The 144,179-nt window shown below is 45.3% G+C and overlaps 2 protein-coding genes across 2 annotated transcripts in view; one reads left to right on the forward strand and one right to left on the reverse strand.

Moving 5' to 3' along the window:
* LOC141153188 (cis-aconitate decarboxylase-like) overlaps nt 1–3,765 on the forward strand; it is a 6,203-nt gene extending 2,438 nt beyond the window's left edge. Inside the window, exons 2-6 of the mRNA XM_073637889.1 lie at nt 481–535; nt 745–932; nt 1,310–1,414; nt 1,916–2,121; nt 2,218–3,765. Of these exons, the coding sequence (XP_073493990.1) occupies nt 481–535; nt 745–932; nt 1,310–1,414; nt 1,916–2,121; nt 2,218–3,139 (1,476 nt within the window). The 3' untranslated portion in view covers nt 3,140–3,765. The remainder of the gene's footprint in view (nt 1–480; nt 536–744; nt 933–1,309; nt 1,415–1,915; nt 2,122–2,217) is intronic.
* A 20,180-nt stretch (nt 3,766–23,945) lies between these two features.
* Nucleotides 23,946–100,916, reverse strand: ATP7A (ATPase copper transporting alpha). The gene is made up of 23 exons (XM_073641012.1): nt 100,740–100,916; nt 72,371–72,497; nt 65,417–65,888; nt 63,311–64,042; nt 58,827–59,027; nt 55,464–55,627; nt 53,097–53,258; nt 52,889–52,965; nt 51,233–51,455; nt 50,559–50,792; nt 43,950–44,041; nt 43,466–43,593; nt 41,860–42,014; nt 39,958–40,092; nt 38,132–38,326; nt 37,285–37,467; nt 34,470–34,680; nt 30,646–30,786; nt 30,402–30,544; nt 29,380–29,583; nt 28,914–29,031; nt 27,959–28,061; nt 23,946–27,264 (listed from the first exon to the last, which is right to left on the reverse strand). The coding sequence occupies exons 2-23, from the start codon at nt 72,488–72,490 to the stop codon at nt 26,988–26,990; spliced, it is 4,470 nt and encodes a 1,489-aa protein (XP_073497113.1). The 5' UTR covers nt 72,491–72,497; nt 100,740–100,916; the 3' UTR covers nt 23,946–26,987.
* Between the last annotated feature and the right edge of the window lie 43,263 nt (nt 100,917–144,179).

Consider the following 144,179-nt stretch of genomic DNA (forward strand, 5'->3'; position numbering starts at 1 on the left):
AATGTCTATTGATTCATACATTTACAAAAAGAATAATGGAGGAATAATGGAGGAATAATGGAGGAATGGAACAACACTACATTGAATGTTAACTGTGCATATATGTACTAAATTAGAGAATCATAGTTGTCACTTTCTCATACTAGAACAGTTGCTCTGCATGTGCTATAGTAATGTGACATAAATATGTGAATGGCAAAACCAAAAAACTAAGCTGAACTATAAGCTGGTATATATATTCACACTGTGGCCATTTCATAGACAAAACCCAAGAAAACAAAAGAGCATATATCTGACAGCAAGTAAATGGTAATAGTACATGTAAATACCATAGGGTACTTAGTTAATGCTATTTTAATAAAAAAAAAATAATAAAAGCCATCCCACCACGACAAGGTGTACCCAGTAGGTACAGTAAATACATGAATGTAGGGTGCTCTCCAGCAAATATTCTAGTTACAATGTTTCTTTTTCTTCTAGAACACTGAGAAACTTCATAAACTATCAAGACATATTCACAAGTCTGCTGTGAAAGGTAAATAGTTATCATGTTACCCCCAAAGTTCTATCTTTGCCCTAATGTGACCTTGTATCATAAGGCCAGAATGATAGTAATGCAGCGACTGACTTTCTAAAAGTTGTATCAAACACAGATTAGACAAGGAAATGTAAGAAGAATGTGAGAATATCACTGAACAATAGAGGATCAGCAGACTTTTAATGATGGGATACGTTTACTTTCAGTGATTATTGGAAACCAGTTGGAAGACACAGTAACCAACAGTTTTGCATCATTTATCAATGGGATCCGCCCTGAGCATCTGTCTGATGTCGTCCGTCACAGAAGTAAACGCATGATACTGGACAACATTGGTGTGGGACTGGTTGGCAGCACAACACACGTCTTTAAGATTGTGGTGAAATACTGCCAGGTAAAGTAACAACAATGTCCTATGGGATTTTAGAGGTACATTTAGAAGGAGCACATACTAAACAAAAATACAGTAGATTGTGATTCTGACCGCAGTACAGCTAGACCTTTTTCCTTCGCTTACATGGATAGTTCTTGTAATATTTTTTTTGTGACTCCAAATTATACAGAAATAGATGCACCCCCAGATATAGGTGTAAGGTAGAGTTATACTGTAAATGTTTGTATTGAAGAACATGGAAGTATTAGGTATGTCAGTGCCACGTTCTTAGTTACACAAGTGATCTGGCACTCATTTTTTTGTGTATCTATAATTGTATATTTATCATAGAAAAATTGTAATGGTTAAATTATTCTGTATATTATTCATTATTTTAGGATCTGCACTTCTCATCCTTTGGAAATTCTTCCTTTTGTTCAGTCTACGGCCAAAAAGGTTTAAAGCTTTCACCAACCCTGGCCGCCTATGCCAATGGCGTTGCTGTAAGTATATATTAAAAAAAGGTTTAGTAATAATAAATATAAGATAATAATCCGTATTACCTAGTAAACATTTATTAAAGGGGTTGTCCCATCTTGTAATAAAAGCATGCAGTTACTCTACATGACTGCAGACTTCTGAATCCTAACAGCATACACACTTCACACTATCAGGATTCCCCAATGTTGCCTGTAAAAGCAAGCAGTGATTTGCATAATGCAGTCACATGCTGACTAGACATACTTGGCCTTGCTCAGTTCAATTGCATTGAGTGAAGTCAAGCACGTCTAGTTGGAATGTGGCCGGAAGTATGAAAACTGCATACTTGCGGTCACTTGACTGCCCGCTTTTACCGGCAACTCCGGACAATCCTGACAACAGGCAGTGTGAATGCTGTAATGATTCAGAAGTGAGTGACTGCAGACTTTTATCACATGACCGGACAACCCTTTTAACCATAGCACAAAATAAAGCTTATATAGCTAATCTGCCCATTCACACAGGTACACTCTATGGACTTTGATGACACATGGCACCCTGCCACCCACCCATCAGGCGCTGTGCTTCCTGCCATCCTGGCACTGTCTCAGATGCTTTCAAATGACAGAAGAGTTAGTGGTGAAGATCTCCTGACAGCTTTCAATGTGGGGATTGAAATTCAGGGAAGACTGATGAGTTTCTCTAGTGAAGCAAAGAATATTCCTAAAAAGTGAGTAGTTAGCCCTATTTATTCATCATTGCTTAAGAAAACTGTTACGTTGTTTAATTTATTGGAACTAATTCATGAAATGTATCCTTAATACAGGTTTCATCCACCTTCTGTCGTTGGCACCATGGGAAGTGCAGCAGCTTCAGCCAAACTTCTTGCACTAGATAAAGATCAATGTACCCATGCCCTGGCGATCGCAGCCTCTCTTGCTGGTGCTCCAATGGCAAATGCTGCCACTCTAGCTAAGCCATTACACATTGGCAACGCTACTAGATTAGGCCTTGAAGCCGCCATTCTGGCTGCTAATGGTATGGAGGCCAACTCTCTCATACTTGATGATGTGCCTGGATGCTCTGGTTTTAGTGCTTTTTATGGTGATTACCAGCCGAAGGCTCTTGCTTCACCTGGAAAGCAGTATGAGTTTCTTCTTGAGAAGCAAGACATTGCTTTCAAGTCTTTTCCAGCCCATCTAGGAATGCACTGGATAGCTGATGCTGCTGTCTCGGTGAGAAGCAGGTTTGAAGAGCAGTATGGATCATTTGACCCATCTGCCATTCAGACTATTGTTCTTAAAATTCCAGTCTCCAAATATATCAATAGACCCTACCCTGACTCTGAACATCAGGCTCGTCACTCCTTCCAGTTCAATGCCTGTACTGCACTACTGGATGGTGAAGTCAACATTAAGTCTTTCCATGACGACAAAATGTTTCGTAAGGAAATCCATAATCTCCTGAGCAAAGTGGTAGTGGAGCACCCACAGGACAATGAAGCCAACTTTGATAAGATGTATGGAGAAGTGGCCCTGCTGCTGAAAAATGGAGATGTGGTCAGTGGAAAATGTGACACTTTTTATGGGCACTGGAGGAAACCTTTGAGCCGAGAATCTCTGCTGAAGAAATTCTTGTCCAATGCTGGAGACATCCTACAGAAAGACCAAATTCAGGGTGTAATACAGATGGTAGAAAATCTAGAAAGTATCCCAGATAGCTCACAGCTATCACTTCTGCTCCAGTAAAAGCAAAATATCTCTAGTATTTGCAATAATTTGTAGCTGAAAAGAGAAAAGAAAAAACTGTGAATTCAGATGTTTACGAAGAGTCCTCTAACCTGCCCAATGCAAAACGGTTGTTTAAAGCCTCAACAAACGATAGTGTATATATAGTGTATGTTCAATAAGTCTTAGTTTGGGTGTGAATATTTATGTATATTTATCTTCTGTGATTGTATTCATCGTTGAGAGGATAGTTGTCAGACTAGGATTACAAGGCAACATCTGTCAAAGAAAGATATGCGAGTGATTCATGTGTGCGCTGGGTGCACATACAATAAGTCTAAGGAGACTGCTGAACACCACTTGGATCTTTCACATGTTGGATCAAGCACAGTGTTGTGGTTTCTCTATTAAAAAAGTCCCATTTGGGCCTTATTTGTACAGTTACTAATCATGTATGTACTTTCTGGTTAACGGAATTAGATAAATGATTCATCAATTTATGTTCAGCCTGGAAAAGTTGGTAAACTCTGCTGATTTATGTGGCCCAATCACAAGGTTCTCCTTTAGCATAATTAAAACAATTATTTTTTTTATCATGTATATTATTTATAAGGTATTAAATAAAGTTTTTTTCACAAAGTATTAAATATACGGCTTGCCTTCTTTATGTCAGTACTTTAGAAAAGTTATTTGTATTATCATAAAAGTTTAATTAAAGAGCTGTTGCAGTGCACCTCTAGAAAAGAAGAAAGCATTAAATTCCCACGCAGGGGGCCAATTTAACAATGTAACAGGTAATAAAATAATGGGGGGAAGAGGAAAGGGAGAGTGTTGAGGTCTGTCAGGATAGCTTTAAAATATATAGACATGTCAATGGTGCAAATTGATGAGAAATATACCATAAAGGATGATGCGGAATGTCACAGTGATTAGACTAGACCACGGCACGATTGCCAGATTACTGATGAGCGCATCAATGACCTGACCCATTTTAGTCTGCAGGCATTGCCTCTATTTCATTCAGCGGTCACATGACCACAGTAGCACAATGATCATATGAGCAGGGCCGTATTTGGAGTTTCTGCTGCCCTAGGCACTGTCAGTGGTCGCCCCCCCCCCGGTCACGCCCGCCCTCAGCCCCGTCACGTCCCCCCCACGTCACGTCCCCCCCACGTCGTGCCCCCCTCGCATCCAATATCTTCCCCCCCGTCGCAGCCGTTTCCCCAAGTTTCATGTAGCTCCCCCCCCCATTCCATGTAGCACATATAAAAGGTTGGGGTGGGGGGGGGGATGGGAGTGGCCCACACAGACCACAGGGCTGCAGCATTGTATATGGGGGTGGGGGAGTGGGTGCGGCCCACACAGACCACAGGGCTGCAGCATTGTATATGGGGGTGGGGGAGTGGGTGCGGCCCACACAGACCACAGGGCTGCAGCATTGTATATGGGGGTGGGGGAGTGGGTGCGGCCCACACAGACCACAGGGCTGCAGCATTGTATATGGGGGTGGGGGAGTGGGTGCGGCCCACACAGACCACAGGGCTGCAGCATTGTATATGGGGGTGGGGGAGTGGGTGCGGCCCACACAGACCACAGGGCTGCAGCATTGTATATGGGGCTGGGGGGGGATGGGAGCGGCCCACACAGAACTGGGCTGCAGCAGGCACTGCAGCATTGCATATGGCCCATATACAATGCTGCAGTGCCTGATGCAGCCCATGTCTGGGATTCAGACCCCACTGTGTCCCTCCCTGCTGCTGCCTGCCATCATGTCTGACCAGTGACAACAGTCACAGACTAGTCAGACTCCTCAGAGTCTGAGACTAGTCAGAGACTCAGGCAGTCTGGGCTCTGTCAGGCTGGCACTGCTGCCCGCTGGCTGTACTGTCTGTGCACAGCACAGAACACAGTACCGGCGGCAGCTGCTGACTGCGCGTCTGCGCCTAAACTATGATCCCGCCGCCTGCCTTGCCGCCGGCCATCATCAATTATGCTGCAGAGCAGACTGCAGAAGCGGCAGCTCCTCAGCCAGCATCATGCACCGGCACCACGGCTCGGGTGGCAGTGTCGGCGCAATGGCACATCACAACAGGACACAATTACCGGCGCTGCCTGCTGAGATGAGCCGCCGCCAGCGATATGCTGCCCGGGCCTCCGCGGGACTTCAAGTGCCCGGGCTCCTCCTCTTCTTTCCAGATCGCAGCAGCAGAGCAGACTAGAGAGGTGAGGTGGGTGGGCGTAACCGGAGGGCGAGAGGGCGCGATCAGGGGTGGATTAAGAGTAGCAAGGACCCCGGGCAGTTTAGAAGGCGCGAGCCCCCCCACACACACACACACACACACACACACACACACACACACACACACACACACACACACACACCTGATGTATCACGTGACATGTCACATGATCCCCTGTGATAGATCATGTGATAGTTCACGTGAAATTAATTTGGCACAATATTAATTAAAATAATTTTTTTTAGGCTGTGTACCAACTATGCGTTTTTTAAGCAATTCCGCTGCAGAAACGCTTAAAAAACACTTGGTAGAAGGTCTGCCACGTTCCCCAATGATAATCCGCATGTGCTGTGCACATGCTGCAGAAATTTCCGCTGCGGATTATCATTTTGGAAAAATTCACAGCACTACCAATTATTTTGCGGAAGCGCGGCGTTTTCGCCGCCATTGACTTGCATTGGAACGCATGGATTCCGCTTCACTAGATAAGCACATGCGGAATACATGCGTTCAATGTGCGGATGGTACCCAGGTCTAGAGGAGAGGAGACTCTCCTCCGGACCCCGGTACCATAGTACCTGTAAAAAAAAAGAATAAAATAAAAAATAAATATCATACTTACCTTCTGATGGCCCCCGGTGTCTTTATCCGATGCGTCCTGGCTTGCCGGCAGCTCATGATGGTCTGAAAAGGATCTGCCGTGACGTAATTTAGTCAAGTGACGGGTCACGCGACCGCTGACGTTGGCAGGCCATCAGAAGGTAATTATATTTTTATTTTTTACCATTCTTTTACGGTAACACTATATAAATCCATGCCGGTTGCATGGATTTATATAGCGTGACCAAGTTGTCAAGCACTTTCCAAGTGATGCTAAAATTGCTTGTCAACCCACATGCGGAATTGCAAGTGAAGAATGCTTCATATCCGCATGTCCTGGGCAGGAAAAACGCATGTAAAATCCGCATGCGTTTTTTCTGCCAGGGAGATGCAGAAACGCTCAAAAAAAATCCAAAGCATTTCTGCATCGTGGGCACATAGCCTTACATTAATTGTATGACTCAATATTGAGCACACGTAGCCATCTATACACGGCGGGAGGCCGCACGGCGCCATCTATACACGGCGGGAGGCCGCACGGCGCCATCTATACACAGCGGGAGGCCGCACGGCGCCATCTATACACAGCAGGAGGCCGCACGGCGCCATCTACACACAGCAGGAGGCCACATGTAGCCATCTATACACAGTGGGAGGCCGCACGTAGCCATCTATACACAGCAGGAGGCCGCACGGAGCCATCTATACACAGCGGGAGGCCGCACATAGCCATATATATACAGCGGGAGGCCGCACGTAGCCATCTATACACAGCGGGAGGCCGCACGTAGCCATCTATAAACAGCGGGAGGCCGCACGTAGCCATCTATACACAGCAGGAGGCCACACGTAGCCATCTATACACAGCGGGAGGCCACACGTAGCCATCTATACACAGCAGGAGGCCGCACGTAGCCATCTATACACAGCAGGAGGCGACACATAGCCATCTATACACAGCGGGAAGCCGCACCTAGCCATCTATACACAGCAGGAGGCGACACGTAGCCATCTATGCACAGCGGGAGGCCGCACGTAGCCATCTATACACAGCGGGAGGCCGCACGTAGCCATCTATACACAGCGGGAGGCCGCACAGCGCCATCTATACACAGCGGGAGGCCGCACAGCACCATCTATACACAGCGGGAGGCCACACAGCGCCATCTATACACAGCGGGAGGCCGCACAGCGCCATCTATACACAGCAGGAGGCCGCACAGCGCCATCTATACACAGCAGGAGGCCGCACAGCGCCATCTATACACAGCAGGAGGTTGCACAGCGCCATCTATACACAGCAGGAGGTTGCACTGTGCCATCTATGCACAGCAGGAGGCCGCACAGCGCCATCTATGCACAGCAGGAGGCCGAACAGCGGCATCTATACACAGCGGGAGGCCGCACAGCGCCATCTATACACAGCGGGAGGCCACACGGTGCCCCCCCAGAGACACACAAACATATACAGACATATACATACACGCATAAACACATTTGAAACACAAAAATACATATAAACAGACATCACACAATGATATCTGCCTGCACACACACACTCACACACACTCACCATCCCCCAGCTCGGCTCCAGTCCTCCTGCTCTTTTCCGGTGTAGCACTGCAGGCCGGGCGTGCACTGCGTGACGTCACAGCTAGGAGACACGGCCGCGCACAGGGCCGTGTCTCCTAGTAGTGACGCGGCCGGGCCAGCCCACAGGGAAGTTAACTGCTGCATTGCTGGCCCGGCCGGAGAAGAAGCAGCGGCCGTGCGCCGCTGCTGGGGGAGCGGTCCGGGGCCCCCCCGCCACTGTCTGCCAGTATGTGCCGCAGCGCTGCACATATATTGAGGGCAATCCGGCCATAGACACCCCGGATTGCCCTCATTATAATCCGCCTATGGGCGCGATGACCGGGGGGGCGGAGCCATCCGGCCGGCTCGGGGCACGAACCAAAAAAAAAAAAAAACACACACAAAAAAAAAACACGCTCAGGCGCCGCCCTCCTCGAATTCCGGTGCCCTAGGCACGTGCCTACAAGTGCCTAAGGGCAAATACGGCCCTGCATATGAGGCGAACTCATCAGCTCCTGCTATCAGTTGACTTGATAGGTAAACGCTTATAGATGTTTGTGTAACTGGGTGCGTGGTGGAACCACTGTGCTGTGATCCAAGGAGAGCCCAGAGGGGCATGACTAGGGACCTCACCAAGTCCGACCTCAGATGTACGGCAGCTTGACAATACCATGATCCGAGAAGAGACAAGGACGGAGGACCAGGTGCTACTCCGGGACTGACTTTGGGTGGATGGCAGCTGACTCCCAGGGGACGGGAGGCAGGCACGGCCAGGGATGGTAGAGTTGGCAAGCACAGATAGGCACGGCTGATGTACCGGCAGGCTGGCACGGCTGAGAGACAGGCAGGCTGGCACGGCTGAGAGACAGGCAGATGGGCACGTCTGATAAACAGGTAGGTGGGCACAGCTGATAGGCAGGCGGGCATGGCTGATAGACAGGCAGTATATGGAATACACGCACTGGGACCTGAGAACTAATAAGAGTGTTATGAACAATGTTACAACGTTGGTCAGGCACCTCCATGTTGGAGGAGGTGCCTTAAATAGTAAGAGGCGGAGAACGTGCATGCCCTAAGCACAGTGCCCGGTGATCTGCGTGCCGTGCATGTACCCTGGGCAGCATCAGTGCAGGAAGAGGAAGGAAGAACGGCACATTCTGGCCAAGGGTCGCGGAGGTGAGAGAGTCGGCGTCTCTGCCGGGGGAGAGAGTCAGAAGGCAGAGGCACCGGCGTTACAGTACCCCCACTTTACACCCCCCTCTTTTCAAGCCCGCAAGAAATCTCTCCAGGAGGAGAGGGGCATGGATGTTTTCAATGGGCTCCCAGGACCTCTCCTTAGGACCAAACCACTTCAAATCTACGAGAAAAAAAGTTTATCCTCTTACCCTCTTGGTGTCCAGAATGTTCTCTACCTCGAAGACATCTTCAGGGCTGATTGGAGCAGGAGTGGTACCAGGGTCTTTGAACAAAGAACTCAGGACAACAGGTTTGAGAAGAGATACATGAATGGAATTGGGGATTCTTAAGGAGGCCAGGAGTTTGAGCTTGTAGGTTACTGGATTAATTTGTTTCAACACCTCGAAGGGACCGATGAAGCAAGGACCCAGTTTACATGACGGTACCTTGAGACGGACATACCATACTTGGATGACAGCCAGACCTTATCCCAAGGATGAAACAGAGTCGAATCCAGATGTCTCTTGTCTGCGTGTCTTTTCATCCGCTCGGAGAATTTTAATAAGGAAGACTTGGTGCCCCTCCAGATTTCAGAAAAGCTCTTGATGAGGATATCAGCAACAGGAATATCTGAGATGGTCGACACAGGGAACGGGATATGGGGATGTTGACCGTAGACCACAAAGCACTGAGATTTGGCCGAAGATTCGCTCACATGGCTATTATATGAGAATTCGGCCCAAGGCAGTAGACCGGCCCAGTCACTGTGATGGGCATTGACGAAGTGCTAAAGGAAATTAATCAGGATCTGATTGACCCGCTCCACTTGACCATTGAACTGAGGATGGTAAGCCGATGAGAAATCCAAGGAAACATTCAGTAGCTTACAGGTGGCCCTCCAGAACCAAGAAGTAAACTGGACACAACAATCAGAGACAAAGTGGAGCGGTAGCCTATGCAGGTGGAAAATATGTAGGATAAACTTCTCTGCAAACACAGGCGCAGATGGAAAACCGGGGAGCCATCTAGAAGAAACGATCCACAACCACCCAGATGACGGTACACCCGACTGACACTGGCAGATCTGTGATAAAATCCATAGCAATATGTTGCCAGGGGGCTGCTAGCATGGGCAAGGGGCATAACCAACCAGCTGGAAGCTGTTTGGGATTCTTGTTTTGTGCACTCAAAGGGCAGGCAGAGACGAAATCCATGACATGTTTGTGCAGGGTCGGCCACCAATAGTATTGAGAAATGAGGAGAAGCGTCTTCTTCTGTCCAGCATGACCTGCCAGTTTAGATCAGTGACCCCAGAGAAGTGCCTGTTTTCTATCCAACTCTGCAACGTATGTCTTTCTGGAGGGAACATGAGACAAATCCAACGGGGCAACCATAATTATTTTGAAGGGCTCAATAATATGTTGAGGCTCCTCCTCCTGATCGGAAGACAAAGACAGGAACGATCTGGAGACTGCATCTGCCTTGATGTTCTTCTAAGCCGGCCGGAAATGGAGAGCAAAGTTGAAGCGTGCGAAGAACAATGATCACCTACAGTGAGTACGGAAAGTATTCAAACCCCTTTAAATTGTTAACTCTTTGTTTCATTACAGCCATTTGGTGAATTCTAAAAAGTTAATTTTTTTTCTCATTAAAGTACACTCTGCACCCCATTTTGACTGAAAAAAAACAGAAATGTAGAAATTTTTGCTAATTTATTAAAAAAGAAAAACTGAAATCACATGGTCATAAGTATTCAGACCCTTTGCTCAGTATTGAGTAGAAGCACCCTTTGAGCTAGTACAGCCATAAGTCTTCTTGGGAATGATGCAACAAGTTTTTCACACCTGGATTTGGGGATCCTCTGCCATTCTTCCTTGCAGGTCCTCTCCAGTTCCGTCAGGTTGGATGGTGAACGTTGGTGGACAGCCATTTTCAGGTCTCTCCAGAGATGCTCAGTTGGGTTTAGGTCAGGGCTCTGGCTGGGCCAGTCAACAATGGTCACAGAGTTGTTCTGAAGCCACTCCTTTGTTATTTTAGCTGTGTGCTTAGGGTCATTGTCTTGTTGGAAGGTGAACCTTCAGCCAAGTCTGAGGTCTAGAGCACTCTGGAAGAGGTTTTCATCCAGGATATCTCTGTACTTGGCCGCATTCATTTTTTCTTCAATTGCAACTAGTCGTCTTGTCCCTGCAGCTCAAAAACACCTCCATAGCATGATGCTGCCACCACCATGTTTCACTGTTGAGATTGTGACACACCCAGGGGAATGGGGACGACTCGGTACCCGGGCCTTTGCCTGGCCTTTGGGGATGTCGCGGTGGTCGGTTCCCGGGCCCGTACCCTGGGGTCAGCTTTTAAAAGGGGATTGTTTGTTAATTTTATGAAAGTTCGTGACGCCACCTGTGGTTTCTGGTGAGAATCACCAGCGCTGCGGCAGTCCACTGAGGCCAGTGATAAGGCAGCTCGATGGTATAGCTCCCCACAGGTGGAGCTAGGCGTCAGGGCAGCGTACGGAGAGGGGGATGCAGGAAAGGCGAGACCCAGCCGGGTCAGAGCAAGAACAGGGACAGACACGATAGTCACTTCAGTACCTTTTACTGATTGTAGTTCAGGCACATCCCGGAGCACTGTAGGGTGAAGGGTGCATATCAGGATCCTCCCCAATGAGCGGGTGTAGGACCTCCTCTTTCTTGCCTCTGCGTAGTAAGTTTCTGACCTGCCTGGAGCAAGGCCTAACTTTATCTCTGCCCTGCACCGGCTGATGTTGTGGTAGGGCCTTCTCTTGGAGTGCACGCTCCCAGCTTACGGGGCCTATGTGTCTCCTGGCTCTGTTACGTATCAGCTCTCTGGTGAACCTGGGACCTGTAGTTCTCCAGGGATTCCGGTTATGCCTTACTGGGTCGTAGAGATCCCGGTAAGCTCAGACCCGGTGTCCGGTATATGTTTCGGGGTGAGCTGGGTAAGCTCCTCTGCCCCCACTGCTGCTGACTTTCCACTCGCCTTCGGCCACGCTCGGGCCCTCACTAGGCTACTCACACTAACGGCAGCTTGCCGCGCTTCACCGATCTTATGGCACGGCACACCCTAAGCTCACTTACTTGAGCTGCTTGGGTCTAGCTTGGCCTACCTCTGCAGACAGACTTCTGCAGGAACCGAACTGAGAACTCTGTCCCTCTCTGGCTGTGAGCAGGAACTCTGTTCTGGCTAGACTGCACTGCCTAGCTCCACCTTCCCTATTTATATCCCTAACGGGCTCCTTCTGCTGGTCTGAGGTGGAAGGTGGAGATGTGTGAATGTTGTGGGGGCCTCTTGTTGAGAAATCCGGTAATGCACCCCTCTAGGATCTGTGGTACCAAGCGCAGCTGGGCGCCACAATTGTATTGGGCAGGTGATGAGCAGTGCCTGGTTTTCTCCACACATGCTGCTTAGAATTATCACCAAAAAGTTCTATCTTCGTCTCATCAGACCAGAGAATCTTATTTCTCAAAGTCTGGGAGTCCTTCATGTGTTTTTGAGCAAACTCTATGCAGGCTTTCATATGTCTTGCACTGAGGAAAAGCTTCCGTCGGGCCACTCTGCAATAAAGGCCCGACTTGTGGAGGGCTGCAGTGATAGTTGACTTTGTGGAACTTTCTCCCATCTCCCTACTGCATCTCTGGAGCTCAGACACAGTGATCTTGGGGTTCTTCTTTACCTCTCTCACCAAGGCTCTTCTCCCACGATTGCTCAGTTTGACTGGACGGCCAGGTCTAGGAAGAAAGCTGGTGGTCCCAAACTTTTTCCATTTAAGGATTATGGAGGCCACTGTGCTCTTAGGACCCTTGAGTAATGCAGACATTCTTTTCTAACCTTGGCCAGATCTGTGCCTTGCCACAATTCTGTCTCCGAGCTCCTTGGGCAGTTCCTTTGAGCTCATGATTCTCATTTGGTCTGACATGCACTGTGAGCTGTGAGGTCTTATATAGACAGGTGTGTGCCTTTCCAAATCAAGTCCTATCAGTATAATTAAACACAGCTGGACTCCAATGAAGGAATAGAACCATCTCAAGGAGGATCACAAGGAAATGGACAGCATGTGACTTAAATATGAGTGTCTGAGCAAAGGGTCTGAATACATATGACCATGTGACGCCCAGCTGCGCTTGGTATCATAGATCCTAGAAGGGTGTATTGAAGGATTCCTCCACAAGAGGCCCCCATAACCATTCACACATCTCCACCTTCCACCTCAGACCACCAGAGGGAGCCCGTTAGGGATATATATATAGGGAAGGTGGAGCCAGGCAGTTCAGTCTGTTGAGAGAGTTCCTGCAGTAGAGAAGCCTGAAAGAGGTCAGTCTGCAGTGGAGCACAGTCCAGACTCAGTTGTAGCTCAGTGGAGTGAGCTTTGGGTGTGCCGGCGCCATAAGATCGGTGAAGCGCGGCAAGCTGCCGTCAGTGTGAGTAGCCTAGTGAAGGCCCGAGTAGGCCGAAGGCGAGTGGAGAGTTAGTACATAGGGGCAGAGGAGCTTAACTTGCTCACCCCGAAGCATTTACCGGACACCGGGTCCAAAGTTTACCAGGATCTCTATGACCCAGTAAGGTACAACCGGAATCCCTGGAGAACTATAAGTCCCAGGATCGCTAAAGTGCTGATACGTAACAGAGCCAGGAGACACATAGGCCCCGCAAGCTGAGGAGCGTGTACTCCAAGGAAAGGCCCTACCACAAGGTCAGCCAGCGCAGGACAGAGACTAAGTTAGGCCTAGCTCTAGGCAGGTCAGAGACTTACTACGCAGAGGCAATAAACAGGAGGCCCAAAACCCGCTCATTGGGGAGGATCCTGACATGCACCCTTCACCCTACAGTGCTCGGGGACGTGCCTGAATTTCCATCAGTAAAAGGTACTGAAGTGACTATCGTGTCTGTCCCTGTTCTTGCTCTGACCCGACTGGGTCGCGCCTGTCCTGCATTCCCCTTCACACACTGCCCTGAGGCCTAGCTCCACCTGTGGGGAGCTATACCATCGAGCTTGCCTTATCATCGGCCTCAGTGGACTCCGCAGCGCTGGTGATCCTCACCAGAAGCCACAGGTGGCGTCACGAACTCTTTAATAAAATAAACAGCCATAAACGCTTTTAAGAAGCAACCCCCAGGGTACGGGCCCGGGAGCCGACCACCGCGACATCCCTAAAAGGCCAGGCTAAAGGCCCGGGTACCGAGTCATCCCCATTCCCCTGGGCGAGTCAACCATGTGATATTTCAGTTTTTTTTTAATAAATTTGCAAAAATTTCTACATTTTTGTTTTTTTCAGTCAAGATGGGGTGCAGAGTGTACTTTAATGAGAAAAAAAAAAATTACTTTTTAAAATTTACCAAATGGCTGCAATGAAACAAAGAGTGAAAAATGTAAAGTGGTCTGAATACTTTCCGTACCCACTGTAGTCTGTCGTGGGTTAAGTCGTTGTGCTGACAGTAAATAGGCTAGATTCTTGTGGTCCATGTAGATAACCATCAGATGTATTGCCACCTCCAGCAAGACCAGTCACTCCTCCAGCGCCATTTTTATTGCAAGAAGTTCCCGGTCGCCAATAGAATAATTACATTCTGGAGCAGAAAAGATCTTAGAAAAGAAACTGCAAGTCGCCATGAGACCAGATGAGGACTTATGGGTAAGAATGGCTCCGGCCCCTCAGGAAGAAGCATCCACCTCCAGAAAGAACTGCTTATTATTGTCCAGGCGTTGCAGCACAGGAGCAGAGGAGAAGGCTTCCTTTAAATATACAAAAGCGCTTTCAGCTTCAGGCATTCATATCTTAGGATTGGCACCTTTGTGGGTCAGGGCAGAGATAGGAGCAGTCCGAGAAGAGAAGTGAGGGATGAACTTGCGGTAATAATATGTGAATCAGAGAAACCGCTGGATGGCTTAAAGACCGTCTGGATGAGGTCACTTCAGGACGGTGGACACTTTTTCAGGATCCATTACCAGACCGGTCTCGGACATTATGTATCCTAGAAATGGGAGTTAAGTCTGCTCAAAAACGCACTTCTCAAATTTGGCATACAGACGATTGTTCCTAAGCCTCTTCAGAACCTGGCGAACATCTCTATGGTGTGAAGGCAGATCGGGGCCTTTGGCAGATACGGCTTTTGAAATGGTAGGGTCTCAGCCTCCTTCTTGTCAAAGATGTCGGCGTACAACCAATAAGGTGCAGGCAAGCCAGGGAGGTTAGCTGGAGAGGCCGGAGGATGAGCTGGATGAATAGGGACCAAACAGGTTTCATGGCATTCCTGTCCCCAACCGAGTACCTCTCCAGATCTCCAGTCCAAGATAGGCTCGTGTCTCCGCAGCCATGGCAAATCCAATAGCGAAGGGTGAGACAGACCAAACAGCACCTAGAGGGGTATGACCACAGAGTGTGCCATCCCTACCCAAAGTTCCACAGGCTTGGTAATGAACTGAATGGTCTCAGAAAGAGGCTTTCCATCCACCAATGAAACCACAAATGGATCCTGCAGATGTTGGATCGGGATTTCATACCGCTTGACAATAGCCTGTTGGATAAGATTGCCTGCGGAGCCGGAGTCAAGGTAAGCTGACTCGACAAAACGAATGTTGCCACAGGAGACAGATACTGTCAGAGTCAGCGATGGAGAGGAGTGATTCTTGCCGGAGTAGCCAGCGTGTCCAAGTGGGTGTTTACTGTGCGCAGTTAGGACAGGATCTTGTCCTGTTGGTCCCTCTGATGAGAGACCTCGTGGTACAAGTCAGAGATGGGTGGATTCCATGGCCTGAGCAAACTGTAACGGGGTGAGTGGTGGATCCATTGTGCTGTGGTCCAAGGAGATCCAGGAGGGGCGTGACTAGGGACCTCACCAAGTCCGACCTCGGATGTACGGCGGCTTGACGATACCGTGATCTGAGGAAAAACACGGGAGGCGGACCAGGTGCTACTCTGGATCTGACCTTGGCTGGATGGCCGCTGACCCCCAAAGGACAGGAGACAGGCACGGCCAGGGATGGTAGCATTGGCAAGTAGAGGCAGACACGGCTGATGGATGGGCAGGCTGGCACGGCTGAGAGACAGGTAGGCGGGCATGGCTGATAGTCAGGCGGGCACGGCTGATAGACAAGCAGGAGGGCATCGTTGATAGACAGGCAGTAAATGGAATACACACACTGGGAACTTGGAACTAACAAGAGTGTCATGAACAAACTTACGCTGCTTAGGCACTTTCATGTTGGAGGAGGTGCCTTAAATAGCAAGTGTCCTCCAGCAATTGACTGGGGACACTATAGGACAGCATGCTTGACCCCTTTAAGAGGCAGGGAGCGTGCGTACCCTAAGTACAGTGCCTGGGGATCTGCGAGCTGTGCGCGTACCCCGGGCAGCATCAGCGCAGGAAGAGGAAGGAGGAGCAGGACAGACTGGCCAGGGGCAGCGGCGGTGAGAGAGTCGACGTCTCAGTCTGGGGAGGGAGGCAGAAGACAGAAGTGCCAGTGTTACAGTTTGCCATTGACATGACGCGTTGGGTATAATTTTTGGGCAATCAGTTTACAGCTTTTGCTTTTTTTTCCCCTTATTTTTAATTTCTTTACATTTTAATTACTTCATATGTGAGACTCCTGTTTCCTTTCAATTAGACAAATCAGTTACTTTTTTTTTCTCATTTATCTGAGTTTTGTATTTTGTGCACCCAGTAACTTATTTATTCCATCACTTTTATATGGACATTTTTAAATTGTTTGTGACTCCATCAGTGATGTTACTGGAGACAGACATTTGTGATTAGTTGCACTTGTAACTTCGCTTACACTTATGTATTATGAATAGATGTGTTCCGCTTAAAAACAAACAACACAGAAAAAAATGTTTGTATCACATATACTTTTTAATGTCTATTTACAAAGGATATACACTGCTCAAAAAATAAAGGGAACACTTAAACAACAGAATATAACTCCAAGGAGATCAAACTTCTGTGAAATCAAATTGTCCACTTAGGAAGCAACACTGATTGACAATCAATTTCACATGCTGTTGTGCAAATAGAATAGACAATAGATGGAAATTATTGGCAATTATCAAGACACCCTCAATAAAGGAGTGGTTCTGCAGGTGAGGACCACAGACCACATCTCAGTACCAATGCTTTTTGGCTGATGGTTTGGTCACTTTTGAATGTTGGTTGTGCTTTCACACTCGTGGTAGCATGAGACGGACTCTACAACCCACAGAAGTTGCTCAGGTAGTGCAGCTCATCCAGGATGGCACATCAATGCGAGCTGTAGCAAGAAGGTTTGCTGTATCTGTCAGCGTAGTGTCCGGAGGCTGGAGGTGCTACCAGGAGACAGGCCAGTACACCAGGAGACGTGGAGGGGGTCGTAGAGGGCAACAACCCAGCAGCAGGACCGCAACCTCCGCCTTTGTGCAAGGAGGAACAGGAGGAGCACTGCCAGAGCCCTGCAAAATGACCTCCAGCAGGCCACAAATGTGCATGTGTCTGCACAAACGGTTAGAAACCAACTCCATGAGGGTGGTATGAGGGCCCGACATACATAGATGGGGGTTGTGCTCACAGCCCAACACCATGCAGGACGCTTGGCATTTGCCACAGAACACCAGGATTAACAAAGTCACCACTGGCGCCCTGTGCTCTTCACAGATGAAAGCAGGTTCACACTGAGCACATGTGACAGACGTGACAGAGTCTGGAGACGCCGTGGAGAGCAATCTGCTGCCTGCAACATCCTTCAGCATGACCGGTTTGGCAGTGGGTCAGTAATGGTGTGGGGTGGCATTTCTTTGGAGGGCCGCACAGCCCTCCATGTGCTCGCCAGAGGTAGCCTGACTGCCATTAGGTCCCGAGATGAGATCCTCACACCCCTTGTGAGACCATATGCTGGTGCGGTTCCTCCTAATGCAGGACAATGCCAGACCTCATGTGGCTGGAGTGTGTCAGCAGTTCCTGCAAGATGAAGGCATTGAAGCTATGGACTCGCCCGCCCGTTCCCCAGACCTGAATCCGTTTGAGCACATCTGGGACATCATGTCTCGCTCCATCCACCAACATCATGTCTCGTTGCACCACAGACTGTCCAGGGGTTGGCGGATGCTTTAGTCCAGGTCTGGGAGGAGATCCCACAGGAGACAATCCGCAGCCTAATCAGGAGCATGCCCAGGCGTTGTAGGGAGGTCATACAGGCACGTGGAGGCCACACACAATACTGAGACTCATTTTGACTTGTTTTAAGGACATTACATCACAGTTGGATCAGCCTGTAGTGTGTTTTTCCACTTTAATTTTGGGGGTGACTCCATATCCAGGCCTCCATTGGTTAATAAATTTGATTTCCATTGATGATTTTTGTGTGATTTGTTGTCAGCACATTCAACTTTGTACAGAACAAAGTATTCAATGAGAATATTTCATTCATTCAGATCTAGGATGTGTTATTTGAGTGTTCCCTTTATTTTTTTGAGCAGTGTATATTTAGATCATCTTATATTAGATTTGCATGCTGTATTGTTATAGGTGTAAACCGAATAATTTTTTTAAATGTCTGGATTTTTTCATGTTATTTTGTATTTTATTTTAAGTGTGCCACTGTATGCATGTCACAAATTACTGTTTTTTACAGACACGTTTTCTTAGTCAAATATGACGTCAATTGTTTTTAGGACCTGTACCAAACATTTCTTGCTCAGTTGTTTTGGGAAGGGGTGAATTGTGGTTCAAAAACAGTGACAACAGTGAATTCTAGTAAAGGAATAAAATGTATGGTAAAAGAAAAATAGTCAATGGCAATGGATGGGGTAGAGGGAGGTGGGTAGTGTAAAAGAGGAAAAAAAACATACCATGCCATTTGGCAATATCACTGTGGGTGCCAAAAGCAGCAGCATCACTACCATGGACGCCAGCTGTCTGGACAGTAAAGCTACCAAATACAGATTACAATTGTCCTCCTTTTCCTCTAGCAAACAAGCAAATATATTAGTTGGAAGTGGAGGATGTTATGGAATATAGGACATCTGTTGGCTCAGTCAAAGCAAGATGAGGTTACCTCTGAGACTACAACCTGCACACTGTATGCCCTAATATGAACTACAATATAGCCTCCACACCATTCACATTTACGAATTATTGCCTCCACAAAGACACCCCCTTTGAACTACAGCCTCCACACTGTCCGCCCAAATAACCCATAACACACCACCGCCCTTTATAATCTATAACCTCCATACTGTCCGCCCTTATAAATGATAACACGTTATCACCCCTTATGACCTTTAACCACCAATCTCCGCTCAACGGTTGACCCCACGCAGCCCTCACGTTGACCTCTCCAGACAGTGTCACCCTCACACTGCACCTGTCAGTACTGCCCCATCTATACTATTCACCCTCCCTATACTACCTTCTCTCAATCATGTGCTCCCTCTCTATACTGCTCAATCTATACTGTCCCCCCAGTGTCCCACTCTATACTATGACCTCTCTATATTCTAAAATCACTATGCCCTCCATTCTAGTTACCTTTACTGCCATCTTTGCCTCCTCTGCAGCGGCGTTAGACGTGTGATGAAATGACCTCATCATGCCACTGCAGATCAGGTTGGGTAGATACTTAGCTCCTCTGCCCCTGTAGTGCCAGTGTGCCTCTCGGATCTTCAAATATATTTGCATCTAAAAGACGCAAAAGCAATTAAGTGCAAAATGCAGGGAAATGGCTGACTCTCACTCCCATCCTCTAAGAATCACCTCAGATCGTTGCCTGAGGCAAGGCAAGGTCTGGCTATACTGTACTGCTGCTGGGAACACTGACCTGCAAAGGAAAAGTAAACGTGAACTGCCTCCCCAAAAAGAGATAATTGTTGGAGAGTTTGTTAAAAAGCTATTGCTTCTTTATTTTCCAAACGGCAAACCTGCTGCTGATCCCCAAAAGGGATAATTTTTGGACAACTTGTTAAAAAAGCTATTATTTCTTCATTTTCCAAACAACAAATCTGTTGCTGTTTGCAGTGTGTTATTAAATGGGCCGTTTAATACCACCAGTACTATCTGTTTACCTCTAGCCATATATGTTATGGTCACTAACTTTACTAAAGCTGTTTTTCCATCAAAAAGCTTGAAAGGGGTTGGATACAGTCCTAGGAAACCTGAGAGTGTAATACTGTATTTTCAGGTAAATTGGAGGCTTAACAACACTTGCAATTTGCGATGATTAGATTTGCAGCAAATTAATTTTTTTTTTTTAGAAATTTGGCAAAAGGTTGTGAATTAATTTTTTTTACTTATCTATTTACTTATCTCTGGTCTTTTTAGAACCTTGTTACAAGGTATCACATGCAAAGTCTAAAATGTGGTTATCAGGTTTAGTTTTAATCTGGTGTGTTTTTTTCTCATTTCAAGGGAATATGTCACCAGGTCAATCTGTGGGCAGCATAAAATGGAGATGGACACCCTGACTGCAGCAATGTGTCAATTAATGGCTTTCCTACTGTGGTTTTGATAAAACACGGTTTTATTTGGTTCAGTTCTGCTAGTCCTCACCTTCATCAGACATAGTTGATTGTCAGCTTTCTGCCTACACTGTGCATACGCAGAAACCTGCAAATCAATGGTGGTAGATGTAAATATCTGGTGTTCATGAAAATCAAGTACTAAATAGCAGGAGCTCATTGAGAGAAGTTTAGTAAGTGACATATCACTGGAATCAGGGTCTCTGCCCCCACTTAATGCTACCCTCAGACGGGACAGCAAAAACCTGGTGATAGGCTCTCTTTAAAAGAAGTCCGTCACCCCCCAAAATGTATTTTAAATAGGCTATACAGTATTGTATCACCCAGCCATACCAGCAATGTACCTGGTATTACTGGTAAAGTGCCTAAAAAAATAACTTAGTTTATATGCAAATGAAGAGGCTACAGTGCACCCTTAGCATGGTAATGCCAAGGATGCACAGATATAACTCCTCATTTGCATATTGGGGCCCTTCTTCCACTTTTGATTGACTGTGCTCACATTACAGAGCGAGCACCATCTGAAAGCTGGCGGCATGTGTGGTCACTCACGCATGCAGCGGCCAGGCACGTTTTCCTCTCAGTCTCCTTTCTTCGGAGGCTGCTCGCTACATTAATACACCCAGAAGTGCAGCGAGTGGCGTCAGAAGAAAGGAGACAAGACGGAGAACGTGCCCGGCCACTTTGTACATATGCGGCCACACACACACCGGCGGCATTCAGACAGAGCTCGCACTGTCAATCGGAAAAAGAGTAATGGCCGCTATATACAAATAAGGAGGCGTAAAGGGGCACCAAACTCTTGGCCACACCAAGGGTGCACCGGAGCCTCCTCATTTGTATATGAATAGACCAATATTTTCTCAGACACCGTACCTATAATGGGTACAGCGTTAGTATGCTTGCTATACAGGCCATGTCAGCTTCAATACTGTATAACCCAATTCAAATGTATTTGGGGTGAGGGACTCCCTATAAGCTATTGGTTAAAGAACTATACAAAATCAGAAATATGGAATTCTATGCACTGAAAAATAAAAATACAGTTTTTTTATGATTTAACTAAATTTCATTTCTGTAATTAAATTATACAGGTGGATTTTTATAAATTATTTTAGATAGTTTGCCATGTGTAAGTGGCACAATTGCTTAAGGGATCCTGTCACCAGGTTTTCCCAACATAAACTATATACAGTAGCGTTCAAAATAATAGCAGTCCAATATGACTGACCAGATTAATCACTGTTTTTGGTATAAATTATATTACCACATGTCAAACACTTTACCAGTTGGTGCAGTAGATTCTAAGAAAACCACCAGACTCCACATTCATGATCTGCAGGTTTTTGAGTCTGTGTATTTGAATAATTAAATTTAAAGGGGATGTGTTCAAAATAATAGCAGTGTGGAGTTCAGTTAGTGAGGTCAATCATTCTGTGAAGAAACAGGTGTGAATCAGGTGGCCCTTATTTAAGGGTGAAGCCAGCACATGTTGTACATGCATTTCTCCTTGAAAGGCTGAGAAATATGGGTCGTTTTAAACGTTCAGAAGAACAGCTTACTTTGATTAAAAAGTTGATTGGAGAGTATAAAATTTATAAAGCAGTGCAGACAATGATAGGCTGTTCAGCTAAAATGATCTCCAATGCTTTAAAATGGAAAGCAAAACCTGAGAGACGTGGAAGAAAAAGGAAGACTACCATTTGAATGGATCGAAGAATAGCCAGAATGGCAAAGGCTCAGACAATGATCAGATCCAGGTAATCAAAGACCGTCTCAAGTTACCTGTGAGTACTGTGACAGTTAGAAGACGCCTGTGTGAAGCTAATCTCTTAGCAAGAAGTCCCCGCAAAGTCTCACTGTTAAAAAAAAGACATGTACTGAAGCGGATCCAATTTGCCAAAGAACATAGCAACTGGCATTTTGTGGACTGATTAAAGTAAAATTGTTCTTTTTGGGTCCAAGGGCCGCAGACAGTTCATCAGACAAACCTCAAACTTTGCACTCAAGGCACAGTACACTCTGAAGACAGTAAAGCATGGTGGTGCAAGCATCATGATATGGGCATGTTTCTCTTACTTTGGTGCCGGACCTATTTACCGCATACCAGGGATCATAGACCAGTTTGCATATATTAAAATACTTGAAGAAGTCATGTTGCCTTACTCTGAAGAGGATATGCCAAGACAAGACAATGACCCTAAACAAAAATGAAACAAGCAAAATCTTGGTTCCAGTCCAACAAAATTAAGGATATGGAGTGGCCAACCAAATCCCTGGACCTTAATCTGATAGAACACTTGTATGGTGACATCAAAAATGTAGTTTCTGAGGCAAAGCCAACAAACGCCAAAAACATTGTGGGATGTAGTCAAAGCATCCTGAGCTGAAATCACAGTTGACAGGTGGCAGAAGCTGGTTGACTCTATGGAACATAGATGTGAAGCAGTTCTAAAAAACTTTGGGTATACAACTAAATATTAACAAATGCAGACACTGCTATTTTTTAGAACAGCCCAATGTTCATTTTTTGTTATTTTCTGTAAAGTAGTTAAACATTATATACATTTCTCTTCATGTTTTGAATTAGAAAACAGTGTGCAATGTTCCCAATGCATGGAAATAAAAACTAATATAAAGATTTTGTGCTTAACTCATGTTTTTGAACACACTGCTATTATTTTGAACACTTCTGTAGTTACATAATAACGCGCAGTCCGATCCGATGGGCATCACTGGTCTTGCTTGAAGTCTCCTCTATCCTCGCAATCGCCATTCTGCCTTCATTGATGTGGAAGATGCGTCTTCAATCATCCACACAGCACCGCCAATCTCAATATTAGTCCTGCGCAGCTGACGCACAGACCTGCGCAGGCGTGCTGCGCTCTGCCCTGCTGAGTGCAGAGCAAAGACGTATAATGCGCATTCGCCAGGAAAGGACAGAGAGTGAGTATCAATGACCTGGACGTAAATCCGTCACATGTGCGTTACAGTACTGTACTCCGTAAGACTTTTCCTTATGGTGAAGCTATAAAAAGGAATTTTTTGGGTGCGCAGAGGGAGTTGGGGGCTTATATACAGGCTGCTGGACTGCAGCAAAAGAGGAGTTAAAGGTGGTGGCTTTATTTTATAATGGGAAAACCAGGTGACAGGTTCCCTTTAATGTATGCACATAAGAAATCATCCAACTATGGCTTAGTTTACACCTTGTTTGGAAAATGTCAAGGCCTATGTACTCAGCGCAAAGCCTGGATACATGACATTTATGCCATATGGAGTACACCCGCCTGTCAGATGTGGATTCGAGCATATTCACAGAGAGCTTCTCCCATTGCTTTACGGCACTACAAAACAGTGTGTGAACAGTCACTTATACTGATTAGTTTAGCTGCAGGGAGTCAACCTATGTTATAGAATTTTTTACTATTGGAAGTCATGGTGCAAGGCTCATTAAAGGGTCGACATTGACTTTCAGGACTGCTACTTCCGATAGGTGGCGCTAGGGTTCTAATCCTCTTCCTCTCTGAAGAGACAATTTGCATATTTAATTTTTCAGAGAAGCATTGCGGCTTAAAAGTCTCCTCACCTCGGCATGCCAGGCTTGACATGTCACTCTCCGCAAGGAGAAACGTTACCTCTTGGATTACTATTGGAAACAAAGCTTTAGCTACAGAGAACCAAATAAATGAATACACTTGTGTCACTAAATAAATAGAGGCAAGAACAAAGCACAGGAAATTAAATTGTAATATGAGTTTATAGTTTTGCGGAGTAAAACAAGTGGAAATATTTTGGTTTTCTTATATCAGACATGTAAAGCAGAGTAACTTATATAATGTATAAGAAATAAATATATTTGTCTCAGAAAAAAAAAAAAAAAATCATTAAATATATGTTACATACAGGCAGATATTACTGCTAGAATTCCATATAATTGCAAAATACAGAAGTGGGAGAATGTAGTTGCGGATAATTTAGTGAAGAATATAGGAAACATAATACAATACACGGGAATCTCTAAGTTCTGTATAAAATTCCCTCACTGGGTCTTAGAAATGCGAGACTTTAAACATTCATATAAATATTAGATCTAAGTTGTCCAAACCCACAAATCATATACACATTGAATAAAAGTCATCCAAACTGGTGATTTCACCTGGACCGCTTGAATACCTGATGTGTATGGGGGTCTCCTGACCCATCCCTGACAGATGATGTCAATAATAATGGAAATTCAACTGAAATCTTTCTTTACAGGGGAAATAAGCCGATGACGGACGTTTCTATTAGCACTAACCACCATCAAAAACACATAAATGTTTGGCCGAGCCGAGTATTCACGAGTATGGGGGAGTAAGGAGAGATAGCTGTAGGCCGAACAAGAGTTGAGTTGATGGCTATCGCATGTATGTGACCAACTTACTAGGGTATGCCATAAATGTCTGACAAATAAAGGTACCACCTCTGATTCCACACCTAGCTCCAGAATGGGGGTCCCATCTTTCCATTCACTTGTATGGAAGTTCTAAGCCATTTTTGTAACTACCAATGAATGGAGACAGCCATACATATCTGGCCACATCTCTATTCACGGCAGTCGTGTCAACAGAAGGGATGAAGAATAGACTACCCCCATTATGGAGACAGATGGGGGTCCCTGGGACCTACCAGGTATATTGCATCACATATCCTATTTATGACACACTAGCTACCTTCTCATGGAAGCTGAGGCTAATCTTCCCTGATACTCTGGACACTTATTTGATGAGTGAACCCGAACTGTAAAGTTTCGAGTTTCTATCGATACCTAGTGTCCGGTGAACTTCGAACACAGACTTCTCCTGGAAATCCATTTTACAGTTCGGGGAGGAGAGAGAGAGAGCGAAAGAGCAAGCGAGCGGGCGAAAGAGCAAGCAAAAGAGAGGGCGAGAGAGCGAGAGAGAGAGAGCGAAAAAAAAGAGGAGTTCTGGTACCCGAACCGAACTTTGGGCTATAGTTTGGTCGAACCCGACCATCCATGGGTCCACTCATCCCTACTGTCTGAAACTAGGACGAGCGGTGAATATACTGTTAAAGTATTGAATGCACTTTACGGTTTGCATCTGATGAAGTGCTGCAATATGTCTGAATTGCAAAGATCTTATCTGTTTTTATACTTCTATGCTGATCTGCACAAGGAATTAGTCTCATTTGCACAAATATAGGGATGAGTCTTGTAGAAATATATTTAACCCACTTTTACTGTATCTATCCTGTGGATGTACCATACAGGTTTGGATTATACTTTCAAGTATAGTCCAAGGTATAAAACAGAAATTTCAGCTTTGAGAGGATTTCGGTTGAAACCTCCCTTATGTCCCAGACATCGGCGTGGAGTCAGCTCTTATACACACAAGATCGTCAGGCGATCCAACGGTGTCAGGGAGCTAGATGACTTTTCTGATATGTACGGTTGGCTCAACTCTGGTAAAAAGCCTAAAGAGAAATAGTCATTAGATTTATGGTTCCCAAACCCCAGGCAGCATAAATCAGTCAGGTATATCTTTATCAGTAATGCTGCAACATTTCATAGAACTATGGCCGGGAACTATAGGCATAGACCTGAATAGTCCGATGATGTCCACAGACAGCGTCTCTTCACCCTGCTCCAATTAATTGACAAATCTCTCCCTATATACACATCCATGGTTCAGGCAGCATGAATCTAATGACTGGTTCCCTTTAAAAAAAAAAAATTTTGATAACTTGACACAAGAAAACGATATTTAAAGTTGAAATCGAAGGTGGAAAAGTTCTGTTGTCTGTCTGCCCCACTCCACTGGAGGAGGGGAGGTTGTCACAAAGACACTAGGTCTTATACCATCCATTCACATTTCCTATTGTAGTTTTTTCTGGTGAAAGACTAAAATAAAAGCAGCTATGATAACTTTGGGCCTTTGGAGCACAGCAGGAAATGGCATATACCGACAGTCTTTCAGAACGAGACACAGAAATAGGAAATTTAGGAAATAAAATTTCACCTTTTTAAAAACACAGTAGGGAATTTTATATAGAACTTTCAGAATTTTTCCTTTAAATGAGGCATATATAGCAGTGGGCTGCAGGAATAGTGCAAAAAAAAAATATATAAATGAAGCATATATCGGAGCACACAACATATTAGATGAGGGCCTCTTCATAAACACAGGTAATAAATTAAGCCAAAATAATTTTCCGTGATATGAACATTTTATCTGACCCTAGCTTTTTTAGATCTTTGCAGCTTTTCAGATAGGATTAGAGCCTCGGCGAAAAAACATTTTTAGTGAATCTTCCACTGAGAGTAAAATAATATCCAAATATATTGCATATGTGAAAAGCAATAATTAGTTATAAAAAAAAACAAAACAAAACAGGACATACAATTTCCGCATTCAATATGGGAACGTAAAAAGTAAGCAGATTGATCACCTCCAGAAAAAAAAAAAAAAGAGGGCATTAATGTCCAGACATCATTCCAAAATGTCCTGATTAATCTGTGACAATAGTTTCAAAGGCAAAAATAAGGCACATATGTTTGCAAGTCAATGGCGCTCCGAACCTTGCTACCACAAGGTGACGCTGCATTGTATTGATATGATGCTACAAAAGGCTCATTGGTACGTCACTTTTGTGACAAGTGTCCCTTGTCCGCTAAGTCGGTCCACACTGGCTCTTAGGTATCTTCTTCCATTCATCTGCGTTCAGCAGACACAATGAACAGTCAGTACACGTGTCTCTAGAATATTTTGGTGCTTCTGATCACAGGAAGGTGTCTTCCTCACCTCTTGGGTCTTCTAGAAGTAGTGTATGTTTGTCGGGGTCGTGCAGTGGGACGCTGTGCTGAGAATGTTTATCAGAGAGGAAGGAATTGAGGGAAGCACGGCTGTAGGTAATGAAGCGGTCCAACATGCTGAGCTTCGGGGAACTTCTCCGGTTTTCAGAGATACCGATATGAACGCTAATTTCTGATGGGGTCTTTTGTTTTAGCTGACCTTGAGACTTCAGTTCCAGTTTCTCCTGACTTGGCTTGCGGTAACTGCAGAGATAAGAATTTAATTGGTATTGTCAGCGGCACACAGAATGTCCCGTGTATACAGTCAGTGGCTACCTAAAGGGGGCACTAGACAAGGTTTCGTTTAAACTGAATGATAGCAATATTCTGCAATTTTTTTCCCAGGAAGAATTGATCATAAGTCTCCCTACATGGCTAGATCTCTACAAAGAGAATGTACCATTCCAGGCCTGCTATAAAGATATCTCATCTATACAGTAAAACACTATTCTGTGCTTATGAGGAGCAAAAAGTCAGAAACAGTGCTGTCTGTAAATGTGGTCACATGATCTGGTTCACCGGTCATCTCATTAATCTCTAGTCACTGAATGGGAGCCCTGTGAACTGCCTCTTACATGATGGCATCCACGGCTCCTCATTTGATTAGCCGGCCAGTCACGACGTTGAATGTACATTACTCAACAACGATGACGTTGCGGCAGGCAGGCTAATCAAAAAGAGAACCGCAGATACAACCAGGTAAGAGGAGGTTCACAAGGCTCCTGTCCAGTGATCACAAATTACCGCCTAGGATGGACTGGGATCTGTGAGTTGACTTGCACTCGCTCTAATAATCAGTAGTACATTGGCCTACACAGTAGCTAAAGTAACTTATGGTGGTAAAACTAGGCATCATCAAAAATCACAGGTCGCAATACAGAAATAAAGCACGACTTACAGTTTAAGCAGCAGAGAGGAGAAAACAACAGAGACTGAGGAGGCAGCCATAGCAGCAGATCCCATCCAGGGCTGCAAAATCAAACCAACCGGCATGAACACACCTGAAACAACAGTGCACAGGTTTAGGTAGGTAACCAATAAATCAATAAATGACTGTTCGTTAATATGTCACCCCTACAATTACTCCTAACCCCAATTGTGTAAAAGTATAGCCTTCATCTTATAGTACCTAAGTAGTGTTAAGATCAGCCACCAATATTTTGATTTCTGGGTCCATCGAGCGTCTACTCCTAGTACACTAGCTCGTCCCAGTTACATTAGGGATACGTTTCACTACTAATGTCAGAATTCCTGTTGTCCTTCTACAGTTTGACCACTAGTGGCTGCTATTGTTCGCCTTAATGATTGTGCTGCAATCCCACTCCTTACCACAGGATGCCGCTGTTGTGTTATCAATTGCCTTTTACTAAGATAGCGATTCTGAAGCTGTGGGATCCATCTTGTTTCCTGTTTGGACCTATTTAAAGCCACATGGATCTCTCACTCATAGCTTGAGTATTGTGTCTAGCTGTTAGCCTAGTTCCAGTCTCCAGCTCCTGAACATTCTTACCCAGACTGTTCTCGCCTATCTACAGATTATTTCCTACAAATATTTTGCTAACTCCAAGAACTTCTACTACCGCTTGCTGTTCCTGCTCCTGCTCTTTCGGCCACTGGTTTCAAGCAGTACTACGCCAGCATTGTAACAACCAAGCACAATCGTTACATGGCAGTGCCACTGTGTATGTAAACCGATAAATGGAATTCATGTGCAGATTGGTGAGGGTGCAAACATTAAAGTGCTAAAGACCCCTTTAATATCTATGTGAAATTTTGAGATATAGTGGTATTTCTTGTACACCCATTTCTAAATGATAGAACTTCCGGAGTATCTCTGGGTCGACGTTACATACCTGCAGCTATAGGAATGCCAATCAGATTGTAAATTAAGGCAAAGACAAAATTTATTCTTATTCTTTTCACAGTCTTGCGTGATAAGTCAATGCTGGCGACTACATCAAGGAGATTATTCTGTATGAGGAAGGAAAAAAATGATTTAAATCACCTGTCAATGTCATGTATGTGTCTGTTAGCCGGCAATGCTCTCATGTTCATGGGACTTACAATATATGGTGTATCCACCAAGGGTAACCAGGATGAGAACAAGCTCTCTTGTATGGCTACCAGCTCACTTGTATAGCTATACAACTTCAAGATGTGTATGTACATGCATTTATATAGGCTGAAATAAATTCACTCAAGGAAAGAAATGGAAACCGCCAACAAGTAGGTCATATTGGCTACTGTATTGTGAGAACATTGCCTAGGAAAGTAGTAGTAGTTACTTGTAGAGTGATCATGGAAGGTTTTAAGACTTACCCGTATCAGCACCACATCAGCAGCTTCAATGGCAACATCTGTGCCAGTCCCGATGGCAATTCCCACACTGGCCATTGCCAGAGCAGGAGAGTCATTTATTCCATCTCCCACCATTGCCACTCGCGTGCCTTGGTCCTGCAGCTGCTTCACCTTGGCTACTTTATGAGATGGGAGAACCTCAGCGAACACGGTTGTTATACCAACCTTGGGGAAAAAAATAGGTTATAGTGCATATATTATATGGATTTTAATAAAATCACAAAACACATAAATGGCACACTACAAATAGCAAATTGTTACTTTTCAAGGATAAGTGAAAACATTAAAAACATGATAAAACCCCTTTATAGTGAATCTGTCAGTAGGATCAACCCTCCTAAGCAATTTATATGACCATGTAGGTCATAGGAAGCTGAATAAATGGATACCTTGATATCTGATATCCGATGTCTTATTCCAAAGGAACCCATGTTTTTCTTAAAATGTAAAATAAGCTATTACCAGTGTAAGATATGTAGATGAGGGTAGCAGACTGTCAGTCATTACATGTCTCACACCGGTAATATCTCCTTTAATTTTGGAATAATCTCTGGAGGCAGATTCTTGGGGAGATCTATGTCACACCCATAGATCTTAACAGCTCATTTTCATTTTAAGAAAATCGTGGATTTCTCTGGAATAACACATAAGACCGCAGATATCAAGTTATCATTTTATTCAACTTTCTATAACCTACATGTCCAAATAGACGGCTTAGGAGGGTTGACCTTACTACCAGATTCCCTTTAATTCATCCCCTATCGATAGGATAAGGCACAACCTAATAATCGCTGGGACCCCCAGTGATCCAGAGAATGGGCTCTGAAGTTGCTGTATTATTCCCAATTATAAAGGTACAGACCCGAACCCATCAGCAGTACCAGATGTTATACTCTAGATTTCATATTTACAATGATGTTTTCCAATAATATTAATATGGTGACTGGACGGACTGCGCCTTTTCCCATAATTACTTAAGTTACCTGAGAGGCAATGGTCCTTGCAGTTTTGCTGTTGTCTCCAGTCATTAGTACCACATCTAGCCCCATTGAGCGCAATGTATTAACTGCTAATGCGGCTTCCGGCTTCACGGTGTCGGCTATAGCTATTAATCCACAGAGTACACCTGAAAGAAAGAGCACAGTGCATGAATGTCTGATGTCACTCCATACACGTGTTTACTTGTCAGTGTGAACACGCTCAATCACTTCAGCTCATATTGCTCACCATCCACTGCAACCAGGACCGCAGTATGCCCTTTATTCTCATGCTCAGTCATTAGATCATCCGTATCGCTCTGCATACTAAGGAAATTGCGATTCATCCACTCCCGGTTCCCAATAAGCACAGAATATGTCTGATGTGAAGCTGTAAGATGTAGAGCACAGAAAAAGTCTTTCTTCATTATTTGTTCAAAGACAAACGAATCTGCCAGTACTGGGACTCTCAGGGGTTTCATACCGAGCCCTTGGTATTGTGGGCACACTGGGGTATACTGGTCTGTAAGTCTATCATAATGTTAGTGCCAAGTGATATATGTGCCATTGATATCAGAAAACCCCTTAAATAAATACAGAGGAGCTATACCTAGAGCAGCCTGGAGGAAAATGTGTGTGTGTATATATATATGTACATCTAGTATATACACACATACAGTACAGACCAAATGTTTGGACACACCTTCTCATTTAAAGATTTTTCTGTTTTTTTCATGACTATGAAAATTGTACATTCACACTGAAGGCATCAAAACTATGAATTAACACATGTGGAATTATATACTTAATAAAAAAGTGTGAAACAACTGAAAATATGTCTTATATTCTAGGTTCTTCAAAGTAGCCACCTTTTGCTTTGAGGACTGCTTTGCACACTCTTGGCATTCTCTTGATGAGCTTCAAGAGGTAGTCACCGGAAATGGTTTTCACTTCACAGGTGTGCCCTGTCAGGTTTAATAAGTGGGATTTCTTGCCTTATAAATGGGGTTGGGACCATCAGTTGTGTTGTGCAGAAGTCAGGTGGATACACAGCTGATAGTCCTACTGAATAGACTGTTAGAATTTGTATTCTGGCAAGAAAAAAGCAGCTAAGTAAAGAAAAACGAGTGGCCATCATTACTTTAAGAAATGAAGGTCAGTCAGTGCGAAAAATTGGGAAAACGTTGAAAGTGTCCCCAAGTGCAGTTGCAAAAACCATCAAGCGCTACAAAGAAACTGGCTCACATGAGGACCGCCCCAGGAAAGGAAGACCAAGAGTCACCTCTGCTTCTGAGGATAAGTTTCTCCGAGTCACCAGCCTCAGAAATCGCAGGTTAACAGCAGCTCAGATTAGAGACCAGGTCAATGCCACACAGAGTTCTCTTCAACAACTGTTAAGAGGAGACTTTGTGCAGCAGGCCTTCATGGTAAAATAGCTGCTAGGAAACCACTGCTAAGGACAGGCAACAAGCAGAAGAGACTTGTTTGGGCTAAAGAACACAAGGAATGGACATTAGACCAGTGGAAATCTGTGCTTTGGTCTGATGAGTCCAAATTTGAGATCTTTGCTTCCAACCACCATGTCTTTGTGAGACGCAGAAAAGGTGAACGGATGGACTCTACATGCCCAGTTCCCACCGTGAAGCATGGAGGAGGAGGTGTGATGGTGTGGGGGTGCTTTGCTGGTGACACTTTTGGGGATTTATTCAAAATTGAAGGCATACTGAACCAGCATGGCTACCACAGCATCTTGCAACGGCATGCTATTCCATCCGATTTGCGCATTTATTTTTCAACAGGACAATGATATACCAAAGGACTGGCACAAGTCATAAAAATATAGTGTCATAATAATCACTAAGTATACGCATTATGAATTCTATGGTTTTGCATATCAGGATATGGAAAAAAAAAATCTGGTCCCTAGAAGGTGTCACAATTAGGTAAATATAACCTCAGATGAATGACAACACATGACAAATTATACCATGCCATTATTTATTTAGCAAAATGAGGCTGTGAAGAATATGGGGGGATTTAATATCATGCCAATCAACTGTATCATATCCAGTCCAAAATTACAATCCTCCTTCAAAATGTGAAACAGGACACCTGGCTCAGCAGGTGGTCCAGCCGCCATGAGCTTCAAAGTGAAAACTCACACCCTCAGCAGCTTAGCTTGTACCTTCATGACAGGATGACCCCCTGCCGGGAGTCCGCACTGTGTAACTGCTTCATTCTAATTCCCCAGTCAGAATGTCATAAGGAAATTATGGAGTTATCATACATCCTAGCTGTATACCGGTTACATTTTCGATCTCTTAGGAACTGGCCGAACGCCTGCCAGGGTCTCGATACATTCTAGAACCCCAGGGTGGGGAGATATGTACAACGGCTAGTAGAAGCCAGATAGAAAAGCTGTGTTTGGTCTCCAAGTGTAATGGGGGCCCGGCCGGATCCGATGGTGCCAAAACCGCCTCCGCCTTCTGTTGAAAAGTTATGATGCATCATCGGTTTTGGAGTTTCAGCTGCAGAAGCAAGGGGAGGAGGACTAGAACCATCCTGGTGGCGGAAAAGGGAGTGACTGAACAAGGGGTTAAATGCTCGTGTAAGGCCATGTGGCCTCTCTGTCCCTTTCTTGCTGTTCACTTCTGAGGGAGGTCACGTCGGTAACGTGTTGGAAGGAACTGGAAACAGCTGGCACCACAGCTGGGATCAGTGCACATAGGCATGGTCACAGAAGAGCATACCTCCCAACTTTTCAAAACCAAGAGAAAAACATGTAATGCAGCATGCAGTGTTCTCATAGACTACGATACCCCTTTCATAACTCCCATACAGAATAATATGTAATTTGCCCCTACAGTGCTTCCTCACACACACTCCACCCCCCCACACCCAGTATAATGCCTGCAGTGACCCATTCCATAGTATGATCTCCTCACGGTAGATCCACCTACAGCATGATTGCCCCTGAAGTCCCCCACCATGTGAAGCCTAAATGGTACCCCCCCTTCACACAGTATGATGTCCCCGAAGTTCCCCATTGTGTGATACCTAAACAGTTCCCCCTTCACACTTTATGATGTTCCCATAGTCCCCCACACAGTATGATGGCACCTCCAAAGTCCCAGAATATGATGTCTCCACAGATCCCACACAGTATTATGCCGCCATAGTAAGATGGTACCCACTGCTCCCCACAAAAATAAGGCCCCCACAGTACCCTCAAAAAGTAATGACTGACAAGATTATATATAAAAAAAATTAGTACTTGCCGTGCCCTTGTTCCTCCTGGTTTGTGCATGGTGTGGATTGAGGCTCTGTGCAGCAGGTGTAATGTAGTGACGACATTGCACCTGCTGCACGACACTCAGATCTCAGATGCACAAGCTGAATGGTGGCATGGTAATCTTTCTCACTGTAGATGATGGATTCCAAATATTTGGGAAATGGCCTTCTAACCTTCGCAGATTGATGGGTAGCCACAATTACTTTGTTAATGTCATTACTGATGTCTTTCCTTTTCACCATTGTGTTAGCACATACCCGTATAGTCCAGAGCAGCAAACTGCCCAAATGTCTGCTTTCATAGTTGTGGTTACTAGTGATGAGTGAGCGTGCTCGTTTAACCCTTTAAACGAGCACGCTCGGGTACTCACCGAGTAGTTTCGGCGTGCTCGGCATTTCAGTAACAGCTGCCGCGGCTGCATGTCTCGCATCTGTTAGACAGCTGTGACACATCACTAGTAGTCACACTTGCTGCTGAAAAATCTATCCATTTCCCTCTTAATTCCTATGACATCAGTAAGGGTGTACTCAATTTTCACACTCTGCTTCTGCATTTTGGCCTAGATTTTGTTCAATACATAATGACGGTGTACTTGGTCATGTGCTGTAGTTCCATTTGAATTGGTATTCACCTAATTTTAAGACCTTCTAAAGACTAAATATTTTCTCGTTACATCCCGATATGCAAAACCATCTAAATTAAATAAGAGGTACTTAACTATTTAAAGGGATTGTTATGAAAAAAAAAGCTAAACTGCTGGTAAGTATAAAATGCATGCTTACCTGCTTTCTGGGGATCAGCCAGAAAATGAATATCTGAGTCCCCGTGTCCTCCGTCTATGTGCACGAGCAGGGCGTTTCTGCTGTTGTTCACACTCATTGTTTGGTTGCTGCTGCTTAAAAGATGTTCGATGTTACTGACTTTGCAGCTGATGCCACATCCAGGTACGGCTTGGAAATCAGAGCAAGTGCCCAGAATCTCTTTATTTAGTACCTATTAAAAGGAAAAAAACAAGGAATAATCATTTCATTGTTCTCTTGTGAGATTAAAGCAGGTTGTACACGACCGTAAATGTTACTGTCGAAAAAAATGCACTCTCTATGTATTCTTAACCAAGAAATGTATCGACCCCATAAATGCAACGTTTATCGGGATCACACAAATTATTATTATTTTTTTTTTAATATCTGCTGCTTTTCTGATGAAGGTGAATGGATAAATAGGCACAATTAGCACATCTTGAAGTCTAGGGGATCTATGGCTCTGCTGAAGTCAGACTTTTATTCCTAAATAGAAAGTTTTCATGCATTTTGTACAAAACAAGATGGTTTGATGCGAAATTGCAGGATGGTTTCCTTAAAGAGTACTCATCATCCATCTGAGACTGCCCTTTATATTTAAGAAAACGCCATAGACAGCTGATTTTTACTAAATAACATTTATTAGCAAAAATGCCCAGAACACTCCCTTTAATGCCAGGGTAAAGGACTCGACTTTCAAGGAAAAGTCCCATCCAAACTTATGGATTTTATGGAATCCTGGTACTTAGAGTGAGATGTTACAACCCTCCAAACCTCCTCACTGTCAAAAGTGTGAGACTTGTGTGTCATGCGTTATCATGAGATCTCACGCTTAGTAAGTGGTAGCTGCTGAGTAAATGATGCGCAGTGCTGGTTTACTTAAAGAAGTACTCCTCCCATCAAAATGTATAATATAATTGCAGTCAATTATTAGTCAATATATTGCAGTCATCATGTTATATGGCTCTGTGTACTTACAATTTGCTCATTTTGTCTTTCTACCAAGTTAATTCTTCTCTTTTCCATTAGGTCTATGACATCACGTGATTAAAAATTGACTAGCTGAATCCTTCTAAGCTCTGTGTAGAAACAGGAGGTCTCTTTTCCCTGCGTGAGTCATGAGTCACTGCAAAAGTCCTTGGCAGGGGGGAGGTGCATCTGGGTCAGGAGGTGAAGAGGGGAATGATATATGCAGGGAACAGAGACTTCCTGTTTCTACATAGAGCAGAGAAAAGAGAAGAATTAGCTGGGTGGAAAGACAAAATGAGCAACTGTAAGTACACAGCGCTATATAATATGATAACTGCAATATATTCATCAGTGGGATAATGGGTGTCTGAGCACATCGATCTGATAGGGATTATCTCACAGATATGTCATATGTCATGAAGGGGTTAATGACTTATCTATATGTCGTATATCATGTCTCTCCCTTTGGCGTGGGCATCGGCACTGAGCCCGAATCCGTTCCGGCACATGACAGCTGATCTGAACAGCTATCATGTGCCCCTAACAGCCGCGGGTGGAATCGCGATCCACCGGCGGCTGTTAACATATTAAATGCTGTTGTCAAATTCCAACAGCGGCATTTAACATGACCACACCGGAGGCGCATCATAAGACCCGCCCATCAGCGCCCCTGTCACATGATCACGGGGCACCAATGGGTTGGCATGATAACCCAGGGTCTGCAGGAGACCCCTGTGGTTGTCATTGCCAATCTGCTATGAGCGCTGGCCACCCCGTGGCCGGTGCTCATAGCAGATGATCAATTCTGTGTGTAGCACAAGCGATCAGATGATCGCAGCTTCTAGTCTCCCATGGAAACTATTGAAGCCAGTGAAAAGTAAAAAAGAATGTTTTTAAAAATATATAAAAAAAAATGTAAAACAGTTCAAACCACCTGTTTTGCCCCATTGAAAATAAAAAAAAATAAAAAAATACACATTTGGTATTGCCGCATTCATAATTACCGGATCAAATAATAAAAAAAATTTATCAGATCGGTAAACTGCGTAATGATAAAAAAAAAAAAAATCAAAAAATGTCAGAATTACGTTTTTTGGTCGCCGCAACATTGCAATAAAATGCAATAACGGGCGATCAAAACATTGTATCTACCCCAAAATTGTATCAATAAAAACCTCAGCTCGGAACACAAAAAATAAGTCCTCACCCAGCCCCAGATCCCGAAAAATGGAGACGCTACGGGTCTCGGAAAATGGCGACATTTTTTATTTATTTTTTTAAACTTTGGATTTTTGTTCATTCCTTAAATAAAAAAAAGAACCTATACATTTTTGGTATCTACAAACTCGTGATGGCCGGGAGAATCATAATAGCAGGTCCATTTTAGCATTTAGTGAACATGGTAAATAAAAAAACAATTGTGGAATTGCACTTTTCTGTGCAATTTCACCACACTTGGAATTTTGTTTCCCGTTTTCCTGTACATTATATGGTAAAATAAATGGTGTCGTTCAAAAGTGCAACTCGTCCCGCAAAAAACAAGCTCTCACACGGCCATATGGACGGAAAAATAAAAAAAAAGTTATGGCTCTGGGAAAAAGTGGAGCAAAAAACAAAAGCGCGAAAACGGAAAATGGCCCAGTGGTGAAGGGGTTAATATTTAAGTCCTGGACTAGCCCTTTAATTGTAATTTTTAATTGATAAGAATTTTTTAATGTTTGCATGTATCACTTTTGCAGCAAATACTAGAAGTATAGCGCATCTTTGTGTTCTTTACTAGCCAGTATTTTGCTGCAGAGACAGTACTTTCATGTGAACACAGTCATACCTCTTTACAGTGCTTTGTGACTGCTGCTCCGAGGGGATGTTCACTGTTGCTTTCTGCAGTCCCCACAATGGCAAGCAGCTTGTTTGCTGGCATCCTGTTACTTTCAACTAAAATCTTCACTTGCATAACAATAGGACAGCCATGTGTGATGGTCCCCGTCTTATCAAACACAACAGTTCGGATCTGATAAAAAAGGGAAAATTTTAACTTTTGAAGCAATTCCTTTCAAATAACAATATTCAAATATTATATGTCCTGCAAACTGGGCAACCATGTATGCATCTTCACTGTATATGGAGAAATGCATCTTTAGAGACAGAAGAAGGGCGACGTATGCCGAATTCTCACTGCAACAACGTCATACAGTACCAGGCAAAAGTTTGGACACACCTGTACTTTAATATCTTGGTTAGTTTCATAGACAATGAATTAAAGGGAATTGGTCACCAAAGTTTTATTAGAATGTGCACATTATAGATTCAGACTGAAGGCAGCAAAACCACAAACAAACATACTGAAATAAGGAGGAAAGGAACAAGTGTGAAACAAACTCGAATGTGTAGATATTTCAAAGTATTCCCCTTTTACTCTGATGAAAGCACCCTTTCAATGCTGCCTTCAGTCTGAATCTACAATGTGTACATTCCAACAAGGAAAATCATTGCATGAACAGGGGTGTCCAAACTTTTGGCCGGTACTGTGTATACAACTATAAGAAGCCAGGTACAGCATTGTTGAAGTTGAACAGAGTTAACTGCTAACAGGAAGGTGCATATGATGAAGGTTCACTTTTTTTTTTAAGTAGTAAGAAAGCTTGTAGGACTTGTTTTTACAAACAGCTGATTACCTTGTGCGCCATTTCCAGGGGTTCTCCTCCTTTAATCAGTATGCCATTCTGAGCACCAACTCCCGTACCAACCATGACTGCAGTTGGTGTCGCCAAACCAAGCGAACAAGGGCAAGCTATGCACAGCACAGTGATGGCAGCTTGAAAAGCAAAGCGGACAATTACTTCTCCCTTTGAAATACTCTTGTTGTAACCCTGAGGAAAGAACAATTACTGCTTTAGGACATAACTGAGTAAGCTAAACACTAACATCAAAGGTTGTGGGAAAACACCCTGATTTACTGCATCAACAAGCTTTCTCCAACAGAGATAACCTCCTGAAATATTAGTTCTACAAATGAACACAAGAGGGCGCTGAAATGCTTCATAATGCAATAGACCTTGTTCAGATGAGCATTGTTTTGGTCTCTGTGCGCACAGGCTAATGTGGTACTGTATATGAGAAATTTCCCATAAGATCACAGCAGGCGCTAGTCTCCTCCGTCTTGTGGACATGACAGCGCTGGTTTTAAAGTCAAGCAGATCTTACACTCATCTGCGATGTGTATGGGCACAGGGGGCTGCACTTTATGGACGTGAATGGAGACATGTGCCTGAACATAGCCATAGAAACACAACACCACATCATGGTATGATCAATATTACAACTAGAATTACAGGGTTTTTTGTGTGGTTCTCCTCCTAAAAAACATTTATCACCTATCCGCAAGATGGTATATGTCTGATTTCTGTAACTTACCAATCACTATCTGGATTGCACAGAGCGGCATGGCAGGGTACGACTATTGCTGCTCTATTACATCTCTCCAAGGAGGGACAGAAGCCAAGCGCTGTACTCTAATATCTTGGTTAGTTCCACAGACAATTAAAGGGAATCTGTCACCAGATTTTTGCTAACCATCTGAGAGCAGCATGATGTAGAGGAAGAGACTCTGATTCCAGTGATGTATTACTTAAAGAGCTGCTTTCTGTAATTTTGATACAATCACTTTCTTCTGCTGCAGATCAAGCAGTTCTCTGAATGCTGAGCTCTGTATAACCCCGCCCACACCACTGATTGACAGCTTTCTGTGTACACTGTGCATAGGCAGAACGCTGCCAATCAGTGATGGGGCGGGGTTATACAGAGCTCATGAATATGGAGGACTACATGGCAGCAGGTTAACAAGTCCTCTAGTGATAAATCTGCTGGTAAAATAGGGATTTTTAAAAAACTACAACAAATAGCCCAATAAGTGACATCACTGGAATCAGGGTCTCTGTCTCTACATTATGCTGCTTTCAGATTAGGTGGCAAAAACCTGGTGCCAGATTCCCTTTAAGTACTATTAATTATATTGCATAACTTAATCCAGCAGTGAGCCCCACGGTGATGGACATTGATCACATATTCTGTGGATAGGGGATAAATATTTTCTGTACATGATGCTGCAGCCTGTGTGATCCCTCCTCTTCTCCCTGCAGATTCTGCTGTGCGCTCTCTTCTCTCTGCTTTGACGCTGCCTGAGTGATTCTCCCTCTTCAGGTCATACATTGAGTGAACGTGATCTCTCCCCCTCATAATGCAGATTCTGCTGTGGGTTACTTCCACTCATGATTCTGGAGTGATCTCTCCCTCTTCCTCCATGCTGATCAGCACATTGATCCTACCTATGTCCCCCCTCTCCCTCTCTCATACAGTTTACGATGCTGGGTGCAGCCTCCTCCTACTTGCTGACTGCTGGTATTTCAAACACTGAGAGGAGAGATGACAGGTCAGAGATAGCAGAAGACATCAGCCTGACAGCAGCGAGGAGCAGGTGAAATTTTGGACCATTAATACTTACTGGGAAATACTTTTCTACTATTTCGAAATCTCGGTAGCCAATAAAAATCCAGACAAACAGGGTGAGAACAGAAACGATGACAATGAAAGGAACAAAGTAACCACTGAGCTTATCAGCAAACTGCTGGATTGGAGCCTGAAAGAGAAAACAGATGATATTTATAGATAAGAAATAGGAGCTGATATCAGTATACAAATCAACTAAAAATTACAGTAACCAAATAATAAATCCACACGGCACAAGTTATAATGCTGTATAATAAATATTGGTCAGGTATAGATGTATTTCACATCCCCGAAAAACCAACCGGAGAAGACCCTGTGCATAAAACAACATTACAGATCCTATTATACAGCAAGGAGGATTGGTAATGTTGAGTCGGGAGAATTTAGTTGGGTGGAATTTAATTCCGTATTCTACATAATGCATATTCTTTGTAATTCGCTCCGCACGATTTCAGCAAAATGGTTTCATGGGTGTATCAGGTGTGACAAACAGTCGCTCTGGATCCGGCTGTAGAAGGTCACTGCGCTTGGCATTGCAGATGCCTTCTTGATCCTCTCAACTCTGTAGTATAGTTATATCCTTCTCCTTTTAAGACCCAGAAGCGACCTCCACCTTCTGCTGCTGATTGACACACCCTTGCTTAGTAGTTAAAAATGCTCAGTTTCTCCAGAGAGTCACCGGTGATCGTTCTATGTACCTCTGTGCAGGCTTGGAGTACTAGCAGTTGGCTAGTCTCGTCTTTGGTGCCCTTAGAGGACAGTTGGCGTTATCTCTCGGGTGTCTGCTCAAGCTAAGTGTATCCCCTTTGTTTGTTTACCTTGTTGTCTTTAGTTTGTATTGGGGCCTGACTAGTGTTCACCCTGTCCCCTCCCTACCTAGGGCCTAGTTCTAGGGACATTCAGGGTTTAGGTTCCTGCTCGGTGATAGGTGCAGAACCTATATAGAGACGATAGGGTAGTCAAGGTGATATTAGATCTGTCTAGGGGTTTCTACTTCCCCTTTCCCTAGCTCTTGGGCTCCCATCCCCCTCTTCCCGTTGTTGTACACTTATTTCTTCCCTCACCTTGTGTGACAAATGGCTAGCAGCTTGTGGCCATTTTAACGAAACAGAGGGTTGGCAAAAAGGTTAAAAAAAAAAAAAAAAAAAAGTCGGTCACTAATACTTGCTTCACCAATCATCTCTCGGCCACCTCTGATGATCACTCTTCACCTACAATCCTTAGGACCTCTTCACACCGCTACCGCCGAGCGCGAAGACCACAGATCTTTTCACCGTGGCCAGGATTTCTGGCCATGACATCATGATATGTGCCACAACTTTACCCGTGCACTTGAGACCAGGGCTTCTCGCCATGACTGGGCTCAAAATGTACCTGCCAAGCATGAAGATGCCAAGATTTCAGTGCGCGGGCAGTAAGAAGAAGCAACAAGGACTGTTCGGGGACTAGTGAGAAGCGGAGTTCAGCAGTAAGGCGTTTTTTTCCACATCTTACATTTATTTATGCTCTGGGGTCTTTACAGACAGGTCTTTGCAGACCCCAGAGCATAATAAGGGACATTCAATTCGCAGAAAATACATTTGCTACAAATCAAAATATCCTTGAAAAATCAGTGCGATTTGGCAAATTCAAATCTTGTTAGATCTGCTGATCTCTAATGATATAATGTCACAGATCTAAAACCATCTAATGGTGACAAAATGTTCTCTAAAATTGTACAGAGCCCTGGAAATCAGAGATGATCCAAAATTAAAAGTCATCGTGGAAGAAAATTCTGAAAAGTGAATTCATGGGCATCAATGGCCATCAGTTATCTTCACAACCCTGGACGTGCAGTATGGTAAGAGATACAGGTGATCACTTCATTATCACGTGACCTCATAGAGGTGATGGTTACCTTGGAGGTCTGCGCTTCTTCCACAAGTTTAACTATTTGAGATAAGGTAGTGTCTGAACCAACATGAGTGGCGGAGATGAGCAAGGAGCCGTTCTGATTGATTGAGCCGGCGATAACGCTGCTTCCCGGCTTCTTAGTCACAGGCATGGCCTCACCTGGGAAAGCACATGGTGTAGATTCAGGTCATATCGTAAATGTAGAAATTCAAGTTATGTTACATCCTGCAAGCACACTTTATATAAAACCACCCGAACGTGGTTACACAATCTGCTATAAATAGGATAGTATGAAACTATGTGTAACCAGACCGATTACTTAACGCTCTAATCATTTTGCAAATGTAATTAACCAAGATGAAAGTGGTCATCACAAAAACAAGGCTTTTATTCAAAACACGTACTCCAAAATAAGCCAGGTTATAAATGGATGGTGTCTCAGTGGTTAGCTCTGCAGCCTTGCAGCTCTGGGGTCCTGGGTTCAAATCCCACCAAGGACAATATCTGCAAGGAGTTTGTATGTTCTCCCCGTGTTTGTGCCGGTTTCCTCTGGTTTCCTCCCACACTCCAAAGACATACTGATAGGGAATAAGGATTGTGAGCCCCAATGGGGACAGTGATGATGGTGGCTAAAGTGCTGCAGAATATGATGGTGCTATATAAGTGAGATAAATTAAACAAAAAAAATGAACTGTAGATATCATAAAAGGGAATCTGTCACCGGGTTTTTGCCATCTAATTGGAGAGTAGTTAAATATAGGGGAATAGACCCTGATTACAGCAATGTGTCACTTACTGGGCTGCTTAATGTAGTTTTGATAAAATCCCTGTTTTAATCAGCAGAAGATTATTACTAGATGACTAATAAATCTGCTGTCATGCATTCCTCCATATTCACGAGCTGTGTATAATCGCCAACACTGATTGGCAGCTTTCTGCCTATGCACAGTGTACACAGAAAGCAGCCAAGTAGTGGTGTGGGCTGGGTTATACAGAGCTGGAGAGAACTGGTAGATCTGCAATGGAGAAAACAGGGATTATATTAAAATGACAGCAAGCAGCTCAGTGAGACATCACTGGAATCAGGGTCTTTGCCCCACACTATGCTGCCCTTAGATGGGGATAGCAAGATCCTGTCGACAGATTCCCTTTAAAAAGGATTGTGTGCCTAGGATTGGGATCAATAAGCCATCAGCATGTCATTATGCAGGTAAGGTTCAGCTTTCCAAATATGTCCAGGTCAACACCAGGTCGTTAGCGCTGACATTAGGTGGTAAGAAGACCAAAGGCAAGTTGAGCAGGAATGGGTACCAGGCACATAGTGGCCATAATTCTGAGGACCGGACACCTTGTTTCACTGCACATGCAGACACCGATGGGGGATGCGGGAAGCAGCAGCAAGGGAACAGCGGTGGACCGGTAAGGTGAATATTGCTTAGTAATTATAAGCTTTACCTAAAAAAATTAAAGGGGCAATGCAACCTCATTAACATAACTGCAGATCAGCAGATTTTTAAGCTTTGTAGGTAACGCTGTAAAAGTTATTAGAACATGATAACAAACACCAATCAAAAATCTACACAACAAAGACTAACCAATCCTGCGTGTACCTGTAATGAGAGACTCGTCCACCATAGAGTGGCCTTCAATTACTCGTCCATCCACAGGAAACTTCCCCCCGGGCACCACTTTTACAATATCCCCTCTCTGCACCAATTCCACATCCACCTGCTCCTCCCTGTGACACAGAAAATCATTCCCATTAATCTGAATAATTTACATTACTATTGGAAAACATGGAAGTTCTGCCCCATTCACACATCCATGTGTCAAGGTCCACGGTTCACAGACCGGCTGGGGGTCTCCGGACCCGAACTCAGCAGCCTCAGACATACATTGTTATATATATATATATATATATATATATATATATATATATATATATATATATATATATATATATATATATATATATATATATATATATATATATATATATTATATATATATATTATATATATTGTGGATGTGTGAATCCGGCTTCATCATTGTAAGACAATAAATACTTATATGTATTAGTAAGGATAATGTTACCCTAGGACAGAGCGGTCAGGCCTCAGGGTCACAATGGTAGCTTCAGTTGCTTGCAGTGAAATGAGTCGTGCCAGGGCTTCCGATGTTTTACTCTGGAACAAAATATTAATCACAATAGATTTTTTTTCTTCAGCATCAGAACTGATGAATAATCATCCAACCGAACCCTCAAATGCATTTACCTTCATTGCATCTTTGATGTAAAAATTCCAAAGAGACACATTAATGGGGGAAGTTTTCCCAAGACTGGCAATTCGTACATCAGAAGCCTTAAATCGCACATCAAACTCTGGTCCGCAGGGTGATTATATTTATCTTGCGATGCCGGCACCAACCCACCATTATTCTGTATGGAGGACTATGTGGGGCCCATTATCCTGTATGGAGGACTATGTGGGGCCCATTATTCTGTATGGAGGACTATGGGGGGCCCATTATTCTGTATGGAGGACTATGTGGGGCCCATTATTCTGTATGGAGGACTATGGGGGGCCCATTATTCTGTATGGAGGACTATGTGGGGCCCATTATTCTGTATGGAGGACTATGTGGGGCCCATTATTCTGTATGGAGGACTATGTGGGGCCCATTATTCTGTATGGAGGACTATGCGGGGCCCATTATCCTGTATGGAGGACTATGCAAGGCCATTATTCTGTATGGAGGACTGTGTGGGGCCCATTATCCTGTATGGAGGACTATGTAAGGCCATTATTCTGTATGGAGGACTATGTGGGATCATTATTCTGTATGGAGGACTATGTGGGGCCCATTATTCTGTATGGAGGACTATGTGGGGCCCATTATTCTGTATGGAGGACTATGTGGGGCCCATTATTCTGTATGGAGGACTATGTGGGGCCCATTATTCTGTATGGAGGACTATGTGGGGCTCATTATTCTGTATGGAGGACTATGTGGGGCCCATTATTCTGAATGAAGGACTGTGTGGGGCCATTATTCTGTATGGAGGACTATGTGGGGCCCATTATTCTGTATGGAGGACTATGTGGGGCTCATTATTCTGTATGGAGGACTATGTGGGGCCCATTATTCTGAATGAAGGACTGTGTGGGGCCATTATTCTGTATGGAGGACTATGTGGGGCTCATTATACTGTATGGAGGACTATGTGGGGCTCATTATTCTGTATGGAGGACTATGTGGGGCCCATTATTCTGTATGGAGGACTATGTGGGGCCCATTATTCTGTATGGAGGACTATGGGGGGCCCATTATTCTGTATGGAGGACTATGGGGGGCCCATTATTCTGTATGGAGGACTATGGGGGGCCCATTATTCTGTATGGAGGACTATGTGGGGCCCATTATTCTGTATGGAGGACTATGTGGGGCCCATTATTCTGTATGGAGGACTATGTGGGGCCCATTATTCTGTATGGAGGACTATGTGGGGCCCATTATTCTGTATGGAGGACTATGTGGGGCCCATTATCCTGTATGGAGGACTATGTAAGGCCATTATTCTGTATGGAGGACTATGTGGGGCCCATTATTCTGTATGGAGGACTATGTGGGGCCCATTATTCTGTATGGAGGACTATGTGGGGCCCATTATTCTGTATGGAGGACTATGTGGGGCCCATTATTCTGTATGGAGGACTATGTGGGGCTCATTATACTGTATGGAGGAATATGTGGGGCCCATTATCCTGTATGGAGGACTATGCAAGGCCATTATTCTGTATGGAGGACTATGTGGGGCCCATTATTCTGTATGGAGGACTATGTAAGGCCATTATTCTGTATGGAGGACTATGGGGGATCATTATTCTGTATGGAGGACTATGTGGGGCCCATTATACTGTATGGAGGACTATGTGGGATCATTATTCTGTATGGAGGACTATGTGGGGCCCATTATACTGTATGGATGACAGTGGGGCCCATTATTCTGTATGGAGGACTATGTGGGGCCATCATACTGTATGGAGGACTATGTGGGGCCATCATACTGTATGGAGGACTATGTGGGGCCATCATACTGTATAGAGGACTATGTGGGATCATTATTCTGTATGGAGGACTATGTGGGGCCATCATACTGTATGGAGGACTATGTGGGGCCCATTATTCTGTATGGAGGACTATGTGAGGCCCATTATTCTGTATGGAGGACTATGTGGGGCTCATTATTCTGTATGGAGCACTATGTGGGGCCATTATTCTGTATGGAGGACTATGTAGGGTCATTATTCTGTATGGAAGACTATGTGTGGCCCATTGTACTGTATGGAGGACTGTGTGGGGCCCATTATTCTGTATGGAGGACTATGTGGGGCCCATTATTCTGTATGGAGGACTATGTGGGGCCATTATTCTGTATGGAGGACTGTGTGGGGCCATTATTCTGTATGGAGGACTGTGTGGGGCCCATTATTCTGTATGGAGGACTGTGTGGGGCCCATTATTCTGTATGGAGGACTGTGTGGGGCCATTATTCTGTATGGAGGACTATGTGGGGCCCATTATTCTGTATGGAGGACTATGTGGGGCTCATTATTCTGTATGGAGGACTATGTGGGGCCCATTATTCTGAATGAAGGACTGTGTGGGGCCATTATTCTGTATGGAGGACTATGTGGGGCCCATTATTCTGTATGGAGGACTATGTGGGGCTCATTATTCTGTATGGAGGACTATGTGGGGCCCATTATTCTGAATGAAGGACTGTGTGGGGCCATTATTCTGTATGGAGGACTATGTGGGGCTCATTATACTGTATGGAGGACTATGTGGGGCTCATTATTCTGTATGGAGGACTATGTGGGGCCCATTATTCTGTATGGAGGACTATGTGGGGCCCATTATCCTGTATGGAGGACTATGGGGGGCCCATTATTCTGTATGGAGGACTATGGGGGGCCCATTATTCTGTATGGAGGACTATGTGGGGCCCATTATTCTGTATGGAGGACTATGTGGGGCCCATTATTCTGTATGGAGGACTATGTGGGGCCCATTATTCTGTATGGAGGACTATGTGGGGCCCATTATTCTGTATGGAGGACTATGTGGGGCCCATTATTCTGTATGGAGGACTATGTGGGGCCCATTATCCTGTATGGAGGACTATGTAAGGCCATTATTCTGTATGGAGGACTATGTGGGGCCCATTATTCTGTATGGAGGACTATGTGGGGCCCATTATTCTGTATGGAGGACTATGTGGGGCCCATTATTCTGTATGGAGGACTATGTGGGGCCCATTATTCTGTATGGAGGACTATGTGGGGCTCATTATACTGTATGGAGGAATATGTGGGGCCCATTATCCTGTATGGAGGACTATGCAAGGCCATTATTCTGTATGGAGGACTATGTGGGGCCCATTATCCTGTATGGAGGACTATGTAAGGCCATTATTCTGTATGGAGGACTATGTGGGATCATTATTCTGTATGGAGGACTATGTGGGGCCCATTATACTGTATGGAGGACTATGTGGGATCATTATTCTGTATGGAGGACTATGTGGGGCCCATTATACTGTATGGATGACAGTGGGGCCCATTATTCTGTATGGAGGACTATGTGGGGCCATCATACTGCATGGAGGACTATGTGGGGCCATTATACTGTATAGAGGACTATGTGGGATCATTATTCTGTATGGAGGACTATGTGGGGCCATCATACTGTATGGAGGACTATGTGGGGCCCATTATTCTGTATGGAGGACTATGTGGGGCCCATTATTCTGTATGGAGGACTATGTGAGGCCCATTATTCTGTATGGAGGACTATGTGGGGCTCATTATTCTGTATGGAGCACTATGTGGGGCCATTATTCTGTATGGAGGACTATGTAGGGTCATTATTCTGTATGGAGGACTGTGTGGGGCCATTATTCTGTATGGAGGACTATGTGTGGCCCATTGTACTGTATGGAGGACTGTGTGGGGCCCATTATTCTGTATGGAGGACTATGTGGGGCCATTATTCTGTATGGAGGACTGTGTGGGGCCATTATTCTGTATGGAGGACTGTGTGGGGCCCATTATTCTGTATGGAGGACTGTGTGGGGCCATTATTCTGTATGGAGGACTATGTGGGGCCCATTATTCTGTATGGAGGACTATGTGGGGCTCATTATTCTGTATGGAGGACTATGTGGGGACCATTATTCTGAATGAAGGACTGTGTGGGGCCATTATTCTGTATGGAGGACTATGTGGGGCTCATTATACTGTATGGAGGACTATGTGGGGCTCATTATTCTGTATGGAGGACTATGTGGGGCCCATTATTCTGTATGGAGGACTATGTGGGGCCCATTATTCTGTATGGAGGACTATGTGGGGCCCACTATTCTGTATGGAGGACTATGTGGGGCCCATTATTCTGTATGGAGGACTATGTGGGGGCCCATTATACTGTATGGAGGACCATGTGGGGCCCATTATCCTGTATGGAGAACTATGTGGGATCATTATTCTGTATGGAGGACTATGTGGGGCCCATTATTCTGTATGGAGGACTATGTGGGGCCCATTATACTGCATGGAGGACTATGTGTGGCCCATTATACTGTATGGAGGACTATGTGTGGCCCATTATACTGTATGGAGGACTGTGTGGGGCCCATTATTCTGTATGGAGGACTATGTGGTGCCATTATTCTGTATGGAGGACTGTGTGGGGCCCATTATTCTGTATGGAGGACTGTGTGGGGCCATTATACTGTATGGAGGACTGTGTGGGGCCCATTATTCTGTATGGAGGACTGTGTGGGGCCATTATACAGTATGGAGGACTGTGTGGGGCCCATTATTGTGTATGGAGGACTGTGTGGGGCCCATTATTCTGTATGGAGGACTATGTGGGGCCCATTATTCTGTATGGAGGACTATGCGGGGCTATTATACTGTATGGAGGACTGTGTGGGGGCCATTATCCTGTATGGAGGACTATGCGGGGCCATTATACTGTATGGAGGACTGTGTGGGGCCCATTATTCTGTATGGCGGACTATGTGGGGCCCATTATTCTGTATGGAGGACTATGTGGGGCCCATTATTCTGTATGGAGGACTATGTGGGGCCCATTATTCTGTATGGAGGACTATGTGGGGCCCATTATTCTGGATGGAGGACTATGTGGGGCCCATTATTCTGGATGGAGGACTATGTGGGGCCCATTATTCTGGATGGAGGACTATGTGGGGCCCATTATACTGTATGGAGGACTATGTGGGGCCCATTATTCTGTATGGAGGACTATGTGGGGCCCATTATTCTGTATGGAGGACTATGTGGGGCCCATTATTCTGTATGGAGGACTATGTGGGGCCCATTATTCTGTATGGAGGACTATGTGGGGCCCATTATTCTGTATGGAGGACTATGTGGGGGCCATTATTCTGTATGGAGGACTATGTGGGGCCCATTATTCTGTATGGATGACTATGCGGGGCCATTATACTGTATGGTTTGACATCCCTGCCATAAGCCAAAGCATATGCATCTCAGACTGTCTGTGGGCCAAAAATTGAAATCTACACCCGTAATGAGCAGCAGGGCTGTGGAGTCGAAGCACATTTTGGTGGAGTCGGAATAAAATGGACCAACTCAGACTCCTAAAATATATAATAAATTGGGTACAGTAGTTCAATGCAGTTTGTGGAGAATATTTTTTCATAAGAATTTGGGAAAGTTATGAAATGTCCTATAAATGTCTGTCCTACTCCTGATCTAAGGGTCTAGACTTCTAGCTGAGATGAATCTGTGCTACAGTAAATTTATCACTTAAACATGAGCCATGTATGAGGGAGGTGGAGTCGGTGGCATGGAAATTGAGGAGTCGGAGGTTTGGCTTACTGACTCCACAGCCCTGATGAGCAGGCTTAGATGTGAACTACAATTACGCCATTTTATGGTGTAAATTATAGTGAATCTGACACATTAATGTGGGGTACAATTTCTTTAAAAGTGGCGAGAGAAGGAAAAAGATGCAAATTTTAGACTAATTATAGTGTGTGGCAATATCTATGACTAAACTATCACAAAAAGAAAAAACAATAAATTTATAAAATGTTTAATAAATCCTCCCTTGTATTAAACTTTAGCCTATTTGGTTCTAACCCAGCATCATGCAAAGCTATATTGTGATCCACACAAGGAATGGAAAAAGAAAGAAATCCTGGAAAATTCAGTAATGACTTAATGGATTATCCCACCCAGTCCACACTAAAATAAGCTGGGAAATCAGCATGTAGACGTCACTATTGAGAAAATGTCATGGCCGCCACTGACCACTGTCACAGTCATGTGACGCGTAATCACCATGGACAATACATCAACACAAATAGCGGGACTCTGACATGAAAAATATATCCTTAGTCGTCAAGTCCATGAAATAAGTAATATACAATAATGACCCATGCTATGTGATATACAATCATTTGCTGGACCATCTGAATTTTGCATATAGTAATATAGACATGGGAGCAGCTCCAAAAAAAGCATCAAAAGCCAGATCCAGATCCTGGGTGTACCAGTTCCTTCAAAAAGCCCCTTGATTTTTTGATAACCTATAAATCCTTCCTGTAACGCTCCTACTACTGTCATAAAGCAAATTACCACTTACCTTTGCAACATGCTCCAGCCACCGGCCCAATGCAATGAAGACGAACAGCATCGGTGGGGTGTCAAAAAAGGTAATAGGGTTTACTTTGGCTTTTTCAAACATTGCAACCAGAAGGATAACCAGTGAATAAATAAAGGCAATGGAGGTGGCAAGAACTATAAGTACATCCATATTAGCAGTCTTATGCTTCAAGGCTTTGTATGCTTGAATGTAGAAGTACCATCCGCCTAAAAACTGAAACATTGACAACAGATTACTAAAACAAGCCCAAAAAGAATATGTATAATGAATAATGAAACATACAATCATAAAAGGTGTTGATGAAAAAATGTCCCTCATCATCCCATATCAAATCGCAAAATGGTTCTTCACCCAACATAAAAGGGGCTGGTGTCAGATTTTCCCTACACAACCTTATTATGATCTTTGGCCAATTTTGTACTAGTACTATAGTTTCTACATAGCTCTTTCTATGTAGTAGTATAAGGGATAGGACAAAACATGGCTGGGCTCTTCTTTCCAGCAGCAGCATGGTGAGTGTCTATGCCATGCTTACGTAGGACTGACAAACATTGATTTTCCAGCGACAAAGAAAAATGATTGTGGCTTCTTATATGAATTTGGAAATGACATTTGTGTCAATCAGAAGTGATTCCTCTACTAAGGTGATTTACCTGTACGGGGACACACAGCAGGAAGGACAGCAGGTTCATGATGGACAACCCCGGCATGACCTGATACTCCAGGACCATGGTCGGGTGATACGTTGTGATATCATCCATTGTGACGTTGTGGTGGTGAAGCATCATGTGATGGTTGTCCATGAACATCATATAGATCATTAACCCCATTACAGGAATGCAAAAGATCAAACTGATCAGAAACGATTGCTTCCACCTGTGAAAGGAAACGTCAGATCCCAGGTTATACCAATAGCAGCATCGATATGAAGACAAGGAAACTTTTTAGGTTATAATGTTCTAGCCAAGACAATAATGCAGAATGTGCAATCTTTATAAAATATTGAAGACATAACCTTTATACAAGGAGAAAACATCATAGTATCAGACGCTAATGAAATCTCAGGCGAACTATTCATGTACATAAGATGTGAAGGCCATTCACTCTGCTCTGCACTGATGAGGGGTAAGCAGCCATATTCAGGAGTGGACTGGTGGGACTGTCCTTGGGTGAGACCTGGATGACAAGAGGGTGGCGCTTCACAGTGCTACAGAAAAGCAGAAAAATTCAGTATTTTACGAATGAATTAGATATCTGAGCTGTGAATGGTGGCTGTGGGCGAGCAAGTCTTCCTTGTAGTGCTTGGTTTGACCCCTTGCAAAGCATTTTTGAGGAGGCTGTATTCAGCCATCCTACTTTAAAACGGAGAGCTCCTAGCGCTGCTGTCTTCCGGGAAATCCCGGTCTATGTTCTTAGGAACACTAACAGGCTTTGAATTTTCTAATTCACTCCGCAACAATAAAATTGTAACCCCAAGAAGGAAAGTCGTGAAATTATGGAAATCACAGGATGGAGAGACATGTTACTGATATTATTAAAAAAAATTATGAAAAAAATGGAAACAAAACTTTCAGAACATCTTGATTTATTCAGTATCGAGTATGGCTGCTATCATTGAGGTTATTAAAGATTGTGTTAGGAATGTTCTGCCACGCTGAATGCACTTGGGTAAATCATCAAGATCCGCTTCTGGCAGCTCCCTTTGTAAGTGACGACCAATGACCTCCCAGTTGTGCCCGATCGGAGACAAGTCTGGAGACGCTGGTGGCCAGGGTAGCACGTTCAGGCCACACATTCTGCTCACAGTAGAATGAGCTCCATGTGGCCTCGCTTTGTCCTGTTGAACATTTTACCGCTTTTCCCTCTTGGCGTTGCAATTTCAATGTTGAGGAGTGTATGTCCAACCTGATACACTCCACATGCATTTATAAGACTAGGCAGTCCCTATCCCCCGAAACATCACCGCAGGTGTATTCCTTCGGATGATCAGACAGCTTCTGCCTCTCTGTCTTTGTACTGACAGCGCTCACATGCACAAGGACTGTCTACACTAAAGCGGTTACTGCAGTCTGGAAGCGTGTAAAAGCCCCATCGCAGTCTGGATGTTTGATTCACAGTGGTGATTATGATTATCTACTCTATTCAGTAAATTATGAAATGTACAAGATGTTGAATGTATGGCTATGAAATCTAAATATACACGGATAAAAGATAATAATGAAAAAATACATTGAAGTGCCATTTTCTTACATAGTGGATGCAATCACTATTAGACCGTTAATAAAAATAATGCATGAAATTATTCAAACCTCCGGATTTCAGTCCTGTGATCCAGATGACTTGCCGATCTGTCTTTTTTAACTAAAGATGTACTGAATCCTAAATCCTGGAAAACAAACGAGAAAAAAAAAGATTACTAAAAAGCTAAATAATGTCTAAACTAATAAAGACAGTGGTGCAGATATCTACACCCTCCGCACTACATATAGGATATATAGAATAAGAATCATCACTTACCTGAATAATCTTCATAAGGTCTCTAGGTCCAATAATCTCTGGATCATATTTAATATGAGCTTTATTTGTAGAAAGGGCAACGGAGCTGTATTGTACCCCTTTAGTTTTCATCAAGCAGGATTCGATCTTATGTACACAGGAGGCACACGTCATCCCTCTAACCTAAGATAATAAAAAAATGTCTGAAAAAATGCAGAAAACACAATAACCAACTACACTGAACCAGTAGTATCCTAAACCCCTCTTTATCTGTACCATAGATATGACCTATGTTATAACACCTTTAATTAATGAAGGGAACTTCTCCTTTGCAGAACACCCCAAAATATACCCCAACTATGTCATGCAGTGTGTAAGGGTATCCACAGAAAACCACGTAAAGTTTCAGTGGACGCTCTGCCATGATTATTTCTCTGTAGGCAATGGGTGATCATGGAAGAAGAAAACTCCTGATAAACAGATTATTTTGGAATATGTAAATTTCCCATGGGCAGAGAAATTGCACAGTCAGTATTTAAAATAGTAGGCAGGTGACTGAAAGCAGTGTGACCTGTCAGAGGCCAGAGATAAGAATACATGAATACAGAAGCAGGGCACCAGAGCATGAGCATATCATTATGGCAGAACTGAAACTAAAGATTATAAAAGAACCACTGGACGGATTTCATCATGTATCAGGTATCATTTTACTCAGTGTAACAGCGACCACCTGACAGTGTATGTAGTTTACTAAGCACAATCCTGCTGACAGGTGCGCTTTAAACTCTGTAATACAACAATTAGTTACAAGTCGAAATACCCATGTAAACAGCATTTCCCAAAAAAAAAAAAAAAATTAAGAATGTAGAATATTGATGAGATACTTCTATTTAGACTCCTGGATGGTAAATATGCCTAGTGGTACATTCCATGATCCTGTATCACCAAACAACTAGACAGACTTGTCAATCAGGATTTAAGGAAACCGATGAAACTCTTGTAAGGCCAGTAATAAGGAACAGAAAAAAGCTGAACAAAACTTATTACAACTTCCAGAAGTTCAGATTTAATGAGATTTAAATTGGAAATCCTCTATACCCTCTTAAGGTCCAGGCAATTTTTCGCTTTTCCCCTTTGTTTTTTCCTCGCCTTCTTTTAAGAGCCATAACTTTTATATTTTTCCATCCACATAGCCAAATGAGGGCTTGATTTGTGAGGGACGAGTTGTACTTTGGATTGACAGCATCCATTTTAATGGCAAAAAAAATTCCAATTGTGTTGAAATTGAAAAAACACAATTCCACATTTGTTTGTATGGCGTTCATTGTTCAGTAAAAATTACTTGGCAGTATGATTCATTGAAATTCGTAAAAAGAAAATTTTACCTCTTTCACCATTTTCTGAGAACCATAATGTTTTCCTTACAGGTCAATGAAGCTATTTGAGGACTTGTTCTTAGCGTGGCGAAATTACGTTTTTATTTATACTATTTTGGGGTAGATATGACATTTTGATCACTTATTAAATTTATTTTTTTGCAACGTTTTAACCAACGCAAAAAAAGGTTTTGCTTTTTCTCTTCACAATTTTTACTGATTAAGTCAATTAATTTTATATTTTGATTGACCAGAATTTTACGTACATGTTAATACCAAATATTTTTTACTTTTTTCGATATCTTTATTTTTGATGATGGAAAAGTGGCTGTGATTTGAATTTTTATGCTTTTTTTTATTATTATTTTGATTTTTTTTTTTTTTCACTTTTTTCTTTTTATTATTTTTTAGGGGACTTGAACCTGCGATCATCTGATCACTGATACGATACAACTGTATTGCAGTAAACAGTAAAAATTACGGTTTCCTTTTAATGCCAACTACAGTTCCTGAACCCCCCTCCTTACATGTACAACACTCATCGTTAAGGGGGTTGTTTCAAAAGACAACTTCTGACAATATTTCCTATAGAAATTTTATAGAGAGGTCCTCCTCACCGTACCACCCTCTATAAGCCTGAAGGGCCGGCCTATAAGCCTGAAGGGCCGGCCTCTTAGGATCCTACTTCGTCTGATCCGGCTCGCTTATGTTAATGGCCAGAATGTAACGCTATGTTTCTTCACAAGTAGCTTCCTCTGGCAATAGAAGCTGATCACTGAAAGTTAGATAATCCGGATATATAGCCTCTATGTAAAAATGGGATGTCTTGGTTTAATGCCATTGCGGAACATAGTGCCTATCTCTAGGTTTCCCAAGTTCTTGGCGGACATGAAACCGTAACGAAAAATATTTGAATGAATGAATCAATAAAATTCCAAAAATGTGTTAATGATCGATCATATTTGTCAGATTACAATGGCCCTATGAGAACAGACCAGCACAGTGAGCTTACCACCAGCTCCAGGACACCATCTCCTTCATCAGAGTCATCTATTACAGTTGCCTCAAAGCCCAATTCTTGGATGAGCTCGGCAATGCCCGACGGCTGTATAATCATCGGGTTGTATCTCACCTCAGCTTTGCCGGCCATTAAAGCTACTAAAACAGAATTTATGCCTATAAATAGAAGAAAACATAATGTAATTACAGTAAACTACAAACTTCATTATCAAGCAGCACAAAAACACCACATTTTGTTAATAGCCCAAGATAATGAACTCTAAACGTGAGTAGTCCCACACAAAGATGTGATGTATTGTAGCCCACTCCAAAATAAGGTGGATCTCCATCTCTCCATTCGTCTAGACCAGAAGGCCACAGTGAGGGTCAGGGATCTGAGGCCTCCCTTGTGGAAGTTGGAGGAGCCCATCTAGCTCCCAGCATCCAAATTGGCTGCCATACCTGTGGAAATGAGAATTTAGTCTATTTCGGCTCACTTCCCGCATGAAAAGAGCCAGGGGTCGCAGGAACCTGAAGGCCATACACTCCCCCTTAGACTGTTCAGAAGTGAACAGAGCCCCAAAAAGTCCTTCTGACAAGAACACACAGGGAAACACATAAATAGTGCCTTTTTTCAGTGTAACCCAGATCTGACTTCCTGACGGGAAATTTAAAACATACCCATCCAAGCCAAAGGGCCATGAGTAGAGGTACGTGCTTAAAAGAGTGAAAGTGAAATGCCTACAAATGTGCCATCACTCAAGTGGAGTCCCACACCCAGCGAGTTCAGTCACCTCAGGGTACTTCTGCACCTTGGACTCTCAAATTACTGGGACCATGGCTGTGAAACTGGGGGTTAGGGTCAACTGACCAGGTGGTTCTCTAAGCCATGAGGCATATAATCTGAAGAAAGCTGCAGCCAGGAAGGATCAAGCCCTATCTATGATATAACTGGGGATGCGTGTCTCTCTCTGAAGCCTCGATAGACTGCGCATGCGTGACGCGCAGTCTGGCTCCAGACAGAAGCAGGCATCCAGCCGTTACTGGTAAGAGGAGTGTATGGCGCCGGAGATAAAGCGGTATGCGTAGACACTGAACGCATACTGCGATCTCCGGCGCCATACTTACCTGACCGGGAGGAGCGTTGCCGCGGCGCCTCTCTTTGCTGGAGACCGGGGACGGAGTGAAGGAATCGGACCGGCGCATGCGCATAGCGCTATCCGGCGCCATATTACTGAAGACACATTTAGTGTGTGTCTTCAGCAAAATGGCGCCGGACAGCGCAGTGCTCCGGTGCCGCACTCCTCCCCTGGCCTCCGGCAGAAGAGGACACAGCAGCGCTGGAGCACAGAGAAGAAAGGTGAGTATAACTGTTTATTTTTTTTGCATGTGTGTACAGTGTGAAAGGGATGAGGGGACCATGCATATATCAGGATTGGGGGGTGAGGGGTACCACACATACCAGGATTGGGGGGTGAGGGGTACCACGCATACCAGGATTGGGGTGAGGGGTATCACGCATACCAGGATTGGGGGTGAGGGGTACCACGCATACCAGGATTGGGGGTGAGGGGTATCACACATACCAGGATTGGGGGGTGAGGGGTACCACACATACCAGGATTGGGGGGTGAGGGGTACCACACATACCAGGATTGGGGGGTGAGGGGTACCACACATACCAGGATTGGGGGGTGAGGGGTACCTCGCATACCAGGATTGGGGGTGAGGGGTACCACGCATACCAGGATTGGGGGTGAGGGGTATCACACATACCAGGATTGGGGGGTGAGGGGTGACACGCATACCGGGATTGGGGGGTGAGGGGTGACACGCATACCGGGATTGGGGGTGAGGGGTGCCAGGCATACCGGGATTGGGGATGAGGGGTGCCACGCATACCGGGATTGGGAATGAGGGATGGGGTGCCATGCATACCAGGATGAGGGATACCATACACACCAGGATAAGGATGAGGGGTGCCACGCATACCGGGATTGGGGGTGAGGGGTGCCAAGCATACCGGGATTGGGGGTGAGGGGAGCCACGCATACCGGGATTGGGGGTGCCACGCATACCGGGATTGGGAGTGAGGGATAGGGTGCCATGCATACCAGGATGAGGGATACCATACACACCAGGATAGGGATGAGAGGTGCCACGCATACCAGGATTGGGGGGTGAGGGGTGCCACGCATACCAGGATTGGGGGGTGAGGGGTGCCACGCATACCGGGATTGGGGGGGTGAGGGGTGCCACGCATACTGGGATTGGGGGGTGAGGGATAGGGTGCCATGCATACCAGGATGAGGGATACCATACACACCAGGATAGGGATGAGGGGTGCCACGTATACCAGGATTGGGGGTGAGGGGTGCCACGCATACCAGGATTGGGGGGTGAGGGGTGCCACGCATACCAGGATTGGGGGGGGGTGAGGGGTGCCACGCATACCGGGATTGGGAGTGAGGGATAGGGTGCCATGCATACTAGGATGAGGGATACCATACACACCAGGATAGGGATGAGGGGTGCCACGTAAACCAGGATTGGGGGGTGAGGGGTGCCACGCATACCAGGATTGGGGGGTGAGGGGTGCCACGCATACCAGGATTGGGGGGTGAGGGGTGCCACGCATACCAGGATTGGGGGGTGAGGGGTGCCACGCATACCGGCATTGGGGGGTGAGGGGTGCCACGCATACCGGGATTGGGGATGATGGGTGCCACGCATACCAGGATTGGATGGTGGGGATAGGATGGGGGCAGCACAAATACAAGGAGGGGGGCAGCACATACCAGCATGGGAGACCATATACCAATAAAAATGCTCGCCACCCGGGTGTAGAAAGGGTTCAATAGCTGGTATATCTGTAATTAGAGGTTCCTGGAAGACACTGGTTGTTCTTGCGGATATCCAACTGGTGTCGGGGGGTCTTACTGGTTTGCTCCCTCGGAAAGGTATGTAAATTAGCTTGCCTCCTGAAGGAAAGCTTATTTGCGCAGTTAGGGAACCTATCTTTGGTATTGCCCACGTTCAATTGTTGGCGTCAGTATTACATTGAAAAGTGAATTAGTGTCTTGAGTGGACATAAGAGTGGAAAATGTGATGATAAAAAATATAGCAAAGAACATATAAGGGAGGAATCAAACTCACATACATAATACAGATATAGTTTTATACAGGAATAATGGTTATTGTACATCCACCAATCACAGAGCTGTACTTTACCACAAACACATTATAAAGCCTATTAATATTGTACTGATTGAGTCTACAGAAAATACTACAATAGATCAGCCATCAGTCATAGATCAGCCCGATCACCCAGCACTCGGGACACGAGACTTATATAATGTATATCAGGGGAACTGACCGTCCTCCCTGCGGAGATTCCTTTCTATGTTTGCCACGCAGGATGCACACGTCATGCCAGAGACCTTGATGAAACACTTGTCGGTTGGTCTGGTTTCCTGGTTGCTGGGCTCCGGAGAGTCTTTGATGAAGCCTTCTTTTGGGTGGAAGGAATTTCGCTGAGGTTTCTGAGCAGGTTCCAGAGAAATATCAGGTAACAGGGCTAATGTGTCGGTAGAAAACAAAAGAAAAGTTCCGCTTACCCGAAGAGAAAAGGACCTCACCCCACCCCACCCCAAAACACATTACAAACTCTTAGTTCTGTAACCCTTTAAGGAACAGGACATTTTTTTTTTTTTTTAAATAATCAATCTTGTTCCTGCTGCATACTTCATTAACAGCCGTATGACACGTGTACGGACGCTGAAGAACATCTTTGAATTGGCCTTAGACACAATATGAATCACTTTTTTTTTTCTTTAAAGATCAAAGTTAATAGTAATTGGCTATAGTTACAGGAACATTTTAATACAAGGGACATTAAAAGGATAACATGTCTGGGGCAGGGAATAATCCCCCATACACAGACCACCTCTGCTTCTCCTTCCTAGCTGGGCAGTCTTTGAACGATACATCTGGTGTCTCCTTCTTCAGCAAAATAAAACACAATGGAGATGCCCTTCTCATAGTTTACCTGCCGGACTGTAATTAGAGCCCAATGCAATTACTTTTAATGTGTTAATATGAAAAAGTTTACTTTTTCTCTACCTGTATAGGATAGTCTAAGGCCTCAGTCAGATGTCAGTGATTTTCTCGTATGAGTGTCATCAGTGTGTTTTTGATCAGAATTTTTCTCAAAAAAAAAAAAAAAAAGTTGGAGGTTTCTCAAACTTTTTCTAGTCTGTGAAAAAAGGAAAGCACATGGATGTCATCCAAGTGACATCCAATTTTTTTCATGTCTGAATGAGCCCTAAGAGTCTATGTGTTGCAGATAAGCAAAAAATAAAAAAACTTGACCGATGTACAGTCATGGCCAAAAGTATTGAGAATGAGACAAATAGTAATTTTTCCAAAGTTTACTGCTTCATTTTTTGTAATGGCAATTTGCATATACTCCTGAATGTCAAAGAGTGATCAGCTTAACAGCAATTACTGTACTTGCAAAGTCAATATTTGCCCAGAAAATGAACTTTAACCCCCAAAACACATTTCAACATCATTGCAGTCCTGCCTTAAAAGGAGCAGCTAACATCGTTTTAGCGATTGATCCATTAACACAGGTGTGGGTGTTGATGAGGACAGGGCTGGCGATCAATCAGTCATGATTAAGTAAGAATGACATCACTGGACACTTTAAAAGGAGGCTGGTTCTTGGTATCATTGTTTCTCTTCAGTTAACCATGGTTATCTCTAAAGAAACACGTGCAGCCATCATTGCACTGCACAAAAATGGCCTAACAGGGAAGAGTATCGCAGCTACAAAGATTGCATCTCAGTCAACAATCTATCGCATCATCAAGAACTTCAAGGAGAGAGCTTCCATTGTTGTCAAAAAGGCTCCAGGGCGCCCAAGAAAGACCAGCAAGCACCAGGACCGTATCTTAAAACTGTTTCAGCTGCGGGATCGGACTACCAGCAGTGCCGAGCTTGCTCAGGAATGGCAGCAGGCTGGTGTGAGTGCTTCTGCACGCACTGTGAGGCGGAGACTCTTTGAGCAAGGGCTGGTTTCAATGAGAGCAGCAAAGAAGCCACTTCTCTCCAGAAAAAAACATCAGGGCCCGACTGATATTCTGCAAAAGGTACAGGGAGTGGACTGCTGAGGACTGGGGCAAAGTCATTTTCTCTGATGAATCCCCTTTTCGATTGTTTGGGACATCTGGAAAACAGCTTATTCGGAGAAGAAGAGGTGAGAGCTACCACCAGTCTTGTCTCATGCCAACTGTAAAGCATCCTGAAACCATTCATGTGTGGGGTTGCTTCTCAGCCAAGGGAATCGGCTCACTCACAGTCTTGCCTAAAAACACAGCCATGAATAAAGAATGGTACCAGAATGTCCTCCAAGAGCAACTTCTCCCAACCGTCCAAGAGCAGTTTGGCGCCCAACAATGCCTTTTCCAGCACGATGGAGCACCTTGCCATAAAGCAAAGGTGATAACTAAATGGCTCATGGAACAAAACATAGAGATTTTGGGTCCATGGCCTGGAAACTCCCCAGATCTTAATCCCATTGAGAACTTGTGGTCAATCATCAAGAGACGGGTGGACAAACAAAAACCAACAAATTCTGGCAAAATGCAAGCATTGATTATGTAAGAATGGACTGCTATCAGTCAGGATTTGGTCCAAAAGTTGATTGAGAGCATGCCAGGGAGAATTACAGAGGTCTTGAAGAAGAAGGGGCAACACTGCAAATATTGACTTGCTGCATTAACTCATTCTAACTGTCAATATAACCTATTGGTACTCATAATATGATTGCAATTATATTTCTGTATGTGATATAAACATCAGACAAACACTAATAAAAACCAGAGGCCAGCAGATCATGTGAAAATATAATTTTGGTGTCATTCTCAAAACTTTTGGCCATGACTGTAGGCTGTGTAGGTCTGTATATTTTTTTTTTCTTCTTGCCCCACTAGAATATGGGACAAATGCAGCAGCGCCATCACTTCATTTTCAGAAGAATAAAATAAAAATGTGATTCCCAAATAAATACCCCTAAGGAATCTGCCCTCGGTGGTGGAGATACACTCAGGTTTTCCCCTGTGGCACATTTTGAAGGTTGTTCTAAATAAAATTATAATCACCCTGTACATGACAGATTAGTAACTATTTTCCATATCACAATCAATGAGTGATGTACTTGATGGCTTTATATTGACCGGTTTCTTAGATCCTGTGCCATATAATGTGATAGCGAGGTGCTATTCTCACAGTGTTATTTACCCCACTGATGCTGCGCCGTCACACACTTCTGGTAATAATACTTAGCAGCAGGTGGAACATAAAATCACACCATGAATTCATGTTTAGTCTCTGTTTTGACAACAGAAATAGAAAGGGGTTAATATCCGAATTAAATAAAAGTTAGAACTTTTGGCCAAACAAACCATTTCTCCTGATCTGTTTGGGAATACGCCGCTAGCAGTAACCTCCCCCATAAGAATACATATACAGAGAGAAAGCTCCACAACATATCGTATACAGTACAGACCAAAAGTTTGGACACACCTTCCAGTGACTACCTCTTGAAGCTCATCAAGAGAATGCCAAGAGTGTGCAAAGCAGTCATCAAAGCAAAAGGTGGCTACTTTGAAGAACCTAGAATATAAGACATATTTTCAGTTGTTTCACACTTTTGTGTTAAGTATATAATTCCACATGTGTTAATTCATAGTTTTGATGCCTTCAGTGTGAATGTACAATTTTCATAGTCATGAAAATACAGAAAAATCTTTAAATGAGAAGGTGTGTCCAAACTTTTGATCTGTACTGTATACTAGGGATTTAGTTAAAGATTTCATCTATTGTTCTGGTAAATAAAGAGAATTGTTCATTTTATTAGAAAAAACAACATGGCTAGAAAAGAACACACAGTATTGTGCAAAAGTTTTATCTTAGCTGGGAGAGACCTTGCTGATGCAGTATAACTACCTTGTGTCTTGTTGCTATGCTCTGTCTTTCCATGGTGTATGACCTGTGATGTGAGACTGTCTTCCACAACCTCACCTTTGTAGCAAAGTTTGGCTGTTCCTCACCTAGTTTTGAAAGGGAACCTTTCATCTGATTCATACGGCCCAAACCGCAGGCAGCATGAATTGCAGCCAGGCATATTTTCTCTGAAATGCTCCGGTGTTTCTGAGAAAATATACTTTAAGGATAGGGCTGGAAATTACCAGCGCTGCTGTGGGCAATTAGCAGGTGTCTCCCTCGCGTGTACATAGGGAGAGATTTGTGTATCACCTAAAGCAGAGCTGGGAAAAGCCAACCAAGGGCAGAGCAGGACTAGTCTCACAGGCTATGGTCCACAGCGGAATCATTAAAGCTGAAAAGCAGAAGGGTTACAGTGAAAAATATACCTTGTCCAGATCACTCATAGCCAGGCTGTGATTCATGCTGCCCACAGTTTGGGTAGCATGATTCAAATTCCCTTTAAGCCTCCTACAAAGCTGTTTTAGTTTCAGTTAATGACTGTTTAAACCTACATATGAAAATTATCATCATTATCTCCTGTATGGTACAATTGGTTAAGCATATACCTGAGTATAATCCTACAAAAACCCTGACTTTGTACAAGTGTACCCAGAAGAACTGATGCTTTTTTTGAAGGCAAAGGCTGCTCACACCAAAATATTGATGTGCTTTAGATTTCTCTTTTGTTCACTTTCCATTTTGTTAATGGATGAAAATTTTTGCACAATACTGTACATGTGACTTTTCTGATGGTAATAGTCACTGTGAGAGTATGAAGTTGGCCCAAAGCAGTTTAAGAACTACACTTACCGGGTAGTGAGGCATCAAATCCCATATCTTCTATGGCTGCACAGAGAGCCTCAGGGTTAGTAACAGCAGGGTCATATTCCACTGTTCCATTTTTGTTTGCCAAAGACACACTGATGGTTTTTACCCCTGGTTTCTGAGAGATGAGACCCTCAATAGATTGCACACAAGAATTGCAAGTCATCCCTCCAATGCTCACAATGGTCACCTTAGATGACGTCTCCTGATGTGTTCGGGTAGAGAAGATTTGCTCTGCATTGCTGGTTTCTGCCGAACACTGGGAGATGGAAGGAGTACCACAATCCAGACCATTAGAAAGACTGACTTTAAAAATGCCTGGTGATAAAGACTCTATAGCCCGACACAGCACATCTGAACTTAGGACATTGGGATTATAATGGATCACTGCAGATTTCTTTTGTAATGACACTTCAATGCTGTGCACCCCCGCATGGGAAGAAATGTTGCTTTCGATGTTCACAACACATGATTTACAGTGCATGCCCTCCACCTGGAATACCGCTCTACATAGGTCACTCAGAGACTTTGGTCTGGCCGGGGCTACATCCTTGATGCCATTAGTCAAGGGTCCAATATCAATGGCTCCCAGTTTTGGAAGGGGTTTGTTCTTAATTGATGCTGTAAAACCAGCTTCTTCTATTTGGCTCCTGATTTCGTCAGCGGTGATGAGGTGAGGTTGGTAGATTATGTGAGCTTCTTGATTGTCCAGGGACACTGCCAAAATGGAAAACTTACACATCAATGACAAGAAATCCTACAAACATGACGCAGTCATGATAGTGATGATCAATGTCCTCCAGCGTTCCCAGACAATGAGGTTTCCCTAAATGCTGCTCACTATCAGACTCAGCAGGATCTGGATTGAATTTGGATAGGTGCTACCTTACCTTTCAAAGCGCTTTCCCATCAGGACCACCACTCTATTAGGGAATCTTACCGAAACCAATGCATGAGAAGGTAACGTATTAGAGGAATTATATTAAGATTTGAGAGTCCTCTGTGGTTGATACCTTTTAATGGCTAACTGAAAAGATGGTAACAAATTGCAAGCTTTCGAGACTACTAGAGTCTCTTCATCAGGCATAGAATAACACAATCTGAAGAGTCACATATTTATACTCAACAGGACACCAGAATAATGCACTAGATGAGACAAGTGACGTCCATTGCATTATTTCTGTGCCCTATTGTGTATAAATATGTGACTCTTCAGATTTTGTGCTATACTATGCCTGATGAAGAGGCCTGAGTAGTCTTGAAAGCTTGCAACTTGTTACCATTTTTTAGTTAGCAATTAATAGGTATCAACCACTGAGGACTCTCAAATCTGAATATCTTTCTATCTACTGGCCAACACAGTACAAAGATATATCTTTTTCCTGTTAGAGAAATTAGGTCATTGTTCCTTTCCTATAAATTTTGTGTCTGCATTTCAGGTAAAAATAATTACAATTTGTTCATTTTTCAGTCTTTTCATTAAGTGATCTTACAACGCCACATTTATGAAATAGTCAAAAATATCCCAATACCTGGAAGATTGCACCTCAGTTACTTGATAAAGGAGTCTCAGTACCCTGAAACGTGTTGTATTCACATGAGACTTTTCCAATAAAGTGATCTTGTATTCATCATTACTGCTATTGAGTTATCGGCTAGAGTTTAGCTCTTCGATTAGTATACCCCAATGTGGGATATCTAACCACAGTCCTCCTTTCATCGAAACTCACCTCTCCTCAGCCCAATGTGGATGGCTGGCCCCGGGGATTTTGGACGTTGGCAGTTACATGGCTACATTGGAGTTGTATCCCTAATAAAACAACCCTTCAAGGTGAGATCCTTACGTTTTTTTTCATTGAAGTTTCTATGAATGTAATACTCTATGTGCACCATTTTTCTTTTTTTGGTAATGCTCCTGAATCAAACACTTGAAAGTTAGACCCATTTGCTGCTCCAGTTCAAGTTCTATCTATATGTTAACATATAGGATGAGGGAACAAAACTAAGTCATCTACTATACAAAAGTAGGCAAATATAATTTATTCCATTGACCACAACCCCTCGGTAGAAATAACACACAAAACACATTACCTTTGATACGTTTGACTCCTTTGAGTTTCCCGATCTTGCCTTCTATAGTGCTGGTACAAGAGTGGCACGTCATGCCTTCCACTTTCATTTTCACCAAGACATCTCCAGCTTGATTGTCTTGAGAAGCTGAAGATTTTTTATTTGTGCCCATTGCTTCTAGACGGAGTCCCGGAAATTTCAGAATGATAATGTCAGTATTCATGATTGAGGGTATGAACGTCACACTTACTGCTCCGTCTGGAGAACTCTTAGCATCCAGGACTCCTTTGAGCTCCAGAAGTCCACTGCAGATGTTCTCCACAGATTGCTCCGATGAAGTGTAGAGAAAGGTGCTCTCTGTAGGTATGTGTTGAGGGTTTGTGATGACAGGTGCACTCTCAAATCCCATGTCCTCAATAGCTTCCTGCAGAGCATCTGACGTCTGCAGCATAGGGTCGTAAAGAACTTCTGCATTTTTCCCCTCCAGCGACACCTGAGGCGTAAACAGAGATGAAAAATGGCAGCCAAAGAAAATAGAGGAACATCCACGCCAGCCAAAAGTCTGAAAGTGATACGGATAATAAAGAGTGGGAGGAACTGGTTTTGTCACATATGCATTCAAAGTTTATCTAAGTTTTTTTTTTCTTAATGGGTTTAGAATTTTCAATTTAATCTCATTGTCGAATAATACATCTCAATAGTGATGACACAAAGCACCAAATCCCATGTACCGTTCATACAGATAAATGCAGCTGCAAAAAGTCGGAGTTTAATGAATGTAGATTTTTAGGGAACTTGTCAGAAACTTCTACACCCCCCCCCCCCCGATCCATTTATATGACTGTGTACCCCTTTAAAAGATAAGCAAGTTGATCTTTTCCTGAAAACGAAGTGCTGCTTGAGTAGTGAGAAATCATATTTTGAAGTTCTGTATATACCGTATGTGTCCGGAAGTGCATTGGGGCGTGAGGATGCACTTACAAATCCTCAGCCAGATGCAGTATTCCCTACCTAACGCCACTCTGCTCTGCCAGATGCAGTATTCCCTACCTAACGCCACTCTGCTCTGCCAGATGCAGTATTCCCTACCTAACGCCACTCTGCTCTGCCAGATGCAGTATTCCCTACCTAACGCCACTCTGCTCTGCCAGATGCAGTATTCCCTACCTAACGCCACTCTGCTCTGCCAGATGCAGTATTCCCTACCTAACGCCACTCTGCTCTGCCAGATGCAGTATTCCCTACCTAACGCCACTCTGCTCTGCCAGATGCAGTATTCCCTACCTAACGCCACTCTGCTCTGCCAGATGCAGTATTCCCTGCCTAGCGCCACTCTGCTCTGCCAGATGCAGTATTCCCTGCCTAGCGCCACTCTGCTCTGCCAGATGCAGTATTCCCTGCCTAGCGCCACTCTGCTCTGCCAGATGCAGTATTCCCTGCCTAGCGCCACTCTGATTTTACTAACAGGTCTTTGACTTAGACACATGGCAGGAAATACAACGAGAGGCTGTGGTGCTGTAAGTGCATCACAACACCACAATATACCGACAGACACATATACTGTATATACTCGAGTAAAAGCCGACCCGAGTATAAGCTGAGGTACCTAATTTTACCACAAAAAACTGGGAAAACTTATTAAATCGAGCCTAGGGTGGGAAATGCAGCAGCTACTGGTAAATTTCCTCTTCCTGGAATGCATGGTCCCCACATCCCCTAATCTGTATGGGCCCCCTCATCCCCCCCAATCCTGGTATGCATGGCCCCCTCATCCCCCCCAATCCTGGTATGCATGGCCCCCTCATCCCCCCCAATCCTGGTATGCATGGCCCCCTCATCCCCCCCAATCCTGGTATGCATGGCCCCCTCATGCCCCCCAATCCTGGTATGCGTGGCCCCCTCATGCCCCCCAATCCTGGTATGCGTGGCCCCCTCATGCCCCCCAATCCTGGTATGCGTGGCCCCCTCATGCCCCAATCCTGGTATGCGTGGCCCCCTCATGCCCCAATCCTGGTATGCATGGCCCCCTCATGCCCCAATCCTGGTATGCGTGGCCCCCTCATGCCCCAATCCTGGTATGCGTGGCCCCCTCATGCCCCAATACTGGTATGCGTGGCCCCCTCATGCCCCAATCCTGGTATGTGTGGCCCCATCACAGCACACTTAAAAAAAATAAACACTTATACTCACCTTTATTCCTCACCTCTGCTCTAGCGCTGTGTCCTGTCTGCCAGTAGCTCATGTCAGCATCTGAGCAGCGCGCACTCAGACACAGATGTGAGCTGCTGCTGCCGGCACATTCACTTCTCTCCACGCAGGGACTATGTGTGGAGAGGAGCGAATATGCATTCACTTTAGTAGCGGGCACTGTCAGCAGGAGCCGCGGCTCAGTGCTCCTCCATACCAGCTACTAAAGAGAAATTAATATTCCCTCTTCTCCAAGCCCATGGGAGTGGAGAAGAGGGAATATTCATTCCTCTTTAGTAGATGGCACACGTGGTAGCTGCAGCAGCTCCCCCCACCAACGGAATCTATATATACTCGGGTATATACCCGAGTATAAGCCGAGGGGGGGCTTTTTCAGCACAAAAAATGTGCTGAAAAACTCGGCTTATACTCGAGTATATACGGTATACAGAACTTCAAAATGTGACCGCTCACTGCTGGACCAGTGCTTTGGAGTCATAAAGGAATTAATTTGCTTATCAGTTAATGGCCTACACAGTCATATAAATGGTTTGTGGGTGTAGAAGTTTATAATAATTTTATTTATATAGCGCCAACATATTCCGCAGCGCTTTTTTTGACAGGTTAACTGTAGCTAGCTCCCATTGGCCTCAATAATAAAATCAGACTTGAAAAATATGAAGGGAAACACAATGAACCATTATAAAAACTACAGCCACACTTTAAAGGGACTCTCCAATCTTTTTTAAAGTTACCAAACTGTAGAGATGCTTATTATAGCAAGAAAGAAGCCACGAAAATCTCCACCAGACCAGAACTGATAAACTCTCAACCAGAAGTCACTAGTGGCCAGGACATCATCTCTTCAAAGGACTGGTGGATTCCAGTGGCAGGTACAACTGGAAAGGTCCATGTGATGGGTCAGCTTTGGCAGTTGTAAATGGATATTGACCTGCATGAGTGTTTTAATTTCTATCATTTAAACTTTTAAAGGGTATCTCAGCTATCAGGTTCCTTTCCCACAATTTTACATATTTATAGACTGCATTGTTCACAATAGGCCTGGACTCCCGCATCAGCGCTGATTAGTATTTTTACAAAGATCGGTCACTTAAATTAGCAAAAAAACATTTCCTTTAGTAGAAGAACAATCCCTTTCCTCTTCAGAAAGACACTGCAATAAAAGCGCACACCATGCGGTATACGGTTTTTAACAGTGGGTCCTAAGGGTATGTTCACACTAGGGGTTTTTCAGTGGTGTTTTTTATGCACATTTTCAGCTGTGTTTTACAGTACCAGCAAAGTCTATGATATTTCAGAAATCTCATGCACACACATTGTTTTTTTTGTCATCAGTATTTTGTGCTTTGCATGTCTTTTTGCACAATAGAGCATGTCACTTCTTTCAGCGTTTTTTGACCCATTGAAAATAATGGGCAGTGTTAAAAACTCTGAAAAAAACGCAGGTATCAAGTTTTGCTGCGTTTTTTTGTGCCCAAACCTGATTACGTTGAATAGGTCATTTTTTTTTTCACTGAACTTTATCAGCATGCATAAAGAGACAAATGGACAGTGAAAAAAAAAAAGCAGCAAAACCTGCTTTTTGGAGGCAGAAACTTTACTGCCAAGAGATCAGGATTTGCTGCAGAAAAAATGTCTAGTATGAACATACCCTTATGGTACACAGATGCCTGGGCATCCATCCTGCCTGTGGCCGCTGTCGGTCATATACATCTAGCAGTTTGCACAAGCGCAGCATGCCCTTAGCCTAGAACTAGGGGAAAAAAACCAAAATCGATACCACATACGCAAGCTAGATGCGCAATACCAAGTAACATAATAAAAATAATTGGAGTAATGAGAACATTCAATTCCTTGTAAAAACATGGGTAAAATCTAATTTCCTTGGTAGCTGCAGAGTATTGGCTATGACACTCGTCTCCAACATGCCCTGCAGGGATCGTCTTGCTGCAATTACCAGGAAGCTGCTGCTGTTTCAGCAATGGGGATTCAATTAAAAGCAAATCACTGAAGAAACAAATGAAGGCGACAGCTGCAATGAGGTTGTGAGTTTGCTACCTATGAAGGTACATTATATGGCCATTATATGGTCTTTAACACAAAATACAAATGTATCAGTAGTAGTCAGAAGTACATTTCCCTTCATTTTCCTATGTCCCTAAGTCATAAGCCATTAATATTAGTATAAAATATACAGAAGGGCACATGGGCTTCAGATCCGGGTGTAGAAGCGCTGCCTTCACGTGACTGCACAGCACTCAGCAACTGCTACTACACAAAGAAAGGATTCGGGTGAACAGGTAGAAACTGGCCCCAGGCAAAATCTGCACGGCAAAATGCACACGTTCTCCACGGCCCGGTGATGCGATTGATGGCTGAACGGTCTTGACAAGTGCTGCAAATACTGATGTGAAAAATGCACAATAAAAAGGTGCGTTTTTGCAGCATGTTTCCCACTCATTAGTATGGGTGAAGTCTGCAGCAAAAATGCTGAATGAATATATATTCTGCAGATTTAAATCTGCTGCAAATCTGCAAGGAAAAAAATAAGCAACGTGTGCATGAGACTTCAGGAGTCTGATTCACTTTGCTGGCACTAGGAAAGGTTGTGACAAAACTGGGCAAAATAAAAAGAGCGACAAAATGCAACATGTGCATAGGCCCATACAGGATTACGAATACGTTACATGGGCGGACCAGCATAGCCTTTTCCAGAGCAGACCTCTCCTCAGCCACTCGGCTTACTAATGGCTTGGGAAAGGGGGTGCGCTCCAGCCTGTCAGGTCAGACCAGTGGGATAGCTGCACTGCTCTTATACAAGGCACCCTCATCTTTGCAGCATTGGAGGAAAGCAGATGCACTGAAGCTGCAAAGGATCGGGGAGCTAAGAGCGCTCCAGTGGTCCCCGCAAGATTCTGTACATTACTAACAAGCTGGACTGGAAAGAGCTTGTAAGCGCTGCACGTGTTCTGCCACCACTGCAGGCTGCCACCACTGCAGGCTGCCACCACTGCAGGCAGCTGAAGCTGATTCACTAGTCAATCAGCCATCAAGAAAATAAAAAAAATGCTCCGAAACAAGAAACTTTCCCATCTTCAAGAAGCAGATGGGAAAGTTTCTTGTTTTTACAAGCACTTTGCTGTTTTACTCATAAAAAGATGGGTGTAACCCTTTAGTGATGACATTTTTTAATTTGACATCTATCTACTCATGATGAAAAGAAAATGGTATAGCTCTCACATGGTGTCAGTCATTGCCATACGCCACCTGGCGACAGGCGGCATTGCCATGCGTCACCTGGAGACAAGTGGCATTGCTATACGTCACCTGGCGACAGGCGGCATAGCCATAAGCTACCTGGCGACAGGCGGCATTGCCATGCGTCACCTGGAGACAAGTGGCATTGCTATACGTCTCCTGGAGACAGGCAGCCATGGACACGCACACAGTAAAGTATTTTTTTTTGCAATAACCATAATTCCAATTCTACCATTACCTCCATGCATATTATAATGTATATGACATTTATATATTGAAAACCTGAATGTTTGGGTTTCCCTGCATTAAAACCTGATGTCCCATCCTTATTACATCATGGTATTGATTGGAGATGGGTGAATAGATAAATTATCTTAAAATTTGTGACAATAAACTGTAAAAAATGAAAACTATAATAAAATAGTTATGGTAGAAATCTCTCTACAGCACAACACCAGTTCACTATGTATAGACCAATATGTCCATGTAGCACCGCAGAAGTGGAAGCAACTTTCAAGGTGCCCAAAATTTGCAACCAGCTGCCCTATAAAGCAAGCACAGTGAGCCATACTTGCATATTATTTTGCCTCTGACACCACTTATCCCTTCTTGAGACCACCAAGGGCCAGAAAAGCTGCATATTTATTTGCCTTATCCTCTTTTACTACCATTAATCAGTTGACATACAGCGAGATATAATATATGTACAGTACAGACCAAAAGTTTGGACACACCTTCTCATTTAAAGATTTTTCGACTGCTTTACACACTCTTGGCATTCTCTTGATGAGCTTCAAGAGGTAGTCACTGGAAATGGTTTTCACTTCACAGGTGAGCCCTGTCAGGTTTAATAAGTGGGATTTCTTGCCTTATAAATGGGGTTGGGACCATCAGTTGTGCCGTGCAGAAGTCAGGTGGATACACAGCGGATAGTCCTACTGAATAGACTGTTAGAATTTGTATTATGGCAAGAAAAAAGCAGCTAACAGTCTATTCAGTAGGACTATCAGCTGTGTATCCACCTGACTTCTGCACAACACAACTGATAGTCCCAACCCCATTTATAAGGCAAGAAATCTCACTTATTAAACCTGACAGGGCACACCTGTGAAGTGAAAACAATTTCCGGTGACTACCTCTTGAAGCTCATCAAGAGAATGCCAAGAGTGTGCAAAGCAGTCATCAAAGCAAAAGGTGGCTACTTTGAAGAACCTAGTATATAAGACATATTTTCAGTTGTTTCACACTTTTTTGTTAAGTATATAATTCCACATGTGTTAATTCATAGTTTTGATGCCTTCAGTGTGAATGTACAATTTTCAAAGTCATGAAAATACAGAAAAATCTTTAAATGAGAAGGTGTGTCCAAACTTTTGGTCTGTACTGTATATATATACACACACAAAGGCTAAAATAACTGTATTGAAGATGTTTCAAACATTCCCATAACCAAGGCTTTACAAGGAGATGACAATAAAATAGGTCACCGGTATAGACGTATCTACTAACCTGGATACTGTGAACTCCCCCGAGAGTGCCAATCTTCTGCTCAATGGTCTGGACACAAGAGTTACAGGTCATCCCCTCCACGGGGAGAACAGCCAGCAGTGCCATTGATTCTAACGCCATTTTACTCCTATAATAAAAAGACAGGAGGAACGTTTAGTAGTAGAAGCACAGAACATAAAGGAAAGTCCGGAGATGGGTATCTAGGACTTCAGACATGGTCGCAGAATTATTCTGCACTAGTAGCTGCATGTCTAAAACTACTAATACATCCTGGAAACCAGGGTCAGATGCTGCTACCGGGAGACACAATCGCACCAAATAGTATTTCTCTGCGCTGAGATGCTATATGAGCAGCCTTGGCTAGTGATGTCACCAGACCCTGCAGCATCTGTGCAATAGATGGCTAATTAGATTTCATGGAAGCTTCTACTTGCATCAGTTATCTCCTATCTGCAACTTTCCATCCATAAGCAGAGCCATACTTTACTCATTTGTTATAAAAAATAATAACTTGTAGCTAACAGAGGTGCACTGTATGGTGAGGCATAGTGTCCAACTGCACCGCCGGGATCTTCTCAAGCATGGACAAGAAGGTCTCACTTATCTGTACTGAAGGGACAGAGCATTTTAGTAGCTTGCCTCTAGTAATTATACTTGCCATCATCTTTTAAATCAGGTCGTTAGCTGTTCTTTCATTACGAACTGTGCAGTATACACCCACATCACTCCTTATACAAGAGGATATGTAAGCTACAGACATGCAGTCAGACCACAAATTGCAAGGCAATTAAATAGTGATTAATCAATATTAAAGGGAATTTATGACCAGGTATTTGCTATCCCATCTGAGAGCAGCATAATGTAGGGGGGTGGGGGAAGACCGAGACCCTGATTCCAGCGATATGTCACTTATTGGGTTGCTTGCTGCAGTTTTGATAAATCTGTTTTATCTGCTGTAGATCTGGCAGTTCTCTGAATGCTGAGCTCTGTATAACCCCGCCCACACCACTGATTGGCTGCTTTCTGTGTACACTGTGCATAGGCAGAAAGTTGACAATCAGTGGTGGGGCCACGGTCCCACTATCAGTATTCAGTCAGTATTTTTTCTCAGGAGTGGGAGCCAAAACCAGGTTAGGAACAATCTAAAAAAGGTATAATAGAAACAAGTCACCAATTCTGCATTTATCACCCACTCCTGGTTTTGGCTCCCACTCCTGAGAAAAAATACTGACCATATACTGATAGTGGGGCCGTGGCCTAAAAAAAGACTTCAAGCTCACGCACAGAGTGATCCAGAGAGACTGAAGAGCGGTGACGTCACCGAGAAGAGGAGCAGAACGGTGCAGTATAGCGGAGAAGTTGGCGGTAGGTGAGTATATTAACACATACACACCACACTACATACATACATACATACATACATACAGAAAAACTAAAAAAAAATAAAATCTTTGTAGGAGGGCTTCTTTAAAGGGCATTTTCCCTCATATTACTTTTACAGTATGTTGTTCTAAAAATTGTAGAGGGGTCAAACACAGTCCACCTGACAAACAGCAGACATATCTCTTCGTGGGAAAACATCTTTGAATCACATTTCTGGTGAGAAGGCAATGGTTATAAAGCATTACCGTATCATACACCTGTCCTCATTATCACCCGATTTTATGAGGCACCTTATAAATCAGCACAGCAGGGTACGGCGACCTTCCTTCCATTGGCCTGTGTAGTGTGCCAGCAGAATACAGACTCATTTACTATTATGGCAGAACCTGCCATTAAAAAGGAAGTGTCATTTGTGCAAACAGAGAATATACACTACTCAAACAAAATAAAGGGAACAGTAAAATACCACATCCTAGATATCACTGAATGAAATATTCCAGTTGCAAATCTTTATTCATTACATAGTGGAAAGCGTTGAGAACAATAAAACATAAAGATGATCAATGTAAGTCAAAGCTACAGTGGGTACAGAAAGTATTAAGACCCCTTTACATTTTTCACTCTTTGTTTCATTGCAGACATTTGGTAAATTCTAAAAAGATAATTTTTTTTCATTAAAGTACACTCTGCACCCCATCTTAACTGGAAAAAAAAACAGAAATGTAGGAATTTTTGCTAATTTATTAACCCCTTAAGCCCCGAGGGTGGTTTGCACGTTAATGACCAGGCCAATTTTTACAATTCTGACCACTGTCACTTTATGAGGTAATTACTCTGGAAGGCTTTAACGGATCCCCCTGATTCTGAGACTGTTTTTTCGTGACATATTGTACTTCATGATTGTGGTAAAATTTCTTCGATATCACTTGCGTTTATTGTGAAAAAAACGGAAATTTGTCGAAAATTTTGAAAATTTTGCAATTTTCAAAATTTGAATTTTTATGCCCTTAAATCAGAGAGATATGTCACACAAAAGAGTTAATAAATAACATCTCCCACACGTCTACTTTACATCAGCACAATTTTGGAACCAAAATTTTTTTTTGTTAGGGAGCTATAAGGGTTAAAAGATGACCAGTGATTTCTCATTTTTCCAACAAAATTTACAAAACCATTTTTTTAGGGACCACATCACATTTGAAGTCACTTTGAGAGGTCTTTATGACAGAAAATACCCAAAAGTGACACCATTCTAAAAACTGCACCCCTCAAGGTGCTCAAAACCACATTCAAGAACTTTATTAACCCTTCAGGTGCTTCACAGGAATTGTTTGAATGTGGAAGAAAAAAATGAACATTTAACTTTTTTCACAAAAATGTTACTTTAGACCCAATTTTTTTTATTTTCACAGGGGTAACAAGAAAAAATGGACCCCAAAATTTGTTGTGCAATTTCCCCTGGGCATGCAGATACCCAATATGTGAGGAAAAAACACTGTTTGGGCGCATGGCAGGGCTCGGAAGGGAAGGAGCGCCATTTGACTTTTTGATTGTAAAATTTGCTTGAATAATTAGCGGACACCATGTTGTGTTTGGAGAGCCCCTGTGTGCCCAAACATTGGAGCTCCCCCACAAGTGACCCCATTTTGGAAACTAGACCCCCCAAGGCACCTATCTAGATGCATAGTGAGCACTTGGAACCCCCAGGTGCTTCACAAATTGATTCGTAAAAATGAAAAAGTGTTTTTTTTTTCACTTTTTCATTTTTACGAATCAATTTGTGAAGCACCTAGGGATTCCAAGTGCTCACTATGCATCTAGATAGGTGCCTTGGGGGGTCTAGTTTCCAAAATGGGGTCACTTGTGGGGGAGCTCCAATGTTTGGGCACACAGGGACTCTCCAAATGCAACATGGTATCCGCTAACAAATTGAATGGAAAATCGTCTCAAAGTGTTAGCGGACACCATGTTGCGTTTGGAGAGCCCAAGCCCCTAGCCCAATCCTAACCCAAGAGTTTATTTTTGACGCCGTTCCTCATGCGGTATAAGTGATTAGACGACTTTATTCTTCGGGTCGGTGTGATTACAGCAATACCAGAATCATATGGGGTTTTTATGACTGACAGCTGTCACACACTAAAAGACGCATTTTTTGTAAAATCTAGTTTTTGCATCGCCATATTTTGAGAGCTATAATTTTTCCAGATTTTGGCAGATAGTCATGTGACGGCTCGTTTTTTGCGGGATGACTTGACGGTGTTATTGGTGCCATTTTCAGGCACGTGACATTTTTTGATCGCTTTCTATTCCGATTTTTTGGAGGCAGAATAAACAAAAACCAACAATTCAGGAATTGTTTTTTTTTATGCTGTTCCGCGTGTGGTAAAATTGATAAGGCAGCTTTATTCTTCGGGTCAGTACGTTTACAGCGGTACCACATTTATATCGTTTTTCTATGTTTTGCACTTTTACATAATAAAAGCAATTTTATAGAAAAAAATATTTTTTAGCATCGCTTTATTCTGAGAGCTATAACTTTTTTATTTTTCAGCTGATGGAGCTGTATGTTGGCTTGTTTTTTTGAGGGACGAGATGACGTTTTCAGCGGTACCATTTTTATTTATATTTGTCTTTTTTATCGCGTGTTATTCCATTTTTTGTTTGGCGGTATGGTGATAAAGCATTGTTTTTTGCTTCGTTTTTTTTGTTTTTTGTTTTTTGTTTTTACAGTGTTCACTGAAGGGGTTAACTAGTGGGACAGTTTTATAGGTCAGGTTGTTCCGGACACGGCGATACCAAATATGTGTACTTTTATTGTTTTTTTTTTTGTTTTTTTTTATAATAATATTTATTGATGGGTACATTATATTTTTATTTTTGGTGGATTATTTTTTTTAGTTTTTATTTTTGCAATTTTTTTTTTTTCACTTTCTGAAAGTTTATATACTTTATTACTTTGTCCCACTCTGGGACTTTCACTTTTTTTTCTCTGATCGCCTGCATGGCACAGGAATGCAGCACCATCCCTGTGTCATGCAGGCTGTCAGCGCTGGACAGGATGAAGATTGTTTGGAGATGCACTGCGCATGTCCAAACAATCTTCCTGCTGTCTGGTGACCCGGATGTTGTCATGACGACATCGGGTCGTCATGGCAACACCCGGGAAGCCTTTGCAGACAGCGCTGGAAGCCGGAAGAGGAGGTGAGTATCTGCGATCACCTCCCCTTGCCCCCGCAATGCTGCGATCGACTTCGATCGCAGCATCGCGGGGGTTAATGTACTGGGAGCGGTGCAGGACCGCTCCCTGCACATAGTATCGGGTGTCAGCTGTGACAATCAGCTGACACCCGGCGGCGATCGCGCCCGCACAGCCTGTGTGAGCGCGCGATTGCCATGACGTACTAATACGGGTCTGGCTCTTAAGTCCCAGGGCACAGACGCGAATTAGTACGTCAGATGTTGTTAAGGGGTTAAAAAAGAAAAACTGAAATATCCCATGGTCATAAGTATTCAGACCCTTTGCTCAGTATTGAGTAGAAGCACCCTTTTGAGCTAGTACAGCCATAAGTCTTCTTGGGAATGATGCAACAAGTTTTTCACACCTGGATTTGGGGATCCTCTGCCATTCTTCCTTGCAGATCCTCTCCAGTTCCATCAGGTTGGATGGTGAACGTTGGTGGACAGCCATTTTCAGGTCTCTCCAGAGACGCTCAATTGGCTTTAGGTCAGGGCTCTGGCTGGGCCAGTCAAGAATGGTCACAGAGTTGTTCTGAAACCACTCCTTTGTTATTTTAGCTGTGTGCTTAGGGTCATTCTCTTGTTGGAAGGTGAACCTTCGGCCAAGTCTGAGGTCCAGAGCACTCTGGAAGAGGTTTTTATCCATGATATCTCTGTACTTAGCCGCATTCATGTTTCCTTCAATTGCAACAAGTCATCCGGTCCCTGCAGCTGAAAAACACCCCCATATCATGATGCTGCCACCACCATGTTTCACTATTGGGATTGTATTGGGCAGGTGATAAGCAGTGCCTGGTTTTCTCCACTCATACCGCTTAGAATTATCACCAAAAAGTTCTATCTTCATCTCATCAGACCAGAGAATCTTATTTCTCATAGTCTGGGAGTCCTTCATGTGTTTTTGAGCAAACTCTATGCAGGCTTTCATAAGTCTTGCAGTGAGGAGAGGCTTCTGTCGGGCCACTCTGCCATAAAGACCAGACTGGTGGAGGGCTGCAGTGATAGTTGACTTTGTGGAACTTTCTCCCATCTCCCTACTGCATCTCTGGAGCTCAGCCACAGTGATCTTGAGGTTCTTCTTTACCTCTCTCACCAAGGCTCTTCTCCCACGATTGCTCAGTTTGGCTGGACGGCCAGGTCTATGAAGACTTCTGGTGGTCCCAAACTTCTTCCATTTAAGGATTATGGAGGCCACTGTGCTCTTAGGAACCTTGAGTAATGCAGAAATTCGTTTGTAACCTTGGCCAGATCTGTGCCTTGCCACAATTCTGTCTCTGAGTTCCTTGATCAGTTCCTTTGATTCTCATTTGTTCTGACATGCACTGTGAGCTGTGAGGTCTTATATAAAGGTTTGTGCCTTTCCAAATCAAGTCCTATCAGTTAAATTAAACACAGCTGGACTCCAAGGAAGGAGTAGAACCATCTCAAGGAGGATCACAAGGAAATGGACAGCATGTGACTTAAATATGAGAGTCAGAGCAAAGGGTTTGAATACTTATGACCATGTGATATTTCAGTTTTTCTGATATTTCAGATATTTCAATGAAACAGAGTGAAAAATTTAAAGGGGTCTGAATACTTTCCGTACCCACTGTAATATCCCATGGAGGTCTGGATTTGTAATGATACTCAAAATCAAAGTGGCAAATCAAATTACAGCCTGATCAACTTCAGTGGAAATGCCTCAAGACAAGGAAATGATGCTCAGTAGTGTGTGTGGCCTCCACATGCGTGTATGACCTCCCTACAACGCCTGGGCATGCTCCTATGAGGCGACGGATGTTCTCCTGAGGGATCTCCTCGCAGACCTGGATTAACGCATCAGTCAACTCATGGACAGTCTGTGGGGCAACGTCGAGTTGATGGATGGAATGAGACATGATGTCCCAAATGTGCTCGATTTGGATTCAGGTCTGGGGAACGTGCAGGCCAGTCCAAAGCATCAATGCCTTCATCATGCAGGAATTGCTGACAAACTTGAGCCACATGAGGCCTAGCATTGTCATGCATCAGAAGGAACCCAGAGTCATCTGCACCTGCATATGGTCCCACAATGGGTCTGAGGGTCTCATCCCCGTACCTAATGGCAGTCAGGGTACCTGTATGGCTAGCACATGGAGGGCTGTGCGGCCCTCCAAAGAAATGCCTCCCCACACTCTTACTGACCCACTGCCAAACCGGTCATGCTGAAGGATGTTGCAGGCAGCAGAATGTTCTCCACGGCCTCTCTAGACTCTGTCACATGTGCTCAGTGTGAACCAGCTCTCATCCGTGAAGAGCAGAGGTCACCAATGTCGAATCTGCCAATCTTGGTACTTGTGGACGTCGGGCCCTCATACCACCCTCATGGAGTCTGTTTCTGGCAGTTTGAGCAGACACATGGATGTTAGTAACCAGCTGGAGGTCATTTTGCAGGGCTCTGGCACTGCTCCTCCTGTTCCTCCTTGCATAAAGGTGGAGGTAGCGGTCCTGATGCTGGGTTGTTGCCCTTCTACAGCCCCCTCCACATCTTCTGATGTGTTTAAGTGTCCCCTTTATTTTTTTTATTTTTATCAGTGTATATTCTTGTAGTTTCTCCAAAGAGGTGCTACACTGTAAAGAAACAGTGTGAAGAAGAATAGGGAGACTTGTGGGCCTCTGACTTCTGCTAGACCGCAACATCTGATTGACAGATCTCTCCCCATTAGTGCATAATCAGCCCTTCAGGTAACTTTCATAAGGGTCTCCAATAAAAATGTCTTAGCGACCAGCCAACTTTGGCAGCATCACAGGTCGTGCGGCTAAAAATGGCTGTATGCAGCTGGTACATTGCAGCATAATGCAAGTGAGTGGGGTAAAATAGGTTGAAAAAAAGACAAGTTCAACCTTTCTCCATCAATTATCCCATTGTGATTGGGGTAACAAAGTCGCGAAAAGTCAGAACCAGTTTCATTTTTTGCTTGTCCCGGCATCTTGTGGGTCGCAATGTTGACTGCACTCAGTTGCGCTACACTCTGCCGTGTAGCCCCAGCCTTAGGTTATGGTTACACAGTGCTTTTTTGCAACATTTTTTTCCTTGCATGAAAAATACAGTGTTAGCAGGAAAAGCACTGCATATACTATGCACGAATTTCAATGTGTTTTTCATACATTCAATTGAATGGGTAGAAATAAATGAAGAAAAAAAATGCTGAAAAAATAGTGATGCTGTGGTGTTTTTGTTTTTTTGTTTTTTTAAATTCCAGCTAAAAAAAATGCAAGGAAAAAAGTGCACAGTGTGAATGAGGTTTTAAAAATATTTAGTTTGCTGTTAGTGTAAAACTGCGTTTTTTCCCTGCACTAAAAATCACAGGAAAAAAAAAAAAATCAGCAAAAATGCTGCATGTAAATAAGCTCTTCTACAGTAGTTTGCAAAATTATTCACCATCTTGGCTTTTCAAATTGTAAGGCTTGTTTAGAGTTTGCCAAAAGACATGTGGGAGACTCCCCAAATGAATGGAGGAAGGTGCTGGTCAGATGAGACCAAAATGTAACTTTTCAACCAAAGTAAACGCCATGTCTAGCGCCAAACCAACACAGCTTATCACCCTAAGAACACCATCCCCACAGTGAAACATAGTGGTGGCGGCATCATGCTGTGGGGATGTTTTTCAGCACTAGGCACAGGGAAAATGGTCTGAGTCGAGGGGAAGATGGATGGTGTGAAATGCAGGGATATTATTGAGCAAAACCTGTTTCAGCCTGTCAGTGATTTGAGACTGGGTCGGAGGTTCACCTTCCAACAAGACAATGACCCAAAGAATACTGCTAAAGCATCATTCAAGTGGTTTAGGGGGAAATGTGTAAATGTTTTGGAGTGGCCTCGTCAAAGCCCAAACCTTAATTCAATTGAGAATCTGTGGTCAGACGTGAAGATTGCTGTTCACTAGAGGAAACCATCTAACCTGAAGGAACTGGAGCAGATTTGCCTTGAGGAATGGGCAAAAATCCCAGTTGAAAGCTCAGAGACTTCTTTAAAGTGACTCGCAGCTGTAATTGCTGCAAAAGGAGGCTCTACAAAGTTCTGACTTTAGGGGGGTGAATAGTTATGCACACTGAAGTTTTCAGTTATTTTGTTCTTTTTGTTTTCTTCAAAATAAAAAGAAAACCAAATGTTCACAGTTGTAGGCATGTACTTTACATGAACTGATGCAACCCTCAAAAAAAACAAACAAACAGTGAAATGCCAGGTTGTGAGGTAGCAAAAAAACGAACAATGCCAAGAAGGGTGAATACTTTCACAAGCCACTGTAGTTTGGTTTCTCCAGCTCCTACGCAGGCCATTGCACCTCCATGGCAACCGAATGCAAACTCAAGAATATGACTGCAGGATGGTCTAATCTTGCAGTTATACTCCATTCCGTCTGCTCACTAGTAAGAAATAAGAGATGGATGGAAGAGAGTTTGCAGATCAGACCACGCAGGATTCGTTGCCGTCTGCTACCATGGAGACGCATAGGTCTGCATAACGGCTTCTCACAAGATATGTAGTCACTTGGCTACAAAACAGGCTGGAATGACTGCTGATGCTGGCATGGGAAACTAATCTGTGTTTGTAAAGTATTATTGTCTTTTCAGGAATTGCAATGGTTGTGCCAGTTCTCGATGGTCTGCCAGGTGATCCTTGCACAAATAACAAACCTTGCTGAAAAGTAAATGAACCCTGAAATGTTAAAGCAATTTGCTACACAAATGTCCCATATTTCCTCGGATGAGACGTCTTTCCAACATTTCTCTTCAGAGGTTGAAGTGACCTTACACATACAGGCTGAATGTGGAAATGTCACCTGCGCCCGTGGCCTCATCATTTATCAGGACTATGGCCGCCGGCCAGTGAGGCGGGGGTAAATTACTAGGTTGTGGTGGCTTATTAGAATCATTTGATGTAAAGCGGCTTATCCCTTATCTAGAATAAACACATTTACCGTAGTATAAATTACCAGTAATCTGAAAAAATACTCCGTCAGCAGGGAACTGGCAAGCACAACTTCCCTATTCATCCCCAATGATGGTGCACTTGGGTCACGTCGTCCGACACATGACACAGCAGGAACAGTCCCATCAAATGATCAGGAAGCCTCAAACCTCAGAGTCATGAATGCGACCCATTGTTATACGGCAAAGTGCAACCACAGGATACAAGACTCTCATATTTCTAATATCCAACGAAGCTGACAAATTAAGTCTTCACTTAATAAATGTGAATAAAATATTCATTTTCATTGCTAACATAACAAAAAGTCTAAAATCTTCAGCGTTACAGATATGATGCAATTTCATAATATTCAATGTTTGCGTATACTTTTGCGCCCCCAGTGTGCCACTATGTATTTTATGTTATTTTCCTTCGGAATAAAAAGGAGAGTACAGGAATTGGAAAATTTACATTTTATTACCTTTGTTACCTTTACCTAATCTCCCCATTTTTGATAAAATGGAAACAATTGATGAACTGTTTGTTATATCACAGGATCGTGTATAACTACAGATGGTATTTCTGGTTACTGAGCCAATCTCTGCAAATCGGGCACAAATTCTGGCTAAGGGCAGGAAGGGACATTCCACTGTCATAATGGAGTCAATGAATGAAACATTCATGAAATTATAGCCCCTTTAGATGATTCTATTCAGATGATTAAACAACCACTGATTGGCATTATTTACTGGTGCATTACTATGGGCAGATAAGCATTCTGTGCATACAAAACTACGGTGAAAGGGAACCTGTCACACAATTCCTGCAGACCAAATTCGAACATACAGCCAGGGACCATAGCTAGAGACAAGAGTAGTCCGGCTCTGCCATTGGTCGGCTTCTGAGAAAAGCGGGTCGGGGGCAATCTAAACTAGTCTGGTCTCCGGTTATGGCGCTTGGCCGAATCTTATTATAGAAGCTCGGCATGTGATTCATGCTGCCCAAACCATAGGCAGCATGAATCAGAGCCTGGTTTCAAGATTGCAGACAGGTATACCTTTCTCTGAAACAGCATTTCAGAAAAAAAGTACACCTGGTTGCAGTTATGCACCCAGGCTCTGATTCATGCTGCCTATGGTTTGGCCATACAAATATTCAAAAAGCACATATAAATAATATTCACTTTTGCTAGAGAAATATTGATATCAGTATTTGGAAAAATGAGGTGAGTGGGTTACTCCAATATAATTACTTACATATGAACACCAAGGTATACACTACACCACTCACACAAAATCTATAATTAATTTTATTAAACAAAATTAAAAAAATATTTATAAACATATTTCACAAACATGAGGCTCAAAGACGAAGGATCAAGGAAAGAGGAATGGTAAATCCTAGTAAACAGGATCAGTATTCACTTCTATAGCATACAAAAGATGGCTGCTGTTCATATACATAGTCTAATATTGTCCCAAGTAAAACAAGCAAAACCATACTAGTAAAAATAATAGTGTCACTGCTTATCCATAATGTAGTATAAAGACCACTACGACCACCCCGACGCGCGTTTCATTTGTGCTTTCTCAAAGGGAGTGTGTCTGCTTGATTTGGGCACCATTAATCATATGACAAGTTCCCTTTAATATGACTGTTTTGTGTCCATACAATAAGAAGTAACTCACTTGTTTACACAGGGCGATGTGCCAATAACAATGATTTTTCATCATGCTGATTGCAGTGGGATTGTCGGCCTTGTTAGAGTGACCGATAGTCAGAAAAGGGTGTTCCTACAAACATTTGTTTCTTGATTAAAGCTCTTCTAAATGGGCCATAACTCCTACAGTTTATTTTCAAGTTCTGAAATAATTTTCTTTTTACATTTTTTGCATTTTCACAATATGATCCTGTTCTGTATTTGGCAATAAATACTGGAGACTGTTCACAAACAGCCATATGATGTCTATGTGAAATAAAATCCCTATTATAGTATATAGATGTCTAGGACCATGACTGTAGAAGGCGGCATTATATACAAGAGAAAAAAGTTTTGGATCTACAGCAGTAGGTGGTTTGGTATAAAAACAACCACACTATATACAAATTGTCCTATCTCTATATATAATAATATCTCACTTCCACCATCTGAAATACTTTTATTACACCGATGAAAACATATACCGTATGTCTCTCCATACTGTTTAAAGTAAGCAGTCAAAATAATAGAAAGTATATTGCTAAAGAAAGCCAGTATATAGACACTGCTGCCCCACTAAAGTGGTTATAATCGGTTTATATTAGCCTGTAGATATATGGATGTAATGCAATCTCTAAAGCAATCAGTATCAGACAGTAAGGCCACGGCCCCACTATCAGTATTTGGTCAGTATTTTTTCTCAGAAGTGGGAGCCAAAACCAGGTGAGGAACAATCAGAGAAAAGGTATACATGCTGTAGGTTTAAAAACACAACAAAAGCCAATTTCTGAGTGGATTCCACAACAACAACAACAAAAAGAAAGCAAAAATTGCATCATGTGGATGACTTTAAGGCATTCCACATTGCAGGTGCTATAAAATCCTGTGGACTTTACATACATAATATCTACACCAAATATGCAGTGTGTGAACCATGTACAAAACAGTAGTGTATATGGATACACTATATTCAATGATCTCTGTGAATAAAAATCTAATTTCTCACATACAGTAAAGTAAAGCATCCATGAATGATAGCAAGCATCTTTAAAAAAAAAAAAAACTGTGATGAATGTATAATGTACTGCAAAATCATACAAAATATAAATTAGTTGCTGAAACAGGAATATCTCATTAATAGTGTTGAGCATTCCGATACTGTAATATCGGGTATCGGCCGATATTCGCGGTATCGGAATTCCGATACTTAATTCCGATACTTTTACAATATCGGATACCGGAATCGGAAGTTCCCATAATGCCTGCGCTCTGCAGTGTCTGTGAAGGATGACAAGTTGGATGGCAGCGCGATCCAGCCTGTCATCAGAATGCCATCCCAGCGTGGGAGAATTCTCCTGATTGTTTAAAAGCCGGCGGCTTTTAAACAATCACACAGCCCCATACTGCTTCCCCGCAGCCTCCCACCCCAATCCTCCGCTCCCCTCGCCACCTCCAATCCCAATCGTAAATTAGGACCGGGCGGGGAGCGCAGCACCAAGGAGCGAAGGACCCGGGCGGGGAAGCCGGCAGTGAAAAGACTTCACCGCCGGCTTTCCCGCCGGTTATTTCAAATGAACAGCTGAGGTATCAGGTGATGCCGATCAGCTGTTCATTTGAAGTCGCCGCGGTGCCCTCAGAGGGTTCATGTGAGTTCATGCTTGACTGCATGAACTCACATGAACTTTCCCACGGCCGCACAGGTCAGCCTCACCTCCCAGACCCGTCATGATTAGTGTCTGTGCGGGGTGTCTGTGCGGGGTGTCTGTGCGGGGTGTCTGTGCGGGGTGTCTGTGCGGGGTGTCTGTGCGGGGTGTCTGTGCGGGGTGTCTGTGCGGGGTGTCTGTGCGGGGTGTCTGTGCGGGGTGTCTGTGCGGGGTGTCTGTGCGGGGTGTCTGTGCGTGCAGGCAGACATAGGCCGATGTGACACTACTACTCCCATCGGCCTATGTCTGTCCCCCGTCCACTCCTGCCAGCAGGATCAGCTCGATGGGAGCAGTAGTTCCCATCAGCCTGATCCTGCTATTTAAATTGCCCTACTGTGTCCCCAACAAATGTTAAATACATGTCATTGGTGGCCAGTGGTTACCTAAAAGAAATTAGTTCATACATTACCTGTCCCCGCCGATCGCCACCTAAAATAAAGTAAAAAATAAAAAACTACACCTATACTCACCTAGACACCTAATTCCCCGAAGCCATCGATCTCCTGTAATAAAATATAAAATAATAAACCACAACCTTATCCTTACCCCTCCGTAGTAGTCCACGAGTGTCCCACGAAGATCTCCAGTTCAGAGCAGCCACATAGAATGTGACCGCTCTGAACCGCTGCCGCCGCTAGAATGACGGGGCCGTAAGGGTTCACCGGAGTTCAGGCAGCGCTGCTCCGGTTAGCTCCTTTACGGCCCTGCTGTATCGTGAGAAATTCCCACGGTACAGCAGTGCCGTAAAGGAGGTCTCCGGAGCTGCGCTGCCTGAATGCACTCCGGTGACCTCAGTCAGTGGCTCCCGCTGCCGGGAGTGGACGTGTTCCCGGCAGCGTGAGCTTACAGCAGCCATGACAGCTGTCACCATCTCCAGATGTGACAGCTGTGCATGGGAGATCAGCGCAGGAACGTGGACAGGTAACTATTATTTTTAGCAAACTAAGAATTAAATAAAATTGTGTGTTTTATTTCAAATAAATTATTTTTTTCTGGGTGTAGTGTGTGTTTTTTCTTTTTAACACTTTGTAGGTTAGTAATGGGGGTGTCTTATAGACGCCCATCATTACTAACCTGGGCTTCATGGCAGCTGGCGCTGACATGAACCCCACCACTATTACCCCCTGCCACCGCACCAGGGCAGTGTGGAAGAGCGAGGCTAAGTGCCAGAATTGGCGCATCCTATGGATGCGCCATTTCTGGGGCGGCTGACGGCTGGTGTTTCTAGCCTGGGAGGGGGCCAATATTCATGGCACCCTTCCTGGGCTATTAATATCAGCCCCCAGCTGTCTGCCTAGCCTTTGCTAGCTATTAAAATAGGGGGGACCCCACGTCATTTTTTTGGGGGGGGGTCCCCCATTTTAATAGCTAGTAAAGGCTAGGTATTCAGCTGGGGGCTGATATTAGTAGCCTGGGAAGCTCCGTGGGTTTTACCCCCTTCCCAGGCTTCAAACATCTGCCCCAGCCGTCTGCTTAACCTCCGCTAGAGACTAAAATTATGGGGGATCCCACGCCATTTTTTTTTAAATAAATCCTTTATTTTAACACTAAATGACATTTGAGGAGTTAATAAAGATGCAGTCCCTAAATTATTATTTATTTTTTAATTAATTTTTCCCAAAACTTTTGACGTGGGCTTCGCCATATTTTTGTATGCCAGCCAGGTACAGCATCCAGCTTCTATGAACGCGCCATTTTCCGGGGCGGCTGCAGACTGCAATTTTCAGCGGGGGGGCAGAAAGCTTGGGCCTCCCTGCGCTGCAGATTCCATCCCCCAGCTGTCTAGTTGTACCTGGCTGGACACAAAAATAGGGAGAAGCTCCACGTATTTTTTTTTTAATTATTTCATGAAATTCATGGAATAATTAAGAAAAAAAGGGCTTCCCTATATTGTTGTGTCCAACCAGGTACAAATAGGCAGCTGGTGGTTGGGGGCAGCCCGTTCCTGCCTGCTGTACCTGGCTGGACACAAATATAGTGCAAAGCCCCACGTCAATTTTTTTTTTAATTATTTCAGGAAATTCATGAAATAATTAAAAAAAAATTATGTGGGGCTTCGCCCTATATTTGTGTCCAGTCAGGTACAGCAGGCAGGAACGGGCTGCCCCCAACCACCAGCTGCCTATTTGTACCTAGCCGGACACAACAATATAGGGAAGCCCTTTTTTTCTTAATTATTCCATGAATTTCATGAAATAATTAAAAAAGAAAATGCGTGGGGCTTCGCCCTATTTTTGTGTCCAGCCAGATGCAACTAGGCAGCTGGGGGCTGGAATCCGCAGCGCAGGGAGACCCAAGCTTTCTGGGCCACCCCCGCTGCAAATTGCAGTCCGCAGCCGCCCCAGAAAATGGCGCGTTCATAGAAGCGCCATCTTCTGGCGCTGTACCCAACTCATCCAGGGCCCTGGTGCGGTGGCTCACTGGGTAATAAAGGGGTTAAGGCCAGCTTGGCATTATCAGCTGGCCCTAAGCCCGAAATTCATGGGGTCACGCCAATATTAGACATGACCACCATGAATTTCTAGTAAAGTATTTAAAAAAACACAACACCCAGAATAAAGTCCTTTAATTGAAATAAACACACAATTCTTTATTGTTCTAAATTAAACCATACTTACCATCACGCCCATTCCAGCTGAAGCCAACGATCTCCTGCAATAAAAGTAAAATAATAAAGCAACCTCATCCTTACCTTTCCATGGCTCCCACGACAGCTTCAGCTCTGCTACATCGAGATGACAGGCTGGACCGCAGCAGAACGCTGCCATCCATCCTGTCATCCCGCAGACACTGAGAAGCGCAGGCATACTTCCACTCCTCAGTGTCTGGCTGTGACGGCATCCAGATGAGCCGAGGTCATGTCCAATGAACTCAGCTCACCTCATGTACGTCACTGACAGCGTGGGAAAATTCTCCTGCACTCAGCACTTCAGCGTGAGAATTTTCCCACGCTGTCAGTGACGTGCATGAGGTGAGCTGAGTTCATTGGACATGAACTCGGCTCATCTGGATGACGTCACAGAGAGACACTGAGGAGCGCAAGCATGCCTGCGCTTCTCAGTGTCTGCGGGATGACAGGCTGGATGGCAGCGTTCTGCTGCGGTCCAGCCTGTCATCTCGATGTAGCAGAGCTGGAGCTGTCCTGGGAACCATTGAAAGGTAAGGATGAGGTTGCTTTATTATTTTTCTTTTATTGCAGGAGATCGTTGGCTTCAGCTGGAATGGGCGTGATGGTAAGTATGGTTTAATTTAGAACAATAAAGAATTGTGTGTTTATTTCAATTAAAGGACTTTATTCTGGGTGTTTGTGTTTTTCTTTAACTTTGACTATGGGGTTAGTAATGGGGGTGTCTTATAGACGCCTCTCCATTACTAACCTGGGCTTGATGTCATCTGGCATTATAAGCTGACATCAACCCCAGCCCTATTACCCCACTGCCACCGCTACAGGGCAGTGGGAAGAGCGAGGCTAAGTGCCAGAATTGGCGCATCCTATGGATGCGCCATTTCTGGGGTGGCTGACGGCTGGTGTTTCTAGCCTGGGAGGGGGCCAATATTCATGGCACCCTTCCTAGGCTATTAATATCAGCCCCCAGCTGTCTGCCTAGCCTGTGCTAGCTATTAAATTAGGGGGGACCCCACGTTATTTTTTTTGGGGGGTTCCCCCATTTTAATAGCTAGTAAAGGCTAGGTATTCAGCTGGGGGCTGATATTAGTAGCCTGGGAAGCTCCGTGGGTATTACCCCCTTCCCAGGCTTCAAACATTTGCCCCAGCTGTCTGCTTAACCTCCGCTAGAGCCTAAAATTAAGGGGAACCCCACGCCATTTTTTTTTTAAATAAATCCTTTATTTTAACACTAAATGACAAGTACAGTAATCAACACTATTACTGTACTTCATATATATGTGACTGACATGTTTCTATCTATCTAATCTATGTGTGAAGCTCTATTCTGTCTGTTATAAATTGTCGGGTACAGATGCTGAATTGCCGGCCGGCTTTTTTAAAGAGACAGTGCACGAAAACACTAATATTTTTTTAAATAAATCCTTTACACTAAATGACAAGTACAGTAAGCAACACTGTCACAGTACTTCATATATATGTGACTGATATGTTTCTATCTATCTAATCTATGTGTGAAGCTCTATTCTTTCTGTTGTAAATTGTCGGGTATCGGTGAATGCCGCTGCTGAATTGCCGGCTTTTCATGTAACACATTCTACATTATTCTTAGTTGTTTTACTTCATGTAGAATTAACCTACAAGGAAAGAAAGGGTTTATTTTCATTCCGATATTTGTGTCCCATTGACTTGCATTGGTTTCCGGTATCGGAATTGGCGATATCCGATACTTTTTGGGTATCGGCCCGATCCAATCCGATACGATATTTCCTGATATCGGAAGGTATCGCTCAACACTACTCATTAATAATTACTTAAACATCAAGAAGTATCAAGAAGCTGCTACTTTGTGCAGGGTATGTCCTGTCTGTCACAGAAGATTTGTGTGAAATGAAGATACTTGCTAAAAAAAACTTTTTCTGCTAAGTTACAATTGGTAAATGTTTTTATTTCACAGAACTGGATGTGTACTTGTGCGAATACAACACGTATTCTAAATAAATACTGAAGGAATTAAATTCACAACAAGTCCAATGTTAATTATCCGACATAATGCCTAGGGCCTTATTCACATGTCTGTTTTCGTTCAGCGTTTCATCAGTATTTGTTAGCCAAAACCAACTGGCCCCAACACACAGACGTGTGACCCTTCCAATTATAGTTCTCTCTGTAGTTTCCACTCTAGTTTTTGGGGCACAAATACTGATGTGTAAGAACGGCCTGAAAAAATAAACTATGCTAAAAAAAATATATACTTGTGCACATTTTATAACAGGAAGCGAGAAAAGAAGGAAAAAGTGCAACATACAGAAAGACTATGTACAGCAGATGTCTGCAGGAGCTTCCGGGAACACAGAAGGTTTAGATTTTCCTAACTAAACAAAATAAAGTAAAAAAAAAAAAAAAATCAATCCACCCTTCCTTCTTAATATTGTATGTAATTACTAGCGCTGGAAAAATCCATATTTCTGCCCTGGAAATCACCGGCATGTAGAACACAAGCAGTAGGCCCGGAGCAGGAATGAGACTGACCACAGATGGGGCCGTTCAGGCTTAACAACAGAAAAAAAAGAGCTGAATGTCAAATCACAGATAAAGTAAACCAAGGCCATTACTGAAAAGATTAAAGTAGCACTCCGGCAATATTTAATTGCACTTATCACAGCCGGTCAGCAGTATAACTTGCTTCATCCCAGCTCCGATCACGTGATTGCCAGTGTGATCAATAACAGTACATGCTCCTTCCTGTGGCCAAGGAGTCAGACACTGACATCACGTATGGAATCCCTGCCTGACCAGCTCTGCCCTCCTCGTCCTCTGTATAGTCAGCCATGTGAAAGATACTGCCGGAGATATAAAATCAGTCTTGGCTGCAGATAGCAACCAATCACAGCACACCTTTCATTTTGTATCCTGCTCTTGTAAAATTAAAACTGGAGTAGGATTGGTTGCCATGGGCAACAAAACGGTTATTCTTTTAGATAACAGAGCAGTGATATACAGGTGAAGTCATACAGGCAGGAGAGACAGGCTGTACACACAGCACACAGGAGGCGCAGACTGCAGCGCACGCGCACAGCACACAGGAGGCGCAGAGTGCAGCGCACGCGCACAGCACACAGGAGGCGCAGACTGCAGCGCACGCGCACAGCACACAGGAGGCGCAGACTGCAGCGCACGCGCACAGCACACAGGAGGCGCAGACTGCAGCGCACGCGCACAGCACACAGGAGGCGCAGACTGCAGCGCACGCGCACAGCACACAGGAGGCGCAGACTGCAGCGCACGCGCACAGCACACAGGAGGCGCAGAGTGCAGCGCACGCGCACAGCACACAGGAGGCGCAGACTGCAGCGCACGCGCACAGCACACAGGAGGCGCAGACTGCAGCGCACGCGCACAGCACACAGGAGGCGCAGACTGCAGCGCACGCGCACAGCACACAGGAGGCGCAGACTGCAGCGCACAGCACACAGGAGGCGCAGACTGCAGCGCACGCGCACAGCACACAGGAGGCGCAGACTGCAGCGCACAGCACACAGGAGGCGCAGACTGCAGCGCACGCGCACAGCACACAGGAGGCGCAGACTGCAGCGCACGCGCACAGCACACAGGAGGCGCAGACTGCAGCGCACAGCACACAGGAGGCGCAGACTGCAGCGCACGCGCACAGCACACAGGAGGCGCAGACTGCAGCGCACGCGCACAGCACACAGGAGGCGCAGACTGCAGCGCACGCACACAGCACACAGGAGGCGCAGACTGCAGCGCACGCGCACAGCACACAGGAGGCGCAGACTGCAGCGCACGCGCACAGCACACAGGAGGCGCAGACTGCAGCGCACGCGCACAGCACACAGGAGGCGCAGAGTGCAGCGCACGCGCACAGCACACAGGAGGCGCAGACTGCAGCGCACGCGCACAGCACACAGGAGGCGCAGACTGCAGCGCACGCGCACAGCACACAGGAGGCGCAGACTGCAGCGCACGCGCACAGCACACAGGAGGCGCAGAGTGCAAAACACATGCACAGCACACAGGAGGCGCAGACTGCAGCGCACGCGCACAGCACACAGGAGGCGCAGACTGCAGCGCACACGCACAGCACACAGGAGGCGCAGAGTGCAAATCACATGCACAGCACACAGGAGGCGCAGAATGCAGCGCACACGCACAGCACACAGGAGGCGCAGAGTGCAGCGCACACGCACAGCACACAGGAGGCGCAGAGTGCAACGCACACGCACAGCACACAGGAGGCGCAGAGTGCAACGCACACGCACAGCACACAGGAGGCGCAGAGTGCAACGCACACGCACAGCACACAGGAGGCGCAGAGTGCAACGCACACGCACAGCACACAGGAGGCGCAGAGTGCAAAACACATGCACAGCACACACGAGGCGCAGAATGCAGCGCACGCGCACAGCACACACGAGGCGCAGACTGCAGCGCACAGCAGGCGCAGACTGCAGCGCACGCGCACAGCACACAGGAGGCGCAGACTGCAGCGCACGCGCACAGCACACAGGAGGCGCAGAATGCAGCGCACACGCACAGCACACAGGAGGCGCAGAATGCAGCGCACGCGCACAGCACACAGGAGGCGCAGACTGCAGCGCACGCGCACAGCACACAGGAGGCGCAGAGTGCAAAACACACGCACAGCACACACGAGGCGCAGAATGCAGCGCACGCGCACAGCACACACGAGGCGCAGAATGCAACGCACACGCACAGCACACACGAGGCGCAGAATGCAGCGCACACGCACAGCACACACGAGGCGCAGAATGCAGCGCACACGCACAGCACACAGAAGGCGCAGAGTGCAGCGCACACGCACAGCACACACGAGGCGCAGAGTGCAGCGCACACGCACAGCACACACGAGGCGCAGAGTGCAGCGCACACGCACAGCACACACGAGGCGCAGAGTGCAGCGCACACGCACAGCACACACGAGGCGCAGAGTGCAGCGCACACGCACAGCACACACGAGGCGCAGAGTGCAGCGCACACGCACAGCACACACGAGGCGCAGAGTGCAGCGCACACGCACAGCACACACGAGGCGCAGAGTGCAGCGCACACGCACAGCACACACGAGGCGCAGAGTGCAGCGCACACGCACAGCACACACGAGGCGCAGAGTGCAGCGCACACGCACAGCACACAGGAGGCGCAGAGTGCAGCGCACACGCACAGCACAAAGGAGGCGCAGAGTGCAGCGCACACGCACAGCACACAGGAGGCGCAGAGTGCAGCGCACACGCACAGCACACAGGAGGCGCAGAGTGCAGCGCACACGCACAGCACACAGGAGGCGCAGAGTGCAGCGCACAAGCACAGCACACAGGAGGCGCAGAGTGCAGTGCACACGCACAGCACACAGGAGGCGCAGAGTGCAGTGCACACGCACAGCACACAGGAGGCGCAGAGTGCAGCGCACACGCACAGCACACAGGAGGCGCAGAGTGCAGCGCACACGCACAGCACACAGGAGGCGCAGAGTGCAGCGCACACGGTTCAGTGCGGGCTCAGCGCCGGAGCCCGTGCTGAACCGGGGGTGATTGCCTGGGGCGTACTAATACGCCCTAGGCCAGTAAGGGGTTGAAGAATACCCAACAGGATTTTTTTTTTTCATACAACAAAAGGTTGGTATATAAAATGAGAATGCTTGGTCTGGGGGATAATGTGTGCAAGTGGGTAAATAGCTGGCTGAGTGATAGAAAGCAGAGGGTGGTTATCAATGGAGTAAGCTCAGGGTGTGTCAGGGTTACTAGCGGGGTGCCTCAAGGGTCTGTCTTGGGCCCTATATTATTTAATATATTTATTAATGATCTAGTGGAAGGGTTGCATAGTAAAATAGCAATATTTGCAGATGATACTAAACTTTGTAAAGTAGCTAATACAGATGAGGATAGGGCACAGCTACAGGAGGATTTAGATAAATTGGGGAGTTGGGCCAAAAAATGGCAAATGGGGTTCAATGCCGATAAATGTAAGGTCATGCACATGGGAAAGAAAAACAGCAGTCACCCATACATATTAAATGGGAAACCGTTGGGGAAATCTGACATGGAGAAGGACCTGGGCGTCTTGGTTAATAGCAAATTAAATTGGAGTGCCCAGTGTCAGGCAGTAGCGGCGAAGGCAAATAGAGTCATGGCATGCATCAGAAGAGGAATAGGGGCATATGATGAGAACATTGTTCTTCCTCTGTATAAAGCGCTGGTAAGGCCGCACTTAGAATATTGTGCACAGTTCTGGGCTCCGGTGCTCAGGAAAGACATATTGGAGCTAGAGAGGGTACAAAGGAGGGCGACTAAGGTATTAAAGGGAATGGAGGGACCAGAATACCCAGAGAGGTTGTCAAAATTAGGCCTATTTACATTGGAAAAGAGAAGGCTTAGGGGAGACCTCATAAACATGTATAAATACATCAGGGGGCAGTACAGAGATCTCTCCCATGACCTGTTTATACCAAGGATGGTGACAAAGCCGAGGGGGCACACTATGCGTCTGGAGGAAAGGAGGTTCCTGCACCAGCATAGAAGGGGATTCTTTACGGTCAGAGCCGTGAGACTCTGGAACTCTCTGGGAGAGGAAGTGGTGATGTCCAACTCACTTAATGAGTTCAAGAGAGGCCTGGACGCCTTTCTTGAGAACAATAAAATTACATCTTATGCTTAGTGATAGTTAATTAATCCAGGGATTTAATCTTACTGCCAGATTGGTGTCGGGAAGTGAATTTTTCCTCAATGATGTAAATTGGCCTATACCGCATGGTATAGGAATAGCGGAATAGCTGCAGTGCACAAGAAATAGGCTGAACTGGATGGACGCTTGTCTTTTTTCAGCCTTATAAACTATGTAACTATGTAATCGTACATGTAAAAATAAGAAACTTTGTAATATATCTTATTAGAGAAATCCACTACTTTTTCCTCCTGGATTGATCTTTAATTCTCAAAATTCTCAATTCATGGGAACAATCTGTCTTCAGTGAATACAGACTTTTCGATTACTGAGACAAGCGACGGCAGTTGGTGCTCATAAAGTTCTATGGAAAACTGTAACTGTCGTTACAGGAGAATTTACAGCAGAATGTCTGTGTCTGCTCCTTCCTCTTCATGGAATTTTAAAAGCACCAACTGTCATTTTCTGTCTCAGTAATAATTACAACATTGATTACTCTCTAAATTCCCTTCCACAATCCATCCTAGATAAAACAGCAGTCTGCTCTCCTGACATGTCCGATACTGAAATTTCCCACAAAATATCAATTCTTGTGCATCGTTTCCTAAAACTCTGCCCTGACCCGTGAAGCATGGATGTGAACCTGGTGTTACACAATGCACCGGTACAATATATTTTGGCTAGTGGTGCTCGGTGTATGCCAGTAACACTAGGACGCCTCTAGCTGTGCTTCCTTCCTTCTGGATAGCACCCCAAGTAATGTACTCAGGACAGCTGAGGCCGCCACATTACGCAGGGTGCTTACAATATATCCACAACTCATTAACATTATAAAATATTTATATTTTACTGAAATTATAACCAAATTGAGTTTACAAGTAAAACCTCCAGGCTGAATATCTAACCACTACGAATCCCTCTCATAGCATATTGTCTCATAGAGAAAAACAAGCTGCCTCTGCGTCCAACACCTAGCCCCGAGTTCACACATGATGGGTTTCTTGCAGATTTTGTTGGGGATGCTACGTCAGAACAAAAAAAATCTAAAACAAGTAAAAGTGGCTTTAAAAAATCTCAATCATGATGAAATAACGTGAATTTGAGGAGATGTTGCAGTGATCTGAAGTACAACCAAGTTTCATAGATGTCTTGAGGACTTTCCTGGGTATTTTACTAAAATATTGTTCTGAGTAAATTTAAAAGACCCTTTCACCAAATGTAACATGGTAAACAGGACACACCATGCAATAATGGCTACAAAGAGGAATGAAATGTTTTTTTTGTTCTGCTTTTTCATTTTGCCTCTCCGTTGCGAAGATTTTAGCAATCAAATATTTGGCCCCTAGTGAGTTAACTTTAGTTAAGTCGAAGCGGATATTACATAGTTTTCACTGGGGGGAGTGTACTTCTTCTCCCTGTATGACGCTGACCAATCATAAGAAGGCAGCAACATAGAAGTGCAGTAGGAACTGTGATGATGTCATTAGGCTCATAGGTCCTAAGCGCACAGGTCCTGCCAGCCAGAGTGTGCAGCCTAAATAAGCGCTAAAGAAATATTACACAACATTCCAGGGTGCTGGAAGGTGAGGAAACCAAAAAGGGTTCATAGGTCCTACCTATTCCTGTGTAATACAAGGAAGAATTATAACAGGTACTCTTTAAAACCGTTTTTCCCACAAAGTACATTTTAATTAATAGATATTTGAATGATAACGTCCACAATTAGATGTGTTTAAATAAAATGTTCCTGTGCTGAGATAATCTTATAAATGTGCCCCTGCTGTGTACTGTGTAATGGCTGTGTCTGACCGTGCAGGGACATGGTCTGATCATACCACATCTCCTGGGCACGGGAGGAAGCAAAAGAGTATACAGACAGAATAGCACGGGATTGCAAATGATTCTTTCTGTAAAGTAACACATATTTAAAAACAGGAAGGGAAATGTTTTGTCTAACAGAAATAATTATTTGCGTTAGCACTCTGTAATGTCTGTATACTCTTTTGCTCCTCCTCATCCCCAGGAGATGTGGTATGATCAGACCATGCTCCTGCACGGTCAGACACGGCCATTACACAGTACACAGCAGGGGCACATTTATAAGATTATCTCAGCACAGGAGCATTTTTTTTAACACATCCAATTGTGGAAGTTATTATTCCAAGATCTATTGATTAAAATGTACTTTGTTCGTGGGAAAACACCTTCAAGAAAAAAAAAAAAAGCAAAATTCTTGATAGAAAATATCAGTGTCTGTCACTAAGATTACCAGGTAAACTGCCTTCTCTACTATTCACCATCCCAATTCCTTATGGTCCAAACACTTTACCCCAAAAAATATAATAAGGCCAGCTTCATGGTTCCCGACCGCCTGCAGGTCTCCCAACAGGACTGTATGCCATTAGGAGTTGGGGTCAGGAGACCAGCGGCCGGTCCAGAAACCAAGCTCTGAACACGGACCGCGTCAGGTCTGTGAAGTTTGAAGCATCAAGTATGTACTACTAATGGTAAGAAAGAGAAATGATCAAACCATGCCGTGTCCATGCACCATTGATTTAAAGACTGCCGACAACAAAAGTACATAGGTTCACGGTGGCCAATAGAGAAAAGTTTTCCCTTGTGCAATTGGGAATTTAACATAACTGCTAGTAAATAATTACATGTAAAAACAGATGAGGCAGAAAGAAGTAAGTGAACGACACAAACCAGTCTGTAATTAGATGACAAATTAAGTCTCAAAATATAGAAGGAAAACGCAGGTGAAGAAAAGTTACACAAAATAGTAAAGTACATTACAGAGGTCACATCCAAAATCCTATCCGACAGGAAACATCTACAAAGAAATCAGGAGGAATAAATGACGGGTGTGAAGCTGAAGAGTGGAGAGAACAAGGAAGAATCTCAGAATCTGAAAGGGTGTGGAGGAGAAGAGGACGAAGAAGGAGAAGAGGACGAAGAAGGAGAAGAGGACGAAGAAGGAGAAGAGGACGAAGAAGGAGAAGAGGACGAAGAAGGAGAAGAGGACGAAGAAGGAGAAGAGGACGAAGAAGGAGAAGAGGACGAAGAAGGAGAAGAGGACGAAGAAGGAGAAGAGGACGAAGAAGGAGAAGAGGACGAAGAAGGAGAAGAGGACGAAGAAGGAGAAGAGGACGAAGAAGGAGAAGAGGACGAAGAAGGCGGGAGGATGACAAAGGGGAAAATCAGATCAGGCTACTCGCACATGAGCGGATTCATATATGGCCCCCGATATGGATGTATTACACATAAACATTGCATCAGTAATAATGACAGGCTGTCATATACACAGGGAATAGATCACATATGGATTGATCTGCAAAAAAACTATAACCCTATGGTGGATAGATGTCACATCATTCACCAAGAATGAGGCCACTGTCTGTGATATACTTCATGAACATATATACCGTAGAGAAGCCAAAAACAGAGCAGGCACTAAAATGGCCGGCGATACAGAGTGCTTCAAAAAAGGATAAGGAAATGAAGCTGAAACAGAGGATGAGGAGAAAGAGCCACAGCGGCCTGACAGCCACAGTGTGTGCACAGTGCCAACAGAGGCAATCACAAGTCAGCTACAGCTAGCCACACACATGGGATAAAAGTACTAGAATCTTAGAGTTCAACTATTTTCACTGTGCACAATTTTTGATGATGGCTTAGTGATTGACTGCAGCGGTCATGTGTGCGGTTTTTCTGACGTCACAGCTACAAGCAAGATAACAAAGACTGGAGCACTGGAGGAGAGGCCGTCCTGGAGCGGGGGAAGGTGAGTACAGTGGAGCTTGTTATCTGAATAATCTGTGACCAGATCAATATAAATATACATGTCGTGGACCACCCTTTATAGGCTCAGTGATCATCTTCACAGAGACCAGAAGTCTTGGCCTGTGATCATACTTCAGATAGTTTCAGGCCACTCAATACGGATCTTCCGGGGATGTCTCAGCATGATAAATGGGTAAAATTGCAAACTGCTTGTAAGACAAGATTTTTGGGGGGAATTTACTTGTTAAAAATCCTCTCTGGATTCTTAATTCTAAAGTTTGTTGCCCCAGTTACTGGTTTCTGCTGCAATACAGTGCCCAGGAGGCAAGGGGGCGCTACCACATCAGAAGCAGGAGGAATTGTGCATTGTGACAAGATACTGGACTACAAATGGCCCATCATATATTGTCCTTGCCCCGGGGACTCTTCTGTGTCCGCCCCTGAATGCTGCATCATCGCAAGTTAGCAAAAGCAACTGGGAACCGGCCTATAAACTGATTGGAGACGCCGCAGATTCATCACACGGCTGATTGGAGGGAGGCGATAAAATACCACCTAATACGGACACCCCAGTCTAAGAAGAAGACATTAATACTGACATGATCGAGAAGCCCCAATATTATCCCCGTCTGATATCATGTACTGGGAACAGCGGACAGTGTGTGTGTCTCTGACAGGGAGAGGAAGGCAGATAAAGACAGACAGACAGACAGGCAGGCAGATAGGCAAGCAGGCAGATGCAGATGCAGATACAGACAGGCAGATACAGACAGACAGGCAGGCAGAGACAGGCAGGCAAGCAGAGACAGGCAGGCAAGCAGAGACAGACAGACAGGCAGGCAGAGACAGACAGGCAGGCAGGCAGGCAGAGACAGACAGACAGAGTCAGACAGACAGGCAGACAGGCAGAGACAGACAGACAGGCAGGCAGGCAGAGACAGACAGGCAGGCAGGCAGGCAGAGACAGACAGGCAGGCAGGCAGGCAGAGACAGACAGACAGGCAGAGACAGACAGACAGGCAGAGACAGACAGACAGGCAGAGACAGACAGGCAGGCAGAGACAGACAGACAGGCAGAGACAGACAGACAGGCAGAGACAGACAGGCAGAGACAGACAGACAGGCAGAGACAGACAGACAGGCAGAGACAGACAGACAGGCAGAGACAGACAGACAGGCAGAGACAGACAGACAGGCAGAGACAGACAGACAGGCAGAGACAGACAGACAGGCAGAGGCAGACAGACAGGCAGAGGCAGACAGGCAGGCAGAGGCAGACAGGCAGAGACAGGCAGGCAGGCAGGCAGAGACAGACAGACAGGCAGAGACAGACAGACAGGCAGGCAGAGACAGACAGGCAGGCAGAGACAGACAGACAGACAGGCAGAGACAGACAGACAGAGACAGACAGGCAGGCAGGCAGAGACAGACAGACAGGCAGGCAGACAGGCAGAGACAGACAGACAGGCAGAGACAGACAGACAGGCAGAGGCAGACAGACAGGCAGAGGCAGACAGACAGGCAGAGACAGACAGACAGGCAGAGACAGACAGACAGGCAGAGACAGACAGGCAGGCAGAGACAGACAGACAGGCAGAGACAGACAGACAGGCAGAGACAGACAGGCAGGCAGAGACAGACAGGCAGAGACAGACAGGCAGACAGACAGAGACAGACAGGCAGAGACAGACAGGCAGAGACAGACAGGCAGAGACAGACAGGCAGAGACAGACAGGCAGAGACAGACAGGCAGGCAGAGACAGACAGGCAGGCAGAGACAGACAGACAGGCAGAGACAGACAGACAGGCAGGCAGACAGGCAGAGACAGACAGACAGGCAGAGACAGACAGACAGGCAGAGACAGACAGACAGGCAGAGACAGACAGACAGGCAGAGACAGACAGGCAGACAGACAGAGACAGACAGGCAGACAGACAGAGACAGACAGACAGGCAGGCAGAGACAGACAGACAGGCAGGCAGAGACAGACAGACAGGCAGGCAGAGACAGACAGACAGGGCAGGCAGATACAGACAGGGCAGGCAGATACAGACAGGGCAGGCAGATACAGGCAGGCACACTCCTAGGTAGCAGTAACCTGTATGCTCGATGTCTCGCATTGTGTATGAGAAGCCCACAAAGCGGTGCAGTAATGATAGATAGTGTGCGCACAAGCCGCAGTACAGGTCTGATGAGATCAGTATAGACAAGTCCCAGCAATACTTGCACTAGCTCCAGCAGTCACTGCGGCGCCACCGTGTGATCACCAGGAGGAGAAGCAGTCACAGGCCGCGACACCCACCTGTCTCATAGCCCGGAGCCGCGCCGGAGCGCCATCCCTGTGTCCGCGGTTACTCCTCACACTCACATTCTCCCCTGCAGCCGCGCTGTCACTTTGTGCCCGGCAGTCACACACTGAGATCAGGGACCAGAGTAATCTCGCGAGAACGCAGAGATCACATGACCGAGCTTCCCGTCTCCCTGGTAACCAGAGGCCAATGAGGAGGAGTGAAAGTCATCACCACATGACATCGGAATGTTCGTGACGTGCGGTGCTGTCCTGTGCTGATCTTGTGCGGTATATAGCGCTGTTATATAGGGGGATTGTGCGGTATATAGGGCTGTTATATAGGGGGATTGTGCGGTATATAGGGCTGTTATATAGGGGGAATGTGCGGTATATAGGGCTGTTATATAGGGGGATTGTGCGGTATATAGCGCTGTTATATAGGGGGAATGTGCGGTATATAGGGCTGTTATATAGGGGGATTGTGCGGTATATAGGGCTGTTATATAGGGGGAATGTGCGGTATATAGGGCTGTTATATAGGGGGATTGTGCGGTATATAGGGCTGTTATATAGGGGGAATGTGCGGTATATAGGGCTGTTATATAGGGGGATTGTGCGGTATATAGGGCTGTTATATAGGGAGAATGTGCGGTATATAGGGCTGTTATATAGGGAGAATGTGCGGTATATAGGGCTGTTATATAGGGAGAATGTGCGGTATGTAGCGCTGTTATATAGGGAGAATGTGCGGTATATAGGGCTGTTATATAGGGGGAATGTGCGGTATATAGCGCTGTTATATAGGGGGAATGTGCGGTATATAGCGCTGTTATATAGGGGGAATGTGCGGTATATAGGGCTGTTATATAGGGAGAATATGCTGAATATAGCACTGTTATATAGGGAGAATGTGCGGTATATAGGGCTGTTATATAGGGAGAATATGCTGAATATAGCACTGTTATATAGGGAGAATGTGCGGTATATAGGGCTGTTATATAGGGGGAATGTGCGGTATATAGGGCTGTTATATAGGGAGAATATGCTGAATATAGCACTGTTATATAGGGAGAATGTGCGGTATATAGGGCTGTTATATAGGGGGAATGTGCGGTATATAGCGCTGTTATATAGGGGGAATGTGCGGTATATAGCGCTGTTATATAGGGGGAATGTGCAGTATATAGCGCTGTTATATAGGGGGAATGTGCGGTATATAGGGCTGTTATATAGGGAGAATATGCTGAATATAGCACTGTTATATAGGGAGAATGTGCGGTATATAGGGCTGTTATATAGGGGGAATGTGCGGTATATAGCGCTGTTATATGGGGGGAATGTGCGGTATATAGGGCTGTTATATAGGGGGAATGTGCGGTATATAGCGCTGTTATATAGGGGGATTGTGCGGTATATAGGGCTGTTATATAGGGGGATTGTGCGGTATATAGGGCTGTTATATAGGGGGATTGTGCGGTATATAGGGCTGTTATATAGGGGGAATGTGCGGTATATAGGGCTGTTATATAGGGGGATTGTGCGGTATATAGCGCTGTTATATAGGGGGAATGTGCGGTATATAGGGCTGTTATATAGGGGGAATGTGCGGTATATAGCGCTGTTATATAGGGGGATTGTGCGGTATATAGCGCTGTTATATAGGGGGATTGTGCGGTATATAGCGCTGTTATATAGGGGGAATGTGCGGTATATAGCGCTGTTATATAGGGAGAATGTGCGGTATATAGCGCTGTTATATAGGGGGATTGTGCGGTATATAGGGCTGTTATATAGGGGGATTGTGCGGTATATAGGGCTGTTATATAGGGGGAATGTGCGGTATATAGGGCTGTTATATAGGGGGATTGTGCGGTATATAGCGCTGTTATATAGGGGGAATGTGCGGTATATAGGGCTGTTATATAGGGGGAATGTGCGGTATATAGCGCTGTTATATAGGGGGATTGTGCGGTATATAGCGCTGTTATATAGGGGGATTGTGCGGTATATAGCGCTGTTTTATAGGGAGAATGTGCTGAATATAGCACTGTTATATAGGGGGAATGTGCGGTATATAGGGCTGTTATATAGGGAGAATGTGCGGTATATAGCGCTGTTATATAGGGAGAATGTGCGGTATATAGTGCTGTTATATAGGGAGAATGTGCGGTATATAGCGCTGTTATATAGGGAGAATGTGCGGTATGTAGCGCTGTTATATAGGGAGAATGTGCGGTATATAGCGCTGTTATATAGGGAGAATATGCTGAATATAGCACTGTTATATAGGGAGAATGTGCGGTATATAGGGCTGTTATATAGGGGGAATGTGCGGTATATAGCGCTGTTATATAGGGGGAATGTGCGGTATATAGCGCTGTTATATAGGGGGAATGTGCGGTATATAGGGCTGTTATATAGGGAGAATATGCTGAATATAGCACTGTTATATAGGGGGAATGTGCGGTATATAGCGCTGTTATATAGGGGGAATGTGCGGTATATAGCGCTGTTATATAGGGGGAATGTGCAGTATATAGCGCTGTTATATAGGGGGAATGTGCGGTATATAGGGCTGTTATATAGGGAGAATATGCTGAATATAGCACTGTTATATAGGGAGAATGTGCGGTATATAGGGCTGTTATATAGGGGGAATGTGCGGTATATAGCGCTGTTATATAGGGGGAATGTGCGGTATATAGGGCTGTTATATAGGGGGAATGTGCGGTATATAGCGCTGTTATATAGGGGGATTGTGCGGTATATAGCGCTGTTATATAGGGGGATTGTGCGGTATATAGCGCTGTTTTATAGGGAGAATGTGCTGAATATAGCGCTGTTATATAGGGGGAATGTGCGGTATATAGGGCTGTTATATAGGGAGAATGTGCGGTATATAGCGCTGTTATATAGGGAGAATGTGCGGTATATAGCGCTGTTATATAGGGAGAATGTGCGGTATGTAGCGCTGTTATATAGGGAGAATGTGCGGTATATAGCGCTGTTATATAGGGGGAATATGCTGAATATAGCACTGTTATATAGGGAGAATGTGCGGTATATAGGGCTGTTATATAGGGGGAATGTGCGGTATATAGCGCTGTTATATAGGGGGAATGTGCGGTATATAGCGCTGTTATATAGGGGGAATGTGCGGTATATAGGGCTGTTATATAGGGAGAATATGCTGAATATAGCACTGTTATATAGGGAGAATGTGCGGTATATAGGGCTGTTATATAGGGGGAATGTGCGGTATATAGCGCTGTTATATAGGGGGAATGTGCGGTATATAGCGCTGTTATATAGGGGGAATGTGCAGTATATAGCGCTGTTATATAGGGGGAATGTGCGGTATATAGGGCTGTTATATAGGGGGATTGTGCGGTATATAGCGCTGTTATATAGGGGGATTGTGCGGTATATAGCGCTGTTTTATAGGGAGAATGTGCTGAATATAGCACTGTTATATAGGGAGAATGTGCGGTATATAGCGCTGTTATATAGGGGGAATGTGCGGTATATAGGGCTGTTATATAGGGAGAATGTGCGGTATATAGCGCTGTTATATAGGGGGATTGTGCGGTATATAGCGCTGTTATATAGGGAGAATGTGCGGTATATAGCGCTGTTATATAGGGAGAATGTGCGGTATGTAGCGCTGTTATATAGGGAGAATGTGCGGTATATAGGGCTGTTATATAGGGAGAATATGCTGAATATAGCACTGTTATATAGGGAGAATGTGCGGTATATAGGGCTGTTATATAGGGGGAATGTGCGGTATATAGCGCTGTTATATAGGGGGAATGTGCGGTATATAGCGCTGTTATATAGGGGGAATGTGCAGTATATAGCGCTGTTATATAGGGGGAATGTGCGGTATATAGGGCTGTTATATAGGGGGATTGTGCGGTATATAGCGCTGTTATATAGGGGGATTGTGCGGTATATAGCGCTGTTTTATAGGGAGAATGTGCTGAATATAGCACTGTTATATAGGGAGAATGTGCGGTATATAGCGCTGTTATATAGGGGGAATGTGCGGTATATAGGGCTGTTATATAGGGAGAATGTGCGGTATATAGCGCTGTTATATAGTGAGAATGTGCGGTATATAGCGCTGTTATATAGGGAGAATCTGCGGTATATAGCGCTGTTATATAGGGAGAATGTGCGGTATATAGGACTGTTATATAGGGAGAATGTGCGGTATATAGGGCTGTTATATAGGGAGAATATGCTGAATATAGCACTGTTATATAGGGAGAATGTGCGGTATATAGGGCTGTTATATAGGGGGAATGTGCGGTATATAGGGCTGTTATATAGGGGGATTGTGCGGTATATAGGACTGTTATATAGGGAGAATGTGCGGTATATAGGGCTGTTATATAGGGGGAATGTGCAGTATATAGCGCTGTTATATAGGGGAAATGTGCGGTATATAGCGCTATTATATAGGGGGAATGTGCGGTATGTAGGGCTGTTATATAGGGACAATGTTATATAGGGGGAATGTGCGGTATATAGCGCTATTATATAGGGGGAATGTGCGGTATATAGCGCTGTTATATAGGGGGAATGTACGGTATATAGCGCTGTTATATAGGGGGAATGTGCAGTATATAGCGCTGTTATATAGGGGGAATGTGCGGTATATAGTGCTGTTATATAGGGGGATTGTGCGGTATATAGCGCTGTTATATAGGGGGATTGTGCGGTATATAGCGCTGTTTTATAGGGAGAATGTGCTGAATATAGCACTGTTATATAGGGAGAATGTGCTGAATATAGCGCTGTTATATAGGGAGAATGTGCGGTATATAGGACTGTTATATAGGGAGAATGTGCGGTATATAGGGCTGTTATATAGGGAGAATATGCTGAATATAGCACTGTTATATAGGGAGAATGTGCGGTATATAGGGCTGTTATATAGGGGGAATGTGCGGTATATAGGGCTGTTATATAGGGGGATTGTGCGGTATATAGGACTGTTATATAGGGAGAATGTGCGGTATATAGGGCTGTTATATAGGGAGAATATGCTGAATATAGCACTGTTATATAGGGAGAATGTGCGGTATATAGGGATGTTATATAGGGGGAATGTGCGGTATATAGCACTGTTATATAGGAGGAATGTGCGGTATATAGCGCTGTTATATAGGGAGAATGTGCGGTATATAGGGCTGTTATATAGGGAGAATGTGCGGTATATAGGGCTGTTATATAGGGAGAATGTGCTGAATATAGCACTGTTATATAGGGAGAATGTGCAGTATATAGGGCTGTTATATAGGGGGAATGTGCGGTATATAGCACTGTTATATAGGGGGAATGTGCGGTATATAGCGCCGTTATATAGGGGAAATGTGCGGTATATAGGGCTGTTATATAGGGAGAATGTGCTGAATATAGCGCTGTTATATAGGGGGAATGTGCGGTATATAGGGCTGTTATATAGGGAGAATGTGCGGTATATAGCGCTGTTATATAGGGAGAATGTGCGGTATATAGCGCTGTTATATAGGGAGAATGTGCGGTATATAGGACTGTTATATAGGGAGAATGTGCGGTATATAGGGCTGTTATATAGGGAGAATATGCTGAATATAGCACTGTTATATAGGGAGAATGTGCGGTATATAGGGCTGTTATATAGGGGGAATGTGCGGTATATAGCGCTGTTATATAGGGGGAATGTGCGGTATATAGCGCTGTTATATAGGGGGAATGTGCAGTATATAGCGCTGTTATATAGGGGAAATGTGCGGTATATAGGGCTGTTATATAGGGGGATTGTGCGGTATATAGCGCTGTTATATAGGGGGATTGTGTGGTATATAGCGCTGTTTTATAGGGAGAATGTGCTGAATATAGCACTGTTATATAGGGAGAATGTGCGGTATATAGCGCTGTTATATAGGGGGAATGTGCGGTATATAGGGCTGTTATACAGGGAGAATGTGCGGTATATAGCGCTGTTATATAGGGAGAATGTGCGGTATATAGCGCTGTTATATAGGGAGAATGTGCGGTACATAGGACTGTTATATAGGGAGAATGTGCGGTATATAGGGCTGTTATATAGGGAGAATATGCTGAATATAGCACTGTTATATAGGGAGAATGTGCGGTATATAGGGCTGTTATATAGGGGGAATGTGCGGTATATAGGGCTGTTATATAGGGGGATTGTGCGGTATATAGGACTGTTATATAGGGAGAATGTGCGGTATATAGCGCTGTTATATAGGGGGAATGTGCGGTATATAGCGCTATTATATAGGGGGAATGTGCGGTATGTAGGGCTGTTATATAGGGACAATGTTATATAGGGGGAATGTGCGGTATATAGCGCTATTATATAGGGGGAATGTGCGGTATATAGCGCTGTTATATAGGGGGAATGTACGGTATATAGCGCTGTTATATAGGGGGAATGTGCAGTATATAGCGCTGTTATATAGGGGGAATGTGCGGTATATAGGGCTGTTATATAGGGGGATTGTGCGGTATATAGCGCTGTTATATAGGGGGATTGTGCGGTATATAGCGCTGTTTTATAGGGAGAATGTGCTGAATATAGCACTGTTATATAGGGAGAATGTGCTGAATATAGCACTGTTATATAGGGGGAATGTGCGGTATATAGGGCTGTTATATAGGGAGAATGTGCGGTATATAGCGCTGTTATATAGGGAGAATGTGCGGTATATAGCGCTGTTATATAGGGAGAATGTGCGGTATATAGGACTGTTATATAGGGAGAATGTGCGGTATATAGGGCTGTTATATAGGGAGAATATGCTGAATATAGCACTGTTATATAGGGAGAATGTGCGGTATATAGGGCTGTTATATAGGGGGAATGTGCGGTATATAGGGCTGTTATATAGGGGGATTGTGCGGTATATAGGACTGTTATATAGGGAGAATGTGCGGTATATAGGGCTGTTATATAGGGAGAATATGCTGAATATAGCACTGTTATATAGGGAGAATGTGCGGTATATAGGGCTGTTATATAGGGGGAATGTGCGGTATATAGCACTGTTATATAGGGGGAATGTGCGGTATATAGCGCTGTTATATAGGGAGAATGTGCGGTATATAGGGCTGTTATATAGGGAGAATGTGCGGTATATAGGGCTGTTATATAGGGAGAATGTGCTGAATATAGCACTGTTATATAGGGAGAATGTGCAGTATATAGGGCTGTTATATAGGGGGAATGTGCGGTATATAGCACTGTTATATAGGGGGAATGTGCGGTATATAGCGCCGTTATATAGGGGAAATGTGCGGTATATAGGGCTGTTATATAGGGAGAATGTGCTGAATATAACGCTGTTATATAGGGAGAATGTGCGGTATATAGCGCTATTATATAGCGGGAATCTGCGGTATATAGGGCTGTTATATAGGGGGAATGTGCGGTATATAGCGCTATTATATAGCGGGAATCTGCGGTATATAGGGCTGTTATATAGGGGGAATGTGCGGTATATAGCGCTATTATATAGGGAGAATGTGCGGTATATAGGGCTGTTATATAGTGGGATTGTGCGGTATATAGCGCTATTATATAGCGGGAATCTGCGGTATATAGGGCTGTTATATAGGGGGAATGTGCGGTATATAGCGCTATTATATAGGGAGAATGTGCGGTATATAGGGCTGTTATATAGGGGGAATGTGCGGTATATAGCGCTATTATGTAGGGGGAATGTGCGGTATGTAGGGCTGTTATATACGGGGAATGTGCGGTATATAGCGCTATTATATAGGGGGAATGTGCGGTATGTAGGGCTGTTATATAGGGACAATGTTATATAGGGGGAATGTGCTGAATATAGCGCTGTTATATAGGGAGAATGTGCGGTATATAGCGCTATTATATAGCGGGAATCTGCGGTATATAGGGCTGTTATATAGGGGGAATGTGCGGTATATAGCGCTATTATATAGCGGGAATCTGCGGTATATAGGGCTGTTATATAGGGGGAATGTGCGGTATATAGCGCTATTATATAGGGAGAATGTGCGGTATATAGGGCTGTTATATAGGGGGAATGTGCGGTATATAGCGCTATTATGTAGGGGGAATGTGCGGTATGTAGGGCTGTTATATACGGGGAATGTGCGGTATATAGCGCTATTATATAGGGGGAATGTGCGGTATGTAGGGCTGTTATATAGGGACAATGTTATATAGGGGGAATGTGCGGTATATAGCGCTATTATATAGGGGGAATGTGCGGTATGTAGAGCTGTTATATACATGGAATGTGCGGTATATAGAGCTGTTATATAGGGGGAATGTGCGGTATATAGCGCTGTTATATAGGGGGAATGTGCGGTATTTAGCGCTATTATATAGGGACAATGTTATATAGGGCTGTTATATAGGGGGGATGTGCGGTATATAGCGCTATTATATAGGGCTGTTATATAGGGGGAATGTGCGGTATATAGGGCTGTTATATAGGGGGAATGTGCGGTATATAGCTCTATTATATAGGGGGAATGTGCGGTATATAGCGCTGTTATACACGAGGAACGTGCGGTATATAGTGCTGTTATATACGGGAATGTGCGGTATATAGTGCTGTTATATGCGGTAAATAGCACTATTATATATGGGGAATGTGCAGTATATAGCGTGTACATGATACTGTTATATTGAGGGAATGTGCAGTATACATGGTACCGTTATATGGAGGGTATGTGCGGTATACATGGTACCGTTATTTGGGGGGAATGTGCGGTATACATGGTACCGTTATATGGAGGGAATGTGCGGTATACATGGTACCTTTATATGGAGGGAATGTGCTTTATACATGGTACCGTTATATGGAGGGAATGTGCGGTATACATGGTACCGTTATATGGAGGGAATGTGCGGTATACATGGTACCTTTATATGGAGGGAATGTGCGGTATACATGGTACCTTTATATGGAGGGAATGTGCAGTATACATGGTACCGTTCTATGGAGGGAATGTGGGGTATACATGGTACCGTTATATGGAGGGAATGTGGGGTATACATGGTACCGTTATATGCAGGGATTGTGCGGTATACATGGTACCTTTATATGGAGGGAATGTGCAGTATACATGGTACCGTTATATGGAGGGAATGTGAGGTATACATGGTACCGTTATATGGGGGCAATGTGCAGTATACGTGGTACCGTTATATGAAGGGAATGTGCGGTGTACATGCTACCGTAATATGGAGGGAATGTGCAGTATACATGGTACCATTATATGGAGGGAATGTGCGGTATACATGGTACCTTTATATGGAGGGATTGTGCTCTATACATGGTACCGTTATATGCAGGGAATGTGCGGTATACATGGTACCGATATATGGAGGGAATGTGCGGTGTACATGCTACCGTTATATGGAGGGAATGTGCCGTATACATGGTACCATTATATGGAGGGAATGTGCGGTATACATGGTACCGTTATATGGAGGGAATGTGCGGTATACATGGTACCGTTATATGGAGGGATTGTGCTCTATACATGGTACCGTTATATGCAGGGAATGTGCTTTATACATGGTACCGTTATATGTGGGTAATGTGCGGTATACATGGTACCGTTATATGGAGGGAATGTGCGGTGTACATGGTACCGTTATATGGAGGGAATGTGCCGTATACATGGTACCGTTATATGGAGGGAATGTGCGGTGTACATGGTACCGTTATATGGAGGGAATGTGCGGTGTACATGGTACCGTTATATGGAGGGAATGTGCGGTGTACATGGTACCGTTATATGGAGGGAATGTGCGGTGTACATGGTACTGTTATATGGAGGGAATGTGCGGTGTACATGGTACCGTTATATGGGGGGAATGTGCGGTATACATGGTAACGTTATATGGAGGGAATGTGCGGTGTACATGGTACCGTTATATGGAGGGAATGTGCGGTGTACATGGTACCGTTATATGGAGGGAATGTGCGGTGTACATGGTACCGTTATATGGGGGGAATGTGCGGTATACATGGTAACGTTATATGGAGGGAATGTGCGGTATACATGGTACTGTTATATGGAGGGGATGTGCGGTGTACGTGGTACCGTTATATGGGGGGAATGTGCGGTGTACATGGTAACGGTATATGGGGGGAATGTACGGTATACATGGTACTGTTATATGGAGGGAATGTGCGGTATACATGATACCGTTATATGGAGGGAATGTGTGGTATACATGGTACCGTTATATGGGGGGAATGTGCAGTGTACATGGTACCGTTATATGGAAGGAATGTGCCGTGTACATGGTATTGTTATATGGAGGGAATGTGTGGTATACATGGTACCGTTATATGGGGGGAATGTGCAGTGTACATGGTACCGTTATATGGAGGGAATGTGCGGTATACATGGTACCGTTATATGGAGGGAATGTGTGGTATACATTCTACCGTTATATGGAGGGAATGTGCGGTATACATGGTACCGTTATATGGGGGGAATGTGCGGTGTACATGGTAACGATATATGGGGGGAATGTACGGTATACATGGTACTGTTATATGGAGGGAATGTGCGGTATACATGGTACCGTTATATGGAGGGAATGTGCAGTATACATGGTACCGTTATATGGAGGGAATGTGCGGTATACATGGTACCGTTATATGGAGGGAACGTGTGGTATACATGGTACCGTTATATGGAGGGAATGTGCAGTATACATGGTACCGTTATATGGAGGGAATTTGCGATGTACATGGTACATGTGCGGTGTACATGGTACCGTTATATGGGGGGAATGTGCGGTGTACATGGTACCGTTATATGGAAGGAATGTGCCGTGTACATGGTACTGTTATATGGAGGGAACGTGTGGTATACATGGTACCGTTATATGGAGGGAATGTGCAGTATACATGGTACCGTTATATGGAGGGAATGTGCGGTGTACATGGTACTGTTATATAGGAGGACACTTCTATTTGTGGGGATCCAATAAGCAAAAAATGGATCCATTACAAATGAAAGAAAAACTGATGGCTGATTAACGAATCTGTTTTCCATAGACTTCATTGTTAAAAAAAAAAACGGATCCAGCAGAGATTAGTTATTTAAAAACGGACTAAAAAGTTGTGTCTGCACTACTTTTTTGCCCACTGATTGCTTCTGGATCATTTACAATTGATCACTACTGGACATGTGAACACAGCCTTAGTGTATGCCTCACCCCCGATGAGATACAGACTGGTGGACAGTGCAGTAGTTGCCCTAGGCAATGAATCAGACTGCTAGTTTCATCTTCCAAAGGGCCGTCGAATATTCAGAAGGGAGCACTTTTCTTTTGCACCATTGATAGCTCCTATCACAATTATTGGTCATGTTCTTTAGACAATTGTTAACCCCGGGAACTGAGAACATATCTTTCACAACTACCTTATTCTTGAGGACAGTGTTTTTTGGGGGGAGGTGTTGTGTCTCGCTAGAAGAAGTGTTGCATGAGTTCCCTATGTGACTACTGGACAGCTGGGCTCCAGCCGAAATCAAAGGAAACTCCACCCCATGTTGTACCCCATGATTGCTGCTCTCAGTAGAAACAATAGGGACTTCCTGAATGAGGTCACTGGGTATTTTGATGACACAATCAGGACCACTCAATAGTCAACACTGGGGACTTAAAAAGGCATTTGGTTATAGTGACACGGATCATAATGCAGTAAGGGACAGACAATCGACTTCTTTTTTTTTTCTGGACGGTTTCTCAAAAAATCACAGACAGACAACATTTTTTGTGGATACAATGTAAAACTATATTTTAAAGGGCTTGTTCAGGTTATGTAATAGCAGACTTTTGAAAGTTCACGTCACGCGCACTGTCAGGAATCTCCAGTGTTGTCTTTGGCGAGAGCGGGCGGTCACGTGATCTTAGGTACGCAATTTGCATACTACCAGCCACATTACTGCTAGAAGTGCGCGGCTTCACTCAATACAAGTGAATTAAGCAGGGTCGCGCACATCTAGTTGGCACGTGACCGCATGGATGCACATCACTTATTTTCGGTTATGTGACCACCTGCTCTCACTGGCAACACTGGAGAATCCTTACAGAGGTCACTCAAGTAGAGTTACTGCAGACTTCTATCCCAAACAGATGTGGGATGAACTGGAATGCGAGTTACAGCTCCTCAGCCAGACGAAAGGGCAACTTGAAAATGCTTTGCTATCTTCTTATAGCCTTCTCCTGCTTTATGGGCCTCCACCATTTTCAGAGTGCTATGCAGCTGCTTAGAAGAACCCATGGCTGCTGTTTTTTGGCACAAGGTTAGAGGAGGCTGGGATTTTATAAAACTGGGAAATTTGCATCACCTGGCCTCTCCTAACGATGATAGTGAACAAGCCATAACCCTAACAGGCTAATTAAAGCGCACCAGTCAGCAGGATTGCTGGGTTATGTATGGTTGTCCTGAGGAAGGACTCCTTCCCGAGCACATATGCGATTTACACACTAAAGCCCCCATCTCACATAGCGAGATCGCTGCTGTGTCACGGTTTTGGTGACACAACAGTCGCTATGTGTGACACTTTGCAGCGATCAGGCCCCTGCTGTGAGGTCGCTGATCGCTGCAAAGTGTCCTGGACCATTTTTTGGTCGTTGCCCTCCCGCTGGTCAGCACACATCGCTGTGTGTGACCAGCGGGACCAACGATCTGGCTGGTAACCATGATAAACATCGGGTTACTAGGGGCACACGCGCACCTAGTAACCCGTTGTTTACTATGGTTACCACTCTGCTACAGGGAGCGGGAGGACACCTCGGACCTCCTCATTAGGCGGCCCGATAGCGCCCCCCTGCTGGCTGCGCCCGGGGCACATGCTCCGGCTGACCCCCCCTAGATACCCTCCTGGTTTGTCGTGACTAGAGAGCATAGAAACATATTCCTTTCCCAGTATCTATCCCTGATATATCCAGCTGCAGCATCTGGAGTCCAGGCTTTATAGGTGTTGTGTCCCACACAACCCTACTAGGTGAGCAGTTTTTAATACTTTTGTACCAATTATTAATTGGATAAGACCCTATTGTGCTCTTGCATTTTTTCATACAGCAGTAATTGTCAGAGTCAGGGGAGAATAAGCATTAAAGGAGTTGTCCCTTTTCAAAGATTAGGGCAACAAAACCCCCAAACTGAGCTGTTCCTCACCCTCTTGACATCCAGAGTTGCCTAATGCCGCTGGTCTTGTGATTATGGTTTATGCTACAGCAGTAACGTCTTTTCTACAGCGCTGCAGCCAATCACTGAGCTCAACATCCCTACTGATGTAGACAGCACAAGCTGTTAAAGTCCACCTGTCAGCAGGATTGTGCGCAGTAAACCACATACGCTGTCAGGTGGGCGACATTACACTGAGTAAAATGACACCTTTGTTTATGAAATCCGTCCATTGATTCTTTTATAATCTTTATTTTCATTTCTGACATAATGAGATGCTCGTGCTTCGGGGCGGCCTTTGGGGAGGGGCTTTATCTGGTGCTCTGCTTATGTATTCATATGTCTGCCTTCTTACAGGTCACTGGAGGAAAAAGAAATTTGCCTGCAGCAATATGGCGCCGACGGCAGCACTTGCACAGTAGCATCTCTTGGCAACCGAGAAATGCTACTGCGCATGCGTGGGCCATTTCGTTGCATGTAAATTTCAGGTTTGGCACACAAATTACACAGGCAGTATTTAAAATAGTAGGCCGGTCACTGAAGGCACAATGACCTGTCAGAAGGCAGACATTGGAATACATAATGAGAGCACCACAAAACCCCTCCCCAAAGGCCGCCCCGAAGCACGAGCTTCTCATTATCTCAGGAATGAAAATAAAGATTACACAAGAACGACAGGACAGATTTCATCAACCAAGGTATAATTTTACTCAGTGTATGTGGTTTACTAAGCACAATCCTGCCGACAAATGCACTTTAAGCTCAGTGATTGTCTGCAGTGTTTCTGATGTGATGTAATGATTTGGCCTATATCCAATCACCACAGGCGCAGTTAGAGGCAGCACTGGACCCCGAGAGGGTGACAGTTCAGCATGTTTGTGTTTTCTGTGCCCCCATGAGCCTCTGGAGCCATAATCTTTGAAAGGGGATTTAAAGACGTCGTCCAGGACTGATCAATTGGTGACCTATCCGTAGGTGGGGGTCCTCCTCACTTAAATGGAAATTGCTGGACTTTGAATGAGAGATTAAGCACAGTACTCTTCAGTGGGCAGTAAACAATGTTGGGGCTGTTCTTTTCTACTCCCAACTTCGTTTAGTTCTGTCCGCTGACAGAGTAGTTTTCACCTGATCACTGGGGGGCGCCGGACCTCTTCTGATCTCATATTGATGACCTATATGTGATCAGATGTTAGGTCTTTCAGAATCTGAAACCTTATTTCCATGTTACAAATACTGTGAGACGCACGGCATCGATTACTAGTTTTGGGAATGAATGTTGCTGGTCATTGTTCCATCCGTTTGTAATACAGACAATGAAACCTAAAGCTAATCATAAAAGAAAAGAATAAATCCTGTGCATTAAGCAATATCCAGTGAATCATTACTGAAACTTTGTGGCTCCAATGAGGTGACAGTTTTGCATGTGTCTGAGATATTGGTAGAGTCTATAATGTACTCATCAACCCTCTTTAGTTTTCTGGAGGTACGACCAATGTAGCACCCCGAGGGCTCGGCTGCTACAGGGGTATTGCACCTCGAACCAGAGGTGTGGTATTCCACTCCCGGGTAAGAATGGAGCGTGGACTAGAACTCAGTTAGCTGCATGCACCACATACATCCCATTTCCGGGGGACAGATCAACGGTACTCCCACCAGATAGATGTGCAGGTACGACAGCGTCTGTCCCTGGCTGGAGTGGGAGGGGGGGAGGAATATCCCAGTGGTGCAGGAGCAGAGAGGGGAGGGACTCTGGGCATAGGAAGGAGCCCATTGGTGGCTAGTCACCTGGGCTCGGGTGTCAGAGGGAGTATAAAAGGTGGGCACCATCTTAGGAGTTCAGTCAGACAGAAGAAGAGAAGAGTAGTGACAGGGAGCAGCAGCCCTGTCTGGGTGCTGCTCCTGAAGGGAGCAAGAGAGAGAAAGACAAGAGGAAAGGAACAAGGAAGGAATGGAACCTGGAGAAAGGCCCAGAGACATGAAGGAAGAGGGAACCCGAACACGCTAGGAGTCAGCGGGTGAAGGGTTGGCAGATCAGGGTACCGGATCCCGAACTGGTGGAGGCCACTTATCCTCAGCCAGGAACCGGAGGTCGTGGCCACGTCTTGGCGCGACCACTCACTACACTCACCACGAAGGCACGCCACATAGGGTCAGGGAAACCGGAGATAGGTTTCGCCACCAGAAGGCCCGAGGAAGCTGGACATGGGTGGGTCCCTAGTGGGGACGGCCAGAGAAAAGGAACGGAGAAAGGAGTTCAAGGTCACACTCTGGAACTGCCTGGGGGTTGGTCGAGCCCCGTACCTGGTGGACGCAGCACGGCTCGGGTCGTCATCACCTGCAGGACTGACACTGATAACATCTGTGAGTAAAGCATTGAAAACTGCAATCAGTCTCTGTGTTCCATCGCACTACCAGCACTAAAGGTACCGGGACGCCCTTTCTATCACTCCCTTCACCCGCACCAGCTGCCCTGAGGCCATACCTCTCCCGTTGGGGGTTATACCACCATTGCTGCACCCATACCACCGGCCTCAGCGGACTGTTCTGCAGCGGCGGCCTTGCGACCGCAAATCAACGGGTGGCGTAGTCGACACTTAAACAACATCTACAAAGACTGCCACACACTTAGTTTGACCACCCTGGGCACGGACCGGGTCCCCGCCACTCGGAGACTACTACCCCCATCGGATCCGGCTCCGGGTATTCCCCCGCGCACACGTGCGCCGCACTACAGCACTGGCCCAGGGGGCGCGTCAACTTTGGCGTAGTCGGCAGGATCTCGTGCCCGTAACCACCGGGTACTGCGTGCCTGAAAAAGAGACTTTTTACTTACCTGTGGTGAAGTTTCCCGCTGTCCGGAGTCGTTTCCCGCCATCCGGAGCCGATTCCCGCCATCCGACGCCATCTTCTGCCTTCTTCCCGCCATCCGTGGAGTTTTCCCGCCATTGGGCGCCATCTTGAGGACGCCGCGCGAGAAGAAGAGGGGTGTGGACTCCGAAAGCCCGCGAGAACTGAAGCCCCGCCTCACATCCGGACGTTGCGTAAGGTCCTGGAAGGAGCCCAGTGACGCCGACGTCACAGGAGCGCGACGGAAGGTCCTCAACCCTGACGATCCACTGCGGAGCCGCGGCCTACGGAAGAGGATCATCGCAAGGTAGGCCACGGTCCACTAGGGGGGAGGAGGATGTCGGATACGGAGGAGAGCTTCACCGCCACAGCCGCCATACCAGATTGCAGAGCTGCTAGCGGTGCTCCAGAAGGAAGAACCGGAGTACGCGCAGGCCGCGCTGGAAGAGCTGAACAGGAGGATGATCTGGGCGCAACGAGACGTGCTCGCCGGGTGGAAGGAGGAGTTGACCCGGCGCACGCTGACCTGCCAACCGGAGGTGCAGCCACCATCCAGCACCGCGTCGATCCCGAGAGGCAGCAGAAGCGGACCGGAGGCCGGGGACGACGCCGCGGGGGAGGCCGCAACGACAAGTAAGGGGAACGCCGTTACTCCGGGCCCTGAGGCCGCGGACCTGCCCCTACCTCCCGCCGCGGGACCCGAAGCTCTGGGTGCCGCACCGCCCACCGTACCTCCACCACCAGTAGTCAGCCCTCCAGCAGCAAGCTCTGCAGCGGAGCCTCGCCCTGAACCGTGCTCCCCAACACCGGGCACGATCAGAAAGTCACCGGCCTGGTTAAAAGGCTGAGTGCCCGCGGGCGCTGCACCCCAGCCGGGGCCCCCAGTCGTGCCATCATTGGGGAAAGACCTGTATGAGCAGCACACCTACCCGGATGGGACACCATTCGTCTGGCCGCCTGTGTACACCAACCCCCGCTCCAGGAAGAGTCATCCCGTAGGAGCAAGGGCCCCAGATGAACCGCTAATCCCAGCTCCGGAGCCCGTGGACCTCTCTTCACCCCGCTGGAGGACGCCCAATTCGAGGGGGACCCCACTGGAGAAGACCTGATGGGGTTCACTCAGGAGACCCGGGCGGGCGCCGCCCGGCGCTATGAGACCTGCCGCCAACAACTGGCAACGTTTGAGCGGGAGCGGAGAGAGAGGAAAGTGAAGGAGGAGTGGCTCCACATTAAAAACGTGGAGCAGAAGACAAGGACCCGCCAGGACCCCCCCGTACAGCTCACGGTCCCCGAGTCACCGGGACTGTTGTTAAGTTTCACATGGCATGTGGCTGGGGCATCATCCAAGACCCGAAGACCATAAGCCAGGTGTTTGTAAACAGGAGCGACGTAGAGTCCCACCTACCGGATGGGCACAGTGGACGGGACCTGGTGCCTGGAGATACCGTCACCTATACCAGGCATAAGGGAGTGAAGGGGTGGTACGCCCTTCATGTCCACCGGGTCAAGGAGGAGGAGGAGTTATCGTACCAGGAGGAGAAGAAAGAGGGCCCAGACGGGTCTGAACCTGAGGAAGAGGAAGGAGCGTGTGGAGCACACCGTTAATCGTAAACGGTAAAAGAGGAGATGTAAATAGTTACCCGACCGGGTATAAGGACTGTTGTGGGACTGTTTCCACTAAGAGTGTGGTCCCCGTTGGGACAGAAAGAGAGCTGTTGCCTATTTTTGCCCTAATCCCTAACCTGACCGAGGACTGAGAGCGGTCATCCCTTCCCTCTACCTGGCCGAAGACTGAGAGCGGCCAGATCCCAAGATCCCAAGAACCCGAGAATTCAAGAATGTTTTATTTGAGAATGCCTTAATGTGAAATTTGATATGATGCCAAAGTTTTACATAGTGTTTTTGTAAAAGAGTTCCGGTGGCATTAGCCAGCTGTTGAGAAAACCTCCCATAAAGGGATGGATGAAAGTTGATGTGTTTTATGTGTACGTACACTTTAAAAATTGTTTTTACTCTATTTCAGCCCGAGGACGTGCTGTGGTTTACCAGGGGGGAATGTAGCACCCCGAGGGCTCGGCTGCTACAGGGGTATTGCACCTCGAACCAGAGGTGTGGTATTCCACTCCCGGGTAAGAATGGAGCGTGGACTAGAACTCAGTTAGCTGCATGCACCACATACATCCCATTTCCGGGGGACAGATCAACGGTACTCCCACCAGATAGATGTGCAGGTACGACAGCGTCTGTCCCTGGCTGGAGTGGGAGGGGGGGAGGAATATCCCAGTGGTGCAGGAGCAGAGAGGGGAGGGACTCTGGGCATAGGAAGGAGCCCATTGGTGGCTAGTCACCTGGGCTCGGGTGTCAGAGGGAGTATAAAAGGTGGGCACCATCTTAGGAGTTCAGTCAGACAGAAGAAGAGGAGAAGAGTAGTGACAGGGAGCAGCAGCCCTGTCTGGGTGCTGCTCCTGAAGGGAGCAAGAGAGAGAAAGACAAGAGGAAAGGAACAGGGAAGGAATGGAACCTGGAGAAAGGCCCAGAGACATGAAGGAAGAGGGAACCCGAACACGCTAGGAGTCAGCGGGTGAAGGGTTGGCAGATCAGGGTACCGGATCCCGAACTGGTGGAGGCCACTTATCCTCAGCCAGGAACCGGAGGTCGTGGCCACGTCTTGGCGCGACCACTCACTACACTCACCACGAAGGCACGCCACATAGGGTCAGGGAAACCGGAGATAGGTTTCGCCACCAGAAGGCCCGAGGAAGCTGGACATGGGTGGGTCCCTAGTGGGGACGGCCAGAGAAAAGGAACGGAGAAAGGAGTTCAAGGTCACACTCTGGAACTGCCTGGGGGTTGGTCGAGCCCCGTACCTGGTGGACGCAGCACGGCTCGGGTCGTCATCACCTGCAGGACTGACACTGATAACATCTGTGAGTAAAGCATTGAAAACTGCAATCAGTCTCTGTGTTCCATCGCACTACCAGCACTAAAGGTACCGGGACGCCCTTTCTATCACTCCCTTCACCCGCACCAGCTGCCCTGAGGCCATACCTCTCCCGTTGGGGGTTATACCACCATTGCTGCACCCATACCACCGGCCTCAGCGGACTGTTCTGCAGCGGCGGCCTTGCGACCGCAAATCAACGGGTGGCGTAGTCGACACTTAAACAACATCTAAAAAGACTGCCACACACTTAGTTTGACCACCCTGGGCACGGACCGGGTCCCCGCCACTCGGAGACTACTACCCCCATCGGATCCGGCTCCGGGTATTCCCCCGCGCACACGTGCGCCGCACTACAGCACTGGCCCAGGGGGCGCGTCAACCAACATAAAGCAAATTGCATTCAGTGCACTTATGTCGGTTGCACCATCAGCAGATTGCATTCAGTGAGTTTACTGAATACAATTTACTTTATGTCAGTTGCTGAAACTCTTCAAGCAGTTGTTCTTATCCTACCTAAAATGGTTGAGAAAGCATAATCTGTGCTCTGGCATGCCTACTTATCTGCTGCTATGACTCACAGAAGATACCTTGATCTGATGGCTTTTGTCTACACCTTCACACCCAACTGAGTGCTATAATTATATTCTTATGTTTGCACATAATAAAAGCTTGAAGATTGTTGGAAAGTGTGATGTGGGCAGTGGCTGCTGGATAATTACAAACTTCGCTGTGGCTTATTCCAACGCTGCTCAGCTATCATATGGTGACTCATTACAGTTCTGCTCCATTGTCATGGCCAGGGAAAGTTGTCATCTAGTGGTGGACAAATGGGATCTGCCATTAGGGCACATGGACAAGAAGTAGAAGAAAGAATGTCCGTTCACCGGATGCTGTTCAAGAAATCCACGTGTGTATGTTCTGTAAAAAAAATAATAATAAATGAATATATAAATTACAAACATGAATGAAAGTAGCAACATTAGAATAGCAACTACAATTTTCTCTGATATTGTTCTATATGTTTCACCAGTCTACAATGTGTTTGTTGCGCAAATTGAGTTTTTCAACACATGCCTCATGGTGGAGTCCTCAGTTTCAGCATGAAATGCATTGTAACACAATGAATTCTAGATCAGAATACTAGAGGCCAAAGTGACTGTGCCTCTGTATAATGAATTATTCATTTATTTTACTCACTTATATAGCGCCATTTATTCCATAGCACTTTGCAGACATCATCCTCACTGTCCCCATTTGGGCTCAAAATCTTAATTCCCCATCAGTATGACTTTGGGAGGAAACCGTAGAACCCAGAGGAAACTAACACAAACACGAGGAGGACATACAGACTTCTTGCAGATGTTGTCCTTGGTGGGATTTCAAGCCAGGACCCCAGCGCTGCCAGGCTGCAGTGCTACCCACTGAGCCATCACGCTGAAATGAATGGCTTCCTCAGAGTTAACGTCTGAATCCCAATGAGTACATCGGGGAATCACTGATATTTGTGTCAACAGAATCATTTATTTGGTTTTGATTATGTACTTAGTGATAGAATCCACAAAAATTATAGCTTGATATGAGTACACTGAGCACTGCCCCATGCACCAATGCCAGGTGCTAGGAAAAGTTGAAAGCAGCAGTCCATTTTCTTTCACAATGAATAAAACACAATAATAATGTACATTACCTTATGTGCAGTCTTTTCAGCACAGCAGAATATTTTCCTGAGTCTCCTGCTTCACAACATTTGCAGCCATTGTATATGGCTGGAATAAAACAATCCCGGCGTTGTTGTAATTGGAACTTCATCCTTTCAAGTCTTCGGAATGCATTATCTCAAGACATAAGCTCCTCAGAAGTATTGGGAAAGTAATTCTGCTTTCTTTCATCAGAAGGAATCCCCCCTCTAACTGCTGAGTTGTCATCTTATTCTACAGGCGCTCTCTAATTTTTGTTTTCTTTTCACGGGAGCATTATGTAATGCACACGCCCGGGCTGCGTGGCGTGTGCGTGTGTATGTAGTGATTCCACTATGCCATGAGCCGGAGAGTGCCTGGAGGGGCGTAACTAAGTATCTGCCCGATCCGACCAAGGTCGCACGACGGCATACGACTCCAGTGCACTAGGGAGGAACCGGGCAGAGGGACAAGGTGCTACTCCAGGTCAGACCCCGGACACGGCTGTTGACCCACACAGGGGAATACTGGAACAGGCAGGTTAGGCTGGCACACCGACTGGTGAGTATAGGCAGACACGGCTGGAATACAGACGGGTGGATGCTGGTAAGCACGACTGGTATGCAGGCAGGGAGGTACTGGCAGGTACGACAGGTTGGAGCACCGAGTGGATAGGACCCAGTACAGACTGGGACTCAGGAACAGAACCGCAGACGCGGTGGATAAACAGCAGAGTGAGGCCGCCCAGAGCGACGAGCAAGAGCAGAACAAGACGAGACCGCTTGGAGCGGTGAGCGAGAGAGGAGCAGGACGAGACTGCCGAAGCAGCGAGCAAAGGGTCGGAGCAGAGCGAGACTGCCGAAGCAGCGAGCAAAGGGTCGGAGCAGAGCGAGACTGCCGGAGTAGCGAGCAAAGGGTCGGAGCAGAGCGAGACTGCCGGAGCAGCGAGCAAAGGGTCGGAGCAGAGCGAGACTGCCGGAGCAGCGAGCAAAGGGTCGGAGCAGAGCGAGACTGCCGGAGCAATGAGCAAAGGGTCGGAGCAGAGCGAGACTGCCGGAGCAGCGAGCAAAGGGTCGGAGCAGAGCGAGACTGCCGGAGCAGCGAGCAAAGGGTCGGAGCAGAGCGAGACTGCCAGAGCAGCGAGCAAAGGGTCGGAACAGAGCGAGACTGCCGGAGCAGCGAGCAAAGGGTCGGAGCAGAGCGAGACTGCCGGAGCAGCGAGCAAAGGGTCAGAGCGGAGCAGAACTGCCGGAGCAGTGAGCAAAGGGTTAGAGCGGAGCAGGACTGCCGGAGCAGTGAGCAAGGCAGAGCAGGCTAGAACCGCCGGAGCGGTGAGCAAGGCAGAGCAGGCAAGAACTGCGGAGCGGTGAGCAAGGCAGAGCAGGGGGGACAGGGCTCTGTTCACACGGAACTGACAGGAAGGGAAAGGCAGAACCAGATACCCACAGGGTACTTGCAGTGAAGTAGCGAGTGGACCACAAACTCACAAATGGAAGTACAGTGACAACGAGCAGGAGTTAGGTACGAGTTCAGACTCTGCAGAAAAAGGGAAGGTACGGACATAGAGAAAAACAGGAAACAGGCTAGGAGAGTATTCAGACAAGAACAGACACAGCAGCAAGATACAGGAGCGGGTCTAGGTATGCGGCCTCTAGAAGGCGGAACGAACAGGCTAGGAGCGTGTTCAGACAGGAACAGGCAAGATACAGGAACGGGTCTAGGTATGCGGCCCCTAGAAGGCGGAAAGAACAGGCTAGGAGCGTGTTCACACAGGCCTGTAAATACAGCCTCCAGGATAGGCAGAAGACAACAGGCTAGAAGATAATACAGACAGGACACTGTTCAGACACGGGAACTGATACCGAAGGCAGGAAACATAAACGGGACCTGGCATACCAGTGACCAGAAGCCAACTGACAGAACACAATGCTCAGGCAGGGTTTCCTGGGAGGAGCTGGGTTAAATATCAGGTGACAGACAGCAATAGGCTGAGGACGCACAAGGGGTGTGTCTGCAGCAGGTACAAGAAACAGGAAGTGATCGGGCGCCGCCCTTAAGCAGCAGAAACAGAGGCAAGCAGACAGCATGGAGGGAAGCCAGGCTAGCAGACTGGACTGGAGATCAAGTGCGCGCTCTTGCACAGTGGGAGATGGACCACTATGCAAGGACGCCGCCAGGTATGTTACACATTACATTAATAAGATATTTTTGTCCTTACTTCATTTTACCTGATTATTTTCTCTTTTTTGTGGCTTTCAGTTGTTCCCTCTCAGCCTTTGTCTTTTATTTTGGATCTTCTGTACACCCAATTGCATTTTTCTGCAGTATCTTGCACCTGAACTTCCCCAAGTGGTGTGTTCCGATTGCCAACTTCGCCTCCATCACCTGGAGTTGTTACTTCATATACAATTGTTATTGTAGTTTATTGTCTGTTGTTCTTTATTGCTTTTTGCATTTCACTTATTATTTCTCTTTGTTGTTAAAAACAAAAAATAAACACAAAAGCTGTATATAGGGCAGCTTAGCCAGGTATATTTATGTAAGAAAAGTTTTATTATACTCACATAATTGTGTTATGATAAAGCATGAAGAAAGTTAAAAGCACGCGGCACGCCAGGGTCAAAGGCTTGTGCTTTTAGTTTTACCCGACCCTGGGATTTGCCATGCAGTTTTTTCCTGGGGGCAAACTCAGTTCTAGGAAGAAGCTGTAAGGCAAAACCCATGGTCAAGCTAAGACTGGCGTGCCGCGTGCTTTTACTTTTCTTAATATCTTTATTGTAACTCTCGTCTTTTTCTGTGATGTAGCTTTGTAAGTTGGACATGCATAGGTCACTGTAGAGACTTAGAGCCAGCCCAAAAGCCACCCATACACATTAGAGTAATGTTGGCTGAACCCACCAATATCGACAGGTTTGGCCAAGTGTCTAATGTGTGAAGGGACCCCGGACAACTGATTGTTGGGGAAATTAAAAGAGTTTTCCTACGAACAAAGTACTTTTTAATCAATAGATCTTGGAATAAAAATGAGATCCACAATTGGATGTGTTAAAAAAATGTTCCTGCTCTGAGATAAGCTTATAAATGTGCCCCTGCTGTGTACTGTGTAATGGCTGTGTCTGACCGTGCAGGAATATGGTCTGATCATACCACAGCTCCTGGGCAGGGAAGGACGCAAAAGAGTATACAGACAGGACAGAATGGGATTGCAGATGCTGCTTTTTTGTGAGATAAAATATTTCCCTGTCTGTTTTTAAGCAGACAGGGAGATGTTTTATCTCATAGAACGAATCATCTGTGATCCCATGCTGTCCTGTCATAGAATGTTAGAGTTGGAAGGGACCTCCAGGGTCATCGTGTCCAACCCCCTTCTCAATGCAGGATTCACTAAACCATCTCAGACAGATGTCTGTCCAGCCTCTGTTTGAAGACTTCCATTGAAGGAGAACTCACCACCTCTTGTGGCCGCCTGTTCCACTCATTGATCACCCTGTCTGCATACTCTCTTTTGCTTTCTGTATCTGTGTATACAGATCCATCTCACAAATCATGTTTGGGCCTTTCTTACTGTGTAGTGCAGATACTTAATAAGCAAGAAGAAATCTTGAAAAAGTTGAGGAACTGAAACAAAAAACACAGTTGCATAACATTTCACTTTAATGACTGACCTTTATTTCCATAAAGCTAGAGAACCCCCTTTTAAAACCACTCTTCTGGCTTCTTCCTACTAAGACTCTCTCATCTCTGCATATCTGCACCTTTTACCTAATTATCTCACTCTTCTTGTTAGTTTTGTGGTCCATACTTTATAATTATTCAATCTTTGCTGTAATATATATCATGCCTCCCTATTCACTGACCTCCTGGTGAGCATGTAATAAACCTGTGGTACACACAGCAGTCAACCTGAAGATGGAGAGCTGTAGAGGAGAGGGAGAAAACAGCCACCTGAACCAATGATGAGACAAGAGGCGTGTCTCAGACTCCTTGCATATCATATTTTTTCATATGATTTTTTGTATTTAATCCACGTGAACATAATCTAAAAAGTGTAACACAATGTGAGATACCAATTTTCCTTATATAGAGATTGCATTGATAAACTGACAAAAAAAAACTTTAAATTGTCAGTTTGTTTGACCTCCACACCTTCCCACCATTTATAGTGGCGTGTAAAAGTTTGGGCACCCCTGTTCAAAATTACTGTTATTGTGAACAGTTAAGCAAGTTGAAGAAGAAATGATCTCCAAAAGGCCTAAAGTTAAAGAGGACACATTTTCTTTGTATTTCAGGCGATATATATATATATATATATATATATTTTTTTTTTTATTTATCTATCTATCTATCTATCTATCTATATATATATACACAGTACAGACCAAAAGTTTGGACACACCTCATTTAAAGATTTTTCTGTATTTTCATGACTATGAAAATTGTACATTCACACTGAAGGCATCAAAACTATGAATTAACACATGTGGAATTATATACTTAACAAAAAAGTGTGAAACAACTGAAAATATGTCTTATATTCTAGGTTCTTCAAAGTAGCCACCTTTTGCTTTGATTACTGCTTTGCACACTCTTGGCATTCTCCTGATGAGCTTCAAGAGGTAGTCTCCGGAAATGGTTTTCACTTCACAGGTGTGCCCTGTCAGGTTTAATAAGTGGGATTTCTTGCCTTATAAATGGGGTTGGAACCATCAGTTGTGTTGTGCAGAAGTCTGGTGGATACACAGCTGATAGTCCTACTGAATAGACTGTTAGAACTTGTTATATGGCAAGAAAAAAGCAGCTAAGTAAAGAAAAACGAGTGGCCATCATTACTTTAAGAAATGAAGGTCAGTCAGTCTGAAAAATTGGGAAAACTTTGAAAGTGTCCCCAAGTGCAGTTGCAAAAACCATCAAGCGCTACAAAGAAACTGGCTCACATGAGGACCGCCCCAGGAAAGGAAGACCAAGAGTCACCTCTGCTTCTGAGGATAAGTTTATCCGAGTCACCAGCCTCAGAAATCGCAGGTTAACAGCAGCTCAGATTAGAGACCAGGTCAATGCCACACAGAGTTCTAGCATCAGACACATCTCTTCAACAACTGTTAAGAGGAGACTTTGTGCAGCAGGCCTTCATTGTAAAATAGCTGCTAGGAAACCACTGCTAAGGACAGGCAGCAAGCAGAAGAGACTTGTTTGGGCTAAAGAACACAAGGAATGGACATTAGACCAGTGGAAATCTGTGCTTTGGTCTGATGAGTCCAAATTTGAGATCTTTGGTTCCAACCACCGTGTCTTTGTGCGACGCAGAAAAGGTGAACGGATGGACTCTACATGCCTGGTTCCCACCGTGAAGCATGGAGGAGGAGGTGTGATGGTGTGGGGGTGCTTTTCTGGTGACACTGTTGGGGATTTATTCAAAATTGAAGGCATACTGAACCAGCATGGCTACCACAACATCTTGCAGCGGCATGCTATTCCATCCGGTTTGCATTTAGTTGGACCATCATTTATTTTTCAACAGGACAATGACCCCAAACACACCTCCAGGCTATGTAAGGGCTATTTGACCAAGAAAGAGAGTGATGGGGTGCTATGCCAGATGACCTGGCCTCCACAGTCACCAGACCTGAACCCAATCGAGATGGTTTGGGGTGAGCTGGACCGCAGAGTGAAGGCAAAAGGGCCAACAAGTGCTAAGCATCTCTGGGAACTCCTTCAAGATTGCTGGAAGACCATTTCCGGTGACTACCTCTTGAAGTTCATCAAGAGAATGCCAAGAGTGTGCAAAGCAGTCATCAAAGCAAAAGGTGGCTACTTTGAAGAACCTAGAATATAAGACATATTTTCAGTTGTTTCGTACTTTTTTGTTAAGTATATAATTCCACATGTGTTAATTCATAGTTTTGATGCCTTCAGTGTGAATGTACAATTTTCATAGTCATGAAAATACAGAAAAATCTTTAAATGAGAATGTGTGTCCAAACTTTTGGTCTGTACTGTACATGTGAGGAATGCCTAAGAAACAGGCATTCCTCACATGTATTAAAACTGTCAAACAGTCGCAAATCATGCACACGGAGTGACTAAAACATAACACCTGAGGACGCAGAAGACACTCAGAAAACAGCCGAGCATGCTCGTAAATCTCGAGAAACGAGCATGCTCCCTCATCACTACTGATAACTATAATCAGTGTTGCTCCTAATGTTGATGCTGGGGACACCCAAGGGAGTGGGAAGTCCAGGGTAATTTCCCAGTCTGCAACCCTCTAACAACTGCCCTGGAAGGAAGGTATTGAGGTGTGGCACCCCAAGGGTCTGGTTGCCACAGTGGCATTGCTTCCCTCAAAAGAGGTGATGCCATGTCTGGAAGCAAGCAGGGGTTCTTTTAGCCAGGTAACAAAATACATGCAACGCTTCCTGGCTCTAGACTGGCAAGGTTTGGCAACTGGATCTGGAGGCGGGGTTAGTTTAGCTTAGTGCAGGGAGTTGAGTTTAGGACTTTGAAGAGAGAGGAGCTAGGGACTGGAACTGGAGATAGCTCGTCCTAGCTGGACTACACAAAGGACCAGACACTGGAGTCCGAGGCTGTGGGACCCTTCAGGGCAGGAGATTGCAGGTCTCCTGGCCCCCATCAGACGCCCGGAGGCTCAGTAGCACAGAGGGACCAGTACCGCCACGGAGGAGCAAAGCATCCACAAGGCCCGCGCTACCAGCCATACGGGTGAGCACAGCACGTTACACTCAGGGACGTGGGCTACAACACAGCTACAAGCAGAATAGCCAAAGAGTATAGTAAGAACAGCAGGCCTACAACTCCACCTGTCCAGGAGGACTCTATGCTTGCTCCCAGACTGACCGGACTCTTATCACTAGCCAGTACTCAAGTCCAGGCCTGTCTAAAGTGTCATCAGTAAAGACCCTGGGACTGCATCACACTGACTCCGTGTTTATTATTGACTTCCTGCACAATAACCACCATCATCCACACACACTGCCCTGAAGCTACGCTCTTCCTGTGGGGAGTTATACCACCCTTGCTGCCAACCCATCAGCTTCAGAGGACTGTTCCGCAGCGGCGGCCTCATTAGCCGCACTCCACAGGTGGCGTAGTCGGACATTATAAACCTATACATAAATTACCCTTGGATTGACCGCCCTGGGTCACGGACCGGGTCACCGCCACAGTGACTACAACCCCCAGCATCTACCGGCCCGGCACCGGGTACCCCACGGCCCAGGGGGCGCGTCAACTTTGACGTAGTCGGCAGGATTTCGTGCCCGTTACCACCGGGTACTGTGCGCCTTAAAGAACTGTGTCGCATACCGTGGTGAAGTTTTCCCGCCAATTGCCGCTGTTTCCCGCCATTGTCCGCCATTTCCAGGTCGCCGCACAGGAAGAAGAGGGGCGTAACCGCTGGAAGCGTGTGAAGCCCAAGCCCCGCCTCACGCTCTGACGCAGCGCCAGGTCTTGGAAGGAGCCCCGGCAAGTGCTGACGTCAGAAGCAAGCGACGCCAGGTCCTCAAAGGAGACCATTTCCTGTGGAACTGCGGCCTACGGAAGCAAAGTGAAAGAAGGTAGGCCACGGTTCCCTAGGGGGGAGGAAGACGCCCAATATGGAGGGAACTTTAGCCGCAGGCGCGGCCGCTGCCGCGGTAATGCCATTCTCCATGCCATATATACCGGGGGAGGCGTGGTGGCCCCAGTACTCAGGAGAGTCACACACCCTGAGTGACTTTAAAGAAAGACTGAGCAGCTTGTTTAAAGTGTATCCCCTGTCCGAGGAGCAGAAAGTGAGCATCCTCATAGGCCAGTTAATTGGAGCAGCCCAGAGAGAAGTGAAGTCCTGGTCAGCCAGAGACAAAGGGACTGTGAAAGAGATACTGGCCCGCCTGAAGGACACCTTTGACTCCCGTACTACAGCTGAGATGAAGTTGAAGTTTTATGGGTGCAAACAACGGGCGCAGGACAGTGTACGGGACTATGCTTTAAACCTGCAGGAGGCGCTGAGGGCCATCAAACAGGTAGACCCCGACAGTGTGCGAGATGAGAACAGACTGTTAACTGAGCAGTTTATTGAGGGTCTACTGTCCAGCGCTCACCGGACACAGCTGCGCATAATGGCTCTGCAAAACCCTGATCTGGACTTTGCACAATTTAAAGACAGAGCCATCCGGGTGCTACGAGAACCAACACCAGGTGGCGCCACATTCCACCGGCGCCCAGCTATCACCTACCACCAGGAGGTGGCATCCTTTTCCCCAGAACCTGTAGGGGCTGATGCACAGACTCTGGACAATGCCCCGTTTACAGACCTGCACCTTCAGGTCCAGGAGCTGACTAAAAGTGTAGCTGCACTGGCCAAAACGGTGCAGTCCATGCAAGTGTCCCCCCAGGAAAAGATCGAGTTGGCTTCCAGTCCAGATGACATCCCGTGGCAATGACAGAAAAGAATTCCACCGATCAAAGGGAGGAACAGCGACCGCTACGACCCATCTGCCGCTGCTGTCACAAGGCAGGAGACTATGCAAGATACTGCAATAATTTAAACGAGCAAAACCTGGGGCAGAGGGCCAACCCCCAGGAGTAAGACCACCAGGCCCACAAAGCTGGCGAGATAAGTACGTGGGAGGACGACCGGTCCTACCTATTGTGGTTGACTGCTTTCCGATGAGCGCGTTGCTGGACACTGGATCCCAGGTGACCACTATGCCATATGTTCTTTATAAACTATACTGGACTGATTCAGACATTACGCGCCGTCCAGATGACCATCTTAGCATCTATGCGAGCAATGGTCAACCCTTACCTCAGGTGGGGTATAAAGAAGTGACCATAAAAATTGGCAGAGTAGAGTTGCCATCACAAGGAATGATAATTGTTGACATTGATCGCCGAGAAAGTCATCCCATGATAACCTAAGGCACTAATGTCATTGAAAATTGTCTTTCAGAAATTATTGTCTTGTTACAGCAGGTTGCGGAGACTGCCAGTTCCAGTCAGCAGCGGGTTCTGCAGAGAGAAATCAGAGCCCTGATGAGAAGACAACAGGTAGAACTGTCTGGTGGTGAAATTGGCAGTGTCAGGATGAGTGACCCATTCCCCATTGCCATGCCCCCTAGAAGTGAAATGTTGATATGGTGTCGGGCAGCAATCGGTCTTAGGGGTCGAGATTACCAGGCCCTGGTAGAGCCCGTATACTCTGACAGTAGGCCCACTATCTTGACAGCCAGGGGGGTAGTTGATGTCCGCAATGGGAGAGTGCCAGTCCGCATCCTGAATTGAGGGGAGAAAGAGGTTCATTTGCCCCGATATGCTACCCTTGCCAAATTATTCACCGTCAGCAACAACTCTATAAAGACAGTGGAACCCTTACCTCCATCCAAACCGGCAGAGGATAATGGCTCCAAGGGACAGATGGAGGACTGGTGTCAGAAGCTACACGTGGGCACTGACTCCACCCCTCAGCACCAAGAACATGGAGTATACCGGGTGGTCCAGGAGTATGAGCGGGTCTTCAGCAAACACCCACTAGACTTCGGGCAGGCAAAAGGGGTACAACACCATATCCCCACGGGAGATCATCCACCCATTAAAGAGGGGTACCGGCCTGTACCCCCAGCTCACTATCAATGTGCCAAAGGGATGTTACGGGAGATGAAGGAGGCTGGGGTATAAGAGATAGTTGTAGCCCCTGGGCAGCTCCATTAGTCCTCGTCAGGAAAAAGGATGGTACAATGAGAATGTTTGTTAACTACAGGCAAATTAACCGCATTACACATAAGGATGCCTACCCGTTACCCAGAATTGAAGAGTCCCTAGCTGCATTAAGATCTGCTAATTATTTCTCTACTTTGGATCTTACCAGTGGGTATTGACAGGTTCCTGTAGCAGAGGCGGATAAAGAAAAGACCACATTTACAATGCCGATGGGCCTCAGCGAGTTCAACTGCATGCCATTTGGGCTCTGCAACGCCCCAGGAACCTTCCAGCGGTTGATGGAGTGCTGTCTAGGACACAAGAACTTCGAGACAGTCCTGCTGTACCTGGATGACGTCATTGTCTACTCCAAGTCCTATGAAGACCCCCTGTAGCACCAGGCAGAGGTGTTTGAAGCCCTAGCTGGTTTTGGCCTGAAGGTGAAGCCATCAAAATGCCACCTGTTGAAGCCCAAGATACAGTACCTAGGTCATGTGGTAAGCTCTGAAGGTGTAGCACCAGACCCTGACAAGGTCACAGTAATCAAGGACTGGCCAAGACCCTCCACTATCAAGGAAGTGCGGCAGTTCCTCGGGTTGGTGGGCTACTACAGAAGATTTATCCAAGGCTTCACCAAGATGGCGGCACCCATGCAAGACCTCCTAGTAGGCCAGTCCAGGAAGGCCAAAAACCCGAAGCCTCCATTCAAATGGGATAAGCCAGAAGACGAATCCTTCAGTAGGCTGAAGATGGCTCTCACAGGAGATGAGATCCTGGCCTACCCTGACTATGGCCAACCCTTCATACTCCATACTGACGCAAGTAACGTGGGGCTAGGAGCGATGCTGTCCCAGATACAGCAAGGCAGAGAAAGAGTGATTGCCTATGCCAGCAGGAAGCTCTGGCCCACAGAAAGGAACCCCGAAAATTACAGTTCCTTCAAGTTGGAGTTCCTCGCCGTTGTCTGGGCTGTGACAGAGCGCTTCAAGCATTATCTCGCCTCCTCCAAGTTCACCGTCTTCACGGATAATAACCCGCTGATGCACCTGGACACTGCGATACTTGGTGCCCTGGAACAAAGATGGATGGCCCGACTGTCTAATTATGAGTTCACCATCTAGTACCGGGCTGGGCGCAAGAATGCAAACGTCGATGCGCTGTCCAGGATGCCTAACTTGCCATATGGGGGAGAAGACCCGGAAGAGCTGGAGGAGATAGAGATTCCCGCTTTCCACCGTCATGGAGTAACCCAGTGCTCCCATTGTGTGAAGAACAGGTGCTACGCCAACAGAGAGGCCAGGTTCAATCCATTGCCCCACCATGGATGGGCAGAGACACAAGATAGTGACCCGGCTGTCCACCTAGTCGAGGAGTTGCTGACACGAGCTGACTTGTACCCTGATCCAGATGCTCCAGAGGAGACCAAACAGCTGTGGAAGGAGAAGGGCAAGCTATTCATCTATGAAGGGAAGCTGTGTCGAAGAGCCATCAACTCCCAGACACATGAATTGGTCTGGCAGGTGGTAGTCCCGAGGCGGGATGCGTCAATGGTCTTGGAAGCGTACCACGATGGAGCGGGACACTTTGGCTGGAAGAAGTTGGAAGTCCTGCTACGTGAACGGTTCTACTGGGCTGGCATGAGGAAAGCAATTGAGAGGTGGTGTCGAGAATGCGGACCATGCAACCTGAGGTGAAAACACTGTGACAGCCAGAGGGCTCCCCTGCAGCCCATCATCACCAAACAGCCACTTGAACTGGTAGCCTTGGACCACGTGAAGCTAGCCCCAAGCAGGTCAGGCTATGTCTACGCTCTCACCATCGTAGACCACTACTCCCGGTTCCTGGTAGTAGTGCCAGTAAAGGACCAGAAGGTTCAGACAGCAGCCAAAGCATTCCAACAGCACTTCTGTCGCCCCCACTGTTACCCAGAACGTGTGCTTACTGACCAAGGTCCAGCCTTCGAAGCGGAGGTGTTCCAGGAATTCTGCAACCTGTATGGCTGCAAGAAAATCAGGACAATGCCGTATCACCCCCAAACCAACGGGTTGTGTGAGAAGATGAACCAGGTGGTGATAGACCTGCTGAAGACGTTGCCCCTTGAGGAACGCAGCCTGTGGCCAGAAAAGCTACCAGATCTGGTGGACCTCTATAACCATATCCCAGTAAACTCTACCTACTGCACACTTGCTTACCTGATGAGAGCAAGACCTGGTAAGCTGCCCATTGACCTGGACATGGGAGTCCTAACACCAGAGACGGCCTCACCAGATGCAGATTGGGACACTGAGCGTCTACAACAATACCGCAAAGTGCAAGAGAGTGTTGAAAGAAGTCTGTCCCAAGCAAGACAAAGACAAGAGAAGACTTACAATCAACACGCACCTGCTGTTCCATTGTCACCTGGAGAACAGGTCCTTAAGAGAAAGAGGCGACTCCACAAATTGGATGACCAGTGGGAGGTAGAGCCGTACGCCATCCTATCCTCGAGTCATGATAACACCAAGGTGTGCCTCATTAGTAAGGATGGAGGAGAAACATCAGCAACAGTTTTAAGAGACCACTTGAAGAAATGTCCTGAGCAATTACAACACACTAAAGAAGACCAAGATAGCCCTCAACCCACAGAGGAAGTGGAAGAAATGGTCAAAACAGTACTCGGAGAATTTCCCCGGTCGTGGACACAAGTGAACAATGCAATTGTTGTGCCAGTCCTTACCTTTCTCCAACCAGCCCCTCAGGAAGCTGCAGAAGTCCCAGAAGGGTTGGAAGAACAGTTGGCCCCGGAGGCAGAAGTTTCCCCATCAGCAGACCAGGAGAATCTACCCTCTGCTAGTAGCGAACCTGTCGTACCCACGGTAAGCCAAAGAATCTGTAGGAAGTTGCCCAACTTACCAGTGTCACCTCAAAATACTAGTAATGCAGTTCACACTGAACCCACCACACCAGGGGTAGACACAAGGGACCAGGGTAGAGCACTGACAGATAGTGCATTACATAGATCTACCAGAGCTACAAAAGGTCAGCCCCCTGCCCATTGGAGGATTTAAAAAAATGTAAAAAAAATTCGGGAATTTAAGGTCTAGATGTATTTAAATGGATACTGTATATAGTTACCCGTAAAGGTATACAAGAGACTTAAAAATTTGAAAAGTTTGATATATGTGTGTTTTTCCAGTTACCCGAAAAAGGTACAAAGACTTTTAGGTTATGGACGGTGAATAACCAAAGAACTTTCCCGTGTAAATAGTTGCACTTGGTAAAGTGCCCCTTATTGAAAGACCACTGAACAAAAACCCGTTGGAGGTGGCCGAAGACGTGGTCCAACACCTGGATCATCTATGCCCTGCAGCCACCCCAGGGCCTCCGTGGAGGGTTTTGGACGGGTCCCTCAAATTACACCTTGCGCAGTGGAATGGACACCTGGTTGCAGATTATACTGTAACCTATCAAGGACTGTAATGTTTGTAAATATTCTAATGTGCCTGTTATTGTTACTTTTGAAAAATATGTTCAGTCCCGGAGTACTGAAATTAATTAGGGGGGAATGTGGCACCCCAACGGTCTGGTTGCCACAGTGGCATTGCTTCCCTCAAAAGAGGTGATGCCATGTCTGGAAGCAAGCAGGGGTTCTTTTAACCAGGTAACACAATACATGCAACACTTCCTGGCTCTAGACCAGCAAGGGGAGGACCCTCCCTTTGGCAACTGGATCTGGAGGCGGGATTAGTTTAGCTTAGTGCAGGGAGTTGAGTTTAGGACTTTGAAGAGAGAGGAGCTAGGGACTGGAGCTGAAGATAGCTCGTCCTAGCTGGACTACACAAAGGACCGGACACCGGAGTCCGAGGCTGTGGGACCCTTCAGGCCCAGCAGCAGATACCGCAGGGCAGGAGATTGCAGATCTCCTGGCCCCCATCAGACGCCTGGAGGCTCAGTAGCACAGAGAGACCAGTACCGCCACGGAGGAGCGAAGCATCCACAAGGTCCGCGCTACCAGCCATACGGGTGAGCACAGCACGTTACACTCAGGGACGTGGCTACAACACAGCTACAAGCAGAATAGCCAAAGAGTATAGTAAGAATGGCAGGCCTACAACTCCACCTGTCAAGGAGGACTCTATGCTTGCTCCCAGACTGACCGGACTCTTATCACTAGCCAGTACTCAAGTCCAGGCCTGTCTAAAGTGTCATCAGTAAAGACCCTGGGACTACATCACACTGACTCCGTGTTTATTATTGACTTCCTGCACAATAACCACTATCATCCACACACACTGCCCTGAAGCTACACTCTTCCTGTGGGGAGTTATACCACCCTTGCTGCCAACCCATCAGCTTCAGAGGACTGTTCCGCTGCAGCGGCCTCATTAGCCGCACTCCACAGGTGGCGTAGTCGGACATTATAAACCTGTACATAAATTACCCTTGGATTGACCGCCCTGGGCCACGGACCGGGTCACCGCCACAGTGACTACAACCCCCAGCATCTACCGGCCCGGCACCGGGTACCCCACGGCCCAGGGGGCGTGTCAGAGGCAAACTCAGATAGCAATCAACAGGCAGAGGGAGGTGCCAATAAGGTTAATAATTGAGGAAGGAGAGTTTCAGTAAGCGCATTCTCCTGCCCACTGCAACTCATTAGCATACCATGAAAAAAGTGATTTATCAAGATTTAGGCAATGGAATGAAAATTTTAAGGTACCAATGAGTTAAATTTTCGATGATCTACCTGGACATATAAATGGTCTAGGGGGGTCAAACATACTGGCATATTCCCTTTAACTGGTTAAGAAAAAAAAAAGAGAATTTCTTCTGCCTACCATTTTCCGAATGTAAATAAACTTGTTTTCATTAATTGGCTGAAAATAGCAGATAGCACCAATAATTATATGGTGACCAATTCGCCATTCACTGCTTTTACTTTTATCTAAAAGTTATAATAGAGAATTTAAGACTTTCTGGCTATGTTCACACACATTCTGTTTTGCAGCAGATTTTTATGCAAATTTTCAGCTGTGTTTTGCTGTACCAGCAAAGGCTATGAGAAACCAGAATTCTCTGTTCACACATGTTACTTTTTGTTTTCTGCGTATTTTCTGCCTTGTGTTTTTGGAAAATAGAGCATCTCACTTCTTTCAGCATTTTTGCAGCGTATTTTCCCCCATAGGAAGTAATGGGTGGTAAAAAAAAAAAACGCTGCAAAAGCGCACCTGCGTTTTTTCAGCGTTTTTGATGGCAAAATAGAATGGGATTCTTTTTTTTTTTACATAACTTTATGTACATGACTAAATAGAGACAGAAGGACAGAGAAAAAAAGGCAGGAAAACCTGCATTTTTGATGCAGCTGTTTTCCTGCCAGAGAGAAGTTCTCAGTGGATTTAGCTGCAGAAAAAAACACAACGTGTGAACATAGCCTAAGCATGTTTAAAAACACAAAAAGGCTCAATTGCAGTATCCATAAAAAAAATGAAAAAAATAAATGGCTCTATATTTTTCCAATAACATTCCAGAATCATTGAAGGAAACTCAGAGTCCATTATTGTCAGTGTGGTTAGTCAGTTGCCGTAGTTTTCTATGATGACGGCTCCATTACCGCCCTGATATCCATTCCTGTGCTCCTGTAATGGAAAAGCTAACGGAGACGTGACACTCACCTTGTGTGTACTTGTCAGTCAGTCCCACCTTCATGGTGCTGATGTAATGTACACAAACTAATCACTTGTTTGACTACAGAGTTTGCATTTGATATGTCACACCTTAGAAATATAAAGATACTACTTACCTTATGTTGCCTTTTCTTTTTTGTTTATTTCACCTGAATATATTATATTTATGCTGTCTTAAAAAACAGTTTTGGTGATGTGCATGCCATAATATAAATTACCTATATTTAGGATAGGTCACCAATATGAGATCTGTGGAGGTTTCATACTCCTGACACCGAAACAAATCAACAGTTTGCTGCATGCAAATGTATTCAATATAAAGAGCTGGCACAGTACAGCTCCGTACACTGGATAGTCATTGTTCTCAGGTGCTTCAACTCAGCTTCTTTAGGCCATGTGCCCACGATGCAGAAATGCTCTGGATTTTTCCTGAGCGTTTCTGCATCTCCCTGGCAGAAAAAAACGCATGCGGATTGTACATGCGGATTGTACATGCGGATTGTACATGCGTTTTTCCTGCCAGGGACATGCGGATGTGAAGCGTTCTTCACTTGCATTTCCGCATGCTGGTTGACAAGCGCTTTCCAAGCGATTTTAGCATCACTTGGAAAGTGCTTGACAACTTGGTCACACTATATAAATCCATGCAACCGGCATAGATTTATATAGTGTGACCGTAAAAAATAAATCTATACTTACCTTCTGATGGCTTCCGGAGTCTTTATTCCATCCGTCCTGGCTTGCCAGCAGCTCGCGGTACACTGAAGGACCTGCCGTCACATGACTACATGACGTCAGCGCAGGTCCTTCAGTCCACCGCGATCTGCCGGCAAGCGAAGACAAGCACACCGCGGGCCATCAGAAGGTAAGTATCATATTTATTTTTTATTTTATTCTTTTTTTTTTATAGGTTCTATGGTACCCAGGTCCGGAGGAGAGTCTCCTGTCCTCAACACCCGGGTACAATCCGCACATTGAAACGCATGGAATGCGCATCTACATATACAGTGATGCATAATCCATGCGTTCCAATGCAAGTCAATGGCGGCGAAAACGCAGCGCTTCCGCAAGATAATTGGTAGTGCTGCGTTTTTTTCCGCAATGATAATCCACAGAAGAAATTTCCGCAGCATGTGCACAGCACATGCGGATTATCATTGGGGAACATTGCAGACCTTCTACCAAGCATTTTTTAAGCGTTTCTGCAGCGGAATTGCCGCTGCAAAAACGCTTAATAAACGCATCGTGGGCACACAGCTTTAGAAGTGAAGGGGAACTGAGCATCGCCAAAACATAGTGTATCAGATCAGAGGGGGGTGTTGGGTGTTGGTCACCTACCATCTAATACTGGTGATCTATTCTAAGGATACATCATCAGTATATACGTTCTGGACACCTCCTTTAAAGAATGATGTAAGGCTATGTTCACATGTTGCATTTTGTTCTGCAGACAAAACCTGCTCTCTTGGCAGTATAGAAGCTGCTTACTAAAAGCAGGTTTTGCTGCGTTTTTGTTTTTTTTTTGCTGCAGTTTTCAGGATCCCAAACTCTAGCTTTGCTTCCTCCACAGAAGCATGAAGAATGCAAGGTGTCCCAGTCACCAATGCAAGAAACCATAAAACTATTTTGGAAAAAAGGGTAATTTGGTCAAATTATCTAGTGGAAAAAGATTTTTATGTCGGAAAAAATAGTGACTATTCTGATCAAAAAAGTTCACATGAGTTAAATAAAAAATGCACAATTGCAAATGTAACAGCGGGTGGAGTTGAATTGGTCGGGAATAGTGAACCTATTGGCAGAGCATTGAGTTTGTAGGTCACTGTTTACTTTTTACATTTGGTTGGCCCTTGAGTTGGTCAGGTATTGTTCAATTTCATACCTTGATCAGCCAATGTTTACTTTACACGCATCACTAATTTAATTAAACTGTACTAATCCTAACTGGCATTCTCAGGTGAGGAGACCAAGACATTTAAACTTGGGAAAAAAAAAATGGGCTTCACATACTGCTGTACATGCTTTTTTCACTAAAAACGCAGCAAAACCTGATACCTGTGTTGTTTTTGCTGCGTTTTTGCACTTACACATTGCTTTCTATGGGCAAAAAAAAAGACACTGCAAAAACGCTGAAAGGAGTGACATGCTGCAGTTTTCAAAATTCAGCACGGAAAAAAAGCAATGTGTGTGCATGAGATTTCTGAAATTTCATAGGTTTTACTGGTACTGTAAAACGCAGCTTAAAATTTGCATAAAAAAAACGCAGTTAAAACACAATGTGTGAACATAGCCTACAGAGGATTCCCAGGTAAACTGTGAAAATGGACATATTTTGGTGTATCAGAATTTAGCATTACAGTCAAAGTTTGCTATATAATAGATTTTCACTCCGAGATAATGAAAAGTGCACCCATATTGGTTGTTATGTTTGTATTGGCTTCTTTACAGCTAATGACCACTAGTTATTTTGGCTGCATGTTTTTTTAATAAGAAAGACATTTCTAGAAAGGCCAATTCAAATGTAATTAGCAATTCAACTTCACTTCCTGTTGTCCCCGAAGCAAAAATATCCAAAGTTAAAGAGAACCTTTCACCCAATTCTTCACGTTGAACTGTGCACAGGATATAATAGTGACTGCAGAACAGAATAAAAAAAATGTGTTATTTTTTAATTTCTCCTGACCATAGCGAAGATATTAAAAATCAAAGTATTGACAGGTAATGAGTTAAATTTTATAAAGTCCAAGTGGGTGTTATTAGACAGTTTTCACTGGGGGCGTGTAATTCTGCTTCCTGTATGATACTGACCAATCATAAGCAGGCCGCAACATACTAAAGAAAGAGAACATGCCCCCACCATAACTTTGAGCAGTGGTCCCCAACCTTATTTTACCTTGAGAGTCACATTCATCGCTGACAGATGCTTGCGAACCATATCCAGTGCCCCCTCACCCCCACAATAGTGACAATCAGAACTTAGGGGAGGTTTCACAGTATATCATTGTAACGGGTCTGGGAGGCGGAACCTCTGAGCTACTATACAAGGGGGCGGTCCTTGTAAGGGAGTGGGTGGCGACCTGGGTAGACGGGCAGGCAGTCACAGCAGGTGACCGGGACAGTCTCTGAATGAACGGACAGGAGGTCACAGCAAGTGACCGGAGCAGTCTCTGGATGAACGGGCAGGAGGTCACGGCAAGTGACCGGGGCAGTCTCTGGATGAACGGACAGGAGGTCACGGCAAGTGACCGGGGCAGTCTCTGGATGAACGGACAGGAGGTCACAGCAAGTGACCGGGGCAGTCTCTGGATGAACGGGCAGGAGGTCACGGCAAGTGACCGGGGAAGTCTCTGGGTAAAGGATTGGTACGACCTGTGGCGGCAGATGATAGACTTGAGCTCCCAGGTGAGCAGGCGAGAGTCTCTGAATAAACGGGTGGTCACAGCATGTGACGGCGGAGCCTCCAGGAAGACCAACAGACAGGTAGCAGATGAGCGCTCCCAGGTGAGCGGGCAGGAGTCTCTGGACAGGTGGGTGGTCACAGCACGTGACGGCAGAGCCTCCTGGTAGGCTAGCAGACAGGCAGCAGATGAGCGCTCCCAGGAGAGCGGGCAAGCTGGTCCTTAGACAGACTGACAGGAGTTGGAAGGCAGACCGTCGGACCTCAGGCAAGCAGGCAGGTAGAAGATGTGCGCTCCCAGGTGAGCGGGCAAGCTGGTCCTTAGACAGACTGACAGGAGTTGGAAGGCAGACCGTCGGACCTCAGGCTAGCAGGCAGGTAGCAGGATATCAGGCAGGAATTAGACAGCAGACTGGCAGGTATCTGGCAGGTAACTGACAACGGGACCTGAGGGCTGAAGCAGAGTAGTGAACAGTGCTACAACATTGCTCGGGCACCTCCATTTTGGAGGAGGTGCCTTTTATATGGGAGGTCCTCCGGCAATTGGCCGGGGACTCCTTAGGACGGCGCGCGCGGTCCCTTTAAGAGAGGGGGAGCGCGCGCGCCCTAAGCACACTGCCGGGGAAGGAGCGCGTGCCGGAAGCAGCGGGGAGAGAAGCGCTGGAGGACGCCGCGCCAGGAGCGGGGAGGTGAGAGGGACGGCGTCTCTGCCTAGAACGGGGCAGAGACGCCGATGCTACATCATATCTTCAGGAACCATGCTATAGAATTAGTAGGGGTCTTGAGAGTGATGCCTTCAAGTTTCTGACTGTTTATTTGTGCATATTATTGGGGTTAAAGTACAAATACTATAACTGGGAAATAGTTCATTTTGTCCCTGAAAAAAAGTCTTGACTGCACATAGGTCACACTTTGCAGGTATCTGCACTTTGAACATAGTGCCATGTGCTGTAAAACTTTACAAGTACAAAAACAAAATTATATTTAAAAAAAAACTGTAATCCTTGAAGGGTCTTTATAAAACCTAGTGATTTCTGTTTAATAGAATACATAATAGGAGATAACTTTTGCCTTAATTGAGCTCAGGAGGAGAGACTGAATATTGTGCTGGGTATCCATAAATGGCCCTTACAGGGCCGCCATCAGGGCATTACTGCCCCAACTACTGTATGGGGCTCGGTGAGCAGAAGCAAAGGGGGGGGGGGGGGGGGGACATGCCGGCAGCCCTGGCTCCCCCTTTCTTTGCTTCTGCTCAACGGGCTTCAGGGGCAACAGTTCAGCGCCGCCGCACGCCAGATGCATAATGCACTTGGCGGCTGGAAATGAGCGCTGTACGTTTAAGCTACAGCTGGATGCATCATGGTCCTGTCGCTGGTCACGTAACACACTGCATGCTCATCTTCATTCCGGAGCAGAGCAGCGTGCCACGTGCGTTGGGGGGACAGGCACCATTGGAGGCGGGCAGGCAGGCAGGCATAGGCGGCAGGCAGTGTTTGAGGAGGAGGCTGCTGAGGGGAGTCTAGTGAGGGGAGGCTGCATCCGGCAGCGTGACGCTGAGGAGGTGGTGAGGACAACCAGGGCTAGTCGATGAGGAGCAGGGGGCAGCAATTGCTTTTCAAGAGGGTGCCAAACTCCGCGGACCGGTAGGAGGAGCAAAAGTAGTTGACAAATAGGGTGATCCCCACCCCATTTTACTCTTGACTACTTGATATTTTTTTTATATTATCACTTTTTGAGTTATGTTTTGGGATGTATTTATATTCTAGAATTTATAGGTTTTTAATGAATGCCAATGAAGATATTTTTTAGTAGTGTGTAAATTAGTGAATATATATGCAATAATATAGTCTGCATTTCACATCCTTGCAGCCACGTGACCACCGTTCCTGGCTCTGACACTGGCGAATCCTCACAGCGTACAGTGCGCACGATGTGAGGATTCACAAGTCTGCAGTCAGTGACACAGAGGGACTGCAGGCCTGTAGATTTAGACCGGACAACCCCTTTAAGGCTCATTCAGCAGTGATTTACTCCCTGTGATGCCGGAGCTCTGTGTCGGTCGCTGCAGGATCACGTTTCTCAGCCACACACAGCAGCGACCAGCACGGAGCTCCAGAGCAGAGTCAGTAATCACTGCTTGTAATCTGTGACAGGGCAGCCTTCTGTCATTACAGTCTGGTTATGCTGAATTTGTGTACTATAGAGAAATGGGTACAATAAATACCTATATATAATACATCAGGGTAAACTTTATATGCACAACATGCTGCATAGTACAGCCAGGTGTGTATTACATACAGTATATACCCTGTTTTATATAAAGGTTTGTATTGTATATACTGTATTTGTGTGTTAAATATAGGTATATACTAATATTTTTGGTCTAGGCAACAAAATCAGTTTTGCCTTGAACTGGTTTTGAAAAATTCAACCAGTATGTAAAACATTGGGGCATTGTAACCAGTTTAAAGCACCTTACCTTTTTTTTTCACCACTGGAGTGGTGCTTTAAAGGAACTCTTGTCAGCACGGAATAACTGTTCAACCAAGTCCAGGCACTCGGTGCTTTATGGCGGCCCATCATTTAACTACACCACCCCACCTGCTTTGTTTCCATCTATCTCCGCCCTTCTCTGGCCCTATGAAGCCAGAGCTGCCAATCAAAGAGGAGGAAGGTGGAGAATGAGGGAAAACAAACAGATGGGAAGGTGAATGTAAATGATAGGACCTGCCGTGAAGCACTGAGTGGCGGGACTTTGTTTGAACAGTCATTCTGTGCTGACAGATTCCCTTTAAACCTAAGTCCCCTGTCATACTCACCTTCCGGCGTCTTCATCAATTTTCAGCACCGATCCAGTTTCGCAATGCCATCTTGTGAGCGCAGCTTCTGACTGGCTGGAAGTCAGAAGCTACGTCATAAGCTCTCAATGCAAGTCTACGAGAGCCTGAACAATGCTCTCATAGACTTGATCTGGTCATGGTGTGGCCGTATTAATCCCCTGTATGTGGTAATATGTGGTCTAGTCATGGTGTGATGGTATTTGTCCCTTGTATGTGGTATTATTCGGTCACTATGTGGTGGTAATATGTGATCTGGTCATGGCATGGTGATATTTATCCCCTGTATGTGGTATTATTTGGTCACTGTGTGGTGATAATATGATCTGGTCACAGTGTGGCGGTATTTGTCCCCTTTATGTGGTATTAATCAGTCACTATGTGGTGGTAATATGTCATCTGGTCATGGTGGGGTGGCATTTGTTCCTTGTATGTGGTATTATTCGGTCACTACGTGGTACTAATATTTGGTCTGGTCACGGTGTGGCAATATCTGTCCCTTGTATGTAGTATTATTGGTCTTGGCATAGTGGATTGCGTTGTGTATGGAGGTCACTTGTTTACTCTGTTATCAATAAGGGGAAGATTCTTTATTTCTAATAGAGATGAATTACTTAGACGTTTAACCCCTCCCTGTGCTGTGACTATTAGACAGTAGCAGTTACTGAGGTTACAGTGAAGACAAGTAATCGCCTATCCTAAGGCCACGTTCACATGTTCAGTATTTTACCTCAGTATGTGTAAGCCAAAACCAGGAGTGGGTGATAAATACAGAAGTGGTGACGTGTTTCTATTATACTTTTTCTCTGATTGTTCCACTCCTGATTTTGGCTTTCTGATGTAAAATACTGAACATATGAATATATCTTAAGGATAAGTAATAAATTATTGATTGGTGGGGGCCTGACTGCTGGGACCTACACTAATCATCAGAATGTACAACTTTTATCACCATTAGATTGTAGCTCATGTTCGACTCTACCGCTGATCAATTCATTCCCTCTGTGGCTGCACGCTGTACTTGGCTTTTTCGGAAAGCCCTAAAGAGAATGAATGAAGCTGCGGTCAGACGTCCAACCTGCCGCTGCATTTTAAAATGAGGATAAAAGTTCCCCGTTCTTCCAACGGCGCAGTTTCCAATGGTCGGCTTATATAATGGTTGAATA

Source organism: Phyllobates terribilis, unplaced genomic scaffold, assembly GCF_046119375.1.
Source record: "Phyllobates terribilis strain yellow unplaced genomic scaffold, ASM4611937v1 Scaffold_7__3_contigs__length_470593459, whole genome shotgun sequence".
Classification (NCBI taxonomy): Eukaryota; Metazoa; Chordata; class Amphibia; order Anura; family Dendrobatidae; genus Phyllobates; species Phyllobates terribilis.

Coding starts and splice junctions, on each gene's coding strand:
- ATP7A (XM_073641012.1), bottom strand. CDS start 72,490: ATGGCGTTAGAATCAATGGCACTGCTGGCTGTTCTCCCCGTGGAGGGG. Junction 52,966..53,096: donor ACCTTATGAAGATTATTCAG/GTAAGTGATGAT, acceptor TTTGTTTTCCAG/GATTTAGGATTCAGTACATC. Junction 29,584..30,401: donor CAAGGACCATTGCCTCTCAG/GTAACTTAAGTA, acceptor TTTTTCCCCAAG/GTTGGTATAACAACCGTGTT.